Source organism: Macaca nemestrina, chromosome 17, assembly GCF_043159975.1.
Source record: "Macaca nemestrina isolate mMacNem1 chromosome 17, mMacNem.hap1, whole genome shotgun sequence".
NCBI lineage: Eukaryota > Metazoa > Chordata > Mammalia > Primates > Cercopithecidae > Macaca > Macaca nemestrina.
This window is the reverse complement of record NC_092141.1, coordinates 33,960,545-34,104,322: the sequence shown is the minus strand read 5'-3', so window position 1 is coordinate 34,104,322 and position 143,778 is coordinate 33,960,545. Positions and strand designations below refer to the sequence as shown.

The window sequence follows — 143,778 nt, the reverse complement described above, 5'->3', positions numbered from 1 at the left end:
ACAAGCCAAGAGAGGCTAAGTCATTTGTCCAAGGTTGCATCTCAAGAAACCACATGGCCCAGGTCGGTCCCTTTCTGGAGGTTGAAGGCTGCTCTTCCTAAGGTGCTAAGAGACAATAGCCTATCTCCATTAAATTATGTTTAATTTTTTTTTTTTATTCTCACCCCCTCTCAGAAATCTAAGAGATTTAAAAGGATTTGGGAAAATGCATTTTTGATTATAAGCAGCTTAATGGATTTTCCCAACTGGGAACCTCCACCTCAATCCCTTGTCTCAGTATACTCCAAATTTATTGTCACTTTTTATATGTGCCAGGGCATGAAACAAGTTGGGAAGCATAGGGTTAAAAGACAGACTTTTCCTGGGCATGTTCTGTGGCTGAAGGCACTGGACTGGACGGAGGTGTCTCCCTCTGGCTCATATATGATCCCCACAATCCAGAAAACGAGCTAAGACATTGTTAGGATAGATGTCTCTCAGGGAAGTTGTGATGTTACCTATAATGTGCTTAGCTAGTGCCTGGCACTCAGCCACTGATCAATAAATGTAACTGCCATGCTTGTTAACTGCACATGGTCTTGTTATTGAACCAAACTGGGATCCACTCACCTGGTGCAATAAAGTCCAACCCTGACATCAAGATTGCAGGGTGCCAAGCAAGGAGAATAGGGCAGTTCAGGCTTAAGACCTGAACTCCTCCATGGCTTACAGGTAAGGGTTTTTAAAGGTGAGGAGGCAGAGGTTACAGGCAAAGTCATATATCAGTGCACGGAGGCTATATATGAGTTTGACCAAAAAAGGAGGGCCATCTCAAAGCAGGAGGGAGGGGGTAGCCAGGCGTCATAGATGGATTCAACGATTTTCTGATTTGCAATTGGTTAAAGAGGTAAAGCTTTGTCTAAAACTTTGGAATCAGTAGAATATTAGTTCTGGCCCAGGGACATGACCTCCGCCAGGCTCCTCAGGAAGAAATTTAGAACGATGAAGAACAGTGGTCAGAGTTTGGTCCTTAGTCCCCCTTATCTGAGGTCTTCAAGCCAGTGGATCCATTTGGTGGAGTTCCAGGTTTCTGCCAAACAACTCAGGGACATGTGTTAAGATGTGATCTTCAGTTTCCACAGGGGGACAAAACATCCCATGATTCTCACTTCCTTGGCTACTGTTTTAAGCTACTATCACCTTCTTGCTTATCCAGATGCTCACTTACTTCTCAGGGCTAGCTACTTGCCTGGAATTTCCCTTGAATGAACTCAAGAGGACATATGTTAATATGTGATCTTTAATTTCTACAGGGGGACCAAACATCTCGTGATTCTCACTTCCTTGGCTACTGTTTCAAGCTACTATCACCTTGCTTACCCAGATGCTCATTTACTTCTCAGTGCTAGCTATTTGCCTGGAATTTCCCTCAAAGGAACTCAAGATTTTCCTCTATTTCCATGCTTGGGGGATCCCTGCAGGTCCCTAAGAGGAGTCCCTGCTCTTAGTCTCCCTACCCTGGCAGTTGTCTGGGGCCAGTTTGGGTTTGCAGGCTGACCGCTGCCCCTTGCACATTATTTCATTGATTAGGAAGAACAAATTCATGTTGACATCTTCATAAAGTCTCCATCATAACTGAGGAAATAAATCTGAGGGGAGAAAATAGGAGTCACATCTTTATGTCACATGTGGGGGTTGGCATGTCAGGGCACATGAGAGAAGTTTTCAGGGATTCTATTTGCATGAAAATTCTTAAAGTTTTCTGGGGGCCATGGAGGCAAGTTGAAACATGGTTGGCCCTGAGCTGAGATGCTGGAGCAAGGAACAGGGCAACAGCGGCTTCTTGAACACTTGGAGGTTTGTCTCCCAGGGTTCCTGTTATCTATTGCTGGGTAACGAGTTACCTCAAAATTTAGTGGCAAAAAATATCAATGATTTATTGTTTCTCGTGATTCTGGGGGTCATGAATCCAGGGCTTGACTGGATTGGCTCTTTTCTTCCATGTAGTGACAGCTGAGTCACTGATCTGCTGCAGACGGATGGTGGCTGTGCTGTGCTGGAAGGTTCAGGAAGGCTTCACTCACCTGTCTGGCACCTTGATCTTCCTCTGTGTGGCCTCTTTCTCTCCACATCGTTTTTCATTCAGAAGTCTAGCCCAAGTTTCCTTGCATTATGGTGGTCGCCTTCATTAGAGAGCATGAGAACCTAGGCCTTTGCACATCCTTGATGCAGGAGTTTTAGCTCCTTAGCTCAGCTAGGTCTGGGTTCTTGTCTCATGACCAGGAAGAAGTAGGCACGCAGATACATGAAGAGTGAGCAAAGTGGGAAGTTTTATTGAGTGATGAAACAGCTTTTAGCAGGGAGGGGACACTGGGGTCCTCCTACCCAAAGGCAGGAGAGTTCCCAATATGGCTGAGCCTGGGGCTTTTTATGGGCTCAGAATAGGGAGTGCATGCTGATTGGTTTGTGAGTATGCAAAAAAGGTTAAAGCAAAATCACCGCTCAAAGGTGGGCATGATAGTGTGGAAAACCAATTAGGAAAGGGTGGGTATATGTAAGTAGGTGAAGGATGGGGATCAATCAGAGGAAAGCGTGCCAAATGGGAAGGCCGGTTCCCAATCTGGTTTGCGTATTTACTGGGATAGATTCCTGCTTGAAGGTTGGGTTTCACTGGAGACCTGCCCTATTTGCTTAGGTATTTTTCTGCCTCCTGCCTCTATCGTTCTCATAAGGGCTAGGAATGGAGAGGAACTTCTGTCTCATTCTATTGGTTAAAACAAGTCACAGGGCTAGCCCAGATTCAAGGAGAGAGGAAATAGAGTCTGTCTCTTGATGGAAAGAGTGGCATGGTTATAAAATGAGGGGAGGCATTGATGGTGGTCATCTTTAGAGACCATTCACTATACACAATGAGTTGGGAACACATGTTTTGAGAAGAGAGAAACAAGATTCTTTAATCAGTCAGTCTTCGGGCACTAGCTGAAGGAGGAGCAATTTTGGAAGAAACGTTGAGGTGTAACACTAAAATTGTTCCTTGACTCAATTCCAAGAGAACATATTTTTGGAAATCTTTGGGTCAGGGACTGAAAGAAAGCAAAAAATCATGGAAAAAAAATATATATTTTTTTGTAGAAACAAGGTCTTGCTATGTTGCCCAGATTAATCTCAAACTCCTGGCCTCAAGCGATCCCTCCACTTTGGCCTCTTAAAGTAATATTCCATGTTTAGGCTGTTCAAGTTAAGGCTTACAGGCATGAGCCACTATGCCTGGCCATGGAAAATATTTTAAATAACAAAGGTGTTATTATGACACTGTAAGAGCAAGACCCCTTTCTGCTGGATTCTGATAAAAGAATTATAACTGGTCAGGAGATAGCCTTCTTCTTCTGTCCGTGAATGCCACGGAGTCATGTCAGGAGAAGCCAGCGGCTACAGGAATGAATGGGCCGATCCCAATGAAGTCAGAGGGAGCATTGTGCACGTGGCAGTGAAGAAGCCCAGGGTCGTGGCAAGCCCTCTTCAAGTAGGGCAGTAGCAGAGCATTAGCTACTGAGACCAAGGCCACCAGATGGAGGCATGGAGTTTGGCTTCGGAGGCTGTTGCTGAAGATCCATATGGCCTGTAGATCACATGAAGCAGCCCTGAACCCTGCTGGGGGCAGGAGGAACCCTGCTGGGGGCTAGATGCCAGTGACGGCTCCCTGCACCCCTCTCCCTTGATTATCTCCCAAATGGGGAAGAACAGCCTAATTAGGTTATATGCTTCTGAGGGGTCACCCTCTCCTAGAGTAAATATTTTAGAGCTGAGAATATGGCTAAATATTATTATTATTATTTTTGAGAGATAGAGTCTCGCTCTGTCACCCATGCTGGAGTGCAGTGGTATAATAATCACAGCTCACTGCAGCCTCCATATCCTGGGCTTAAATGATCCTTCTGCCTCAGCCTCCCAGGTAGCTGGGACTACAGGTGCACACCACCATGCCCAGCCAATATTTTTCTAGAGACAGTCCCTGCCTATGTTAGGCCCATTGCTGATGGGCTCAAGCAATCCTCTCACCTCCACATCCCAAAGTGCTTGGATTATAGATGCGAGCCACCACACAGGGCCAAAAAATTCTTTTAAAATACATCTTTTTCTACTCTGAATCAATTGCTTTGAATTTCACCAAGGCAGCCTTCACAAAGGAACAGCATCAAGGATGTTTGAATATTCTCTTCGGACAGCCCAAACATGGAATACTATTCAGCAACCAAAGAAACTATTGATACCTGAACCAACTTGGATGAATCTCAGAGGCATTATGCCAAGTGAAGGAAGCCAGTCTCGAAAGGCTACACACACAGTGGAGCCACTCTTGACAGTCTCACGAAGACAAAACTACCATGTTGGAGAATAGAGCATGTTGCCTGAGGTCAGGGGTGGAGGTAGAGGGAGGGTGTGACTATAGAGGGATTTCATAAGGGAGTGTTTGGGGCTGTCTGTGTCCTGATTGTGGCAGTGACTGCATGAATCTATACATGTGTTAAAATTCACAGGCCTGCCGGGCGTGGTGGCTCATGCCTGTAATTCCAGCACTTTGGGAGGCCAAGGCGGGTGGATCATGAAGTCAGGAGATCGAGACCATCCAGGCTAACACAGTGAAACCCCATCTCTACTAAAAATCCAACAACAACAACAACAAAAAATTAGCCGCGTGTGGTGGCGGGTGCCTGTAGTCCCAGCTACTCAGGAGGCTGAGGCAGGAGAATGGCGTGAACCCGGGAAGTGGAACTTGCAGTGAGCCGAGATCGCACCACTGCACTCCAGCCTAGGCAGCAAAGAAAGACTCCGTCTCAAAAAAAAAAAAAAAAAAATTCATAGGCCTGTCCACTGCCCCCAGAAGTCAATTTACTGTATAATTGAAAAAAAAAAAATGTTCCAAATATCATCAATAGGATTTTGGCTCCTTTATGCCTTAGCTTTTTCCGTGGCCAGAGGAGGGCAGTCACCCAACTTACTCTACCTTCAGAAGCAAAATGAAGAAGGGTCAGACATTGCTGCAGACATGGATTATTGAAAATGTCACCTTTTCAGGTTTTGCAAGGAAAACAAAAGTTAGCAGGTAGCCCCCCTCTGTATCATTTCCCCTTAATGGTAGAGACAAAGAGAAGGTGGGAGAGGTGCTTTGGAATGATTTGTACAATGTTACTGTATTTTCAGTGCTTACTACATGCTAGGCATTGGGCCTTAAGTGCTTTGTTTACTTCAATTTTTTCTGAGAAGTAGGTGCTATTATTAGTTCCACTTTGCAGATGAGAGAATTAAGGCACAGAGAAGTAAAGCATTTTGCCCAGAGTTGCACAGCTGGTGAGCAGGGGAGCTGGGGTTGAATTAAAAGCCATTGCCCTTAATTCCTAGGCCATTTGCCCGACCTCCCAGTGTCTGTCATCTCCACCCTAGACCTTGGAGTTTCTTGCTGCCTGGGCTTGAGATTGGTATTTGGGTACTCTTTCTCTTGACCCTCAAGGATTTAGTCTTGGTCATGCCCTCTGGGTCCCCTCCTATCTCCCTCTCTTGCTGGGCAGTTCCTCCTGGGCTGGCCTCTCAGGAGGCCCTTGCGTGAGATTTGGGAGGTGGCGGCAGCAGCAGGCAGAGATGTGGGCTTTGGCAGACAGGAGATGTGGCATCTCTCTGGATCCCACGTGGCTCTCCCACCTGGTGATCTGGGCAGCCATCATCACCAGGCACGGTTTCCTTCAGCCTCTGGCCTGGACAGCAGGAGTGGCTTCTGGATCTCTTGAAACCTAGCAGTGGCTTCCCTGGCCATTGCTTCTCCAGCTTTCTGTTGGGTTTTTAAGAACCTAATTTCCTGGAGTGAGCCCCTTCTTGAAATGCCTAGAGTGGTTTCTGTTCTCCACACCAAACCCTGGCTGATAGAGCGTCTGGGGGCTCTGCCCTCTCAAGAACCTCTTTTTGAAGAGAAAAGAGAATGTAAGAAAACGGGGGTATGGGAGGGGAAATACTAAACAGTGGTAAGGAAGTTGGAGAGAGAGGAGAGAAAAAAGGGAGAAGGAAAGAGAGGAGAAAGACAAGGGAGGAGAGAAGGAGAAAGGAGGAGAGGTAAGAGAAGAAAAGAAAAGAGAGGGAGATAAGGGAGGGGACAAGAGGCAGGAAAGAGAGGGAAGAGGAATGCCAGCAAAAGAGCCTCTTAAAGGATTTTTTGGTAAAAGACTATAATTGAAAACTGAGGAAAGGGACTTGGGACAGGAGACCCTATGAAAGGTGTCCTTGGGGTGTCCCTTCTTGGAGTTGGTTGGCTGAGTCCTCTTATCCTCCCAGCACTGACTGGGTGGCCAGGCTTGGGGAATGGGAAGAAATTCTCAAAGCAGCCTCTCAGCTTCTTTTCTTTTTTCTTTCTTTTCTTTTCTTTTCTTTTCTCTTTTCTCTTCTTTCTTTTTTTTTTTTGGACAGAGTTTCACCCTTGTTGCCCAGGCTGGAGTGCAATGGTATAATCTTGGCTCACTGCAACCTCTGCTTCCCAGGTTCAAGCGATTCTCCTACCTCAGTCTCCCAAGTAGCTGGGATTACAGGTGCCCGCCACCACACCCAGCTAACTTTTTTTTTCTTTTAGTAGAGATGGGTTTTCACCATGTTGTCCAGGCTGGTCTCGAACTACTGACCTCTGGTGATCCACCCACCTTGGCCTCCCAAAGTGCTGGGATTACAGGCATGAGCCACCATGCCTGGCCCCTTTTGTTCTTTCTGTTGACTGCCTGTCTCTTGTGTGAAGAAGGCAACGGTGGTTATTGTCCCCAATGCATAGTGAGGGACACCAAAGCACAAACAGGCTTGCAATGGGGTGGTATGGGGCAAATCCAGGAGGACCACCCGTGTTCATCATCTCAGCACCAGAAAACCAGAAAGGTCCTAAGGGAGGAGGGGGGGGGAGGATTCATTAAGCATCTGCTCTGTTCACAGGGTCAAGCATTTTTCATGCCATAGTTCGTTCGACTGAATCTTTACAAAGTCCTGATTTATTATTTCCATTAATAAAACAAATGAGGCTTGGAGGTTAAACAAATCACCCAATGATGTTCTAGGGTAAATGTGAGATTCAAACCCAGCGCTGTCTAGCTCCAAAGCCTGGTGGTTCCTCCTACACCGCTACCCTTGGAATAGCTGCCTAGAAAGTGCTATCGGTTCTTTTCTGGGCTCTCACTCCAAAAGAACCTATTTGTGCCTGTGCCTGTGTTTGGCTCTAAATTATATGTATGGCCATCCCCCAGGAATGGTTCCAGTAGCCCCTACAGATACCAAAATCACAGGTGCTCAAGTCCCTTGTTAAAAATTGCGTAGTATTTACATTTGACCTATGCACAACCTGCTGTATACTTTACCTCATCTTGAAATTACTTATAATACCTAAAACAATGTAAATGCTATGTAAATACGGCTGACCCTGAAAATGTGCAGGTCTACTTATACATGCATTTCTTCAGCCTCTGCCACCCCTGAGACAGTGGGACAGATCCCTCTTCTTCCCCCTCCTCCTCAGCCCACTCATGAAGATGGCAAGGGGAAGACCTTTATGATGATACACTTCCACTCAGTGAACAGGAAATGTGTTTTCTTTTCTTTATTTCTTAACTACTTATACCTTGTGTTCCATTATTGGAACACTAAGCATGTGGGAGTTATTTATATCCTACTGCTCAAGGTCTGATTGCAAAAATTAAAAAAATTGCAACCTCAGACATAAATGGGTTAATAACATTTTCTTTTCTCTAGCTCACTGTATTGTTTGAATGCAGTATATGATACATGTAACATACAAAACGTGTTAATTGACTGTCTCTGTTACTAGTAAGGCTTCTGGTCAACAGTAAGCTATTAGTAGGTAAGTTTTTGGGGAGTTGAAAGTTATATGGATTTTCCACTGCATGGGGTGTTAGTGCTTCTAACCCCTGTGTTGTTCAAGGGTTAACTGTCGTTGTTACACTGTATTGCTTAGGGAATTATGACGAGAAAACACCCATACATCTTCAGTACAGATGCAACCATCCATTTTTTCCCCCAGATATTTTCTTTTTTTTTTTTTTTTTTTGAGACGGAGTCTCGCTCTGTCACCCAGGCTGCAGTGCAGTGGCCGGATCTCAGCTCACTGCAAGCTCCGCCTCCCGGGTTCCCGCCATTCTCCTGCCTCAGCCTCCCGAGTAGCTGGGACTACAGGCGCCCGCCACCTCGCCCGGCTAGTTTTTTGTATTTTTTTAGTAGAGACGGGGTTTCACCGTGTTAGCCAGGATGGTCTCGATCTCCTGACGTCGTGATCCGCCCGTCTCGGCCTCCCAAAGTGCTGGGATTACAGGCTTGAGCCACCGCGCCCGGCCTCCCCCAGATATTTTCAGTCTGAGGTTGATTGAATCTGTGGATGAGAACCCGTGGATATGGAGGGCTGACTGTAATTGCTTAGGTTTGGGTCTTGGCCTTTGGGTTCTTCCAATTTAAGACACACACTGGTCACTTCTAGCAATCTAATTTGCTTCATTTAGTTGCTTTACATGTATTAAGTTCTGATCCTCAAAAAAAAAAAAGCATGCAAAATGATTGTGATATCTTTGTCTTATGGATGAGAAAGCTGAGGCTCAGAGAGATGGTGTAACTTGTTAAAAGCTACACAGCTAAGTGTCAGAATAGGATTTGGAGAGGACAGGCGTCTGCCTGACCACAAAACCTGTGCCCGCCGTGGGACACTGCACAGCTCTCGGTGCAGCAAATGTACAGGACCTGTGAACTCCGATATAACTGTGTGATAAAATGTCATGAGACTCTTAAGACTGATAGTTTTAAAATAATTTTTAATAAGAAGAAAAATGTCTATGACAAGAGGCTCCTGAGAAAAGGGAGTACACAAAATTGAATTGAATATACAGTGTGACTATTTACAAATAAAACATCAAAATAAACTTGCTTATGCAGAGAAAGAGAAATTAAAGAGATCCATCAAAACAGTGGTGCTAAAATTATGGGTAATTTTTCCTTCTATTTTTCTAGATTTGTTCAATTTTCTTTTCTTTTTCATTCTTTTTTTCTTTTTTTGAGACAGAGTCTTGCTCTGTCACCTAGGCTGGAGTGAGGTGGTACCTCATAGCTCACTGCAACCTCCACTTCTTAGGCTCAAGTGATCCTCCTACCTCAGCCTCCTGTGTAGTTAGGACTACAGGTGCGCACCACAAGTCTTGGTTAATTTTTAAATTTTTTTGTAGAGACAGGGTTTCACTATATTTCCCAGGCTGGTCTTAAACTCCTGAGCTCAAGCGATCTGCCCACCTTGGCCTCCCAAGGTGCTGGGATTACAGGTATGAGCCACTGCGCCTGCCCCAATTTTCTTTAATGCAAAACAGCTCTATATTTATATATTGTTATAGACAGCCACCAGTATGGGCAAAAATGAAGCGTGGCTCTGTATAATAACAGAGGAAAGCTCCCTAGGCCTCGGGACAGTGGAGAGGAAATACTCGGGCCCATGGCCCCGCTCCTGGAGTGTAGTCACCCTGCTTCTGGTTTTTGACAGCCCCACCCAGCCTCTCCTGCCCAGCCTGTGCTGGTCTCTGCCAGTCTTTGGGCACTCACTATGGGTGCCAGTCTGGGCCAGGCACTGAGGCTGCACTGTAAGTTCCTGTGGCACAGAGGCTGACTATGCCCTGTTCATCTTTGTGCCTCTGAGGTCAAAAGCAAGGCCTTATGTGTAGTAAGAACACAGTAAGGGTTGAATAGAGAGAATCTCCAAGATTGCTTTTTTAGGACATGTGACTTTACTTTGAGGCCTGACTTGGCAGCAAAGACTCTAGGACTTGATGGGACCTGGATTCACAGTGTCCTTGGCGCATCTGTATAAGATGCCTCCAGAGGACTCAGCTCGCCTAACTCAGCCTCAGCTTTTTTTCCCTCCAGGGCTGCCTCCTTCTCTGATTAAGAAACCACCTCTCAGAGGACGTAAAGGTCTCCAACAGCCCAGAGAGCCTTAAATGGTGGAGTTTGAAAATAGGATATTCGTTTTTCCATTATCTAATTGCTATTGTAGTTGATTTATCCTGACATGGTCCTTGCTGACAAGACTCTGGCTATATTGTACGTCCCTACAACTTAGCAATGACCCTACAAGGCCCTTCCGACTCATCTCCTTCTTGGCCACAGCCTTCTGTCCTGAGGCTCCCTCCCACTGCCCACTCTGCTTCAACTGCATTGTGTTATCTGCCCAAATGGGTACGGCTGCTTTGGGCTCCATTCCTAGCCTGTGCTTGTGCTGTTCCCCTGCCTGGCATGCCCTCCTCCCCCAATCCATCTGCCAAATGCCTCGCTCCTGTTTCAAGGTTCTGCTCAAATGTTGACCCCTTACAAAGCCTTTTTTGAACTCTGTCTGCAGGTGATGTGGATCTCTCCCTAAGAATTCTGCCATCTCTTGGTGCAAAATTCCTTGCACTTATTTCATCTAATGTTCACTTTTTCTACATATGTTTAGTGGATATTACTCTTAACGTGGAGCCAAGTGCTGGGTGGGTACTTGGTGTATATTATCTCAAATTCTGGCAGCAACCACATGAAGCGGTGCTGTCATTTTCATTTTCTGATGAGGACTCTGGGGCTCAGAGAAGTGAAGGACTGGCCCAGTTTTTTACAGACATAAGGCGGTAGAGCTGGGATTGACACTGGGTCTGTGTGATTCCAGCACTCTGTCATTTTGCTGCATATGAATCAGATTCTTTGGCAGGTGGTGGCTACTATGGGTGGTGGCGGCTGTGCATTCTTGGCAGTTGTGAAATAACATCACTGATAGTGCGAGGTAATACCTTGTACCCAGGGCAGAGTTCAGCACCCTCTGCATTGGCAAATCAGAGGTGAGTCACTTGCCTGCTGACATATGACTCCTGATAGAAGTGGCTTGGAGTAGCAGTCAGGTTGAAAGGGGAGCAGCAAATTCATTTGGGCAGCACTCATATTGCTTCTTATTTCTATTTTTTTGAGGCAGAGTCTTGCTCTGTCACCCAAGCTGGAGTGCAGTGGCCTGATCTCGGCTCACTGCAACCTCCGCCTTGCGGGTTCAAGTGATGCTCCTGCCTCAGCCTCCTGAGTAGCTGGGACTATAGAGGTGTCCCACCACACCCATCTAATTTTTGCATTTTTAGTAGAGATGGGGTTTTGCCATCTTGGCCAGGCTAGTCCCGAACTCCTGGTTTCAAGTGATCCACTAGCCTTCGTCTCCCAAAGTGCTAGGATTACAGCGTGAGCCCCTGTACCCAGCCTCATATTGCTTTTTTATGGACTGCATATTTATATGAGGTTGCTTTGGAGTGGACTGATGGAAATATGGGTGGCTAAAACCCCTTACACAACCACTGAGGATGAAGTAACAAGAAAAGGTTGAGGGGAAAGAGTCTGGCTCTGGGAAGCAGAAGGCAGAAATACAGTTGCAGAAAGTTGTGTGTCTGCATCAAAATAATCAATCACCCAAGTGTGTCATCCAGCCTGAGTCAGACCCCAGAGGGCACCTATAGAGAGTAGATGATGCCACTGTCAGTGGGGAAAACTACTAGGAACAATCAGGACTGATGGATGTTGTGAAGCGAGCCCTTAAGGGCTCATCATCTAAATTAGAAGTTACTCAATGAACAGTTGTAGGCAGAAAGAGGGACTGGGTGAGTCCCTGTTGACTGGAAGTGAGTTGAACCTTGGGCCCTGGAAGACAGAAACAATCACTGTGAAAAGGCCAGTGAGCTGTTGTTCCCTTTACTTGCCTTGTGCATTGTTTCACATTTGTTTGGGTTGGTGAAGACAGTCTCAACACTCCTCAAATGGCAGCACTGATAGTGCCAGGCAATATCTTTATGCACAAGCCAAAGTTCAGCACCTTCTGGATTGACCAATCAGGGATGAGTAGCTTGCTAGTTGACATTTGATCCCTGATAACTGGGACCCTCATCTCTCCCCTTCAGCTTTAATGAATGAATGGGTAGCAATAGTTATCGATGCTGTTGCCCAAAGAAGTGTTGATTGTATAATTCGTTTCCTGCATTCTTCACCCTTTAATTACTGATTGGGTTCTAGGTTCTGGTTTTCAGTAGGTCATGGCAAATCTAGCAAATAAATAACAGCACAGGAAGCTTTAAGTTCATTTTTTTCATTGGCATCAATGCCACCATCATTTTTCATTCCATCTTGATTCAGTTCAACACAATTCAATATGTTTTTGAGCTCCTAGTCATTCTAAACATTGTGGCAGGCACTGAGGAGAGAGTAATGCACCTTTAAATACAGTTCCTGTTCTCATGAGGCTTACAGTCCGGGGGAAGACAAACATGAAAGAAGCAACTATATGTTCATTTAGAATAATCACTAAGGGATGCTATAGGAAAGTGTAACATGGAGATCCAACCTAATCTTTTTTTTTTTTTTGAGACGGAGTCTCATTCTGTCACCCAGGCTGGAGTGCAGTGGCCAGATCTCAGCTCACTGCAAGCTCCGCCTCCCGGGTTCACGCCATTCTCCTGCCTCAACCTCCCTAGAAGCTGGGACTACAGGTGCCCGCCACCGAGCCCGGCTAGTTTTTTGTATTTTTAGTAGAGATGGGGTTTCACTGTGTTAGCCAGGATGATCTCGATCTCCTGACCTCGTGATCCGCCCCTCTCGGCCTCCCAAAGTGCTGGGATTACAGGCTTGAGCCACCGCGCCCGGCCCCAACCTAATCTTGATGGGTGGAGTGGTGAATGGACACAGGGAAGACCTCCCAGGGGAAGTAAGATTTCCAGCTAAGAATTGAATGATGAGTGTTTTTGGGCAGGGGGATGGAAGCAGGATGGGGATAGGAAATGAAGAGTATTTTAATGGAGAAAACAGCAGGGCAAAGTTCTACAGTGGAGAGGGATGTAGCATCTTCACGGGCCTAAAGGAAGTAGAGGTATTTCAGAGCACAAGGAGGAGAGTCATGGACGATGGCCTCAGAGAGCTCAGCCAGAGCTGTGCAATAGTTTGGGACTTTATACCAAGGGATTGGGAAGCCTGGATTAAGTGTTTTGGATGTATTATTCTAAGCAGGTATATAATAGCAAACACATTGTGTTTACTATGTGCCAGCCACTGTTCCAAGCACCTTGAAAACATTAATTAATTTATGTAGAGACCCATTGCACGCTATTTTCTGGTGCCAGGAAGCAAGACCAAGCCAAAGTCTATCTGGAAAAGCCAAGGGTCAGATGCTGGAGAGATCAGAGAACAGAGGCAAGCTTGTTCTAGCAAAAACTTGGAGTCAAGTTACTGGGGTCTGGCTGAGATTGGTCTGAAGGAGAGCAGGTCAGGAATCATCCAAGACAGCCAAGTGACTAGTTTGGGGTTTCTTGGCTCAGTTTGGACAGTTTGGGGTTTCTTGGCTCAGCTTAGATAGCAGAAGGTACATGGTACCCGGAGCCTGGTGTGCTGGGCTGGTCCATCTCCTGCTTTTGATGTGAAATGCAGGAAATAATTGAGGTGAATCTGATGCTCTTGTGTAGGGTATACGGATAATAGAATACTAATGCGAGACCAAGATGTGAATGAGTAGGAGTATTTCTGTGTCATGGTCAAAAGTCGGAATTCTAACTGGTACCAACATTGACCAGCTGGTCACCTGTCAATTGGTAATACAGGGAATGCCCACTCTGTGTACACCTCGTGGGGCAGAGTTGGGGATGAGCATGGATGGTATCGTGAAAAATGCCCTGGCCAAGGGCTGAAGAGGTTGGACTCTAGTGCTAGTTCTGCTGCCTTTTAGCCATGTGAACTGGCACAAACCACCTACTCTACCTGAGTCTCAGTTTTCTCATCTGTAAGATGGGCTTTCTGAAGTTGTTATGAGGATAAAACGAAATCTTATATGCGAGCGCATCTTTCAAGTGGTAACATATAACTGTAGCAGGGTGACTGAATGCTAGAGAAGCTAGCTGTGCTGCAAACCAACATAAAACGAGTGTGCCTCAGAGTGCCAACTTCATGATTTGACATCGTCTGGGAAATGTAGTTGGCAAATATGTATGTGTGCTTTCAGGACCCCTCTTCCCAGAAGAGCCCACCTGGAAGGTAAATGTGGGTCAAATGATTGCATGTGGCAGACTCCAGGCAGATCAGACAGTTGTCATGTGACTGGTGTGGCATGCTCACAGCAGCATGGACAGTTGTCTTGTAGCTAGGCTAGGCAAGCTAGGCTCATGGCATAGTGGACAGCTATCACATAGTTGTTGTGGCAGGCTCACGGCAGACTGGACAACCATCGTGTAGCTTGTGTTTCAGGATAGACAGCTATGATAGTCACTCCTTCTCTCCAGTGTCCTTTCCCTCTCTCTCTGATAACAACACCCCCATCCAGCTTCCCAGGAACCAGCTACCCTCTACCCAGACGACCATACCTAAGGCCTAGACTACCTAGAATTCCAAGAGGGGCAGATTGATATGGGCTGGAGTGGTCAGAGAAAGCTTCAGGCAGACCCAGGAATTTGAGCTATACCTTGAAAGGCAGACAGGGTTGAGGCAGTCCTTTGTCACCTGAGGAGAAGTCATTTCAGATGGTGGTGTCAGCTAGAGGTATAGATAAATGTGGGCCTGGGAGGAGACTCAGACTAGATGGCAAGGTGCTTGCAGGAGATGGTGAGAGATAATCAACAAATCAACTCAACCTCAATCCACTAAGTCTAGACTACATGCATGGCACCTTGCCAACTGTATTAGTCTGTTCTCATGCTGCTAATAAAGACATATCCAAGACTGGGTAATTTATAAAGAAAAAGAGGTTTAATGGACTCACAGTTCCTTGTGGCTGGGGATGTCTCATAATCATGGCGGAAGGTGAAAGGCATGTCTTACATGGCAGAAGACAAGAGAGAAAGTGAGAGCCAAGCGAAAGGGGAAACCTCTTATAAAACCATCAGATCTCGTGAGGCTGATTCACTACCACAAGAACAGTATGGGGAAACTGCCCCCATGATTCAATTATCTCCCACCAGGTCCCTCCCACAACATGTGGGAATTATGGCAGCTACAATTCAAGATGAGATTTGGGTGGGGACACAGCCAAACCATACCACCAAGCAACTTATTCCAAGTCTATCCTTCCTTAATTACCCATATTTTGAGACCACATCCATCACTCATTGTCAGGAAGTTCTTTGCTGTGGCTAATCCAAGTCTGCATGGCTAAGGTAAGGTTGTTTTCCCCAGTTTTATCTTCAGGTGAGGCGAAAGACACAGTTTACGGAAAGCCCCAGCAAGAAAAACAAACTGGTGTTGACTCCAAATGTTTTCCCTGAGGAAAGCTTTTGGCATCTAGAATGGCCCAAGTGGCTGCAACAGTCTGATCCTGCCTCCAAGAGGAACTCTGGCTATGCTGGGGATCTTGGGTATTTCCTTTTGTCTTGTCAACTGGTAAAAGGACTTGAGTTTCCCCCTCCGGCTCATAGGAAAGGCGAGAAGGAAAGGAAAAAAAAAAAAAAAGGAATTCATCGTCTTTGTTTTTGCAGTGGAAATTATTTGCCTGTACTAACAGCATATTGAGATGTAATATTTAAAAGGAAAATGGCACAGGTTCTTCAGAGCTACATATTTATTGTTGACTCAAACATGGGTTCTTCTGATTATATTAAAGTTGCCCTGGAAGCAAGAGAAGGGATCCTGGCATCAGAGTGACCTGGGCTCGTATCCTGACCTGGACACTAGTGAGGTGTGAGACCTTAGGCAAGAGAGTATACTTGTCTAAGCCTCAGTTTCCTCATCAGTAGAATGGGGTCAGGGGAGGCTCAGGAGGGCAGTAATCCTTTCTCCATAGAGTTGTTATACAAATGACCACTTTATAGAACAAACAGAGGCTGCAGGTTGAATATTCCCATCCCTTACTTATTCTCACTGTTTTCTGTTGCTTCCTCCTTTACTTGGTCCCTCCCGGGCCCTCTCTCCTGGTCCGTGCCTCAGACCTCCTAGAGGGGACTCCAGGGCAGAGCTCACAGCAGCTTCCCTTCATCAGCACCTGGAGTCTGCCTCCCCAACCCAGAGGGACAGGGATCTCCTTCTGGAGGGGAGCCCCTGGCCTCTCTTTCATCCTCCGTCATCAAGCCAGGGTGATGAAATTGAGTGGCCCTCACTGTCAAGTGCCCTTTCTACTGGAATTTAATCAGAACTCACAGACCAACTCTTTGGTCATTGCAGTTGAGAAGCTCAAGACGTTCCAGCCTTACCCGCTTTGTTCTGCTTTTCCTGATATTGCAAATACTTTTGGATGCTTATTTTTATTCAAGAAAGCACTGAGTATCAGACTTTTTAATAAGAGTTCCCTGTGGAGAGATGATTGCATCTCTAGAGGCCAGTTACTGCTTTAGAGACCCACAGCGCAGCTTTTCAGCAAGAAGTCTAATTAAACAAGTTTGGGAAAGTCCTGGAACTGTGTTTCTGTGGGGTCCTGAGACAGCCTGAGTTCAACGTTAAAGGGGAGGCCCTTTCCTGGAAATGATGCAATTGACCAAAACAAATAATTTCATCCAACCTCCCTTTCCAAAGGCCCCTCTGATTCCCTCTGGGGGCTGTGTCAGGAATCAGAGAGTGAGGTAGGGGCCAGGAATCCCTAAATCCTTTCTGTCTGAATAGCAGAGGGGAGTCTGGGCTGAAAGCCGTTTAAGAGATAAATTAATTTTCTAACTCATTAGTTGGTTTAATCCATGAATTCCTACCCAGTAAATTTATTTTGTTATAGAAGAGGTGAGATATTTGCCTGGTTCAGAATTCAGTAAAAGGATCTCCTAACCCAATCCCAATTGTCTGATTTCCCTCCCCCGAGGGAAGTAACAGACGTTTCTTCCGCTCCTTTGAGATACGGTATGTACAGAAAAACTGTACATCTTTTCTTCTGGCACTCTCTTTTTTGATTTTTAAAAACTTAATATATCGCAGAGTTCTTTTCAAAACAATGCGTAGAAGTCTTCTTTTTTCTCATGGTTCATGTTAGTCCATTGCATAGAGATATCACAACTTTTTCAGTCATCTCCTGGTGAGGGACAGCGGGTTTATTTACATTCTCCTACTGCTGTAAGCAACGCAGCGGTGAACAACCCTCTACAAATGTCTTTTCATACATGGGCAAGTATCTGTAGGATAAGTTCTTATAAGCAGAATTGCTCAGCAGAAGTGTATACACATTTATAACTTTGAAAGATGTGCTGAAATTGCCCTACAGAGAAATGGGACCAATTAACACCGCCATTAACATCTAAGAGTGTTTTCAACATGCCAAGTGTTTTATTTATTTATTTATTTATTTAGTTAGTTAGTTAGTTAGTTAGTTTTGAGACAGGATCTCACTGTGTTGCCCAGGCTGGAGTGTAGTGACACGATCATGGCTCACTGCAGTCTTGACCTCCTGAGCTGAAATGATCCTCTCACCTCAGCTTCCCAAGTAGCTGAGACCACAGGCGTGCACCAACATGCCAGCTTTTTTGTTTGTTTGTTTTGTACAGATGGGGTATCACTATATTGCCCGGACTGGTCTTGAACTCCTGGGCTTGGCCGGGCGCGGTGGCTCAAGCCTGTAATCCCAGCACTTTGGGAGGCCGACACGGGCGGATCACAAGGTCAGGAGATCGAGACCAGCCTGGCTAATACGGTGAAACCCCGTCTCTACTAAAAAATACAAAAAACTAGCCGGGTGAGGTGGCGGGCGCCTGTAGTCCCAGCTACTCGGGAGGCTGAGGCAGGAGAATGGCGTAGACCCGGGAGGCGGAGCTTGCAGTGAGCTGAGATGCGGCCACTGCACTCCAGCCTGGGCGACAGAGCGAGACTCCGTCTCAAAAAAAAAAAAAAAAAAGAACTCCTGGGCTTAAGTAATCCTCCCACCTGGGCCTCCAACAGTGCGGGGATACAGGCGTAAGTCACCATGCCTAGCCTAGTGTTTTATTGAGTGTTTATTATGTTCCACATACTGGGTGGTTAAAAAGGTGAGCCCATCCCTGAGTGGCTCCCCTTTTCTCATAAGGTAAAGGCCAGTCCCTACTTGGCCATCACCGCCTTGCCTGCCCCAGCCCCGGAGTGCCCTGCCTGCACCCCAACCCCACTGTGGCCTCCCTCTTGCCCGACTCACCACCCTTAGGCACACTCACCGTGTTTTAGTTCTTCAAACGTGCTGCGCTCCCTCCACGCATGGGGTCTTTGTACATGAAATGCCACATGCCTAGCTCTCCCTTTCTCCCTGCTCCTCACGTGGTTAGCCACTGTTCACCCTTCAGCTCTCAGTTCAATCACCATTTCCTCTGGGAGGCGTTCTCTCACTTCCATGACTAGGTCCCTTATGACTAAGTTACAAGGTCCCCAGCTCTGTGTACAGTTGTCCCTCAGTATCCATAGGGGACCAGTTCCAGGACTTCCCATGGATACCAGAATCCTAGGATGCTCAAGTCCCTTACGTGAAATGGCATAGTATTTGCATGGAATCTACACAATCCTTCTGCATACTTTAAATCACCTGTAGATTACCTGTAATATTTCATACGATGTCAATGCCATATAAATAGTTGTTGTATTCTCTTATTTATATTTTTATTGTTGTACTGTTATTTTTATTGTTATTTATTTATTTTAAAAATATTTTTCTATCCACAGTTGGCTGTATACACAGATGGGGAACCTACAGATACTGAGGGCCAACTGTACTTCTTGTAGGCCCAGAAACTATTACTCATTTTATTTCTGTGATGAGTTACTGTTGGTCTTTCTTGCTGTACTGTGAGATCCATGAAGGCAGGGACCATGTCTGTTTTTCTCTCCACTGTATCTCCAAAGCCCAGCACTGTGCCCGGTCCCTAGTAGGCACGCTGTAATAATTGTTTGAGTTTGTTCAGTAAGATCGAGGACTCTTGATTAAGAGTTCAGTATGTGCAGGCACTGTTCTGAACACTGGAGATACATCAGTGCATAAAACAGACAAAACTCCTGCTTAGTCCAGCTTGACATTCTGATAATGGTTGGGGGAGGGAATATACAGTTAATAAGTAAATAAAAATGAGCAAATATGGGTTATGTCAGATTGTGATACATGCCATGAAAAGAAAGAAATCAAGGTGGAGCAGCAGAGCAAGATGGAACTGGGGAGCCATTTAAGTAGAGTCTTCAGGGAGGGTCTCTTAAGTAAGGTGACATTTAACAGAGAATGAATGAAGGAGTGAGTCATGAAGGTATTTGGGGGAAGAGCATTTCAGATGGCAGCAATAGCAAGTGCAAAGGTCCTGAGGCAGATTAGAGGAAGCAAGAAGGGCCACATAGCTGGAATGAAGCACACCTGTAGTCCCACCTACTCCAGAGGCTGAGGCGGGAGAATCGCTTGAACCTGGAAGGTGGAGGTTGCAGTGAGCCGAGATTGTGCCACTGCACTCCAGCCTGAGCAACAGAGCAAGACTCTCTCTCAAGAAAAACAAAACCAAACCAAAACAAAACAAAACACTATTCAGAGAACGGAAAGACATAAATAACTGCAAGTTACATAACTGATAAATGACATGTGTCTTAGAATATACAAAGTGCTCTCAAAAATCCAACAATCAGAAAGCAAGCACATTTAAAAATGGCAAAAGCACTCACAAAAAGACCATATGATTCCACTTATATGAGGTATACTTAGAGTAGTCAAAATCACAGAGACAGACAATAGAAGGGTGGCTGCCAGGGGCGAAGGGGATGGGGAAATGGGAAGTTATTTTTTAACGGGTGCAGAGCTTCGGTTTCACAAGAGGGAAAGAGTTATGAAGATGGATAGTGGTGATGGTTTCACAATGTCATGAATATATTTAGAACCACTAAACTGTACACTTGAAAACATTAAGATGATAAATCTTCTGGTATGTGTATTTTAACACAGTAAAAAATTTTGAGGGAAAAAAAGACAAAAGAGACGAACAGATGCTTCACCGCAGAAGATATATGGATGACCAATAGGCACATGAAAAGATGCTCAACATCGTTGGCAATTAGTAAAATGCAAGTTAAAACCACAATGATAGATATTTTAGAATGCCTAAAATAACAAATATTGACAATACCAAATGTTAACTAGGGTGCAACGTAGCCAGAACTCTTCTCTGTTTCTGGTGGGAATGCAAAAAGACTACAGACATTTTACAAACCACTTGGTAGTTTCTTGTAGAGTTAGCATACATCTACCATACTGCCCAGCAATTTCACTCCTGGAGAAATGAAAGCAATGGTCATGCAAAACCCGCACATGAATGTTTATAGTTATTAATAGTTTATGGTTATAGTTTATAGTTTATTTGTAATTGCCCAAGCGGGAAGCTACCCAAATATCTGTTAGTTGAGGAATGTATAAACAAACTGTGGCACACCCAAACAATGAAATACTACCTAGCAGTAAAAAGAAATGGACCGTGGATACACACACAAACATGGGTTATTTTCAAATGCCTTCCACTAAGTGAAAGAAGCAAAAATACCTACAGAAGTAACAGGCTACATACTGTGCGATTCCATTTATTTGACATTCTGGAAAAGGCAAACCTAGTGGGGCAGAAAATAGATCAGTGGTTGCCAAATATACCTGAGATTAATGTCAGCCACATGATCTCTCTGAGTTTCTGTTTCTTAATCTATAAAATCTACCTAAGGGAATTGTGAGCACTCAGTGCCAAAATATATAAAAACTCTAGAAAATTGTGCTCAGAAAATGTTAGTTTTCTCCCCTTTCCTTTCTGCCTCATCAGGCAGATCACTTTTACAGATGGCCAGTTTCATCTATGACGTGTTCACTTGTACGGGTTTTCCTCTGACAGGGGAGCCTTATCTTTAGATTCTGGATGCACCTTGCTTGTCCTGTAGGTGGCGACTGCTGCCACTGGTGTATCTACTGTGACTTGAGGGGTGATTTCAGCTTGAATCCAACCCAAGGCTCAGGCATGTCTGGAAAACCAATGGGATGGCTTTCCAGACCTGATTTGTATTAATGGTGGAACCTCAGAGAACTCATTCTAAGCAAAGAAGGAGCCACGGGTAATGAATGGGCAGGAAGGGGCCCTTCAGAATGACTGAGGCAGGGAAAGAGGGCAGCGACTCTGATGCTCTCTCACTCAAATTCATACACCTACCCAGCTTCCATGCACTGTTCAGGGATCCCCTCTCAAAAGAGTGTGATGCAAGGACGGCTCTCTTCCACTTTGCACCAGAAAGCTCTGCAGCTTTGGTATTTCAAGGGCCCCAGGGTCTTGATATGATGGAAGATGGTGGTATCTGGTGGCCATGGGGTGCTCTGTGCCAAGTCCCTAGAGAAGCCAGGGCTCAGCAAGAGAGGACTCAAGCACAGGCATACAGGAAACACCTCCAGGGAACTCACAGAAGTATGAGCATGTGGGACACAGCTCAGGGCATTTTGAGTTATTATTGTTAATGGGGCAGCCTCTGTGTCCCCAGTCTGGTGATGGTGAGGGTGTACCCAGTTCTCCCTTTTCCTTCTGAGGATTGTCATGTAATGTCTACAGAAGGCTGTGATCCTTCCAGTGTGGCGAGGTGTTTGAAGACAAGCCCAGAGCATGTAGCATCTACTGAGGACATGCCATCCACAGAACCATGCTATGTTCTAACAGGAGGCTCTGACCCTGTCCCCGAGGAGCTTCTCTTATTTGGGGAAGCCAAACGTACATAAAACAGCTTTGGAATAATTATAATATAATAATGAAATTTGCTAAGAGAATAGATCTCAGGAAACACATACACAGGTAACTATGTGAAGTGAGGGATACGTTAATTAGCTTCATAGTGGTAATCATTTCACAATGTATATGTACATCAAAACATCACACTGTACACCTGAAATATGCATAATTTGTATTTGTCAAGTAAACCTCAATAAAGCTGGAAAAGATATCCAAGGTGGGGATAACACATTCTTTCTCGTATGGGGCACTATGGCAATAGACTCTAGGTTTAGGGGTGGCCTGCCCCTTGCTAACCCACACTATCTGCAATTATTTATCCCTGGCTACACACTAGAATCACCTGGGGGAGGACCTTTAAAAGCTGATGCCAGGTCCCACCCAATACCAATTAAATCAGAATCTATAAGTATAGCTTTGGTATTGATTTTTTTTTTTAAGTTCCTCAGTGTTTTTTTCTTACCTCATATTTTCATTAGCGTTTTCCAAATATTTGAGACAGTAGATACTAAACAGGACACAGGCAGATTGAAGAGCACTCAGCATTGTTAAACAGCTTTTGCTATGCCACCTGCTAGTCAAAATGGGGCCCACCAATAGTCGATGCCACAGCGGTATTCTGAGGCCAGCCCACACTGGCACCCCAGAGCAGATTGTTCAATATTCAGGAACTTTGCAAGCAGCTTGTTAAACCATTTGTAGCTTGAAATCTCCCATAGTGAGAGTATTCACCATGGAAATCAATAAATGCTACAAATCAAGGCACCCTGGATCATGAGGTTAGGAGTTCGAGACCAGCCTGACCAACATGGTGAAACCCCATCTCTACTAAATATACAAAAGTTGGGTGTGGTGGCACGTGCCTGTAATCTCAGCTACTCAGGAAGCTAAGGCAGGAGAACTGCTGAACCCGAAAGGCGGAGGTTGCAGTGAGCCAAGATTGTGCCACTGCACTCCAGCCTGAACGACAGAGCAAGACTCCATCTCAAAAAAACAAAACAAAACAACCAGGGCACCCCCGTCCCCACCACAGCCAGCTTACCTGCACACAGCCATCTGAGACAATATTTGTGATTTTGCCCATAACAGTTCCTCCCAACCCCAACCTGCCAAACACTTTGCTTGGGCACACATCAAGCTGTGCTTTTATGGCCATGACACTGAGCCTATGGCAGGCGCACATGACTGAGGCCCTAGCATCAGTCTCCTTCCACAGCTGTGTTACTTGCAACTGCTAACTTGCTAACTTGCTCTAGCCCTTGAAAGACACCCGGGGGGCTCTATTAAGAGAGTTTCCTTGGTAACAGGTATGTGTCTTTACTTTGAACATGATTCTTTTTTCAGGATTACTTAATATGTTTTTATACATATTACCGTATGTTTCCTCACAATGAGTGAACAGAAGATGTGTTGAGTACTTATATTGTAGATTCAGGTAGGGAAAAGACATAGGAACAGACAGGCTGCCTTATGAGGGTCTCTAAATTCCACTAATGAGGCTCACAGAGGTACAAAGAGTTCCATATTTCCAATGGAAAAATGACAAGTCTGTGTTCTGTTGTTGTTTTTTTTTTTTTCTTTTTTTTTTTCTTCTGAGACTGGGTCTCACCGTCACCCAGCTTTGAGTGCAGTGGCACGACCTCGGTTCACTGCAACCCTTGCTTCTCAGGCTCAAGTAATCCTCTCACCTCAGCCTCTCGAGTAGCTGGGACTACAGGTGTGTGCCACCATGCCCAGCTAATTTTTTGTATTTTTGGTAGAGACAGGGTTTTGCCATGTTGCCCAGGCTGGTCTTGAACTCCCGAGCTCAGTCAGATGATCCACCTGCCCCAGCCTCCCAAAGTGCCGGGATTATAGGCGTGAGCCACCGGCGGCTGCCTCTACTGGTTTTCTCTTTCCAAGTAAGAAGAGCACTACTTGCCTGAGATCCACATTTGAATGATGTCTCCAGTGAATAACCTTGTGATCTTGCCAACTTACTGGATCTCTCAAGTTCCCTCCACTGCAGTGTTGCAGAGACCAGGAGGATAATGAACCACAGCTATGGTTCTCAAGCTTCGGTGCACACACCATCACCTGGGTGGGCTCCTGAAAACAGACTGCTGGGTCCCAGCCCCAGGGTCTCTGATACAGTCGGTGTGAGTGGAACCTGGTCATTTGCATGCCTGACAAGTTCCCAGGTGATGCTGCTGGCCCAGGGGCAATGCTTTGAGAACCATTAAAACAATATTTAGAAATAATAATAATTGCATAATTCTTTGTCTCTTCTGTTGCCTTGACTGACAGATTAAGAAAGGGAAACAGCACTCATTGAGTATCAATAATTATGCAAGTCATCTCATTTTATTTAATACTTACCCTTAAAGTACTTACCACTTTATGGATGAGAACACTGAAACTAAAAGAAAGTTAAATGACTTAGCCAGAGTTTTACAATGAGGAAACGGTGAATCTGAGATTCAAATACAAGTTTGTCCAACTCCGGAATCTATATTCTATTTGTTACACCTTGCTGCTTGCCAACAGTGTTTGGCCGTGGTAATCGCTTAAGTTTAGGGGTTTAACTTTATTCTACTTCTTTCTATATCATAGTTTGTATTCTACTTTGACTGTCTTTCTATATTGTTTTCCAGGTATTCTGTTTTACAGAGTTCAATCCACTGGTCTAAAACAAGTTATTTGGGCTCTTCGAGCCTCATTTTCCTCAAATGTAAACTGAGGAAACATCCACCTTGCAGTGTTGTGGTGAGAGCTACAGACAATACACATAAACCACCTGGCAATGTGCCCAGCCAGTGTTAGGCACATAACACTCGACAGCTGCTGTTATTCAATAGCCCCTTGCTCCCCTTCCTTAAACGCCATCCCTGATTTCCAAATGAATCAGACAGTGTGTTCTTCTCTTGTGCTGCCACATTAACCAGAACTTATTCTGACCATGTGCTTGAATTGTCTCATCAGCATGTCTCCTACTGGCACCTATTACATCGAAGAGCGTCGTGAATATTAAAAAAGAGAACATGTAAGATGCAATGAATCAGCCAGTCAACAAGCAAATATTGAGCACCTTGTATGTGCCAGGCATGGGGTTATAGTTGTGAAGCAGAGAGTCCTGTTACAGAACTGAAGTGGGATCTGCTTGCCTGGTGCAGTAAAGTCAAACATTCCCACTGAGGTTTGCAGTGGAAGAAAGGAGGGTGTTAATTTTCAGGGAACCAAGTAAGGAGAATCAGGCAGCTTATGCTTAAGACCTGACCTCCCTGATGGCTTGCAAGTAAGGGGGTTTAAAGATGAGAAGGCAGAGGTTACAGGCAAAATAGTGTATCAACACACATAGACTACACATTGGTTTGACCTAAAAAGGTGGGACATCTCAAACCAGGGGCTTACAGGTCATGGGTAGACGCAAAGATTTTCTGATTCGCAGTTGGTTACGGAAGCAAAGCTTTGTCTAAAAATTTGGGATCAGCAGAAAAGAATGTTAGCCCTGGTTTTTTGGCATGGCTTCCTTCAGGATTCTCAGGAAGAACTTTAGAACTAAGAATGGCAGTCAGAATTCAGTCCTCAATTCCCCCTTATCTGAGGTCTATGCTCCAGTGGATCCATTTGGTGGGGGTTTCTGAAAAACAACTCAGGGACATATGTTAAGAAGTTATCTTTAGATTCTATAAGGAACATCTTGTGACTCTAACTTCCTTGACTATGGTTTTAAGCTACTATTACCTTCTTGCTTGTCAAGTTGCTCATTTACTTCTCAAAGCTAGCTAGGTGCCTGGAACTCAAGATTTTCCTTTATTTCCATGCTTTGGGGGGTGGGGGAAGGGGGTCCTGCTTGGTCTCAATTCCTCCTGTCTTTTGTCACTTCTCAGTCCTGGGGGGTACAGGAATGGAGACGGCTGTGGCTACTTCCTGCTGAATTGGGACAAAGATTAGGGACCAGGAAATGAAGAGATAAATTTCTAGCATGTAGCTCAAGATACTCATGTGTCCCAGGCATGGCACCATGGTGCTGAATTATCATTATATTATTTGCTTTCATCACTGCTTTATTACAGCATTTTAATTTGGCTACGATAGAAAGCATAAGCAAAATTAGCAAGACGGACATGCCTAACTTTAGCAATCCAGAAAACATGGACTGTATTCCATGAGGAATCCAAGAAAACAAAGAAAATCCGTCCTCGCGGACAGTCAGGGAGACTTGTAGTAACGAAGTGTCTTGTTCTCTAATTCTTTCTAATGAGTTTCTACCTGCCCAGATCCATTTATATAAGTACAGCACATGGTATTTGCAATTATACATATTTTTCTCTATTCAGCTAAGACGCAATCTAAGACTATCCTATTATCTAAGACAACCTGAGCCAATGAATTAATTCCTCTTGGCTGGGTGGCTGTTGTATGCAGTTTTAGCAGCAAGAATTTTGAACGTGAGAAAGAAATTTCTAATTGTGTGCTCATGTGATGCCACTCCCTACCAAGGTAACATCATCTGCCCAAAGAAGTAGTCAGCTCCATCTTTTTGGAACCCAGGCAAATACGGGTTTGTGGATGCTCAGGGTGAGTATATGGACTATCTAGTTTCAATGAGTTGTTTAATTTGCTGGGAGTTAACTAGAGGTGAAGCCAGCTGGACTTCCTGGGTTGAGGGGGCACTTGGAGAACTTTTCTGTCTAGCTAAAGGATGGTAAACACACCAATCAGCAGTCTGTGTCTAGCTAAAGGTTTGTAAATGCACCAATCAGCACTCTGTAAAAACGGACCAATCAGCACTCTGTAAAACGGACCAATCAGCAGGATGTGGGCAGTGCCAAATGAGGGAATAAAAGCCGGCCACCCTAGCCAGCAACTGCAACCTGCTTGAGTTCACTTCTACACCGTGGAAGCATTGTTCTTTTGCTCTTCATAATAAATCTTGCTGCTGCTCACTCTTTGGGTCCTCACTACCTTTAAGAGCTGTAACACTCACTATGAAGGTCTGTGGCTTCACTCCTGAAGTCAGCGAGACACCAGGAACCCACTGGGAAGAATGAACAACTCCAGACTTGCCACCTTTAAGAGCTATAACACTCACTGCGAAGGTCTGCAGCTTCACTCCTGAAGTCAGCGAGACCACGAACCCACCAGAATGAAGAAACTCTGGACACATCTGAACATGTTAAGGAACAAACTCGAGACACACAATCTTGAAGAACTGTAACACTCACTGCAAGGATCCGTGGCTTCATTCTTGAAGTCAGTGAGACCAAGAACCCACTGGAAGGAACTAATTCTGGACACACTAAGATATGGGACTTCCAATGTGTTTAGAGAGCAGGCCTCTAGGAAGGTATGTTTGAGGGCCTGGCTCATCTGAAGAGGCAAAATCAAAGCAGACTCTATAATGAGGCAGCCAGAATAGGGGAATAACAAAACAATAAAATTCTCTTACATAATAATCTTGTGGCAGTGGGGAGGGCTCAGAGTATGACAATATCGTGTACTGTTATTCTATTAACGAGGTCAGTTAACGTATGTACAGGTTATCTGTCTTTGCCAGTGTTGGAGAAATCCAAATTACGTAATTATCCTTTTAATCTAGGGGGATCAAAGTCCACAAGGAAGTGTAACAAAAAGGCAATCGTGTTTATGGTTCAATATGAGCACTTGAAGTAATTAAGACCCTAGGGCAGCACACAGAATCTGCTTATCCAGTAGTAGATAGATAAAATAAATGATGACAAAGATGGTGTGTGTATCTCTTATTGTTTATTGTTAGATGTCTGTTTTCTGAACAGCAACGTGAGATCTGTCAGGGTTCACTAGTTCACCAGGAGAAGTCAGTCTTTGGGGCGTGCCACCGTTCTAAATTCAAACGATCAGGACCATGATATTTTTAAGGTGTGGTTCCTGTTTTCTGTCACAGTCTGATAGGGTTAGGAAACTCTTGGGGAACGAGGTTTGCCTAGGAATAGTGGATCTACAATTTGACTCTTCTTAATTTTACTGAGGAATGAGTAATCAACAGCACATCATATGATCCTGTCCAACGAGGATGAAATTGACCTTAAACCAGCTGTCTTACAGTCTGGAGGGCAGTCAGTTGGGTCATCTAGATTTTAGGCTCAAAACATCACAAGGCATGAATTTCAGCTCAGGAGAAAGGTAGTAGCAATTTCGTTGAGTCCAAGTCAGGAAAATGGAAGAAATTTCTCTCTCTCTATCCCCCATTTCTATCAAAGACAAACCACAGCAGGATCAATTTATTTGCAAAATAAGTTTTAGTCTTCTTATTTTGGGCCTGATTATTTGCATAATGTGCAGTGAAAATAGTTATTGACTATCTAAGCTCTTTTAAAGTTGGCTTTGCTGGAACATTTTTTCATAAGGAATCTCAGATTAGACTTTTTAAAAGCCTCTAAAGCCAAGCCAATGATTTATCTGTGCCTGCAGATACCTGTGTGAATTGCATTAATTCCTCTCTTCTTGAGGTCACAAAATATCCTGAGGTTCTTGGGCTGTCAGAAAGTTACATACTTTACTTACCACGGGGTCAGAAACTTTGTGAGGGAATTGTGCAGACAGTTTTTTCCCAGGGACTTTTTGTTGGCTCTATAAAGTCAACTTCAATTCCTCAAAGCAGTCTGGTCATATGTGAAAATATGCATTTCCAATCAAAGCCTTGGTAAAATAATCAGTGTCTCCAATTGTGTCCTGTTACAAAAGAAAACAGATTCTTATTAAACTTATGCAAATAACTATATTGCCATAAACTAAGAATACTCACTAATGGTTTCCAAATTTTGGAAAAATTAGATAGAGAGAGAGAAACATGCTTCAAGTTTTGCTCACAAGAGTTTACTTTAATCAATTGTTCAAAGCTACAAATAGCTCAAAAGAAAAAGTTTTCTTGACTCAGAAAAATAAAACAAAAATAATCAGCAATGTTTCAAACAACAAAGTAAAAAAATGGTTCCAGTTATCTATTCGTTTAGCTCCATGTAATTAACTCTTGTTCCATTTGATGTTGAGCTAGCAATCCTCATGAATACATCAGCTTTTTAATTAGAGTTCTGGAGGTTTTTCATTTATTTGTTTTTGTTTTTTCCTAGTCAATGGTACCATCTCCAAAGTTATCAGAAACCTGTATTCAAGAGTATTTGTTAGAGTCCTTCCCATGAACTTCTTCAAAGAAGAAATCACTTTTTGAGAAGTTATAGATAGCAAAAGTCATGGAAAAGCTATGATTAAAGATGCAATTGACAAGAGACTGTGACATACAACAATTTAACATAATAATTATAATTATTCCGATAACATATATTAAGGCATCAGAATTTTAAGAATCTCATATAATTTTGGAACACATATTAATAACACATTTCTGCAAATACATCCCAAACAAAGTTAAATACCATTTTATACTTCACAATGTTTCCTGTATGATTTTAACATACCAAGTAAGCCCAATAGGTCTTTCCTGGACTTCCAGGGGTCCTGATATCAAAAAATTAATTTGAGGTCAAAAAGACTGAATCGAGAATTTGAAATTTGATTTTGGAATGTTTGTCAGATGTTAGAGGTTTAAAACACTTGATATCGCAAAATAGGATCACAGGTAACTGTAAAGCAATAGTCATTCATTTAGCCAAAGTGATAATTCAAAGATTTTGAAAAGCAAAATTTACTCTTTCATAAGGAGGAGACTCAGTTTTCCAAATAATCATAAGACCTAATAAAGACAGCATAATGCCAGCTGAATCTGTCTCTTTCTCTTTTGCCTCTTTTATTTGTGGAGCTTATTCTAAGGGTAAACATAATCTGTTATTATGTCTCATTAATATTACATGAAAATCTTATTAAAAGAGAAAGTCAAGGTTTACCTTTTCATTAGCATATTATTAATGCTAAAGATAATTTTAATAAAATCTTATAAACAAATCCATCCAATCTCAGTTAATTTTGACCAAACAAGATCAGATTTTTATTACCTGTTTACAACCTTTTATAATTTTTTGTTAAAGAGAAGTTCAATGCTCCAAGAAAACTTTGCCATTCTAACACAGAGGCCCAGACTCCGACCTTGCATTAGTGTGCTTTTCATACTAATGTTTAATTTTTGAAAAAACTAAATAATCCCCTTTTAATTTTAGTCAACTTGATCATACACAAAATTCTTTTCACATGACTAATCGTTCATAAATCTTTTTCTACAACTTGTTTAAACCTTCAGTTTTGTCCTATCATTTTACCTTAGGACAAAAATTTACTTTCTTTTCTCCATCATCATTTTGACCACACAAAGTTGTATCTCATGTAAAAGAAAAATTATTCTCTCTCTTAAACTTTCTTTCCATTTTATTTTCCCTTTAACAAAACCACATTCCTACACTTTTTATAACCAAATCAAAAACACATCATATAGCCCGGTGGAGTGGCTCACGCCTGTAATCCCAGCACTTTGGGAGGCTGAGGCAGGAGGATTCCTTGAGCTCAGGAGTTCAAGACCAGCCTGGGAAATATAGTGAGACCCCCATCTCTATGAAAAAATTTAAAAAGTAGCTGGGCATGGTGGTACACACCTGTGGTCCCAGCTACTTGGGAGGCTGAAGTGGGAGGATCACTTGAACCCAGGAGGTTGAGGCTGCAGTGAGCCATGATTGCGCCACTGCACTCCAGGCTTGCTGACAGAGTGAGACCTTGTCTCAAAAAACAAAACAAAACAAAACATCCCTCACATCCTTTTTTTAAAAAATGTCCTTTGCCTATAGAATTGCTTTTCTCATATCTAGCAGTATTCACTGCATATATTAATTACAATGTTAATTCTTAATAATCCTTATTTTCAGTGAAAAGCCCAGGAAGTAAGCAATTTTAATTATGTTTCAGATGTAGACCCCAGGACAAAGGACTTTTCCTGGATCTGGGCCTCATCATGGGCTGAAGGCTCAAATCTAAAGACATAAGTTTATAGACAAGCAAGTATCAAAAGGACTGCAGAAGCAATAGTTTTTTTATTTTCAAATTATTATTATTTTTTTAAATTATACTTTAAGTTCTAGGGTACATGTGCACAATGTGCAGGTTTGTTACATATGTATTCATGTGCCATGTTGGCGTGCTGCACCCATTAACTCGTCATTTACATTAGGTATATCTCCTAATGCTATCCCTCCCCCCTCTCCCACCCCACCACAGGCCCCAGTGTGTGATATTTCCCACCCTGTGTCCAAGTGTTCTCATTGTTCAGTTCCCACCTATGAGTGAGAACATATACAGAAGCGATAGTTTTATGACCTTAAAACATCTTGCAGAGACAGTATCTGACCAATAGATCTGGACAGAAACGTCTACATTAAATTCTGAAAACACTTCTGTTTTGTTTTATCGACAATTTCAAAACTATCTTTATTTACTAAAGATTATTAAAATAATGGGAACCTGAAAAGTATTTGGACTTATTTATTTAATTTCGAAGTACTCCTTTATTTACAAGCCAATTTCGTATCATAGACAACATACAAGGTCATACACATGCTCATAATAAAGATCCGAACAGGCATAAACAAAGACACAACAGTCTTGATTTTAAAACTCTAGCCATGAGACTGGCTAAACTTAAAAGGATAGCTGGATTCAATTTATGCCACTGTAAATGGAACAAATGAAAATTCATTTGTCCCACATGGAGCCCCAGTGGAAACAAGGTAGCCATCCGTGTCTCAAAAGACAGAGAGAGCAAGACTCTATTCCCCTTTAAGAAGGAGTTTGGGCTGTGCTAGAGGAAAACTAAAAATGGATATCGAACAACACAAAATCACAGGAATTTACCACATGATCTTATAAGGGAATTTTTTCATAGTATAGAGTAATTTCTGGTACCTCAAAAACCAAGAGATAAGGTAACAGAATACAAAAGAGAACAGAATTTTAGGTCTGGGAGGCCTCTGTACATTTACAACTCTTGGGATTCCCTGAGGAAAAACAGAGGTTCTTCTCAAAAGAGTAGTTCATGGCATCTTTTCTGTTTTCCTTAAGGGATCTCAGGCTGTTAGAACATGTTTTTCTGGTCCTATCATGTGGCATCAAGGATGGCAAGAGGAAGGAGGGGCCAATAGGAAGGAAGTGAATGGAGAAACAGACAGAGGGAGTGCATAAGGCTAGCAGGAGTTCAAGACGAAATGAATTTAGTTGAAGGAGAAATTTTTATAGAGAGAGAACAGAGGTCTTAAATACACACACACACAAATAGCCTAAATTCTGTTTTAATTATATTGACTTTTGATTACAGAGCTCTTTTAAAAATATTTCAAATCTCTTATTACCAGATTTTAGTGGGATGAACCACTGATATTTCCGATTTTTGAAAAATTTTCCGATCATATCCTTCCCTGTGAAACTAATAGGCCTTAACCAGAGTTATGACTGTTAAAGCAAGCTAAATATGGCCTGAGAAGGACTCCATACTTCTCTATTTGAGTCCTTGTGGGTGAACTGTAACTTAGTTTAATAGGCAGACAAGATTGAAAACCTAACTTAGAAATATGCACCTGTAACAATAGCTGAGTCTTGGCCAATCCCAACAGCCATACTTCAACCACTCAAGTGTTCAAACTGTGTTCAAATAACGTAAACGCCAACCTGTAACCAATCCAGCTGTTTCTGTAGCTCATTCCCAATTTCTGTATGTCACTTCCCTTTTTTTGGTCTATACATTTGTTCTGACTATGACGCATCCCTGGAGTCTCTTTGAATCTGCTGTGATTCTGGGGGCTGCCCAATTTGTGAATCATTCATTGCTCAATTAAACTCCTTTAAATTTAATTTGGCTCAAGTTTTTCTTTTAACATGACTTAACCAAAGGATGCATGAAGTCTCCAAAGAGGTGAAAATCAGTGCTCACAAGATCCAGAATCACACTCAAGACAGCTCAAAGAAAGAAAAGTTTTGTTAGCTACAAATGGAGTACAGGCCACATATCTGTTTGGCTGTATTCTCTAGAATCTCAGCTAAGAATCTATACACGAAGACCCCAAAGCCCATATGCCTCTAAGATGGAAGAGGGCAGGAAATCAAAAGTGGTTCCTGGAAAGGAAAAGAATCAATAAGTTGCAAAAGTCACATGAATATCAAATCAAAAAGGACTTGTTCTGTAATTTCCCATTGGGTTCTTCCTGCCCACTGCGCAAATAAAGACCACAGCATTGCAGCAAAGAAAGAGTTTAATTGACATGAGGCTGGCCATGCGATGTAGGAGATTGAATTAGCATTCAAATCAATCTCATCTCAGGCTAGTAGGTTAGGGGATTTTCGAAGGCTCTTGAGCTGAGTTGCTTCTGGGTGGGGCCACAGGAATGGGGTTGGCAGATCTAGGTGGAGCCATGGATAGTAGACATGCAAAAATCCTGAAAAGATATATAAAAAGGCCAATCTTAGGTTCTACAATAGTGATATTATTTGCAGGACCCCAGAATAATGGCTGGCAATCATTTGTGTCTATACCTTAGCAGAATTTGAGCTTCTTTTCTCCTCCAAGCCTGAGGGTCTCTTATTAGCTTTACAAAGGTGTTGAACTCTGGGGAAGGCCTATAACCTAAATGTCTTCCCAAGTTAGCTAGGCCTAAGCCCAGGAATGATTAAAGGAAATGAAAGAGGAGGGTGGGTTAGATCAGATCTCTTTCACTGTCGTAATTTTCTCATTGATATAATTTTTGCAAAGGTGGTTTCAGTTCCCTGACTAGGAATTGAACCCAAGTTGCTGTAGTGAAATGGCAGAACTTAGTTACTGGACTACAGTATGGAACAGTCTTTGCTGTTACTCCTGGAGAAGATCTCAATCATGTAGTTTTTAGCTTGCAAAGATTTGTTAACTTTGTTTTAGGTTATATTTTTGTTCTTTAATTTAGTCAAGAGAATTCTTAAGGCTAGCCATGACACTATTGTTCCTTTTTAAAATTTGATTTTCTCATCAACTGTTTAGAAAAAGAGATCTCTAAAATTATTTTTCAAACTTAGGAGTCCAATTTAAAGGACCCCTTTTCAGGCCATTTTCCTCCAGAGTCTAAAGAATATTGTATAGCCAAGTAGTACTACAATTAAAAAAACAAAAAAAAACAAAAAAAAACAACTTTTTCTTTTTCATGGGCTGAAAACTAAAAATGGCCCATTTCTGCAGAATACACCCTAATGGGCTGCAAGGTAGAGTAGAGCTTGTGTTTCCCATTTTAGATGACAAAACCGTAGGTGATGAAAACCTTGAGGCCTCAGCCAGGCTTCAGATAGAGTTTCAAGCAAATCTGTTTTCAGCAGGTCAAAACGAAATATGGTCTCTCAAGGTCTGGATCCCTTCAGTTCTCTAGTGAGTATCCCCAGTCAAACCAAATACTCTAAGAAAGCAGAGCCCAGGGCCTTGCCAAAGCAAAGCCAGATGTCCTGCCAAAGCAGAACCCAGAGTCCAAAGGAAAAAAACACCTCGGGGCTGTTGTCCACGAACCTACTCCTTACCAAGGACATCTTCCAAGCCCAGTGCCTTATTCTTAATGCTACAAAAGTAAAAGTGCCATGGCTCATGACACCTGGTCTACTGTAAAATGCATGGATCTATCCCTGAGCAAAATAATTCAGCTAACTGCTGGACAGGGTCTGAGGGTGGCTGCAGCGAGGGGCTGGTGTGCCATGGGCAAGGCCACCGGTTGGGACTTTCACCCCTTTGTAGTTGCCAACTAATGGTTTGTAGTTGCCAACTAATTGTTACTGAATCCACCTGGGATCCACTGACTTCTCACCTGGCACAGTAAGTCCAAACATCTACACCAAGGTTTGCAGTGGGAGGAAGGAGGATGGTTATTTGCGAGTGCCCAGCAAGGAGAATCCAGCAGCTCATGCTTAAGACCTAGCTTCCCTAATGGCTTGTAAGGGTTTTTTAAGGCAGGGAGGCAGAGGTTATGGGCACAGCTACATATCAATAAACGGAGGCTATATATTAGTTTGACCTAAAAAGGGGGGACGTCTCAAAGCAGAGGCTTATAGGTCATAGGTAGATTCAAAGATTTTCTGATTTGCAACTGGTTAAGGAAGCAAAGCTTTGTCTAAAAATTTGGGGCCAGTAGAAAAGAATGTGAGCTCTGGTTTGTGGGTATGACTTCCTCCAGGTCCCTCGGGAAGAACCTCAGAAGAAAGAGGAGCGGTCAGAGTTCAATCCGCAGTACCCCTTATCTGAGGCCTATGTGCTAGTGGATCCATTTGGTGGGGGTCCAGGTATCTGAAAAACAACTCAGAGAAACATATGTTAAGATGTATCATTAGGGGTACAGGGATAAATACAGTGTTCTATAGGGAACATCTTGTGACTCTAACTTCCTCGGCTATAGTTTTAAGCTACTATTACCTTCTTAATGATCAGGTCGCTCATTTGCTTCTCAGGTCTAGCTAGGTGCCTGGAGTTTCCCTTGAAGAAACTCCTTTCCTTTATTTTCATGTTGCAGGGAGGGCCTACAGGCTCCTATGAGGGGTTCCTGCTCTATCTCAGCCCTTGCCCTAAAGAATCTTACAAAATAGATGGCCAAATAGGAACAGCTCCAGTCTCCAACTCCCAGCGTGAGCGACACAGAAGACCGGTGATTTCTGCATTTTCAACTGAGGTACTGGGTTCATCTCACTGGGGAGTGCCGGACGATAGGTGCTGGTCAGCTGCTGCAGCCCGACCAGCGAGAGCTGAAGCAGGGCGAGGCATCGCCTCACCTGGGAAGCGCAAGGGGGAAGGGAATCCCTTTTCCTAGCCAGGGGAACTGAGACACACAACACCTGGAGGATCGGGTAACTCCCACCCCAATACTGCGCTTTGGGCAATCAGGCACACCAGGTGATTATATCCCACACCTGGCCGGGAGGGTCCCACGCCCACGGAGCCTCCCTCATTGCTAGCACAGCAGTCTGTGATCTGCCGGCAAGGCAGCAGCGAGGCTGGGGGAGGGGCGCCCGCCATTGCTGAGACTTAAGTAGGTAAACAAAGCTGCTGGGAAGCTGGAACTGGGTGGAGCTCACAGCAGCTCAAGGAAACCTGCCTGTCTCTGTAGACTCCACCTCTGGGGACAGGGCACAGTAAACAATAACAAAAGCAGCAGAAAACTCTGCAGACGCAAACGACTCTGTCTGATAGCTTTGAAGAGAGCAGTGGATCTCCCAACACGGAGGTTGAGATCTGAGAAGAGACAGACTGCCTGCTCAAGTGGGTCCCTGACCCCTGAGTAGCCTAACTGGGAGACATCCCCCACTAGGGGCAGTCTGACACCCCACACCTCACAGGGTGGAGTACACCCCTGAGAGGAAGCTTCCAAAGCAAGAATCAGACAGGTACACTCGCTGTTCAGCAATATTCTATCTTCTGCAGCCTCTGCTGCTGATACCCAGGCAAACAGGGTCTGGAGTGGACCTCAAGCAATCTCCAACAGACCTACAGCTGAGGGTCCTGACTGTTAGAAGGAAAACTATCAAACAGGAAGGACACCTACACCAAAACCCCATCAGTACATCACCATCATCAAAGACCAGAGGCAGATAAAACCACAAAGATGGGGAAAAAGCAGGGCAGAAAAGCTGGAAATTCAAAAAATAAGAGCGCATCTCCCCCGACAAAGGAGCGCAGCTCATCGCCAGCAACGGATCAAAGCTGGACGGAGAATGACTTTGATGAGATGAGAGAAGAAGGCTTCAGTCCATCAAATTTCTCAGAGCTAAAGGAGGAATTACATACCCAGCGCAATGAAACTAAAAATCTTGAAAAAAAAAGTGGAAGAATTGATGGCTAGAGTAATTATGCAGAGAAGGTCATAAACGAAATGAAAGACATGAAAACCATGACACGAGAAATACGTGACAAATACACAAGCTTCAGTAACCGACTTGATCAACTGGAAGAAAGAGTATCAGCGATTGAGGATCAAATGAATGAAATGAAGTGAGAAGAGAAACCAAAAGAAAAAAGAAGAAAAAGAAATGAACAAAGCCTGCAAGAAGTATGGGATTATGTAAAAAGACCAAATCTACGTCTGATTGGGGTGCCTGAAAGTGAGGGGGAAAATGGAACCAAGTTGGAAAACACTCTTCAGGATATCATCCAGGAGAACTTCCCCAACCTAGTAGGGCAGGCCAACATTCAAATCCAGGAAATACAGAGAACGCCACAAAGATACTCCTCGAGAAGAGCAACTCCAAGACACATAATTGTCAGATTCACCAAAGTTGAAATGAAGGAAAAAATCTTAAGGGCAGCCAGAGAGAAAGGTCGGGTTACCCACAAAGGGAAGCCCATCAGACTAACAGCAGATCTCTTGGCAGAAACTCTACAAGCCAGAAGAGAGGGGGGGCCAATATTCAACATTCTTAAAGAAAAGAATTTTAAACCCAGAATTTCATATCCAGCCAAATTAAGTTTCATAAGTGAAGGAGAAATAAAATCCTTTACAGATAAGCAAATGCTTAGAGATTTTGTCACCACTAGGCCTGCCTCACAAGAGACCCTGAAGGAAGCACTAAACATGGAAAGGAACAAACGGTACCAGCCATTGCAAAAACATGCCAAAATGTAAAGACCATCGAGGCTAGGAAGAAACTGCATCAACTAACGAGCAAAATAACCAGTTAATATCATAATGGCAGGATCAAGTTCACACATAACAATCTTAACCTTAAATGTAAATGGACTAAATGCTCCAATTAAAAGACACAGACTGGCAAACTGGATAAAGAGTCAAGACCCATCAGTCTGCTGTATTCAGGAGACCCATCTCACACGCAGAGACATACATAGGCTCAAAATAAAGGGATGGAGGAAGATTTACCAAGCAAATGGAGAACAAAAAAAAGCAGGGGTTGCAATACTAGTCTCTGATAAAACAGACTTTAAACCATCAAAGATCAAAAGAGACAAAGAAGGCCATTACATAATGGTAAAGGGATCAATTCAACAGGAAGAGCTAACTATCCTAAATATATATGCACCCAATACAGGAGCACCCAGATTCATAAAGCAAGTCCTTAGAGACTTACAAAGAGACTTAGACTCCCATACAATAATAATGGGAGACTTCAACACTCCACTGTCAACATTAGACAGATCAACGAGACAGAAAGTTAACAAGGATATCCAGGAATTGAACTCATCTCTGCAGCAAGCAGACCTAATAGACATCTATAGAACTCTCCACCCCAAATCAACAGAATATACATTCTTCTCAGCACCACATCGTACTTACTCCAAAATCGACCACGTAATTGGAAGTAAAGCACTCCTCAGCAAATGTACAAGAACAGAAATTATAACAAACTGTCTCTCAGACCACAGTGCAATCAAACTAGAACTCAGGACTAAGAAACTCAATCAAAACCGCTCAACTACATGGAAACTGAACAACCTGCTCCTGAATGACTACTGGGTACATAACGAAATGAAGGCAGAAATGAAGATGTTCTTTGAAACCAATGAGAACAAAGATACAACATACCAGAATCTCTGGGACACATTTAAAGCAGTGTGTAGAGGGAAATTTATAGCACTAAATGCCCACAAGAGAAAGCAGGAAAGATCTAAAATTGACACTCTAACATCACAATTAAAAGAACTAGAGAAGCAAGAGCAAACACATTCAAAAGCTAGCAAAAGGCAAGAAATAACTAAGATCAGAGCAGAACTGAAGGAGATAGAGACACAAAAAACTCTCCAAAAAATCAATGAATCCAGGAGTTGGTTTTTTGAAAAGATCAACAAAATTGACAGACCGCTAGCAAGACTAATGAAGAAGAAAAGAGAGAAGAATCAAATCGACACAATAAAAAATGATAAAGGGGATATCACCACCGACCCCACAGAAATACAAACTACCATCAGAGAATACTATAAACACCTCTACGCAAATAAACTGGAAAATCTAGAAGAAATGGATAATTTCCTGGACACTTACACTCTTCCAAGACTAAACCAGGAAGAAGTTGAATCCCTGAATAGACCAATAGCAGGCTCTGAAATTGAGGCAACAATTAATAGCCTACCAACCAAAAAAAGTCCAGGACCAGATGGATTCACAGCTGAATTCTACCAGAGGTACAAGGAGGAGCTGGTACCATTCCTTCTGAAACTATTCTAATCAATAGAAAAAGAGGGAATCCTCCCTAACTCATTCTATGAGGCCAACATCATCCTGATACCAAAGCCTGGCAGAGACACAACAAAAAAAGAGAATTTTAGACCAATATCCCTGATGAACATCGATGCAAAAATCCTCAATAAAATACTGGCACACCGGATTCAGCAACACATCAAAAAGCTTATCCACCATGATCAAGTGGGCTTCATCCCTGGGATGCAAGGCTGGTTCAACATTCGCAAATCAATAAACATAATCCAGCATATAAACAGAACGAAAGACAAGAACCACATGATTATCTCAATAGATGCAGAAAAGGCTTTTGACAAAATTCAATAGCCCTTCATGCTAAAAACGCTCAATAAATTTGGTATTGATGGAACGTACCTCAAAATAATAAGAGCTATTTATGACAAACCCACAGCCAATATCATACTGAATGGGCAAAAACTGGAAAAATTCCCTTTGAAAACTGGCACAAGACAGGGATGCCCTCTCTCACCACTCCTATTCAACATAGTGTTGGAAGTTCTGGCTAGGGCAATTAGGCAAGAGAAAGAAATCAAGGGTATTCAGTTAGGAAAAGAAGAAGTCAAATTGTCCCTCTTTGCAGATGACATGATTGTATATTTAGAAAACCCCATTGTCTCAGCCCAAAATCTCCTTAAGCTGATAAGCAACTTCAGCAAAGTCTCAGGATAGAAAATTAATGTGCAAAAAACACAAGCATTCTTATACACCAGTAACAGACAAACACAGAGCCAAATCATGAATGAACTTCCATTCACAATTGCTTCAAAGAGAATAAAATACCTAGGAATCCAACTTACAAGGGATGTGAAGGACCTCTTCAAGGAGAACTACAAACCACTGCTCAGTGAAATAAAAGAGGACACAAACAAATGGAAGAACATACCATGCTCATGGATAGGAAGAATCAATATCGTGAAAATGGCCATACTGCCCAAGGTTATTTATAGATTCAATGCCATCCCCATCAAGCTACCAATGAGTTTCTTCACAGAATTGGAAAAAACTGCTTTAAAGTTCATATGGAACCAAAAAAGAGCCCGCATCTCCAAGACAATCCTAAGTCAAAAGAACAAAGCTGGAGGCATCACGCTACCTGACTTCAAACTATACTACAAGGCTACAGTAACCAAAATAGCATGGTACTGGTACCAAAACAGAGATATAGACCAATGGAACAGAACAGAGTCCTCAGAAATAATACCACACATCTACAGCCATCTGATCTTTGACAAACCTGAGAGAAACAAGAAATGGGGAAAGGATTCCCTATTTAATAAATGGTGCTGGGAAAATTGGCTAGCCATAAGTAGAAAGCTGAAACTGGATCCTTTCCTTACTCCTTATACGAAAATTAATTCAAGATGGATTAGAGACTTAAATGTTAGACCTAATACCATAAAAACCCTAGAGGAAAACCTAGGTAGTACCATTCAGGAAATAGGCATGGGCAAAGACTTCATGTCTAAAACACCAAAAGCAACGGCAGCAAAAGCCAAAATTGACAAATGGGATCTCATTAAACTAAAGAGCTTCTGCACAGCAATAGAAACTACCATCAGAGTGACCAGGCAACCTACAGAATGGGAGAAAATTTTTGCAATCTACTCATCTGACAAAGGGCTAATATCCAGAACCTACAAAGAACTCAAACAAATTTACAAGAAAAAAACAAACAACCCCATCAAAAAGTGGGCAAAGGATATGAACAGACATTTCTCAAAAGAAGACATTCATACAGCCAACAGACACATGAAAAAATGCTCATCATCACTGGCCATCAGAGAAATGCAAATCAAAACCACAATGAGATACCATCTCACACCAGTTAGAATGGCAATCATTAAAAAGTCAGGAAACAACAGGTGCTGGAGAGGATGTGGAGAAATAGGAACACTTTTACACTGTTGGTGGGATTGTAAACTAGTTCAACCATTATGGAAAACAGTATGGCGATTCCTCAAGGATCTAGAACTAGATGTACCATATGACCCAGCCATCCCATTACTGGGTATATACCCAAAGGATTATAAATCATGCTGCTATAAAGACACATGCACACGTATGTTTATTGCGGCACTATTCACAATAGCAAAGACTTGGAATCAACCCAGATGTCCATCAGTGACAGATTGGATTAAGAAAATGTGGCACATATACACCATGGAATACTATGCAGCCATCAAAAATGATGAGTTTGTGTCCTTTGTAGGGACATGGATGCAGCTAGAAACCATCATTCTTAGCAAACTATCACAAGAACAGAAAACCAAACACCGCATGTTCTCACTCATAGGTGGGAACTGAACAATGAGATCACTTGGACTCGGGAAGGGGAACATCACACACCGGGGCCTATCATGGGGAGGGGGGAAGGGGGAGGGATTGCATTGGGAGTTATACCTGATGTAAATGACTAGTTGATGGGTGCTGACGAGTTGATGGGTGCAGCACACCAACATGGCACAAGTATACATATGTAACAAACCTGCACGTTATGCACATGTACCCTAGAACTTAAAGTATAATAATAATAAATAAATTTAAAAATATATATATATATTAAAAAAAAAGAATCTTACATAATTGTTCTTATTGCTTCTTTTTGGATGTGGCAGGGATTACACTTCTGAATCTCACAAAAGCACTGGTGCCGCTTTTCCAATAGCGCTTTGCTTTGCTTCTGAGCTGTTTCCATTTGTTTGTTGTTGGTTTTCATTATGTATTCTGGGAGCCAATGACTTGGCTGGGCACTTGAAATCCTACATTTGTACTCCTGGCAGCTCCCTGTCTGTTTTCACGCAAACGGACTTGGATCAGTAATGAGATACCTCAGGTCTTAATACCTGCAGTGTTGCAGGTCTGGGAGTGGTCATAGCCATCTTGGCATCCAAGTGCAATGCATTACTCATGTTTGTGGTGATACTGGTGTAGACAAACCTACCGTACTGCAGTTGTACACAAATATCTCACATACAGTTATGTAAGGTATATAATACTTGATAATGATAATACAATGACTGTGTTACTGGTTTGTGTATTTCCTATACATACATAAACAAATAACTGTCATTTTTATTGACTATGTTAATGTGACAGTATACTTTTTATTGTTATTTCAGAGTATACTCCTTGTACTTATTTTTTTTAAGTTAACTGTAAAATAGCCTCAGGCAGGTCCTTTAGGGGGTATTCCAGAGGACGGCATGTTATCATAGGAGATGACAGCTCCATGTGCGTTGTTCCCCCAAAGACCTTCCAGTGGGACAAGATGTGGAGATGGAAGACAGTTGTGATGTTGATGATCCTGACACTGTGGAGGCCTAAGCTAATGTGTGTTTCTGCCTTAGTTTCTAACAAAACAGTTTAAAAAGTGTAAAAAAAAAAAAAAGAATAGAAAAAAGTTTATGAGAATAGAGACAAAATATTTTTGTATAGCTGTGCAATGTATTTGTGTTTTAAGCTGTGTTATTATGAGTCAAAAAGTTTTTTAAAAATTAAAAAGTTTATAAAGTAAAAAAGTTATGGTAAGCCAAGGTGAATTTATTATTGAAGAAAGGAATTTTAAATGAATTTAGTGTCATCTAAATATACAGTAAATCTACAGTAGGGTACAATAATGTCTTAGGACTTCATCTTCACTCACCACTCACCTACTGATTCACTGAGAGCAACTTCCAGTCCTGCAAGCTCCATTCATGGTACGTGCCCTCTATAGGTATACCTTTGAAAAAAATCTTTTATACTGTATTTTTTTACTGTGCCTTTTCTATGTTTAGATATGCAAATGCTTACCACTGTGTTTACAGTTACTTACAGTATTCAGTACAGTCACATGCTGTACAGGTTAGTAGCCTAGGAGCAATAGGCTGTACCATATAGCCAAGGTATGCTATAGGCTACATCATCTAGGTTTATGTAAGTACACTCAATGATATTCGCACAATGATGAAATCACTTCATGATGCATTTCTCAGAACATGTCTGATATGGTTTGGCTGTGTCCCCACCCAAATCCCATGTTGAATTGTAGCTCCCATAATCCCCACATGTTGTGGGAGAAAACCAATGGGGGTTAACTGAATCATGGGGGTAGGTTTTTCCCATGCTGTTCTCTTTATAGTGAATAAGTGTCACAAGATCTGATGGTTTTATAAAGGGCAGTTCCCCTGCATGTGCTGTCTTGCCTGCTGCCATGTAAGATGTGCCTTTGCTCCTCCTTCACTTTCTGCCATGATTGTGAGGCCTCCCCAGCCATGTGGAACTGTGAGTTCATTAAACCTCTTTTTCTTTACAAATTATGCAGGCTGGGGTATGTCTTTATTAGCAGTGTGAGAACAGATGAATACAATATCCCTGCCATTAAATGACCCATGATTATACATAGTTCCTTTTTAGCTTAAGAGAGAAGGCCAAACAAGAAATTCTTATAATGCTTCAAATGCACAGATAATTTAAACAAGTTCTTGTAAATGTTTTTCTCCTGAACCAAAGGAATTTACAGAGAAAAGGAATTTATGGTGGGTTTAGATAATTTTAACTTTGCTGATTTCAGCTTTTAAAAATCTTGCTAAAGGAAGATTTTTTGACAAAGCTGGAATTTCCCTTGAAGGAACTCTTTTCCTTTATTTCCATGTTGTGGGGCGGGGCCTGCATGCTCCTATGAGGGGTCTGCTAAGGGAATCTCTAACGTTAGCCACTATACTCCTTTGTATCCTTTTTTTTTTTTTTCAATTAGTCACTTAAATTTTTTATTTGCTCTCTGTAAAAAGTCTTTTTTAAAAGACAATAAAAAATTTTGACATCTTCTTAGAAGCTTCTGCACATCAATAGACACCTCTGGGTAGCCTAATTTGGATGCCCTAATTTTTAAATACACTTCTTAAAGTGTGGTGTTGTTCATATGGAACATTCTAGATAATGGCCATTATATTTTAAAATTATCTTTGCTGTAATTTGCCCATTGGTTTAAAAATGTGCATGACAATGGGCCATAATGTTTGAACATGTAGTCAGCTGGAGTCCCTAAAGAAGGACTATCTCTTCAAGCTTTAGAATTTGGGTATTCCATTCTGTTTCTTATTAATTTCCTAAGAGCAAAAGGAAAAATTTTATAAATATACTCACCACAAATGTGGTGCAATCCACATTTCTGTCCAGCCATTTTCTTGGGGGCTGCCAACCTTTTGATTGGGCACCTGCAGAGGCAGGCTTAATAACCTGTATGCCCTGGTAGATAGAAAGCCAAAACAGTGCTGACCTGTGCCCATGATTATGTTATTTTGCCCTTGGAAGATGTTCAGAAATAAGAAAAATCTAACTCACCAAAATTGTGAACCAGACATGCAGGTCAAACCAGAAGGATGATGACCTTTAGGCTTTTATAGAACCAGATGTTGAATAAAGTCAACCAAAATTCAGGAGCAACCAAAATTCAATTGGAGACTGACCAGAGCAAAGGGACAACTCATGGAAGTGGGGAGTACAAGTGGCTTGGTGGGTACAGCACATAGTCCCGGGGGCCACCAATCTGTCTGAAGTGAAGCTTGCTTTGGATTCCACTTTTGACATCATTGTATATGAACCTAAAAATAAACTCAAAGGGGTAGGCTCTCCAGAACAAATGTGTTTATTTGGGAATACTGAGGGGTTTGCAAGCTCAGGATATGTGGACTATGATTGATCATAAACATATCCAGGAGTGTTGGGGCAAAGGAGAGTCTTTTAAAGACAAAAAGAAGTCTACATAAATTGCTTTGAAACAAAGTCCATAGATCACAGAAGCTCACGACAAGAGTTGGCATTTGTTCATTGGTGGAGATAGCCATTGCCAGTTAAGTGTCCTGGTGTAGGTGGCTTACCTAAAATACTGCAATATTGAGAAAGTTCTTCTGATAAGCTGTTATAGGGTACATGCAGTGCATGTATGCTATGTGGGACAAGTGGGGCATGTGGGATGTGTAGGAATTTCTTGTGATAAGACAGGGTACAGATACGCATATGAGAGCTCCTTCTTTCATGCTCCCTGACTCCATTTTGTTAGAGTTTTGACATAAGTGACTCCATTTTGGTACCAGCAACTTGCACAATTCCAACTAATCCAGGGTTCTAACTGAATAGATTGCAATTGATTGATTTTGCAAATAGTGGGCCCTAACATAACATTGTGAACACAACCCATGTTTACTTATTTCATAAACCAGGTGTAAACCTGTTTTAACCAATCCTGAGTGCAATACAAATATTATAACTGTTCTGCTGCTTTGTTAACTAACAAAGCAGGAGACCAGTTGTTCTAATAAGTGGGTCTCTTTTAATTCCCAGGACTTGGGGACCTTTTGTTCTGCTGAGGTTTTTGCAGGGCTGGTATTTATTGTAACAATTTGACTGAAACATAAGAACATGGATGTGTGTGGCTGTGTGAAGTGCTTTGCTGAGAGCAAGGAAGATTATTTTAAGTCACTGCACCTGCCTGCCTCCCTGGCTATAATGCAAAAACATGATCCTTTCAAATAAAGGAGTGTAGGAAGTGACCGTCCCTCAACCTCACCAATCAACTCAAATCAGTTCCAAGAAAACAGGTTCAAATCAGTAACCCAACACCTACCCAGAGCCAATTCTTTCTGAACAATAGCTGTTACCAAGGTCTCAGGAGCATTAGGTGCTCACTTCTATTTTAAGTAGCATGGTTGGAGCTTAACCCGAAGTCAGGTTTAAGTAATTAAACCAGTTCTTAAGTAATTAATTTTATTCTGCCTCTTTAAAAAGGACATGAGGGGTTTTACAACTAAAAATACGGTGAAAATGAAGCATTTAAAAAAGAGACTGGAAGCCCCATAATGGCAAAGTGGGAAATATTCTATCAGGAATGTGGATAAATAGTTTGAGCATGAAATTTGACTCTGAGCTTCCTAGCACTCAAGGCAAAAAGAGAAATAGTGGACCATATAAATTTAATCACTTGATTTTCAAGGAAGAATAATAACAAGAAGAATAAGTAACAGCATCAGCATTTTGTTGGTTTGCTTGTTGACAAGCAGCATTTTTGTTTGGAAAGGCCAACATTCACTTGGCATTACATTTCTGGAAAATTAAATTTCGTAGATCCTTATGTAAGAGACTTGGGGTAACTTGTTCAGACATGTCTTTGTGGTTTTGCAGAAGCAAAAATGGTTTAGGTCTTGCCATGAAATCATGAAAGCTCGAATCAGTGATGCTTCTTCTTGGGAGAGTAGTCAATTTATAATTAAGCTCCCACATCAATGCTTGATACCATGTCGCATTTATTTTTGACTTTGGTTCAGGGATGAGAAGTGGTTGCTCACTATGACTTGAGTTTCAGAAAGATGGATTTTAGAGTCACAACTGATACAGGTAACACGAACAAGCCAGGCTGAGTCAGCCACCAGAAAACCCCCATACCGTCTATTTCCACTAGTTGCTCAATACTGTATTTACCTCTATGTGCTGGTCTCAAAAGAGAAAGTAAAAAAACCAGGGTGATCTTGGCTAGAGTTGATACAAGGACTAGCACTGACTTCACGGCCTGAAAAGGAGCTTCAGCTGTTGGAAATTCCCAGTGTGCACATTTTGGCATTTCCACCTGGAATACTGTCCTGCTGGGATGGTGACAAACAGCCAGACCTGTACGAGTGGCCTGTGCTCAAAGGCAAATGTCCTGGCCCCGGACTTGCTTGCCCTCCTGAACCAGCTGACAAACTGGCCCAGTTCCAATGTTTAACCTTGTATACAAAGGCAACTTTTCTTGATTCACATTTGCCAGGGAATTCAATTACCTTGTTTTCTTGCCTTCTCTCTTCTGGTACTTTTGCAACCAGCTGCAAGAACTGCATTGCAAATGCCTGTAGGGAATGTTTAGAGTCATAGCGACCCCTATCGCTCTTGTCGGCGATTCCCAGGGAAGATTCCAGCTTCTCTGGATTGACAGCCAACGCTTCCCACAAGGAAAGGGTACAGAATTAAATGCGGACGTTCCATCTCCTGCTTCTAGCCTTCTTAATGAGAAAGTTTCCACTCGCGGGGACAGCTCAGTGATTGATTCTTTTTAGCTGCGTGTCTTTTGGAAGGCACAGGTTCCTTCTTAGGGTGCCAGGTGAATGGCAGGGGTGGTGAGTAACAGTCTTGTCTCTAGGACAGTGTGCTGTTCTATGGTCAACGGAAGGGCATGAGTTGGCTTTGGGAAGCAAGGGCTGGGGCTGTGCCCTTGCTGCCAATGTCAAGTCAAAGGACAGGAAACAAGCTCCCCAATTTCCCCAGTTTATTAAACTGGTGCGTTCTGAGGCACCCTGTGCAGTTCTGAGCATAGCAGATGTGGGGTTTTCCCTGTCCGGGGGAGGCAAGTGATTCAGCTCTCTGGCTAATTTTCTTTCTTGGCATTGGCTCTAAGTTTTGACTTGACTCTAGAAAAAATATGCTTCTCAGAAATGGGTATCACTTGGCTAAACCACCTACAAGGGAGCCAGATATCTCTGCAGAAATTCTCTAGGCTTCCCCAGCCATCCAGGGAGTAACATTAATAAAAAATTAATAAAAGCAGCTACTCTGTATATAGTACTTACTATGCTCCAGCCTGTGTTCTAGGCATTTTCCATACATTTACTCATCTGATATTCATAAAAGCCCTATGATGTGAGTGATGTTGTTATCCTCATCTACAGATGAGGAAGCTTGGGAACAGAGAGGTTCAGTAACTTGCCCAAGGTCGCACAGTGGTGGAAAAAATGTCTGTGAAACCTGCAACTTTGTTCTGCTCTTTCAAGGTTGTTTTGACTACTCAGGGTCCTTTGGAATTTCATATGAATTTTAGAATAAATTTTCTATTTCTACAAAAAATATCATTTGGGAGTTTGATAGGAATTGCATTGAATTTGTAGATCACTTTGGGTAGTATTGACATCTTAACAGCATTAGTCTTCCACTCCAGTGAAAAGACACTGAATGTCTTTTCATTTAATCGTGTCTTCTTTAATTTTTCAGCTATATTTGGTAGTTTTCAGTGTATAAGTCTTTCACTCCCTCCATTAATTCCTAAGTATTTTATTCTTTTTGGTGCTATTGTAAATGGAATTGTTTTCCTTAATTTTCTTTTCCAGTTGTTCATTTTTACTGTATAGAAATGCAACTGATTTTTCTGTGTTATTTTGTATCCTAGAATTTTGCTGAATCCTTTGTTAATTCTAATAGTTTTTTCGTGGACTCTTTAGGGTTATTACATATATGATTATATCATTTAAGAACAGATAAGTTTACTTTTTACTTTCCAATTTAGATACCTTTAATTTCTTTTTCTTGGCTAATTACTCTGGCTCATTCTTTCAACATAATCTTTTAAATACGATGTTAAATCCAGTTTGCTCATACTTCATTAAGAACTTTTACGTCAATATTCATCACGGGTATTGGTCTGCAGTTTTCTTGTAGTGCCTGTGTCTGTGTTATTAGGGCTTCATGTAATAAGTTAGAAAGTGTTTCCTTCTCTTCAATTTTTTGGAAGAGCTGGAGAAGGATTGGTGTTAATTCTCCTTCAATTGTTTGGTCTTATTCCATCTCCTTATTAAAACTATTGGTCTATTTAGATTTTCTGATTTCTTTGTGATTCAGTCTTGGTAGCATGTGTTTCTAGGAATTTGTCCATTTCATCTAGGTTATCCAATTTGTTGCTTTACAATTGTTCAAAGCACTGTCATAATTCTTTTGATTTCTGTAAAATCAGTACTAATGTTTCATTTCTCATTTTAGTTACTTGAGTCGTCTCTCTTTTTTTCCTTCTAGTTGATCTAGCTTGTCTCTGTGTATTTGACTATGCTAGATACCTTATGTAAGTGGAAAGAGTCCTTTTGTGTCTGGCTTATTTCACTTAGCGTAACGTTTTCAAGACTCATCCATGTTGTGGTATCACTTTTTAAAAAAAAGGCGCATTTACTTTGAACTTAGATATGCAGAAGGGATCTTAAGCATGATCTAGTTATTTTCAAAGATGATGAAACTAAGAAGCAGAGTGGTTAATTGACTGATTCAAGGTCCCTAGGTAGTTAGAGGCAGGGGTAACGGTCAGAACTCAGGTCTCTTAGTAAAGAGTTGAATAGAAGTGCTGATAGTAGACTTTTTTTTTTTTTTTTTTTTTTTTTTGAGACAGAGTCTTGCTCTGTCACCAGGCTGGAGTGCAGAGCCACGAGTGTGTCTCACTGCAGCCTTGACCTCCAGGCAAGAGTGATTCTCCCACCTCAGTCTCCTGAGTAGCTGGGACTACAGGTGCACTCCCACACACCTGGCTAATTTTTATTTTATTTATTTATTTTGCAGAGACAGGGTTTTGCTATGTTGTCTAGGCTGATCTTGAGCTCCTGGGCTCAAGCAATCCACCTGTCTCAGCCTCTTGAAGTGCTGGGATTACAGGCATAAGCCACCTGCACCCAGCCAGAAGTAGATATTTTTCTCTTGTTTTCAAACTCAGAAGAAAATTATTCAATAGTTTACCACAAAATTAGATGTTAGCATAAGTATTTTGTTGATATTATGATAAAAGGGAGCAACAAAATGTCTGCAAAACCCTAATGTCTATCAGATACATTTACAAAGCAATGAAAAAGAAGAAATTAATAATACATTCAGCAGTATGGTACCTCTCTTGGCTATAACAATAAGCTAAGAAAGCCAGACACAAGAGTACATTCTATGTGATTCCAATTTTATGAAGTTCAAGAACAGGCAAAATGAATCAGAGTACTGGTTCCTGAAGCAGGGGATGGACAAGGAAGGAGCATGAAGAAACCTTCATCAACTGGTGCATTCATGAAGGGGAGCTGCAGATGTGTTATATCTTGATCTGAGTGGTGGGTACAGATGTATATGTGTATAAAAATTCACTGAGCCGGCCTGGTGCAGAGGCTTACCCCTGTTATCGCAGCACTTTGGAAGACTAAGGTGAAGCCAGGAGTTCAAGTCCAGCCTGGGAAACACAGCAAAACCTCACCTCTACAAAAAATACAAAAATTAGTTGGGTGTGGTGGTGCACGCCTGTATTCCCAGCTGCTCGGGAGCCTGAGGTGGGAGGATCACCTGAATTTGGGAGGTCAAGGCTGCAGTGAGCCGAGATTGTGCCACTGTACTCCAGCCTGGGTAAGAGAGTGAGACCTGACTGAAAAAAAGAAATAAAAACTGAAAAAAAAATCCACTGAGCAGCATACATACAACTAATGCAGCTTAATACAAACACTTAAAATTGTGCTTTAATAGAAACGTCAAAATTCTATGTGTTTTACATGGAACTCTAAAAGTGTTTCCATCAGTGGCAGCTGCTATTATTCCTCTACAGTACATCCATGGTTGTGCTTCTTAAACTTTTTGTTTCTTATTGCCCATGCCCTGTGCAATAATTAATTATTTCAGTTTTAAAAATATCTCTACAAGTCAAAGAGATTTTGAACTCCTTTCAGCAGTTCCTGTTAGTAAAACTGTAGGCTTTTGGGCTATGCTTTTGTAAACTCCTTCTAAAAATTCTCATAGCTGTCGGGGCTGCCTGCCCACATGGCTTGAGACTGACTGCTTCGTCGTGGCCCCCTGATACAATAATCCTTTTGAAAAAGGGGAAACTAAAGATGATCTGCAAAAGTGCAAATGGCTTGTTATTGGTGGATATGTGTGGACGCCGAGGGATCAAGGCACTTGTAGATCATCTATATGCACTGATCAGTCTAGAATTTTTCCAGGGCTGGGCATTAAGCTCCCTGGTGGTGAGAATTCCCATCTTCTCTAAGGACATCACAAACTCTGATAAACTCCCACCTGGACGTTTGCTTCCATTGATAAATTCCCCTCCCCCCCCCTTTTTTTTTGTTTGAGCCAATTTAAGTTTGGCAATCTACTATTTGCCACTGAAAACATCCTAACTGATACAAAAAGGAAACTGACCCTGCAAAACTATCATGTGGCAATCACTTTGGAGTCACTGACATTTAAATCTTAAATCAACAAAATGAAGTAGATGCTAGTCTGCCAACCAATAGATGAGGAAACTGAGGTTCTGCAAGAGCAAATGCCTTGCCCTAGTTGGAGGAGTCAGAATTTGAATTCAGATCCCAGTCTTAGTACTCGTGTTCTTTCCACAACGTATTATCTCCCTCTTAACCACCACGCACAAGTATGTTCCACGGTCTAGTTTGAAGACTTTCTCTTTGATGGAGACTGGTCTGAAAACAGATGATTTCCTCTAACTATGCCTGTCCTATATAGTAACATAGCACCTCCAAAATTATTTTCCATGCAACCCTAATGTTCCTCTAGGTGTTAATAATGTAGTATGAAAAGAAAATTTTTTAATGGTCAAATGACTTGGGAAAAACTACTCCATCTAAGAGCCACACATACATTAGCACTGTAAAGGTTCAGATAAGTTCTGTAGTAAATAACCTGCTTAATTTCACTTAAACCAGTGTTATCCAAACTTACTGGTCACAAAACCCTGTTTTGGAGGAGTATTTATTAAAATTTTGGTGGGATACTAAGGGTTCTCAAATAGGGTTTGAGAAATGCTGATGTCATGGGTCAAACCCTGGGCTTGGTAGCAGAGACTCCATTGGGTACCCCTTATGAAGTCTATTTACCTAAGCTTCGGCGTATCAAAGTAACCTGCTCTACAAGGAACTATTAGAATTCAGATAAGATGCAACAGCCTGAACGGCTAACATGTGCTGTGTGTTTGTTCTGCCAGGCACTGCTTAAACATTGTATACATAAATGCACTTCATTCTCACCACAGCCCTGTGTGGTAGATTCTGTTAGGTTTTCAGGGGAAATGATGCTCAGGAGGGTCTCACAACCTGCAAGTAGAAAAGCCAGGATTTGATTCCAGATAGTCTGGGCCTAGAGCCTTTGCCACTGCCATCCTGCCTGTCAGGTCTTGGTGCTCTGACAGTGACCAGGAGGAGGCCCTTTGACAGCCCTTCATGGATTTTCCAACCTTCTGCACTTTCCACACTTCAGCCTTCTTGCTTCAACCTTGGCCATATTAACACAAAGGAAACAATCTCTGAACTGTACTGTGCTGGAGAAGCTGTTGGAAATTCCACATTAGTACACCACGGCGTTTCCACCCAGGGTGTGGGCACGACTTCAAGACAACACATTCTTACCACAGTCCATGGATGAAGTGATGGAGGAGGGAGCCCCAGCTTGGTGAATCAACTTGGCTTCCTGCCCACGGGCATCAGTGGTGGCCAGCAGAGTATCCTCCAGGGCCTGTGCTTGCTTCATGCCCTGGAATAGCTCTCAACCCTGCACTGGCTTTTCAGGAGCCAATACCCATCTAGGAATACTCTATTTCCTTCTTCCTTCCCTCCCTCATGTCCTTTTTTCCTTCTTTCCTTCCTCAATTTAAAATGTTTTAAATACATAAAATTTATGTAGGGAAAAAAAGAGTATCAAAGAATATAGAATAAAAATTGGGCCAGGCACAGTGGCTCATGCCCCGTGATCTCAGTGCTTTGGGAGGCCGAGGCAGGAGGAATGCTTGAGCCCAGGAGTTCAAGACCAACTAGGGCAATGTGGTGAGACCCCATCTCTACAAAAACTTTTAAAAAATTAGCTGGGTGTGCTGGTGCACGCTTGTAGTCCTAGCTACTTGGGAGGCTGAGGCGGGAGGATCAGTTGAGCCTGGGAGCTTGAGGTTTCTCTGAACTACAATGGCACTGCTGCCCTCCAGCCAGGAGGCCCCCAGCCAGAAGCCAGAATGACACCCCATCCCTTAAAAAGAATTGTCTTATTTCCAAGCTTGATTATCTTCCATGCCCAATTTCTCTTCTTGGAGCCCATCACTCTGCTAGTTTTCAGTGTTTCTTCCTAAGACGTTAATGCATAAAAACCTACAGATGCATCCCTCCCCCACTAATTGTTCAGAAATCATATTATACTAAAATACTTTGCTTTTTAAACTTAAATAGCTACCTTGGAGGTTATAGCATATCAGTTCCTAAAGACCTGCTTTTTGTCTGTAAGCTACAAAAGAAGTCATCAATTTCTTTAATGTAATTTATCTCACGCCCACTCTTTGGTTCACAACACATCATCTGGCTTGGTTGGTCTTGCCCATAGGGGCCTGCTCAGGAATCTACATACATACCTACACATATATGTACCTGAATGTGGGCTGAGGAAACTTTAAACCTGAACCAAATGAAGAAAGGCAGAGGGTTGTCAGGTGCAGTGGCTCACACCTGTAATCCTGGCACTTTGGGAGGCCAAGGTGGGTGGATCATGAGGTCAGGATTTCAAGACCAGCCTAGCCAATATGGTGAAACTCCATCTGTACTAAAAATACAAAAATTAGCCAGGCGTGGTGGCACGCCTGTAATCCCAGCTATTCAGGAGGCTGAGGCAGGAGAATGGCTTGAACTCAGGAGGTGGAGGTTGCAGTGAGCCAAGATTGAGTCGTTGCACTCCAGCCTGGGCAACAAAGTAAGACTCCATCTCAAAAAAACCAAAAACCAAAAAACAAAACAAAACAAAAAACCAACCAGAAGGTTTGATGGGAATGACTGAGCTCAAGTGCTGGGAGGAGGATGATACTCATTTTCCTCTGCAGTAATCAAATCCACATGTGACAGAACAGAACCTCTCTGGAGAGCCTCTTTTTTCACCTGTAAAGGTGGACTCAGCCCTTCAACACACCCTGCAAATGCCAACCTCATAGCATGTTAATAAGAAACAGATGTTGCGGGAAGTCAGGGACCCTGAATGGAGGGACTGACTGAAGCCATGGCAGAAGAACATGAATTGTGAAGATTTCATGGACATTTATTAGTTTCCCAAATTAATACTTTTATAATTTCTTATGCCTGTCTTTACTGCAATCTCTGAACATAAGTTGTGAACATTTCATGGACATTTTTCACTTCCCCAATCAATAGTCTCGTGATTTCCTATGCCTGTCTTTACTTTAATCTCTTAATCCCATCATCTTTGTAGGTTGAGGATGTATGTTGCCTCAGGACCCTGTGATGATTGCATTAACTGCACAAATTTTTCGTAAAGCATGTGTGTTTAAACAATATTAAATCTGGGCACCTTGAAAAAAGAACAGGATAACAGTGATGTTCAGGGAACAAGGGAGATAACCATTAGGTCTGACTGCCTGAGAGCAGGGTGGAACAGAGCCATAATTCTCTTCTTACATAAGCGAATAGGAGAAATATTGCTGAATTATTGTTCTCAGCAAGGAACAGCCCTGAGAAAGAGAATGCATTCCTAGGGGGAGGTCTCTAAAATGGCCGCTTTAGGAATGTCTGTCTTATACAGTTGCAGATAAGGGATGAAATAAGCCCCAGTCTCCCATAGCGCTCCCAGGCCTATTAGGATGAGGAAATTCCTGCCTAGTAAATTTTAGTCAGACCGGCTGGCTTCCTATTTTTTGAGGCGGAGTCTCACTCTGTCTCCCAGGCTGAAGTGCAGTGGCACGATCTCAGCTCACTGCAACCTACACCTCCTGTGTTCAAGTGATTCTCCTGCCTTGGCCTCCCAAAATGCTGGGATGACAGGCATGAGCCACCATGCCCAACCATATTTGGCTTCCTTTACCTCACATTATGTCTGTGAGATCCATCCATGGTTTTGCGTGTAATAGAGAGTCTGTCTTTTTCATTGCTGTATACCAGAGGTCAGCAAACTATTTCTACAAAGAACCAGATAATAAATACCTTTGGTTATGAAAGCCATAGTCTCTGTCACAACTCTTCAACACTGCCATCATAGCTCAAATGCAGCAATAAGCAACGCACAGACAAAAAGTAGGCTACAGGTTGGCCTGTGGGTCACAGTTCACCAACCTCTGTTGTACAATATTTTGTTATAAATAATCATGAATATATGACATGGAAGAATGAGTTATGATGAGAATTAGAAATAATTATTAATATGGCACTATGTATTCAGTTACTCATTCTCCTGTTATGGGTATCTGAGTTATTTCCAGCCTGGGATACAATGATTAGAGTTGCACTGTGTCTGGTGAACATATGCACTTATTTTGTGCTATTGTCTTAGTAGATACTGCCAAGCGGTTTTCCAAAGTAGTGGTACCAAAGCACACTCCACTAGTAAAGTTGCTTCACATTCTCAAGAACACTTGATGCAGTCAAATTCTTTAGCGATAGCCATTTGAGTAGGTGCATGGTGGTATCTCATTGCAGATTTTAATCTGCATTTTCCTGAAGATGAATGATGTTGAGCACCTTTTCAAATGCTTGTTGGCTACTTGGATATTCTCCTTTGTGAAGTAAGAATTTTCTAGTATTTCTAAACATTGAATTATTTTTTTTCTTGTTGATTTATAGAAGTTTGATATATTTTTTGGACACAAATGCTTTGTTAGATGTAAGTATGGCAAGTATCTTCCTTCAGTCTGCAGCTTGCCTTTTCACTTTTTTTTTTTTTTTTTTTTTTTTAAAGACAGGAGACAGGGTCTTGCTCTGTTGCCAAGGCTGAAGTGCAGTGGCATGATCCTAGCTCAGCTCACTGCAACCTCAGCCTCCTGGGCTCAAGTGATCCTCCCATCTCAGCCTCCCAAGTAGCTGGGACTACAGGCATCAACCACCATGCTTGATTATTATTACTGTTTTTATTGTTTGTTTGTTTGTTTGTTTTTGTAGAGATGTTGTCTCACAGTGTTGCCCAGGCTGGTCTCAAACTCCCGGGCTCAAGCAATCCTCTTGCCTCAGCCTCCCAGAGTGCTAGGATTAAAGGTGTGAGCACCCACACGTGGCCACTTTCTTAACAATCTTTCAATGAAGGATGGTTTTTAATTTTAATGAGGTCCAATTTAGCAATCTCTTCTTTACGGTTAGTGCTTTTTGTGTTCTGTTTAAGAAATCTTTGCCTACCCAAAGGTCATGAAGATATTCTCCTGTTTTCCTCTAGAAGCTTTATTGCTTTACTTTTCACATCTAGGTCTATGATCCATCTTAATTCCTTTTTCTGTTTGATTTGAGGTAGGAGTCAATGTTCACTCTAGTTCATATAAAAATCCAATTGTTCCAGTACCATTTAGTGAAAAGACCATCTTTCCCCTGTACATTGTGATAGGAAGGCTGCATTTAATGTCGCGCTCTAGTCTTTAAACGGAATCTGAACACCTGTAGTGTTTTCAAAGTCTCTAGACTATGCATCAGGAGGAAGAAATGAAGGGGAGTGCGTCTAGATGCTCTAGGCTGCATTCATCTGGCGTCATCAGCTCTAAAATGAAGGGTATCCAGGGAAAGGAGGTTGATTCTTTCCATCTGTGGAGTTCTCTGACTTTATAACACAGAGTATCCACTAGGCCTCAAGTTTTCAGCTGTTGCTGGAAAAACTAGAGATTTCCAAAAAGTTACCCTCGGGAAAAAGAACCCAGCTTTGCATTTTAAAATGTTTTCATTACTCTTCATATCACTCAAGCCAAATTTTTGCTTCCGGAGGAAAACAGACTCTAAACCATGAAAGACTAAGTAAGCCAGTGCTAGCAGCAGCAGTAACTGGGGAAAGTCCTGTGTATTTCAAGACCAAGAACTGTTTATTTCTGTCAGTGAAAGAGAAGGGGTGACCTGGCTCAGGTTTTGAAGACATCAGACTGTGGGCTCATATTTTCCAGACAGATGACTACTGTCCAGCGCTTTCCTGGACCGCTCCCCAGGGCCTGCTTTCTGGCTACGTGAGCCTGGGCAGCCACTCTGCATCTGCAAAAGGCAAAAAAGCAGCTTTTGTGTACATCACACTGATATCTGGCACTGGATGTTGGTTTTTTCCCACACCATTTCCAGAGTGGGAACAACTTGTGTGGGTTTGGACTTGGCTGGTGGGCACCGAGTCAGGGAGTGGGTGTGGAGGCAGGGCCTTGGCCCTCAGGTTGATGCTGGAGGAGTACTTCATTCCCGGACTTGGGGTTTATTCCTGAGCACCCGGAGTCTGTGGGGCAGTTGCGCCTGGGGATAAGGTACCTTCAGGTCTGTGGGCTCCATCATCCCAGGATTATCCTTAGGGTCTGCTCTCTTTGGAAAGCAATAGTAATTGCAATTAACAAAAAATTTCTCCTCTGCCTTATTAATCAATGCATTTGTCCAACAGATATTTATTGAGGCAAGCACTATGCACAGCACTTATACATCCATGAGCAAAACAGACAAAAATCCCTGCTTTTGTGGGGCCTTCATTCTAGTGAGGAGAAACAATGAACAAATAATAAGTAAATGATGTAAGGTGTGAGGTTGAGCTCTGGGGGAGATGCGCACAGCAAGGTTGCGGGGGTCAGGAGGGTTGGGGGAAGGAGGACTGTTATTTTAAGTAGGGGTGGCAAGGCTGGCCTTAGTGAGGAGGTGATGCGTGAGCAAAGACTGGAAGTGCAGGGAAGTGAGTCATGTGTTATCTAGAGGAAAAGTTGTCCATGCAAAGGAAACCTCTGTGGAGGTCTTGAGCTTTGTCTCACCCCAAGATTAGGTAAATTTTAAATCTGAAGCTTAAAGGAGTAGAGAAGGAACTCCCTCCTTCCTTCTGCACATATTGATTGAGTGTCTGCCACATACCAGACACTGTCACACTCTGTGGTTCTCCTCGAACAGAGAAACAAAGGACAGAGGACTCTCCAGGCCTCTCCAAATGGAATTTGGACATCTTCAGAAATGCCCCCAATGTGGCAGGCCAGATGGGAATTTAGTGATGGATTAAGTCTCTCTCTAATATTAGAACCTCATAGATATCCCTGAAATGAAATGAAATTGTAATGTGTTCACTCCAACTATTTTTATTTCATCTCAACTAACCCCTATCTTCTGAGGTTTTGATGGGCGTTTTAATTAAATCATGAAGAGCCCTTTGTCTCCTGAGAAAGGGGATTGAAGCCTCCCCATCCCTCCGCCTCCCTCCTACTCTGAGTGCTAAGGAATGCGCCTTGTTCTCAGCAGGGTGTTGGGGTGGCAGGACCCAGCTCTGCACACGGCCTTCACCCCAAATCCTACTCCCAAGATCGGAAGGAATCTTCCCAGGAGAGAAAGCAGCAGCCACTCCCAGATGGAGCAGCTGCTGGATCTCGGGTACTTGATAAATATCACTGAAAATAACCTGCCCCTATCCTGTGTGTCTATGCGTCCTCTCCGCCCTGGCCTGCTGTAAGCAGCTGTGAACCTTCCCATCATTACACTTCAGCTTATGGTTTCCTAACATGACGGGCCAGATCTGTCTGTTGCTGTGCTGAGAATAATCTTGCCTGATGAGTCCATGCTCACATTGCTGTAAAGAAATACCTGAGACTAGGCCAGGTGCGGTGGCTCAGGTCTGTAATCCCAACACTTTGGGAGGCCAAGGCGAGTGGATTAGCTGAGGTGAGGAGTTCAAAACCAGCCTGACTAACATAGCGAAACCCAGACTTTACTGAAAATACAAAAATTAGCCAGGTGTTATGGCAGGCAGCTGTAGTCCCAGCTACTCAGGAGGCTGAGGCAGGAGAATCGCTTGAACCCAGGAGGCGGAGGTTGCAGTGAGCCGAGATTGTGCTACTGCACTCCAGCCTGGGCAACAGAGCAAGACCTTGTCTCAAAAAAAAAAAAAAAAAAAGAAAGAAAGAAATACCAGAGACTAGGTAATTTATAAAGAAAAGAGGTTTAATTGGCTCACAGTTCTGCAGGCTGTACAGGAACCATGATGCTGGCACCTGCTTCTGGGGAGGCCTCAGGAAGCTTTTACTCATGGCAGAAGGCAAAAGGGGGAGGTGCTGCACACTTTTAAAACAGCTGGATCTCATGAGAACTCACTCACTATTACGAAAACAGACCAACAGGGAAATCCACCCCCATGATCCAATCACTTCCCACCAGGCCAACCTCCAACACTGAGGGTGACAATTTGACATGAGATTTGGGCAAGGACACAGATCCAAACCATATCACTGGGAATTTGTCATTCATCAATTCATTCATGCACTTGTTTGTTCTATAGTCATTTGTTCATTTCCATTTTCATGTCTCACAGGTCCTTTAACATTAATGCCTCCAAAATAGACTTCCTGATTTTATCCTTCTCTTAAATTAGTTCCTCGGCCTGCCTTTCCTATCTCAGTCAGGGGCATCCCTGCCCCCCAGTCTCAACAGCCAGAAACCCAGGAGTCACTGCTATCACCTCTGCTCCCTCATCTTCCATATGCCTTCATCATCAAGTCCATCTCTAACATTTCCAGCCCTACTTCTTCCATTCATCACCTGTGTGACCTTGGGTAAGCTGTTGAACCTCTCTGTGCCTTTCCCCATAGTAACATGACGATAATAATATCACTATCTCAGAGAACTGTTTTGACGGCTGTAGGAGTTACTGCACATAAAGAACAGTATCTAGCGCATAATAAGAACTAAATATATGCTAGCCTACAGAGATGATGGGAGTAGGTTTTTCTCATCCTGTAGCCATATGGGAGTCCATGGTAATTCATAAGATTACATTTGTAATGTAATGCTTTAATTTGAATGCATGAAAAATTACATTAAATTATAATAAAGGAAATAAGTTTATCTTAACAAAAAATGATACAGTAAAAGAATAATGGCATGGAAAACCAGCCACATATATTATTTATTAAGCAAAAACAATACCACATTACAGAACAGTGTATATGGAGTGATCCTCATTTTTATAGAAAAATTACGTGTGTGTGTGTGTGTGAATAGAAAAACCAGCCAAAATGGTAATAGTGTAACTACCCTCTGGGTAGTAGAATTATATAGAGTTTTAATCATATTTTTTGTGGATCTATATTTTTCTACAATAAATTATATATACTTCTTTTATTATTTTTTTGGGAAAAGAGTTTCACTCCTGTCAACTGGGCTGGTGTGTAGCGGTGTGATTTTGGCTCACCACAGCCTCAACTTCCCAGGCTCAGGTGATCCTCCCACCTCAGCCTCCGGAGTAGCTGGCACTACAGCCATACACCACCACACCTGGCTAATTTTTTAATCAGCGTTTTGCCCTATAGAGACGGGGTTTCACCATGTTGCTTGAGCTGGTCTTGAAATTCTGGACTCAAGTGATCCACCCTCCTTAGCCTCCCAAAGTGCTGGGATTACAGGCATGAGCCACTGTGCCCAGCCATATATATTCTTATAATAAAAAAGTTAATAAAAATAAAAGTAAGCAATTGCCGTACTCCTTGGTAGCTCTCTTACCTTTAGGATGATGGGCCCACACTCCTTGGCACAGCCCCCAAGAGCCTATGATCTGGTTCCTTCTATGATTCAGTCATTTCCCTTCCCCTCCCAGTCACACGCATGCACAGATACACACATGGATGCACATACTATAATCATAGTGTTCCCTCCAAATCTCATGCTGAAATGTGATCCCCAATGTTGGAGGTGGGCCCTGGTGGGGAGGTATTTGGGTCATAGGGGCGGAAGCGTCATGAATGGCTTGAGGTTATCCTCATGTTAATGAGTGAGTTCTCACTCTTGAGTTTATGCAAGATCTGGTTTTTAAAAAGAGTTGGGGACTGCCCCCCGACAGCCCTCTCTCCTGCTCCCTCTCACCATGTGATATGCCGGCTCCCCTTTGCCTTCTGCCATGATTGTAAGCTTCCTGAGGCCCTCACCAGAAGCAGATGGCAGCACTACGCTTTGTGTACAGCCTGCAAAATGTGAGCCAAATAAACCTCTTTTCTTTGTAAATTACCCAGTCTCACATACTCCTTTATAAAACAATGCATATCAACTAATACAGAAAATTGGTACTGAGGAGTATACCTATTTTGTAGTGTATCAATATTAAGTGTACAATATTGTAGTTCAGCAATATTGAGCTACAGTTGACTCTTGAGCAACAGGGGTTTGAACTCATGGGCTCACTTATAAGTGGATTTTCTTCTGCCTCTGCCATCCCTGAGAGGAGACGGCAAAACCAACCACTCCTCTTCCTCAACCTACTCAACCTGAAGATGACAAGGATGAAGACCTTTATTGTGATCCACTTCCACTTAATGAATGGTAAATATATTTTCCCTTCTATAGGATTTTCTTTTTTTGAGACAGGGTCTTGCTGGGTTGCCCAGGCTGGAGTACAGTGGTGCAATCATAGCTCACTGTACTCTTGAACTCCTGGGCTCAAGTGATCCCCCCACCTCAGTCTCCCAAGTAGCTGGGACTAGCTACTCCGCATGCACCCATGTGCCCCGTTAATTTAAAAAAAAATTTTTTATAAAGATGGGGTCTCGTTTTGTTGCCCAGGCTAGTCTCAAACTTCTGGCCTTAAGTGATCCTCTTGCCTCAACTTCCTAAGGTATTGGTATGAGCCACCCTGCCCGGCCACTTATGATTGTCTTAATAACTTTTTTTCTCTAGCTTATTTTATTGTAAGAATACAGTATATAATACATATAAAAATACGTGTTAATCAACTATTTATGTTATCGGTAAGGTTTCTGGTCAACAGTAGACTATTAGTAAAGTTTTTGGGGAATCAAATGTTATACACAGATTTTAGACTGTGCAGGGGTCAGTTCCCCTAAACCCCCACATTGTTTAAGGGTCAACTGTACTCAGAATTCCCCAACTCCAGCCCACTTTTTCAGGTCTCCATACCTTTGCATGTCCTGTTTGCTTTGCCTAGAACTCCCTTTCTTTCCTTGTTAGCTCAATGAATACATTTTTCAAAGCCTTGCTCAGTGATCCACACAAAACAACATCGACAAGTTGTAGTTCATTGAAATTTAACAATTTTGCTTTGCAAGATACACTTTAAGAAACTGAAAAGACTGGGAGGAAATACTTGCAAACCCCATATCCAACAAAAGATTTGGACCCAGACTACAGAAAGAATCCACAAAACTCAACAGTAAGAAAACGAATAACACATTTAAAGACTAGGGCCAGGCACAGTAGAATCCTAGCACTTTGGGAGCCCAAGGCAGGTGGATCACTTGAGGTCAGGAGTTCGAGACCAGCCTGGTCAACATGGCGAAACCCTGTCTCTACTAAAAATACAAAAATTAGCCGGGCACGGTGGCAGACGCCTGTTGTCCTAGCTACTCAGGAGGTGGAGGCAGGAGAATCGCTTGAATCTGGGAGGCAGAGATTGCAGTGAGCCAAGATTGTGCCACTGCAATCCGGCCTAGGTGACAGAATGAGACTCCTTCTCAAAACAAAAACAAAAACAAATTTAAAGATTGAGCAAAGGTTTGAGTAGACCCTTCACCAAGGAAGATAAAGACATTTTACATGCTTTTTACAAGCATGTGAAAAGATGCTCAGGCCAGGCGTGGTGGCTCACACTTGTAATCCCAGCACTTTGGGATGTTGAGGTAGGCGGATCTCTTGAGCCCAGAAGTTTGAGATCATCCTGGGCAACAAATCTAGATCCCATCTCTACCAAAAAAAAAAAAAAAAAAAGTTAGCCAGGGGTGGTGACATGCACCTGTAGTCCTAGCTACTCAGGAGGCTGAGGCAGGAGGATCACTTGAGCCCAGGAGGTTGAGGCTGCAGTGAGCTGTGACCACACCATTGTACTCCAGCCTGGGCGACAGAGCGAGACCCTGTCTTAAAACAAAAACAAAACCAAACCAAACCCTGTTTAGTGCCACTTGTCCTGAGAATCCTCCCCCATCCTCCTGACACTCTGAATTACATGGGGAAAAGCATATTCAGACAGACAGCAGCTTGGGTATGTGGAAGGTAGTAGGGGAGCTGAGGGTCTTCCTGAAGGATTCTCTGAGTTAGACGGTAACTGCCATGTAACCTCATGCGAGCCATTCAACCTCTTTCGATTGACAAGTTCACCAAGAGATCGTAAAAGCAGTGATTTGATAAAGTCATTATAGGGCTGTAAAAAGGTTGATAGCCTTTCCAACGAAATTTGGCAAAGTTATTAGCTTCCTCAGCCCACCCCAGCCAATGCAGTATTGGGGTGCTTTCCAGGGTCATCCCTTATCATAGTCCGTATGCCTCTCCTTCCTCAAGGCCTGCAAACTGCTTGCTCTCATTTGTACCATAAAATAGCAGACTTCCTCAATTAACCAATAGTACATGTACCGGACTCTGTCACGTAGCTGCAAAAATGCAAGTTCCTCACACAGGTTCTTCCAGTGAGCAAGAGGTTATGGTAAAACTGGGCAACAAGGAAGCTGGACCACATGGCAGGGATCATGCAGCCTGGGGAGAATTTGGGACCCTGAAGGCAGTTCTCTCCAGGGCCTGGGTTCTCTCCACCCTGCCTGGCTGTGGCGTCCTGGTCTGGAGCTCAGCCCCTCGGTCCCTGCTCCTCCTGCAGCAACCTGCGCTGTACTCCCCACTGCAGGCTTCTTCTGCCTGCAGCTCTGTCCATCATCTCTCTGGGAGGCTTTTGGATACCAACTCTGCTATCAACCGCTGTTCCTCTGTCTCCAGTTCAAACCTGCAGGGCCTGAGGGTCCACCAGGGTACCTCTGAGGCCACTGGCTGCTCCCTGGTGACATACCCACACTTGTCCAGGCAACTGGAGGGGTCACATGATACACAGCAAGGAGAAAAGCCACTCAGAAGTGGGCCATGCCAGGGCAGATGGACTAATGAGGAGTTCTTCCATATAGGAGTTAAGTACTAAAGACAAAGCAATTAATATAGAATTAATTGCAACCAGGACCTGGAACAAATTTGCAATCACAAAGCTGTCTGTGTTTCTTGCATTTTCTCCACCTCTTCCAACCCCCACTGCAGGCTTCAGTTTTCCCTTCTGGTAAGACTGGGAGCATGTATTTCCCACATTCCCTTCTTCATCCATGTGCATGAGATCATCTGGCAAGATAAACAGCAGCCCTGTGCCATATATCCCCATTGTCCCCACGTTACATATGAGGAAGCTGAGTCCCACAGATAAGCCAAGAATCTTCCTGAAGTGGGCCTGGCTCACGGCGCCGCTGGCCTCTCGTAAGCGGTTAGTGACAACCTCAGCTGAGCACTCCATAAACTAAGTGCTCAGTGCTCACTGCAGCCTGGAGCCTCGAGTGCACTGCTGCCGCTACCAGTCCCCTGTTCTAGCAATTTATTTTAATCCCCTCTTCTTTCCCTCCTGACCTTTCAACTGCCCCAAGTAAGAAACTATTTACATGGGAACTACCCAACAGACAGCTAATCTTATACTGGTCTAGAACAGGGGCAGTAAATACGGGTCATTGGTCATCTGCCCAGGGCAGATGTGGGTGGCTACTTTTTCCTACTGAGTCTTAAAAATACAGAACTTTAACGTCCATCTCACTGCGAATCTCTGAGCAGTCATTCCCTGTCTATGAAGGTTGGCACAATGGATAAAATTCACTGGCCTTGGAATCTGGTTCACCCTTCTGTGGGGTTTGCCTGGGGACCCGAGATGATCTTAGATCAGCACTAGTTAGATGCTGCCCTCTCTCCACGCCCATCCAAAGGCCTAACTAGGAGGCTCAGGTCTTCCTTACAGTAAGAGTCGCGCTTGGGGATGCAAATGACTGGGAGGAGATCCCCTTCCGAAGCCTGTGACGATCCTCCCAGGGTTGCTCTGTGGCTCCCACTCCCTCGATGACTTGCTGCAGCTTCCTGCCATATGTAAATCTCTTACCTGGCTTTCCCTGTCCCCCACCCTTTCCACTGCCCCACTTCTCAAGCTCTTTTCCAGTAGATAATTAGTGGAGCGGCATTTATATACACATTGGATGAGAAACAGACTGGAAAAAGAAAGCTCCCATTTATTGCGGACCTGCTATGTGCCACACCCTCTGCAGAAACTTGTGTGCCTTTTCTCTTTCTCTTTCCATTTCACAGAAGAAGAAATTGAAACTGATGAGTAACAGAACTTGTGTCACCCAGAATGGGGCCCCCTCCAAGGCCTTCCACAGGCTTAGGAGAATCCAGGTCACCTGTGTGCTTAAAAGCCACCAAGGACGAAGGCAGATTGGGCATCTGGAACCACGATGGTCAGGGGCAGGCTGCAGGTTGCTATGTCTCTACTTGATGCAGGTCCTCAGGGAAGCAGGCTCTCCCACCAAAATCAGAGCTCAGAACTCAGGGTCAAGTATCTACTCCCATATGTCCATCCATTCATCCATCCATCCATCCATCCATCCATCCATCCATCCATCCACCCACCCATCCGTCCATCCATCAGCTTGTCACTCACTAATTCATCAGTGGTCCATTGGCTACATCACATCCACTAGAAGCTATATAACAAAAAAAAGAAAGCTCATTATCAGTGTTGTCAAGGATGTAGACTGATTGGAACCCTCTTCCTATGATGGTAGTGATGTAAAATGGTGCAGCGGCCACTTCAGAAAATAGTCTGGCAGTTCCCCAAAAGAGTTGAACATAAAGTTTCCCTATGACCCAACAATTCTACTCCAAGAGAATTGAAAGTACATGTTCACACAAAAACCTATACTCAAATGTTTATATTTGAACAGCAATATTCACAGTGACCAAAAAATAGAAACAACCCAAATGACCATCAACTGATGAATGGATACATAAAATGTGGTATATCCATACAGTGGAATATTACTAAGCCATAAAAAAGAACAAAGAACTTAAACATGTCACGTGAATGAATTCTGAAAACATTATGCTAAGTGAAATAAGCTAGACACAAAAGGCCAAATATTGTATGATTCCATTTATATAAAACATCCAAAATAAGCAAATCTATAGTGAAAAAAAGTAGATTTAGTGGTTTCTAAGAGTTGGGGGTAAGGGAGAAGTGGGGAGTGACTGTTAAAGGGTACGAGGTTTCTATCTGGGGTGATGAAAACGTTCTGGAATTAGATAGTGATGATGGTTGCATAACTTTGTGAATATACTAAAAACCACTGAATTATACTCTTTAAAAGGGGGAATTTTATGGCACATGACTTTTATCTCAACAAAACAAAGTCCTCTGAGCACCTACTCTGGGCCAGGCATGCTGCTGGTGCTGCAGAGATGTGTGAGACATGATCTTGGCCTTGGGAAGCTTGTGTCTACTAAAAGAGACACACCAGTGAGCTCACAATTAAAATAGTGGGATCAGTGTTGAGGAAAGGGGAGCCCAAGGGATTTGGGGCACCCCAAGAGGCTTGAGGGTGGAGGGTCAGGGGAGCCCCTAGAGGCAACAATGCCACGAAGTGAAGCAGAGTCTGCAGGGGATTCGAGTTAGGGCAAGGGTAGGCCAGGGAGCTGTCGGGGACATTCCAGCTACAGGGAACAGTGTGTGCTAAGGCATGGCTTGTTGGAGAGCTCCTGGAGTCACACGGAGCTCTGAAATGCAGGTCAGGATGAGACAGGCTAGACACAGGTGTTGGAAGCAGAAGTTCAAGGTTCTTTCTTCCAGTATGGGAGCCTCCCTTGTAAGCTCAGCAGAAGGACAGCCTTTCTTCCTGTTGGGGACTGTCACCTCCTCTGAGAGCACTCTTCCAGGCTTTCCTGCCCAACCCTGTCCCCACCTGGCCTCTTGGGCCCTCCCAGGAGCCCCTGGGGAACTCCCGCATTGCTCAGTCCTTCCGCCAGGGCCCTGACAGCATCACAGATCATTTCCTGATTTTCCCGCCTCTTCCCCTGGAGCTGTGTTTGCCCTTTAAACAGTCGTCATCCATAGGAGCTTGGTCTTGGGTGAGAGAGGGCTACCTTTAGCCTCAGCCCGGCGGCGCCCCTAAGATGCTCCTCCCAGATGCATTTGGAATCAAATGGACCTGAATCATAGTTCTGCAGCTTTAGCTGTATAATCTTGGGAAAAATTATTTAATCTCCCTAAGCCTCACTTTTGTCATCTGTAAAATAGGGTTGACACAGCTCACCTCACAGCGTGGTGGTGTGGAATGCATGAGATAACACATAAAAAGGCCCTGGCAGTCAGTTGGGCATTGTTTCTTGAGCTCCGGCATGTACCAGGTGCTGGGAGAATAGCAGTAGGCAGAGCTATCCAGCTCCCTGCTGCTGCTCTGCTAAAGCTACAGCTACAGCTACAGCTACGCTCTGGCTCTGGCAAGATAGGAGCGTGCTCAAGCTGAACTGCAGGGCAGGCGCTGTGTACAATCATCTCACTACTCCTCCCCAAGGCTCGAGGAGGTGGGGACTCTGTGATCATCCACACTTTACAGATAAGCAAACTGAAACCAAGAGTAACCGCTCCAAGGCCCACAGATGAATTTAGGTGGCAGGCCTGAGATTTGTCCCTGAGTCTGCCTGACAGTGGCCTCTGCTGTTATTAATAGCTTGGCCCCCACAGCCTCCCACTCAAATTGCTGGAGGAATTACCCTTCCTCCCTTCCTCCCATCCTTCCTTCACCTACAAAGAGCCAGACCCCACCTCTGTTTCAAGAGTGAGCCGCTCGGCTTTGGCCAAGTGTCCAAGCATTTTGATGCACTTGGCCTGTCCCCCTGGTTTCTACTCTGTCTTTAAGGAGGCAGCCTCTGTCCCCCAAATGCACTGCCTCCAACAGGCTCTGGGACTCATCTTGCCATCTCTACTAGCGGCAGAGGAGGGAGGGAGAGAGAGAGCCAGCTTGTCTGCCGTCACTCACCACTGGATCCCCAGGGCCCAGCTTGGAAAACTCATGGACGACGCTCAGAAAACCAGTGTAACTCCTGCAGAATAGCCAGGGGCAGGGGTGGCTGCCCTCTCTGTGCCTTCTGTAATGAAAATGGACACTAGAAGCTCCTTTCCTTTGGGAAAGGTGAATTACTGGCACAGTCGCATGTCTGAGATAGTAGCTCAAAAAGTAAGGATCCACTTTTTATATTATAAAACTAACATATGTCCAGATAGCAAATACAGAGAAGGGTAAAGAAAAGATAACTATTGCCCATAATTCTACCATTTTTTAATATTTTAGTATTTTTTTTCCCCACATTTTTTTTCTGTCTTTATTTTACATGGTCGGGGTTATTATTTTGCTACTGACACCATGAACATTATTTCTTATCATAAAGACTCCTTTTTTTTTTTTTTCAGGAGACCAGCGTCTCACTGTTGCCTAGGCTGGAGAGTGCAATGGTGCAATCATAGCTCACTAATTCCTCAGCTCACGTGATCCTCCCACCTCAGTCAGTAGCTAGGTCTACAGGTGCTTGTCACCATGCCCAGCTAAATAAATCCTTTCTTTTTTTTTTTTTTTGAGACAGGGTCTCACTTTGTTGCCCAGGCTGGAGTGCAGTGGCGCAATCACAGCTCACTGCAGCCTCGACCTCCTGGTCTCAAGCTATCCTCCCACCTCAGCCTCTTGAGTAGCTGGGACTGCAGTTGTTCACCATCACGCCTGGCTAATTTTTTTATTTTTTGCGCAGACAGGGTTTTGCCGTGTTGGCAAGGCTGGTCTGAAACTCCTGGGCTCAAGTGATCCTCCCATCTTGCCCTCCCAAAATGCTAGGATGACAGGCATGGGCTACCACACCGGGCCACGTAATGGTTCACTATAAAGCCGGCCTGGTGTGTCTTTCTTTATGCTGATCACCTGGGTCGTTCCTGACTCTCATAGAGAGCGATGCTCCGGACATCTCTGGACACACAGTGGCCAGGCTCTACAGAAGCCGCCAGTCGTTGCTGCATTCTGCCTTTCAGGGGCACTCTGGTGGGGAAGGTCACTTTTCCAGAAGCATCAAAGACCAGATATATATGAGGTGAGGAGACTCAGAAAGCCCAGATATGACAGCTGGAAAAGCCTCAGACCCTTAAGTGAGGAAAAGGAGGCCGGGAGGGCTCATGTGGCCTAACCAAAGATGCAGTGCTTCTTAGGGAAGGATACAAGAGGGTGGGCTTAGCTGAAGTTCTTGGCATTTAGAACTTCTTGGATCAGCATCCAGCACCCTCAGAGGCTGCACCTGGGGAGAAGGTGATCAAACACCTCTCTTCCTCCATTTGGCCTAATTCTAACCCCCCTGTAGCAGCGACGTCTGTCCTCATCTCATTCCAGTGCACTTTGTGAATTCCAGAGGGCTTTTCCAGAACCAAGGAAGGCTGTTCTGCTCACAGCAGGCCTTGCGAGTTTAACCTCCCTGGGAACAGCCTCAGTGAGGGATGCTCTGGAACTGCTGGGCCAGTAGCCGAGCCCCTGGCCCCTCGGGTGGGATCATTCGAAGCCCTGTGTTCCGTACCATTTTTCAAGTTTCCTGGTGGGGCTTAGCCTAGTTGCAAATTGTGAAAGCTGGCCTATAGCACCTTTATCAGCTGCCTTCCTTTTTCTGTCTCACTTTCTCATTCCCCTCCTGATGTCCCCTGTACTTCCCAGATACACTACTTGCCCCTGAATCTTGCCCCTTGAACCATCACACCCTGTGACCACCCCAGGTGCCACTCTGTTTGTTATTTCTCAACCTAGAAGGACAGGCACCCAGGAAGCAACATGGGAGGGCAGGGAAGGGAGGATGTTTTGGGGAGGCTTGACAAGAAATGAGACTTTTAAAAGAAATTCCTGGCTGGAACACCAGCAAAGTGCCAGGCCTACACAAGCCAACGTGAGTCACACTCCAGGGACTCAGCAAAGCTTGCCCACCTCCCTGGTCCACCCTCGGCCTGTCCACCCTGGAGTGACTACCGGGCATTTCCAGTAAAAATCCCTTCACTTCGGTCATCTCCAAGTCACACAAGGTGGTGGAAACCTGGGAAGACCTCAGCTTCGGAGCTGCTGGAATTTGTGTGACTCACGCCCTCCAGTGGTCACTTGACAAATGACATGGGGCTCAGGGTCTGGGGACTCGAGCTTGTTAGGGCCTCAGAAATGGGAGGGTCCCAGGAGTGCCTCTTCTCAATGCCTTCCTTTGACAGCCCAGTGGAGTGAAGGCCCCACAGGACGTGTGACATGCATACACACAAATGGAGAGAAAGAGCCACCCCCCGCGTTTCCTTCACGTCCCACCTTTATCATTTGTGTCACATCTGCATGCACCCATACTGTTATCTGCTTAAACATTTTACCTTAAACTGGCTCTTTTTAAACCTTAAATATATTTCTAAAATAAAATTTTTATCACTTTCTGTGAGGTGGGGCACACAGTAGGAACTCCGTCTCCTCCTTCCGTGGCCTGGCACAGAGCTGGCACCAGACACTGACATGGAGAGAAGAACATTCAACCCCAGGTAATCCTCAGCTCCTACCTTGGCCTCAGTTTTCCACTCCCTCATTGTCACCTCTCCTTGCTCCTGGGTGTACTCACCTGTAGCAAAATGGGCACACACACAGTGGGCATACAAGTGGGGTCCAGTCAAGTTCTCAGACCTGGGTCAGTCCTCAGCTTTGCCACTTACAGACTGAGTGACATTGAGCTGGTTGCTCAAACTGTCTGTGTCTCGGTTTCCTTATTGGTGAATTGGGGATAGTATTATAATAGTACTTGCCACACAACGTTGTTGGAGGATTACTGAGATAATAAATGCAAAGCCCAGGGCCTGGCTATATTTATGGGGCAAGCGCCAGAGCAAGTGCAAGTTGGGACTCCAGGGTTGTAGCCCTGCCACCACCTGACTGCGTGGTCTTGGACAAGTCATTTGGCTTCGCTGAAACGCAATTTCCCCATCTATAAAATGGGGCTAGTGATCATTCCCATCCCACAGGACTGTTGTGTGGATTAAAAGGTCGGTATGTTTAAGTGCCTTGCTCAGTAAATGTGAGCTCTGATCATTGTTTTTGTAGAAAGGGCTTCAAAGTTGCTAACTTCCAAGGGCTAACTGAATCTGAACCATCTTCACAGCCTGTCATAGAAACAGATCAAATGGATTCAATGGAAAATCAGTTCCAGGATAATGATCCCAAGACATTCCCATGCCGGTTGCTGTCAGCATGGTGCCCGGGACAGCCCGGGAAGGCAGGGAGGAGGGCATTTCTCCACAGCAGCCTCAGAACCTCTATCGCCACCCTCTGGGGGGCCCACCTGTCCCCTGCCTGCCCTTCAAGGTGCTCTTTGATTTCTCCCCAGCAGAATTCACCTGCCGCATCCATCATCAGAAGAGGCCCAGGAATGTGGCCTGCTGGGTGGGCAGGGCCAAGAGGAAGGCAGCCGTGCAGGTCCTGGAAGTCGCAGGAGACTTGCCAGCCTCCAGTAGGGGGCCAGCCCTGGATCCTGCAGACAGGTGCTCTGGGGAGGGTAACAGAAGCTCACTGTTTGTCCCGACTTGAAGGCTGTCTGCTGTGTGACCTTGGTGAGTCTCCTAACCTCTCTGTATCATCACAATCATTATCACTATTTTTACTCCCCTCCTCTTCCTATTTGCTGGTTAAGAGAGGATTGGGATAGTGGTCATGGTTATACAACATTGTGAATATTCTAAAAAGCATTGAATTTTACACTTTAAAATAGTCGGTAATTTTATGTTATGTGAAATTTATTCTAATTAAAAATTAAAAATACGTACACGAATTTAATGTTACAAAGGGAGAGAGAGGACTGGGAATTTAAAAGCAGGAATTTAAAACAGTTGTTACTCTCTGACCCCCAGCAAGGATAATACATTCTTGCTTGGCTGCCTTTTTGCTTAATGGCTCAAAGCATTTTCTTGTGTCTTGTTTACCTACTTTTATTTTTATCACCAATTGTCACAAGAGAAGTCAGGCCCAGAAAGAAGTGGCTTTTCCAAGGTCACATGACAGTTCAACAGTGAAGCTGTCCCTCGAACCTGGGACCTTTCAGGCTAGAGGAAACCAGATCATGCCACCCCCAAATAGGCCGATGTGGCATCCTGATTATTTCCAGCTGAAGGCATTTGAGAAAGAGCAGCTAGCGAGAGTGCTATCTGAACTGCCCTGACCTGCCTGCAGCAAGCCATAAACATTCCTTGGAGAAAGATGCTTTCCTAGCATCAGGATGAGAAGATAACTTTTATCAGCTCAGAGATGGCACCAGAACCATCTACAAATATGAACAAACCTTGCTATCCTACTCCTTACCTCACTCACACATGTTTACTTTCTCGCTACTTCCCACCCCTGGAAGCCTACAACTGCGTTCCTTTGTCTTGTCACTTTTCTCTTCTTTCTTTCTTTCCCTCTTTCCTTTCCTCCTTTCTTTCTTTCTTTTCTTTTTTTTTTTTTTTTTTTGAGACAGGCTGGGGTGCAGTGGCGCGATCATAGCTCTCTGCAGCCTCGAACTCCTGGGCTCAAGCGATCCTCCTACCTGATCCTCCTGAGTAGCTAGGACTACAGTAGCTGGACATGCCACCATGCCCAGCTAATTTATTTTCAATTTTTCTGTAGAGATTGGATCTCACTATGTTGCCCAGGCTGGTCTTGAACTCCTGGCCTCAAGCAATCTGCCCACCTCAGCCTCCCAAAGTGCTGGGATTCCAGGCATGAACCACCGCACCCAGCCATCTTGTGACTTTCTAAAATGCATTGCTCTTCGTGGCAGATGCTCCGGAAGCCAGAGTTCTAAGCCGCAGCATTGAGTTACTTTCACTGAGGCTTCTCCTGTGTGGTGTGCATCACAGACATTAACAAACTTGCTTGTTTTTCTCTATTATTAATCTGTCTTTCGTTACAGTGTCTTTCCCAACAAAGAACTTTGGAGGATTGAGGAGAAATTATATTTCCTTCCCAGCTGGCTAATTCCAAATGTGTCCTCAAGCCTGAAGCTCAGTTTAGACAGTAACTGCTGACTGAAACCCTGCCAGAGGTCAAGAATGCCACATCAAGCAGACGCTGCGTTAGAGGGGAGCCCGAGGTGACATGTTTGACAGATCGAATAACTGAATAACTGCATTTTCTGAAGGAAAATCAACGAAGTGCTTTGAGGCCAAGTAGATGGGATTCTTGAGAATTCCATGAATAGCAAGTAGTAGTATTCCCCTCAGAGGCTCTTGGGTGGGGGCATTAAATGGGTTAACACATGCATTTGCTGCAGGTATAGCCAGAATATGTGAAAGCAGCTACAGGGAATAGAATGCAGCAAACTCCTAATCATCCCTTAAAACCCTGCCCTGGTGTCCTCTCCCTTGTAAACTTTCCTTGAACAAGGCAGAACCAGCTACATCAGCACCATATCATCCCTCCATCACTACAGGTATCACTCTGTACTATAATTATCCATTTAGTTTTCTTTTCTTCTTTTTTTTTTTTTTGAGACAGAGTCTCGCTCTGTTGCCCAGGCTGCAGTGTGGGCATAATCTCGGCTCACTGCAAGCTCCACCTCCTGGGTTCACACCATTCTCCTACCTCAACCTCCTGAGTAGCTGGGACAACAGGTGCCTGCCACCGTGCCCGGCTAATTTTTTGTATTTTTTTTTATTAGAGACGGGGTTTCGCCGTGTTAGCCAGGATGGTCTCGATCTCCTGACCTCATGATTCGCCTGCCTCGGCCTCCCAAAGTGCTGGGATTACAGGCGTGAGCCACGGCGCCCAGCCTCCATTTATTTTTCTACGCCTTGCACTCCCTAAGGCCAGGATTCTGATGCTTTCCCTGAGTGCTATTTACCTGAATTGAACGGCTGAAGCCTGAAAGAAAGGTGGCTTTGATATGTTAAAACTCATTCCAGTTTACTCCTATTTTTCATTCATTCATCCACTCATTCACTCAGCAAAGATCCTTGAGCTCTGATATCGATGTCCTTTTTGTGGCTCTTAGTTTATCTTTGACAAAGTTTATATATATATATATATATATATATATATATATATATATATATTTTTTTTTTTTTTTTTTTTTTTTTTTTTTTTTTTGAGACGGAGTCCCGCTCTGTCGCCCAGGCTGGAGTGCAGTGGCCAGATCTCAGCTCACTGCAAGCTCCGCCTCCCGGGTTCACGCCCGTTCTCCTGCCTCAGCCTCCCGAGTAGCTGGGACTACAGGCGCCCGCCACCTCGCCCGGCTAGTTTTTTGTATCTTTTAGTAGAGACGGGGTTTCACCGTGTTAGCCAGGATGGTCTCGATCTCCTGACCTCGTGATCCGCCCGTCTCGGCCTCCCAAAGTGCTGGGATTACAGGCTTGAGCCACCGCGCCCGGCCCAAAGTTAATATATTATGCTGAATTTAACTTGGGAAAGACAGGAAGGCAATGAGTGGACACTGGCAACAATGTGTTGGGATGGTGAGATCAAGGGTGACTTTTTTCCCTTTGCTTCTCAACTTCTTCCTAAGGTAGTTGTTATTTTACTTTTATGATGGAAAAATGCATAGGTATAGGAATACTGTATTTGAGGTATTATAAGGAATGAAATTATAGGCTGGGCGTGGTGGTTCACCCTTGTAATCCTAGCACTTTGGGAGGCTGAAGTGGGCGGATCACTTGAGCTCAGGAGTTCGAGACCAGCATGGGCAACATGGTGAAACCCAGTCTCTACCAAAACACAGAAATATTAGCTGGGCATGGAGGTGCGCGCCTGTGGTCCCAGCTACTTGGGAGGCTGAGGTGGGAGGATCGCTTGAGCCTGGGAGGCAGAAGTTGCAATGAGCAGAGATCGTGCCACTGCGCTCCAGTCTTGGTGACAGAGTGAGACCCCATCTCAAAAATAAATAAATAAATAAATAAATAAATGAAATGAAATGAAATGAAATTACAAGAAATTATCACTTTTTCATATAAGAAGTGATCATTTCCATTACAAGAAAAGGAATTTTTCCCCCCGTAGAAAATAATCCTACTTGCCATTCTGCCAAAGCTTACCTAGTGCTAAAGGATGAGGTGTTAGGGCCGGGCGCGGTGGCTCAAGCCTGTAATCCCAGCACTTTGGGAGGCCGAGACGGGCGGATCACGAGGTCAGGAGATCGAGACCATCCTGGCTAACGTGGTGAAACCCCGTCTCTACTAAAAGATACAAAAAACTAGTCGGGCGCGGTGGCGGGCGCCGGTAGTCCCAGCTACTCAGGAGGCTGAGGCAGGAGAATGGCGTAAACTCGGGAGGCAGAGCTTGCAGTGAGCTGAGATCCGGCCACTGCACTCCGGCCCCAGCGACAGAGCGAGACTCGGTCTCAAAAAAAAAAAAAAAAAAAAGGATGAGATGTTAGTAAGACCAACTTCTCAGAGGCATCTCTGTGCCAATAGCATTCCTTCCTTTCCCTTCCAACAACCTCAGGTGACTAGTTCAAGGGCCTGTCTGGAATAATGGCATCATCTAATATCACTGGCCTTCTGGACCCTGGGCATTTTCCAACGTGTTCCATACTGTCAATATTCCCCCAGCTTCCTGGACTCACGTCACAAGCTGGAAAAGTGAGAGGATGGACAGGGATTAACCGGAGAGCTCCCTGCTGAGGAAAAAAATCTCCCAGATGCTGAAAGTGAGGCCATGTGGCTTGGCCAAATAAAGCCTGGCTCCGCGGTGCCTCTATCTTAGCAACCACCCTACTGATGAACTGCCACCTTGGACTTGGGAACAGAAAGAGCTGGGATGGGTGAAGAGACACCACACAGAGTGATGTAACAGCAAGATCAGGTCACCCACAGTCCTTGGCAGTCACAGTCATAAATTAGCTCACTCTACGCCAGCTGGGGGCACTCCCTTTGCAAACCAAAAAAAAAAAAAAAGAAACCTTTATGCAAAAACAACCCTCTGGATGGCATGGGGTGAGTATAAATACTTCTTGGCTGCCAGTGTGTTCATAACTTTGCAGCGAGTCGAAAACTGAGGCTCTGGCCCCAGATAACTCAACATCGTTGCTGCTTTAAAATCTCTTGGCCACCTTTGGTGAGGGGACTGGGCAGTTCTAGACAGTCCTGAAGTTCTCAAGGCACAGGTCTCTTCTCGGTTTGACTGACCTTACCCCGGGGAGGCAGTGCAGCCAGGTGCAAGGTGAGTGGCCTTCATTTCTGGGGAAGTGGCTGTTTTGAGAGGGTTTTGTTTCTTCCTGTATGAGAAGGCTCAGAAAATTGTGGGAATTTTCTGCCTACAGAGAGAAGGTATTGGAAAGTCTAGGTAAAGAAATGCCAACATGAGGTTCGGTCATTTGAACATGGCATCTTGGTCAGATTTCTTTTCTGCAAATATTAGCTGTGGTTGCTACATGACAAGGAAAAACTTTCTGAAAAGTTAAGAATGAGAGTTTGTGTCTGCTAAGAATTTTTTTTAACATAGATTATCTTATTCAGTCCTTATAACATGTAACCTCCCCACAAATCCTGGTAAGATGAATATATTAAACCATTTTATGGATGAAGAAATGAGTTTCAGTTAAATAACTTGATCCAGGACACATAACTGGTAGAGCTGGAATTCCAGGATTTGAACCCAGGACTGTGGGGCTATAAGTTCTTTTCTTTCTTTCCTTCTTTCTTTCCCTCTTTCCTTCCTTTCTTCTCTTCTCTTCCCTTTCCTCTTCCCTTCCCTTTCTTTTTTTTTTTTTTTTTTTGAGACAGCCTTGACTGCTCAGGCTCAAGTGGTCCTTCTGCCTCAGCCTCCCGAGTAGCTGGGACTGCAGGCACAAGACACCATGCCTGCCTGGCTAATTTTTAAATTTTTTGTAGACAAGGCCTCCCTGTGTTGCCGAGGCTGAACTCGAACTCTTGGGCTCGAGCGATCCTCCTGCCTCAGTCTTCAGAAGTGCTGGGATGACAGGTGTGAGCCACTGCGCTTGGCCTAAAAATTCTTACATGGACCATATCCACTATACTGTCTTCTAAAGACAGAGTTTCTGCCTCTTTGATCTTCCTCTTGTCTGTTTCAAAGGAGATGATCTCAGATTTCGAGGGATGAGTGCATTTTTCACAAATATTTCCTCCCCACATAATAAAAGAGGAGCAAGAAATAATGCTGAGTTAGAACAACAATTGCAAAATCTTTAAAAGAAAGGCAGCTACAACTTGAGCGCTTTCCCTAGTAACAGACCTAAAACTACGGTTGATAATAAGAGCTGCTGGAAAGTGTCTTTCAGGGTCAGACAAAGGCACCCCTGTTTCAGCGACCTCCTGGCTCTTCCTCACCCTGTCTGTGGCCAGTGATGAAGCCTGGCTGGGTCCGCTGGGCCAGCAGGTCCCGCTAAGGAGGCTCATGGTGCATATAGTTTGTCCTTGTTAAGTGGAGATGGGGATGGGGGGGTGGTTCATTGTTTTCCCTTTAGGTTATTAAGTGGCTTTACAGAATTGAAGTCTGTGTCAGAAGACTCCCCATTCCAACCCCGAAATAGAGACAGAGGTTGCAAAGCATTGATGAAGGGGCTCATGCTGGCGTTCGTATCAATTCTTCAGTGAGCCAATCCCATTGAGAAGCCCTGTTCTATAAAATCTTCTTCAACCTCCCCTCACCTCTGCTTCCCTTCTTCAGCCGTACAGTGAAGAACATCTGAGCTCAAATCCAGATAAGTGACATAAGTGACCTGCTTTGCAAAGCCATAGAGATGGCCTGTCCTTGGAAATTTCTGTTCAAGACCAAATTCCACCAGTATACAATGACTGGGGGAAAAGACATCAACAACAACATGGAGAAAGCCGCCTGTGCCACCTCCAGGTGAGTTTTCCCCCAGGGGCACCTCCCGCTTGTCTCCTTGGGCACCTATGCCCTGTCAGCACCCATGACTCAGAATTCCTCGCTCTGCTCCTCCTCTCTCACCTGAGGTCTCCTTGTTGCTTCTTGAAAATCCCTGTTGGAATTCAACGCAGCCCCTGATTATTGGGCACCTCACTGTGCCTGACAGTATGTGGAGGAAGAGGGGACATGGCAAGGGGCTGGCCCCGAAGGAGCTTGGAATCTCTGGGGGAAGAATATGGGAAGGAGCTTGACCTGAGAATGGGAGGCAGTAGAGCCTAGTGGTGGGCACCAGGGCGGAGGGGTGGGGGTGGAGGGTCAGCATCCTGGCCTGCATCCATTGTAATTTACTGTTCGCTAGATGCTTTGAATATCATCCTGGTGAAGGGCATCAGGATGTTAGACAAACTAGTTCCAAGCCCTGTGCTGGCCGCACTAGTTGCCCGGTGCTGCCTCTAGCCGTCTGCGTGACTCAGGGTAAGTTCACCTCTCTGAACCTTAGTGCTCACCTGCGGAGTGAGAAACTCAAGGGGGCCCTCCTCATGGTGTGCTGAGGATGAAATGAGATCTACAGCACTCAGCACTGTGTCCACACAGAACAGGCGCTCTGTCCACATCAGGGTTCATTACCATCTACTGAGTACCTGCCCTTGCCAGAGCTACACAGGCCGCTTTACAGACTTTGCATTTCAACTGATCTCTGTGGCGGCTCTGTGAAGTTCGTTTGATTGACTCATTTCACAGACAAGGAACTGATACAGAAACTCTGAGAGGATTATGACTTTGCCGAGCTTGAATGACCGGTGATTACAGAGTTTACAGAGTTGGAATTTGAGCCCAGAGTTGGATTGTTCATGTCCCTTCTCCCCAGGCCCATTCCCTCCTCCCAGGGCAGAACCAAGAGAATGAGTCAGTCGTTGAACAAGTCAAGGGACAGGCTTGAGGCTCGCTCAAGTGGAAAGACAAGGCAATCCGCAATAACGCAATAGTGCAACTCAAAACAAAGCCCCCATCTACGCAGGGCCACCACACAGTCACACAACCCCACCGCCCCAGAGGAGCCTTTCCCATGGACTACAAAGGGCAGGGCGCCCCCTGGATGTGTGCAGCATGACGGCCTTCAGTGTATCTGTCAGAGGTGGCAAAAAACGCCAATGACTAAGAGGATGGGCTTGGGGATGAGCAAGTGGCTTTGCCACTCAGTAGCCCTGTAACCTTTGGCAAGTCTCCTAGCCTCTGAGCCTCAATTTCCTCCTCTGTAAGAAGCGGGTAGCAATGCTGATTTCCTGGAGTTGGAGTAAGGAGTAAATAAGCTTTCCCATGTAAGCAACTTAGCACAGTGCCTGGCCCAGAGTAAATGCTCAGCAAATGGCACTGTTGGCGTTGCCATCACTAGTGGTGGTGTTGGCAGCTAGCAGGTGATGGACTTCCCTCTAGGGGCTTCACAGAAGTCAGGTGGACTCTGTGGCGTTTGAAGTATGGGTAGAATGTAGACAGCTGCAGAGAAGTAGCAAGGGCATTCGGGAAGAGGGGAGAGGTGAGCAGAGACTCAGAGGCAGAAATGAGCCTGACTGTGCTTGGCCAGGAGTGGGTTGGGGGCTGGGATAGGCAAGGCCAGGCCAGAGCACAAGGGCTTGAATGCAGGGTAGGAGATTTGGACTCGCTCTCCCTGGCAGTAGGGAGCCAATGTAGGTTCTTGAGCAGGACAGTCTAGGTGTGGTGTGGCGGGTGAATTGGAGGAGACGACTTTGAAACCAGGCAGTCTGGGCTGTGGCAGCTGAGGTGGCTAAGAGACCAAGAGGTGAGAACACAGGGTTGGATGGCCTCTAGATGTCCTGCTGGCACTTCAGATTCTAAGGGCTGTAGAGGGACAGCAGCTTCACCCCTTCTTTCTCTTCATCTCATCATTGCTGCCCCTGCCAGCTGGCCTCCCTGACTCCAGCTCCCCACACTGGCTCTGAGCTCTCTCCTGCCAACTGGACTTCTAGCAAGTCATGCCCCTATTCTAAAGCCTGCAGTGGCTCCCCATTGCCTGTCACCACGTTAAAGCTTCCACAGAGTTCTGAGCGCACACCCTACCCAAATGGAGAGCCCATCCCACCTGCCCAACCCAGCCTTCCTCAGCTCCCCAGCGCCTGTGCATAGCACGTTCCTCCCTCAGCTCATCCAGACACAACTCATCCCCTATTTTTCTCTTTTCTATTTTTATTTTTTAATTTATTATTGTTTTTAGACAGAGTCTCACTCTGTTGCCCAGACCTCAGTGCAGTGGCTCCATCTCAGCTCACTGCACTGCAACCTCCACCTCCCAGTTTCAAGCGATTCTCCCACCTCAGCCTCCCAAGTAGCTGGGACTATAGGCATGTGCTACCACGCCCCCTTAATTTTTGTATTTTTAGTAGAGACGGGGTTTCACCATATTGGCCAGGCTGGTCTCGAACTCCTGACCTCAAGCGATTCTCCTGCCTTGGCCTCCCAAAGTGCTATTACAGGTGTGAGTCACTGCACCTGGGCTTATTTTTTCTTTTCTTTTCTCTCTCTCTCTCTCCCCCACTCTCTCTCTCTCTCTTAAAACTGAGAATCTTGCTATATTGCCCAGGCTGCTCTCGAACTCTGGACCCTAGTGATCTATCCGCTATCTTTCCAGATCACCCTGAATCTCTCTCTTCCCAAAACCCTTATGGTATTGGCTGCAGCCTTTAACCCTCATCCCCACACCCTCTGATAGCATTGCCAGTTATCCCTGTGTCTTTGGGGACTGACTTGTGGATTGACTTGTGTCTTTGGATAATTCAGGAAATGTGAGTTCAGACTGCAGAGAGGGCCCTGAGCTGCAGCGGAACTGTGGCAAACCAGCTCACTTGACCATCTTTTCCCCCCTCCTCTTCATGCTGGGGTGGGCTGGCGGAAAGGATCCAGTTGGATAGAGGAGGGGATGAAGAAAAAAATATCACACATCAATTCATTCAACTCTCCCAACGATCCACAAGGAAGGAATTTTAGTTATCCCATGTTAAATATGAGGACCCTGAAACCCAGAAAGTTGAAGTAATTTTCAAGATCTCATAATTAGCAAATGACAGAACCAGGATTCAGATCCAGGCAGTCCAGAGGGACCCCTGCAGGGGGCTGCCACCTTTGTGTCCTGGGCACGTCCCACTCCATTGACGAGTACATGGGATGCCCACTCCCCTGGCTCTGTGCTGGGAGTTAAGATACCAACGAAACCCTTCTGCTCATCAGTGAATTGTTTGAGCCACTTATTACTTGCATACACCACTGCTAAAAACAATAGATAACAGTTATAAGGTCCTTATTACTATGTCAATAATGAGACAGGAATTATTATCCTTGTTTTACAAGATTGAGTGACTTACTGGAGGTCAATTCCTGGAAAATGGTCGAGCTAAAGTTTGAATCAAGTCCAAACTCATAACATCTACACTATCTGTGCTCTCCTGGAGGGCCTACTGTGTGCTGGACTGTTCGAGAGACAGAGAAAAAAGACCCAGTTCCTGCTGTCAGGAAGGAAATGGGGAAACGGATGTCTTCCTCGCTGGTTTGGGAGATGTACGTGAAGAATACGATGTTAAAGAGTTGGAGAAATTGTGTCAGGAGTAGGTGGGATAGAGAGTAGACAGGAGGTCGTAGTTGTGGGTATACTGGCACCATGCTAGAGGCCTCTGCTGGGGAGACTGCAGAGGCTCCTGGGCTGGCTGTAGGGTGGGGAGGAGTTGGGGGGAGGAGGTACATACACTCAGAGTGCAACATCCACTCGAGGGAGGGGTGATGGTACTGGAAGAGGAAGCAGCTGTGCAAAGGGGATTTCATCCTGAAAGCGATGAGAGCCAATGAATGTATTTTGATTTTAAGAAGTAATTTTTTAATCTGTTCAGGTGTCATGAAACCAAGAGCCTATTCTAAGTGACTGATGATTCTATACCTTTGTAAACAGTTAGGAAGTGAGCATGGTGTGTGTGTGTGTGTGTGTGTGTGTGTGTGTGTGTGTGTGTGTGTGTGTGTATGTGTGTATATTTTAGAGACAGAGGCAAATGTGGGAGCATCTAGGTGAAGACACATGGAATTCAGAACTAAGTCAAGCTACGTGTTGCCAGCTGGGCTGCAGTCGGCTTGAAATAAATATGTGCCCTCTTTCATTCTGCTTTAACTGGGGTTTTGGATTTAATGTGCTTGCATACTGCCAGGAGGGCCCCCTGCATGTTGAGGTCCAGGGCTGCTGCCCCATCTGGTCTGGACCCTACCTGTTATCTTGCTTGAGATAAGGAGCAACTTACAGGTGGAGCAAAGTCAGGAGGCTCTGCGCAGTCCAGGTAGCAAGGACAAGGGGCCTGCAAGGCACCCAAGGCGGTTTACGATCCCTCCTGCAATATTCCTACTAGAAGTCACCCCCAACCCAGTGCTTTCTTTGGTTTCTTTTCTGGAATCGCACAGAACATGCTGTATATAACAAGTGATATAATACTTCCTGGGACAGCCTTGTGAGGTGGTGTGAGCTTAGGCTGGGCTGTGGCCCTGGGGCTGCTGTGTGGCCCTGGACAAGATCCTTAACCTCTCTGGCCCCAGCTAATGCCTCAATAAAGTGGAGATGACAACGTAGAGCTGTCGTCTCCACGGGATTGAACGAAATGACAGAAAGAAAATTTGCTCTGTAAACTAGAAAGCATCGCGCAATGGGAGTAATTATGATAAGCTTTATTGTGATTTTATGGGGAGGCCCAACACCACCCAGGCCTCTTAACCCAGACACAGTCCAGTGCCATCCAAACTCCGCGGCGGACGCCGGCTGCGGCTCCCTGGGTGCTTGGGTCCCGGGATCGCCGGGTAAGGCAGGGAAGGAGGGGCGGCTGGGCCCCGGACATAGAGTAGGTGAAGAGCCCCGGCCTCTGTGCGGCTCGCCCCGCCCCCGGGGCGGGGGCTGCGGGCTCCGAGCGATAAAGCGCGGGCCCTGGGAGGCGCAGGGAGCCTGCGGATCTGCGCCTAAGAAGCCGGGACCATGCGCGAGGGGTTGGGCGCGGCGTGCGAGGCTGCCGGGCCCCGGCTGTGCCGGCTGCTCTGCAGGATCCTCCGGCCGAAGCCTGCCTGCTGCCTGCGCGGAGCCAGGTACCCCGCGGCCTGAGGTCCGCCCTGGGAGGGAAGCGGTGGGCTCCGAACCCGGGCGCGGCCCCAAGCATCTCTGGGAGAAATCGGAGGGCAGGGATGTGCGCCCTGTGGGATTCCTGAGGGTTTACTAAAAGCGTTTTCCTGGTTTAGAACGCGTGAGAGGTCGCAATAATTCAGGAGCCCAGACTGCCCAGAGAAGCCCCCCGTGCTCTATGAGAGGCGTCTATGCGGGCTGAGTTGCGCTGCGCATGTTCCAGCACTTGGGAGCTTTTGAAAGTTTTCAGCACTGAGGTTGAAAGTTGCTACACTCTTTGGATCAAATATGGTTAAGAGAGCAAGGAGGTTCTTGATTCACAAATGAGATCAATTTCCCAGGGCGTCATCCCCCCCACCCTCCCCATCTGTCCCCACCATCACCCTTGGTGTAAGGTGAGGTAAACAGGCAGGGAGGCGCCGGAACCGCAGGGGAATCTGGCCCCCAGGTCAGCCCAGGCAAGCCACTGTCTGCAGCTGTGACCGGCTCGGCTGGTCAAGGGCTTGTGGAAAGTTCTGGGTCTAAGCAAGCCACCACACTGCCAGCACTCCCCACGCCCCAGACCCCTTTTATTGATAGGGTCTCGCTCTGTCACCCAGGCGACAGTGGTGTCATCTTGGCTCACCGTAGCCTCCGCCTCCATGCTCAGGTGATCCTCCCACCTCAGCCTCCTGAGTAACTGGGACTACAGGCGCGCATCACCACACCTGGCAACTTTTTTTTTTTTTGTAGAGATAGGGTTTCACCATGTTGCCCAGGCAGCTCTTGAACTCCTGGGCTCCAGTGATCCACCCACCTCCGCCTCCCAAAGTGCTGAGATGACAGACGTCAATCACCACGCCCACTGCCAGTACTCTCTTTGAATGCAGGTCCCTGAGGGTCCTCAGGACCCTGCACTGCTGTGGGTTTAGTCAAATTGCATGAGCGTCTGTGGGGTCGGAATCAACCATGCGATAATTTGGAAAGAAGTGTCCAGATCCTGAAGGTGCTCATCTGGCATCTGGTCACCCTGTCACCCTGTCTCCCAGCAGCCAGACAGAAGAAATGGTGTGGGAGGGAACTGGGCAAAGCTTTGTTTATTCACTTTTCAAATTTAAAGAATTGTCCAATTATGAAAGGAATTCATGATCACTGTAAAAAGTTGGAAGAGGTGGAAAAGTATAAGAAAAGTTAAATTGCCCAGGATCTTATCAGTTAATGCTAGTCACTGTTAACATTTACTAACATTTTCCTGAGGTGTTTTTCTGTGCTTGTACGCGCGCGCGCGCGCACACACACACACACACACACACACACACACACACAGAGCCAGCATCAGACCACTTATACAGTTTAAGGCATTATTCATATGAGGGCAAAACTAGACACAGTCTAACATCCAGCCATGGACGATGGGACCAGGCTAATCGTGGCCCATCTGTAAAGTGGATTTTTAGGCAACTTTTAAAAATGATGCTTTTTGAAATATGGGGTAAAATGATTATGTTAAATGTACAAAGGCATTGCTTCTCAGTCTAAACAGTACTGTAGATATTTCTGGTCTGAAGCTTCTGAAATTGTCCAACTCTACTTCCAGAAATAAGTGAGAGGAAGCAAGAATGGGTGCAGGGTGGGTGCTGGGGTGAGGGGGAATGGCAGAAGAGCAAGGGGGGCAGTTGCCTCCCTGGGGACCCCATCCCTCATACATCTTCCTGTTGAAGCAGCCCCATGATGACTGCTCAGCCGTGGCTTACCTGTTCTGAATATCCAGATTATCATATATATATATATATATTTTTTTTTTGGCAGGCCACACCAGTCTAGACTAGAGGGGTGTGTTAAAGAAAAACTTATTCAATGACACTTGTTAAAGAACAGTATGGAAGACTTTATTTAGGACCATCTTGATAGGTACAGGGACCTGCTGCAGTGGGGTCTGGCAGTGGAGGAGAGAGATTGGGCCCAAATCCAAATACAGCAGGAGCCAGTGGGAATTTATAGCCAAAGATCAGGGCAGGGTCTGTGGATGGAAAATTACCAAGAAAAACTTCAGGCATAGGGGGAATTCTGCCTCACCAACCTAACAGGATTCTTGCTTAGGACAGGCTAAGGTGATCAGACATCACCTGGGGGAGGATGGAGGACGAGGACCCTGATCAGATGGGGAGGGCGACAAGCTATGGAGGATGGAGGGTTCTTGTTAAACTGACTTTGCAGGGATTATTTTGCTAAAACTGCATTTTTACAAGGAAATGCATGGATGGGCCCAGCAGAAGATTCAGAAGTCTGAGTAAAGTTTGGCCAAGCAAAACATCTTTGCCATGTGACAATGGTTGGTCACGTGGAAGGCCCTTTACGGGGTTGTGGAATCCCTTGATTCAGATATAAGTTGCTTTCTGATGCGTACTTACATCCTCTTTTAAGACAGTATCTCTTTATAGTTATGAATCACTTACTGCTACTATGCAATGTACATAATTAATTATATAATGGTAACATATAGTCATTTTTTTCCTATAATAAAAGCAATACATGGTCATTTATCCCATTTCAACATCATAGATATGTATCAAGTAGAAAATGAGAGACCCTCATAATAGTCTCTAACCCCCTCTCCCTCTGATGCACAAGCATGCACACACTGGAAAATACTGCCAAGAACATGGAATACAATACGCTTTCAAACCAAGGTGCCCTGGTGGGATGATTCTCCCTAGGGGAGGCATGTGTGAGTGGTGACTATTCAGTTTGCCTGAATGAACCTGAAATCCCAAACGAGAACAAATGGTTTCTGACCAGTTTCAGAATACTGAATTTTAAAGTAATCTTTAATTTAAAAAGTTACTTTAAGTAATGTTTAATTTAATTTTTAAGTAATCTGTAATTTAATGCTAAGTTTTACAATGCTTGTTTTTACCTCGGTGAAGATGACTTGACATCTTAGATTTGTTTTAAAATAATGATGAGGCAGGGAAGGTATAGTTGAAATGAGATTGGCAGTGGATTGATCACTGTTGAATTGGGTTGAATCTGGGTAAAGGGCCCAGGGAAGGTTATTGGACTCTTCTCTCTAATTTTGTATGCTTAACATTTTCCATAATAGAAATGTAGAATACGAAGATAAATCAAGTGTTTTAAATAAAAAAAGCTTAAGTCATGAAAAATAAGTGACTGGGGCTGGGCGCGGTGGCTCCCACCTATAATCCCAGCACTTTGGGAGGCTAAGGCAGGAGGATCACTTGAGGCCAGGAGTTTGAGGCCAGCCTGGGCAGCATGGTGAAACCCCATCTCTACCAAAAATAGAGAAATTAGCCGGGTGTGGTGGTGTGCGCCTATAGTCCCAGCTACCCAAGAGGCTGAGGTGGGAGGTTCACTTGAACCTGAGAGGTGGAGGTTGCAGAGAGCTGAGATCATGCCGCTGCACTCCAGCCTGGATGACAGTCAAAAAATACAAATATAAATATAAATCAATCAGTCAATCAATCAATCCAAGTGGCTGCTGGGCAATGCTGCTGGTCTGGGAGGCAGAGTTGTTGGAGCCATTCTCTGCCCACCCAGCCCCTGTGCCACGTTTGTACAGTCCAGAGGGTGAAGGAGCATTTTCCAGATCCTCTATGGGCTGCTGTTTGGGCCAGTAGCTTTGGCTCAGCTCTGCTCATGCCCTTTTGGCTCTGCAGGAGGAAGAAGATAAGAGGAAGAGGGAAGGTGGGGATGGGGGGCAGTTGGTCAGACTGACCATGAACAATTCACTCCCACCCTCCGGACTCAGTTTCCCTATTTGTCAAATGAGGGTACTGACAGAGGGAACTCCAAGAGCCCCCTCCACCCTCAGATACCCCATCTCATACTAGCTGTTTCCTTTCACAGTCTAGTGACACAGGATGACCTTCAGTATCACAGCCTCAGCAAGCAGCAGAATGAGTCCCCGCAGCCCCTCGTGGGGACAGGAAAGGTCAGTGAGTCACATGGGTGTGGGAAGCCCCTTCCTCTCTGGTCCAGGCAGATGCAGACAGAGCAGCCTGTTAGAGGCTGGGCTGGAGAGGGCAGGAAGCCAGGGTTTGGGTGGAGAGTGGAGAGTCCCAGACCTGGGGTGTTGGGGGGAACAGGTGGGAATGAGGAAGGGCTTTGGGAGAGTGGGACAACACCCAGTGGTCGGGAGTGGTGGCCCCTGAGGTGCACTGACAGCTAGCTTCTATCCCTTGGGTTCCATACCATTCTAGAGAGGTGGGCAGAGAAATGGGTGGGAGTGGGAGAGAGGGTGGCTTATACGTCCTTCCATGCTCCCAGGGAAGGAAGGCAGTGGTGCCTTTCTGTTCTCGGTGGTATTGGCTCTGACAGTCATCCTCCTCACCTCTAACTTAGTCCCTCCTACGGCAGTTCCTCTGAGGAAGCATTTGGCAGGGCCCTGGGTGAGGAGAGGACCCTGGCCAGTGGCCCAGGCACCTGGAGCTCTTTGCAGGCACTGGCCCAAGTGGCTCAGGGGAGGGACACCCTGCCCTGTGTGGCCACCAATAGATCCTTCCCCACTCCAAGACAGGGCAGGGGCTGGGGTCTGGGAGAGACCTGAGAGAAAACCCTGGCTTTTTTCCCCTTGCAGAAGTCTCCAGAATCTCTGGTCAAGCCGGATGCAACCCCATTGTCCTCCCCACGGCACGTGAGGATCAAAAACTGGGGCAGCGGGATGACTTTCCAGGACACACTTCACCACAAGGCCAAAGGGGTACGTCTGGGGCTTCAGGGAGAACCACCTTTGTCCCAAGCTGGTGAAGCTGCCAAGGCTTTGTGGATCAAACAGGCGTCCCCCTGGGCAAACCAAACAATCATCTGCTTGGGCAAAGGGGTCTGGAAACAGAGACATTCTTCACAGATTACAGTAGGCATCTGTGCATTTACTTAATGATGCCAACTCCCTGTTAACCACCCCAGTAGATAATGGATAATCCAGAAGGTCAAATAAATGATTGCAGAAACAAATTCATATCTTTCTTAGATTTCAGGATAATGTCAGGGAGAATTTTCTAACAGAACTGCTCAGAGCTGGACTGTATTACATCAGGAGGTAGTGAGCTCCCTGTCACTGGAAGGATTTAAGTGCAATTTGATAGATTGCAGAGGGGTTCAAGTATCCTGTGAGTGGTTGGACTAAATGTCTTTTCAGGCTTCTTTTGGTCATCTAAATTTTTGTTCTAACTTCAGGATACATTCTATGGTTGTAAAGTGGGGAAGAATGGACAATTTCAAGACCATGAAAGTAAAATGATTTCCCACATGCCCCCAAACCACCACAGTTAACATTCGGGTGTACTTCATTCGTGTGTGTGTGTGTGTGTGTGTGTATGTGTGTGTGTGTGTCCGCGTGTGCCATCCTATGTCTCATTTCAGTTTGTTTTGGCCAAATACCAATATCGTGTTCCCATAGGAGCCATATTGGATTGACTTTGCTCTGGATCTGGAGCTGGCTGGGGAGCAGGGCCAGAGACTGAGTCCGGAGTAGGGGGGCAAACCTGACTCACACCCACTGGGGTTCAGCCAGTGGAAGAGAGGAGATCTAGGTGGGAGAAAGCCAGGTGGACCCCAAGGAGGAGGTGCCACAGGGGTGGAGAGGAGGTGCAGGGAGCCAGAGCAGCCAGAGAGGAGCCAGGTGGCCAGGAGAGCTGGCCCCAGAGGAGGGTGGCAAGAGGCCAAATGGCCCACCCTCACCACCTGCCTCTCTCTTTCCAGATTTTGACTTGCAGGTCCAAATCTTGCTTGGGGTCCATTATGACTCCCAAAAGTTTGACCAGAGGACCCAGGGACAAGCCTACCCCTCCAGATGAGCTTCTACCTCAAGCTATCGAATTTGTCAACCAATATTACGGCTCCTTCAAAGAGTAAGGCTTGCCCGCTGCAGGGTCGCTGCCTCCTGCCCTTCCTTCTGCTCTCCTGTCTCCACCCATCGCCTCTGACCCTAGCTAGATAGCTTTCTTTTCCAGATTTGTGGTGTTAAATCACTATGGTTTTGCAGAGCGAAAATGGTTTTCTAGGGGAGAAGACCCTGGAGCAGGTTCTCATAATTGTAGGATAAGTTGTACATAGTGATACCGGTTAAAAGTGACTGAATTTGAACCCTGGCTCCCACATTGTGTCTCAACATCCTCATCATATTAATGGCAAAAACTGCAACTACTTTTGCACCAACCTAATATAAAATGGAGATAATAATAGAAGGTGTGATTTTTGTGAGGATTCAGTAAGTTCAGAACAGTGTCCTGGCTTACAGAGACCTTGATTATGAATTAATATGGACCCTTTAACTGTGAAATGTTTGAGACAGAAAGGATCTCTGAGGCCACCTAGTCAGGCCTCCTACAGGTGTGAACATGGAAGCTGGTGACATACTTGAAGTCACCTCATTCCAGCTAGAAGCCAGGCCACCTGACTAGGAGAGAGCAGGCCATTGCTCTTTGCCCTGACTCTGGTGGGATTCTACATTTCTGGAGTTCTCTCTTTTTTTTTTTTCTACCCAGTGAGGCTTCCCTGAAGACCATGCTAGACATCCTTTATTTCTATGACCAATTGGTCATTTGCTTGACAGACACACATCAGGCACTGAGTATGCCCCAGCCTTGTGTCAGACACTGGAATACAAAGATTTTTAATTGTCATTTGCCAATTTTATTGCCAACATATACAATTTTAATCATCCAAAGAGAGGTTGTAAAGCACTGTGGCCTTCCCAGTTTCAAATCCTAGCTGTGCCCCTTACAAGCTGAGTAACCCTGGGCAAGTTACTTTGTCTCTCTATGCCTTGATTTTCTTACCGAAAATGGTGATAATAATAGTACCCACCTTGCAGGAGAAGGGTAGTCTACGGGAGTTTATAAAGATGAAAGGAGTTAAAGAATATAAAGAGCTGGGAACAATGCCTGGCCCATAGTAAGCACGACATAAATATTAGCCATTATTATGTTTTTAGAACACTGTGTTGTCCAAATAAAATATGTGGCTATGTAATTTAGGCCCCTTTAAAACTTTTAAAACAAAAATACACGAAGAGATTGTAAGAAAGAATGTCTGAAGGAAATGGATTGTTTTCTTTTTGTTTGTTTGTTTTTGTTTTTGTTTTTTGAGATGGAGTTTTGATCTTGTTGCCCAGGCTGGAGTGCAGTGGCGCGATCTCGGCTCACTGCCACCTCTGCCTCCTGGGTTTAGGCGATTCTCCTGCCTCAGCCTCCTGAGTAGCTGGGACTAACAGGCATGTGCCACTACACCTGGCTAATTTTTTTTTTTTTTGTATTTTTAGTTGAGACAGGGTTTCATCTTGTTGGCCAGGCTGGTCTCAATCTCCCAACCTTGTGATCCACCCACCTCACCCTCCCAAAGTGCTGGGATTACAGGCATGAGCCACTGAGCCTGGCCCAGAAATGGATTGTTTTCTAGGCTGGGAGGGGAGTGTAGCTATTAGGGCAGAGCCTCACACAGCACTGCACCACATGAAGTGAGCCACAGACGTGTACCTGGGACTCCCTGGTGGAAAGAGTGGCTTCTGGTGGCACCACCTCCACTTTTCTTTTCTTTTCTTCGTCTTCTTTTTTTTTTTTTTTTTTTTTTTGAGACTGGGTCTTGCTCTGTCTCCCAGACTGGAACTCAGTGGCACAATCTCTGCTCACTGCAGCCTCAATCTCTTGGATCAAATGATCCTCCCACCACAGCTTCCTGAGGAGCTGGGACCACAGGTGTACACCACTATGCCCAGCTAATTTTTTAAATTTTTAGTAGAGACAGGATCTCACTATGTTGCCCAGGCTGGTCTTGAACTCCTGAGCTCAAGCGATCCTCCTGCCTCTGCCTCCAGAAGTGCCGGGATTACAGATGTGTGCCGCTGCACGTGGCCCACCTCCAGTTTTCTACAATCCTAGAATGTCTGAGCTGGGAGGGACCGTGAGTCTTCAGAAAAGGCCCACATCTTCCAGGGTCAGTGGTCTTCAACCCTGGCTGCACAGTAGACTCACCTGGAAAGCCTGCAAAATTCTGATGGCAGGGTCCCTTGAGTCAAGGGCAGCGGAATCTTGGGAGGTGGGGACGAGGCAGACATGTGTGTGCTTCAAAAGCTCCCCAGGTGATTCTAATGTGCAGCCTGGATTGAGCGGCCTGTTAGGGGCTGCCTGCTTTGTGACTGCAAACTTCACAAGATCCTTGGCCTTTCAGCTCAATTGTTAATTAATGAGCCTTTCGGGGTCCAGGGATTTTCCTGGATAGGTTTCATTGGGCCACGGTACTTATTTATTTATTTATTTAGCACAAAGCACGTGTGCACCACAACACTATGAGATTGGTATTATTATTATCCTCATCTTACAGACAAGGCAACTGAAGTCCACAGAAGAGATGTACCTTGCTCAAAGTCACATCCTCCGAAGCCCCAGAGTGGGGATTTGAACTCAGGCAGCTGGTGCCCGAGCCCTTGCTTTTCCTGTCAGTGCTCTAGTACCTAGTCATGTGGCCTTGCAGGTTCCCAACTCTATTCTGGACCTGGGAGGCCTTGCTGTTGTGTGGAAGGCAATTGGGCGGGTGTTCAGAAGCCCAGTAGGGCTACAGGGCCATGCTTGGTGGTGTTGGAACCCATTTGCTTCTCACAGAGGAAAACTGTATTTCTCCAAGTCACAAGTACATACCTTGAACCCCTGCTTCCCTGACCAAGAGATCCTGGGGGTGTGGACGGGGAATGGCAGCCTCTGCTCACAAGGACCCTGGCAGTCTAAGACATGACCAGCTGAGCGGGGTCAGTGGCCTTTTGTATCTGAAGAATCATAGCATATTTAGAGATTGTGACTTGCTGCATGTTACATTTAAATGTGTTCACTGATGATGAAAGCCACTCCTTTTTTTCAGAGCTCATAGACATCATAGCATTTGTAATGCCTTAGAAACATGATTATATGAAAACGGCCGTCACATCTAAAACTCTGAAGGAATTGGATGTGAATGTAAAAAATAATCTTCTCTTGCATATGCACGTGCTGACCACCATGTGTGTTGGCGGTGTGGGTGTTATGGTGATCATTACTGTTTTCATGCTCGGATGCAGAGTGGGGAATATTGCTGGAAGCTTTGTCTGGGGAGGGAGGTCTCCCAGCAGTGGGGTGGTTCCCACCTCACCCAGCAGCTTCTTATGGCAGGGGTGTCCTTGGGGATAAATATCATCAAGTGTTTTGTCTTCGTGCTTTTTTTCTCTAATCAAGGAAAAGTTGTCGAGACACTCTTCATCCACAGAAAGGCCATTTTGTTCGGAGTTACCCACTCTCCTTAATCAGGAGTTCATTCTTTAAATAGTTTTGATACTGTTTCAAAGGTTTTGGGGCTGATTGGAAATCTCAAGGTTGTTGTTGTTGGTGGTGTGTGTGTGTGTTTCAAAGCCTTTCTGACTGAGTCCCTCCCTCCCTTTGGGATATTTTTGAAGTCTGGGAGGGGAGGAGAGAAGCAAGTTTAGAATTGCATATGGAGTGACTGAATGAGCAATTCTGAGGCTGAGGAACACCATGGTTTAGAGAGACTATGACGTGGGCAGCTCTTTTCTGGCCAGGCCCTGGGACCCTGCAGACTGAGCTCCAATAGCCAGGTCCCAGTCCTGGCTTGACCAGGCTCCTGAGAAAGGGTGGGCAGGCCCTCAACATCTTTGGGCTTACCGTCCCCGCTAGGGTGGAAGGTGGAGGGTCACATTGCCAACAGTTAAGAATCTGGGCTTGGCATCAGGGCGACCTGGGTCTGAGTCCTGACTTTGCTCTTTTCTGTACTTATGTTCCTGGGCGTGGTACTTAACCTCCTAGAGCCTTGAGATCCTTGGCTATAAAACAGATGCGAAAATATCTCCCTCCCAGACTCAGTGAGACCCTGCCTGCGAGTTGCTTCACCCAGTGCCTGGCTCATGTGGGTACCCAGTACACGGGAGCTGCCACGGAGGGGCTGGCTCATCTTCTCTCAGCCATGTCAAGGCAGGAGGGCACTCTCCTAACTAATGGAGAGGCAGGACATTGCTATGGCTGGATGGGACACTCCTCCCAGGCTTGCAAGTGTCTGAGAAGGATTGCACCCCTTACTGAGATGAATATGATTAAAGAAAAAGCACCTGAAAATGAGCAGCATTCCCATGGACTCAGGACTGGCTGAGTAACATTTATAGGACTCAGTGTAAAAATGAAAATGTGGGCTCTTTATTTTAAAATGATTAAGAATTTCAAGATGGGGACAGCAGAGCAATAAGCGTGGGGTGCTTCTAGGCTAAGTGTGGGGTCCCCAAAGCCAGTCCTGGAGGGAGCTGTCTCTGGTGAGAGGCGTCTTGCCCTTCTGGTGTCCTATTTCAGTTCCTGCTTCTGTGGATTGAATCAATCCCCATGTAAGGCCATCTCATTGTTGATCTTCCTTCTGTCTTCCTGTCCCCCAGGGCAAAAATAGAGGAACATCTGGCCAGGGTGGAAGCGGTAACAAAGGAGATAGAAACAACAGGAACCTACCAACTGACGGGAGATGAGCTCATCTTCGCCACCAAGCAGGCCTGGCGCAATGCCCCACGCTGCATTGGGAGGATCCAGTGGTCCAACCTGCAGGTGAACTTCCTTAGACCTGAGCAGGAGAGAGCTGGAGGCGGCCAGGCCCTGAGCAGATGGCTTGGAACAGCCACACAGAGCTGTGCCTAGGCCTCCTGGGACTGAAGCCACGGCCCTGGACCCTCTCTCACATTCCCAAATGTTGAGATGGGGCACCTAGAGTCCCTCTCTAGAAGCCTTGAATCGTGTTTCAGCACCAGAGTTTCTAGCTGCCCGTTCTCTATTGTGTTAAATTCAGGAGACTAAATGCCATCATTAGAGTAAACCACGACCTTGTTTTTATTACTCTTGAGGCCGTGGTGCTGCAAGATGTGTTGTTTTCCTCGAATGCTTGAATTCTTGGCTCCAAGAGAACATTTTATTTAGCCTAGCCTCCTAGGCCATCTTTTTGTTGGGGAATCATTTGTTGCAGGATAATATTGAAAGCTCTTGGACAGAGAAATCGATTAGAACTGCCAGTGAAACCAACTCTGGCTGTGTAATATGTGCTGGTGTGGGAAAGGACCTAGCCTGGGGCTGTAGGAATCCCGATTCATGTGCTTTCAAGCCAGGTTTTCTTGGAATTCTGGCTTTGCTGGGATCATCTGAGTGGAGTTGCCTGTGTTCCCCTAGAGGGCAGCTATGAGATGGGAGTGGTGGTGCAGATGGGAGGCTGCACTCTTCTGCATGGTGTTGAGTGTTTGAGTGTTGAGTGTTTCGGCTGCTCCATTGGTTCCCAGTGACTTCTGATCAGCCTCAAAGCCTCTGTCTGCCCAGTCTTTGATGGGCATGGTCTGGATGGGCTGTTGTAGGTCTTCGATGCCCGCAACTGTTCCACCGCCCGGGAAATGTTTGAACACATCTGCAGACACGTGCGTTACTCCACCAACAATGGCAACATCAGGTCGGTGCACGTTTCCCAGGGCTGCAGAGGGGCTTGCCTTGCCTGAGAATCTCAGCCAAAAGATGCAGCACTTGGGTCTAGGGGAGGCATCTCCAGCTCCAAGAGAAACCAGAGAGAAAGGAAAAAGAGAAAGACTCAGGCTTCTTCGGGGACCTCCAGTAGCGAGCCCAGCCCCTGTGAGCTCAGCTCCCATCGGCAGCCCATGCCTTTGGTTTCCTTCTGACGTGGAGCCATTTGGAGGGGATGGAGAATCTTTAAGTAGTAACTGCTTCACTATTCAGGGTTGGGGCTCCCATTTTTTAGAAGGGTTGGGATGTTAAGAGGTTACCTTCCTCTCCCAACCAATGAGATCACAGCTAATAGGACTGAACAGCTCATTCAGTCATTCATTCATCTTTTTGTTCAGCAAGCACTCAGTGCCTACCTAATGCAACCCAACACAGGACTAGGCTGGGGGAGCAGGAGGAAGGTGGGGTATGGGGGGTAGGAGGCAGAGTGACTAGAACCCTAAGATGCTGCTCCAGCTGCCATGAGCCTACGACCTGCACTAGACAGGCATCCAGCTAACTCCACTGCAAAGAAGGAGACATAGGGCAGCGAAGGAAAGACTGGCAAATCAGCTAACCCTGCCTGATGGATGGGAAGGCCCCCTTGAGGGGGTGGGCCCTGGGTCTTGAGGGAGGGCAGGAGGAGGGGCATGTCAGGAGGCTGGCTCAGTCAGCTCGGGATCAGGGGCTGCAGAGCAGGTAGGGTGGAGGGGGAGGTAGGGCCAGTGCAGGATGGCTGGGCCCCCATCAGGGCCAGGTGGTAAACAGCACTGTTCCTGTCCCGGGAAGGTCGGCCATCACCGTGTTCCCCCAGCGGAGCGATGGTAAGCACGACTTCCGGGTGTGGAATGCTCAGCTCATCCGCTACGCGGGCTACCAGATGCCAGATGGCAGCATCAGAGGGGATCCTGCCAACGTGGAATTCACTCAGGTACCCAGCCCAGCCTCAGCCCCTGGCCCTGGGGGCAGGGAGCCCCGTGGTGAGCGAGTGACAGAGTGGAGCCCAGAGGAGACACGCAGTCCGGGCTTGCAGACTCACGGGCCTGTCTTGTTCCCCAGCTGTGCATCGACCTGGGCTGGAAGCCCAAGTATGGCCGCTTCGATGTGGTCCCCCTGGTCCTACAGGCTGACGGCCGTGACCCTGAGCTCTTCGAAATCCCACCTGACCTTGTGCTTGAGGTGGCCATGGAACATCCCAAGTAAGTGGGCTGAGGGTGCTGGGGGCAGGGGTGAGTCAACACACAGCTCTTCTTTCCTAAGTGAGGCTCCAGCCCTCAGGCCCCTCCGAATACCTCCCCTAAAGCCCAGCCAGCAGCAGGTGACACTCAGGGGGCTGGCTTTCAATGACTCTTTTGTCATTGTTGCGTTCTGCAGCCAGTCTGCACTGGCACCTCGGGCCTCAGACAGGATGATTTGTTGATGCTGAGGGGAAGCAGAGGCTTAGATGCACACGGCCCCAGGAGCTTGGGAAGCAGTGACTGCAGGAGAGGAATGCGTTGAGATTATGGAAAGGAGCAGCCCAGGCCTCTTCTGCCCTCCTGACAATGCTCTTAGCTGTCCCTCTCCTGTCGGGGGCATATAGGGCTCCAGTGACTTCAAGAGTCCCACTGGCCCAGCCCCTGCTCTAGGCAGTTCTCATAATTGCAAAAATACCTCTGCGTATTGAGATTTACTCTCTCGCAGACATTGGGCTGGGCTCTTCTTCCTGGCCATTGAATGAACTGAATTCAGTCCCAACTCACAGCCTTTGTACTCCCTGTTCCCTTTGCCTGACATGCCCTTTCCTCAGAATTTTTCTAGGCTCATTTCTTCTTGTCAAAAGGCATTTCCTATAATGCCATCTCCCGTGAGAAGACTCTCTGACCACTCAAGCTAGAGGAGGGCCCCCTTACCCTCAGTCTAACACATCATCTTGTTTTTATTCCTTATGTATTTGTTTACCCATTTATAATCTAGAGTCTAGACATTAGACTATAAGCTCCTTGAGAGTGGAGATCTTTTCTTTTCTGTTCACAATGCATACCCAACAGCTAGCAGAGTGCCTGGCACATAGTAGGTGCTCAGTTATAAATATTTGTGGAATAAATGAATATACAAGTGAATGATATTACTAGCTTTATAATAATTCCATGAATTTGATGCTATGATTTCTATTCTGATAACGAGGATGTTGAGGCTCAGAGAGGCTAAAAACATCCCAAGGTCACACTGCTAGTCAGTGGTGAGGCAGAAGTTGAACCCCGGCTTTCTGACACTGGTGTCCTTAATTGCTCTATTGTGTTGCATTCTCAGCATTTAGCACAGAGCCTGGCACATACTTGATGCTTAATATGGGTTTGCATGAATGAATGAGTGCATGAATGCATAATTTAATAAATGGCACCCTGTGTGTCCAATACGTCTCTCGGGCTGGGATTAACTCAGAATCAACTCTTGGAAAGGAGTTTTCTTGTTTGACTCTTTCTGAAGCTTTTTTCTTGGTGGGAAGGTGGGGGGTCAATGGGAGGGCAAAGGTGCAAAAGTGAAGCCCCCAGCACCAGACATGGTGGTTCATGGTGGTTCATACCTGTAATTCCAGCACTTTTGGGAGGCTGAGGCAGGAAGATTGCTTGAGGCCAGTAGTTCAAGACCAGCCTAGGCAACATAGTGAGACTCTACAAAAAAAAAAAAAAGAAAGAAAAAAATTAGCTGAGCAAGGTGGCACATGCCTGCAGTCCTAGCTACTTGGGAGGCTGAGGCAGGAGGATCGTCTGAGCCCAGGAGTTAAAGGCTGCAGTGAGCTATGATTGTGCCACTGCACTCCAGCATGAGCAATGGAGCAAGACCAAGTCTCAAAAAAAAAAAAAAAAAGGAAGGCCCCAGTTAAATTGTGTCTGCCTTTTTGCCAGATATGAGTGGTTTCGGGAACTGGAGCTAAAGTGGTACGCCCTGCCTGCAGTGGCCAACATGCTGCTCGAGGTGGGCGGCCTGGAGTTCCCAGGGTGCCCCTTCAATGGCTGGTACATGGGCACAGAGATCGGAGTCCGAGACTTCTGTGACGTCCAACGCTACAACATCCTGGAGGTAACACAAGCAGCCCAGCTGGCCAGCTGGAGGTGTGGGCCTGGGGGTGGCTCCAGGGACTGACTCCCCGCTATCACTCTGCCTCTGTAGGAAGTGGGCAGGAGAATGGGCTTGGAAACGCACAAGCTGGCCTCGCTCTGGAAAGACCAGGCCGTCGTTGAGATCAACATTGCTGTGCTCCATAGTTTCCAGGTATGTCTGGAGTTTTGTGAGTCTGAAGACTTTGTGGTTAGAAGCTCATCAGATCCAGTGACTTATGTGATGCTTACTTTGTAAGTCAGCCCCCTTGCTCACTCTAGAGGTCCAGCAACAGGCAGCTCTTCACCTCCCAAGACTGTTCAATCCCTGCACTTGAGCACTGAATTCTGTGCTCTCTCAATCGCTCTAGGACTTCACTGCCGAAAATTTCCCTCTTCTCTCTCTGTATCATCAGTGTCTCTCTCTGCTGAGTCATTCCCAGCAGTGTACAGACAGGCTTTCCTAGCCCCATGTCAAAAAATAAATGAATAGCTAACACGCAACTCCTGCCAAACCTCAGGCTCCCTCTAGCCACTGCCTCACCTTTCTGCTCCTTTCTACAGCAAAACTATGGAGAGATCTCATTGCCATTCCTCATCCCCCAGCTGCTTCAGCCTGGCTGGGTGACAGAGCGAGACTCCACTCAAAAAAAAAAAAAAAGAAAGGCCTCCCTGACTATGCCATGTAAAATGATACCCTCGCCCCACTGCCAACCTGTCTCTCTGTGTTAGTCCTTTAACCATTTTATTTTTCTTCAAAATACTTCCTCATACAGTTCCTGGCATTATATAGGATGTCGACTTTTTTTACTTTTCCTTTTTTTTTTTTTTTTTGGGACATCATCTCACTTGGTCACCCAGGCTGGAATGCAGTGGCATGATCACTGCAGCCTCGACCTCCCGGGCTCAAGTGATCCTCCCACCTTAGCCTGCCAAGTAGCTGGGACTACAGGTGCACACCACGCTTGCCTAATTTTTGTATTTTTAGTAGAGATGGTGTTTTTCCATGTTGCCCAGGTTGGTTCTGAACTCCTGGCCTCAAGTGATCTGCCTGCCTCAGCCTTCCAAAGCTCTGGGATTGTAGGCATAAGCTACTGCACCGGGCCGGCTTTCTTTATTGTTTGGTTTTCCCCACTAGAATGTAAGCGCTATGGGGCAGGGACCTTGTCTCTCTGTTTGCTGCTGCACCTCTAGCCTAGAAGAGTGTCTGGCACATGGTAGATGCTAAAATAATGTGTCTTGGAAGAATGAATGATGAGGGCCACATCCACATTCTCGCCTGGCATAAACTGGGTCTTCAGTCCTGGTCTGATGCGTGCATGAATGAGTGACGCTGGGAGGGGACCTATGAGCTGTGGCTGCTCTTGCTTGCTGTGTGAGGGTGACAGCCTCCACCTCCTCTTAAGCCCACACACAGCCACTGGGCTAATGTGTAGGGCTAAGCCCTCTGGCCCATCTGCTGTTCTTACCCATGGAAACACTTCTCTTCTCTGTGGGAAGGAGGCCTGAGATGTAGGAAGATACTACTTTAGAAGCCACAACCATTGCCATAAAGCTGACAGATGCCCTGGAGACCCCACCACTGGGCAGTCATTCATTCATTCGGCAATGTTTTGCTCAGGGTTTGCCTGGTGCTGGGCACTAGACTGGGCCAAGGATGTGAGTGGTGAACAGAGTACAGATGAGCACACACTGTTCCCCATGACTGGGTCACCCCATAGGCAGATCAGGCCTGTGCTTGATGGGGGAGGGGAAGATGGAACAGGAAGAGCCCCTTGGTGTCTCGGGAAGGGCTGGCCTCGCACCACACATCCTGACTCCTGGGGACTCCCAGCACCAGCCCTGATGCTGGCAGGATGTGGATACGTCCCAGAAAGTCCGTGAGCCTCTGCTGTCTCCTGACCGTGGCTGACTGTGTCCTTCCACTGCCTGAGTGTCTCCAGGACTTCCTCACCACCCTTCTTCAGGGTAAACTTCAAAAGATGGGCCCTTGTTTCCTCTCTGTAAAATGGGGATAATAGTGCCTCCCTCACCTGAGGATTGTAGGAGTTAAGTAAAAATGCATACAAAATGTTTAGCTGCACTGCCTGGCCCATAGGGAACACTTGGTAAGCAATGATTTTCTTACTATTTATTATGTTGTCATCACGATCATGGCTACCACTGAGTTTTTTTTTTTTTTTTTTTTTTTTTTTTTGAGATGAGCTCTCCCTCCGTTGCCTAGGCTGCAGTGTATGGTGTGATCTCGGCTCACTGCAACCTCCACCTCCTGGGTTCAAGCAATTCTCCTGCCTCAGCCTCCCGAGTAGCTGGAATTACAGGATTGTGTCACCACGCCCCGCTAATTTTTGTAATTTTAGTAGAGACAGGGTTTCACCATGTTGGCCAGGCTGGTCTCAAACCCCTGACCTCAAGTGATCCACCTATCTCTGCCTTCAAGTGGTAGGATTACAGGTGTGAGCCACTGCGCCCATCCCGTAGCTACCACCGAGCTTAGAACTGATCTGGCACCCAGGAGTTGCTGTGACTTGGAAGAATAAATGAATGAGAGCCCACGTCCACAAGAGTGGTGGCCGGACTTATATATATACATATAGAACTTATATATGTCTATATAATTTACAAGGCATGGCTGGACTTCCCAGGCCTGACACCAGCTGGGTCCCCTCATGCCTCCCTACCTTGACTCATGCAGTGCTCCACTCAACTAACTTGCACACCTCTCACAAGACTGCCCTCCTCTCAGGAGCCGCTCCCGAAATGCCCTAACTCGCGCTGGGCCTCTGTTTGGCATTGTGCCCTCTCCTCTGCCCTTCCCCAGCACCTTTGCCTGCCTCCATCAGAGTTTCTGTCAGGCCATGTGAAAATGCCTGATTTTCCTCTGCTTCCCACCCAGTTAGACTAGACCATAATGCATAGAAGGGGTTGTGTCTTTCCCTTCTATAACACTGATGCCTTATGCAGTGCCTGGCAGATGGAAATTACAAGAGCAGCTAACATTTATTAAGCACTTACTATGCTTTGCTTATTTCAGCTTATTGCATCCTTTCAACAACCTCATGATGTAGGAACTTTTTTTTGGAGACAAGGTCTTGCTCTGTCACCCAGGCTGGAGTGCAATGGCGTGATCATGGCTCACTACAGCCTCGACCTCCTGGGCTCAAGCAATGTTCCTACCACATTAGCCTCCCCCATATCTGAGAACACTGGCATGTGCCACCACACCTGGCTCATTTTTAAATTTTTCATCTTTTTTTTTTTTTTTTTTTTTTTTTTAAGACGGAGTCTTGCTCTGTCACCCAGGCTGGAGTGTAATGGTGCGATCTTGGCTCACTGCAACCTCCGCCTCCCGGGTTCAAGCGATTCTCCTCCCTTAGCCTCCTGAGTAGCTGGGATTACGGGTGTATGCTGCCACCATGCCTGGCTAATTTTTATATTTTTTAGTGGAGACGGGGTTTCACCATGTTGGTCAGACTGGTCTCAAACTCCCGACATCAGGCGATCTGCCTGCCTTGGCCTCCCAAAGTGCTGGGATTACAGGCATGAGCCACCACACCTGGCCTACTAATTTTAAAATTTTTATAGAGATGGGGCCTCACCATGTTTCCCAGGCTGATTTCAAACTCCTGGGCTCAAGTGATCCTCCCACCTTGGCCTCCCAAAGTACTAGGATTATAGGCATGAGCCACTGCACCTGGCCATTATGGGAATTCTTATCATTCCCATTTTACAGATGAGCAAACTGAGGCTTAGGGAGATTAAAGAATTAATAGCTCAAATAAGAAGCCAGAGTTTGAACCACTATGTTAAACAAATGTCTCTTGACCGAATGGGTTGCCACAGACATAGAGGCCAGTGGCTGTCTCGCTGGACCATTCCATGGGGTCAGACCCCACAGCCTGTAATTTCAGACTGTGAGTGATTCGTCTCCCATACGCTACAGTTCTCCCAATGCTTCAGACCTCCCCACGGAGGGGTCTGGCTCCTTCTTGGCTGAGGAGGCTACAACCCCAGGGAAGTGACTCTTAGAACTCTCCACCCATAAATGGCCGGGATGGTATTTCCTTTACCTGCCAAAAGGCGCTGTGGTTTGAGTTATGCAGATCCAGATAGAGCCATCTGCTGGGAGTCTGGGGAGACCTGTGGGCATGAGAGGCTGGATATTACCCCCAAAGGGACATGGGACCTGTGGGCTGACCCTGGCTAATGTGCTTCCTTGGGCTCCTTCAGAGTCTCCACAAGCACCTACCATTTGGGTGTTTATTTTCAGCAGGCGGGGAGAGGGCCAGGAGGAGTTGCTCTCCCGTATTACAGATTGCCAGGCCTTCCCAGGCACCCTCCGGGAGCCCTGCAGCCAACCAGCCCCTCTCCCGATTCCCCCATCCTTATCGCCACTCCCCTTCTTGCCTTCTGATACAGAAGCAAAACGTGACCATCATGGACCACCACTCAGCTGCAGAATCCTTCATGAAGTACATGCAAAATGAATACCGGTCCCGTGGGGGCTGCCCGGCAGACTGGATTTGGCTGGTCCCTCCCATGTCTGGGAGCATCACTCCCGTGTTTCACCAGGAGATGCTGAACTACGTCCTGTCCCCTTTCTACTACTATCAGGTGAGGGGCCTTCCTCTCCTCTCCGTCCTGGGGGCTCAGGTGTGGCTGTGTGTGTGTATGTGCACCTCATGGTTACACATGCAGGGCACAAGAGGAGGTAGGGATATGTTGTTAAAGCTTTCCAGGCTTCACTCAAGGATGCTGAGCAGCCTTTGTGCATTTCCACGGAGAGTGGCACTGAAGGAAGCGCCTTCCACTGCACCCCTAGTGGCCTGTGGCTCGGGTGAGGGGGTCTGTCATTACACCTGCCTCCACGGGAGGGTCCGGCAACAGTCACCCAGCAGAGTGCTGAAGGGATTGGCTCCTGAGTCAGACACTATTGATTCTGCCACTTCCTAGCAATAGGGTCTTGGGTGGGTCCTTTCACCGTTCTGAGCCCTGATCTTCTCATCTCTAAAAGGGATGGGCTTCACTGCATGACAGGGGGTTGTACGGATTGCAAAGCTGGTGTATGGAACAGCTCAGCCCAGTGCCCAGCGCAGAATGCATTCAGTAACCATGAGCTATTGAGACGAGTTCATTTTGTGCCAAAAAGGATTTAAGAAGAGCTTCCTGCATCTACATGACCTCACACGCAGGGTGACTGCATGTCCTAGATTCTTGCCTGTTGTACTAGCAGCTCCTCTTGCTCTCAAAGGTGTCTCAGTTGGGACTGTACATTATGTCATCTGCCTGGTGATAAGATGCTAAAAGAAAAAGGGAGCGCAGCTTGTTCCTTCCAGGAGGACACTGATGAGAATAAGAGTGAGCTGCCCCCCTCAATGTGCAGGCTCCATGCTGGGCAGTGGAGAGGCAACTGGGGGAGAGGCAGCCACAGCCCTCCCTTGCAGGGGTTCAGTGACGGGGGTGAGGTGCAGGACAGCCTTCTCTCCCAGGCTCATGACGGGTGCGAAGGGTCCTCTACCACTCCAGCATCCGCAAGCTGAGCCAAGTCAGGACCCCGCCTTGCCCTCACATCTCCTTTCTTTTCTGAAGGTAGAGGCCTGGAAAACCCATGTCTGGCAGGACGAGAAGCGGAGACCCAAGAGAAGAGAGATTCCGTTGAAAGTCTTGGTCAAGTGAGTGGCAGTGACCAGTAGTGATGTGTGAACTGTGTCTCTTCCTTCTAGTCAGCCTCCGCCTCCAGTCCTTGAAGGACAAGGAACACAGGGAATGGATATTCTTTTTGCTTTTGTTTTTGAGACAGGGTCTCACTCTGTCACCCAGACTGGGGTGTAGTGGTGCCATCACAGCTCACTGCAGCCCCTGCTTCCTGAGCTCAAGTGATCCTCCCACCTGAGCCTCCCAAGTAGCTGGGACCACAGGTACAAACCCACGCCTGACTAATTTTGTCTATTTTTTGTAGAGATGGGGTCTCACAATGTTGCCCAGGTTGGTCTCGAACTCCTGGGCTCAAGTGATCTTCCTGTCTCAGCCTCCCAAAGTGCTGGGATTACAGATGTGAGCCACTGTGCCTGGCCTGGGAATGTATATTCTTCGTGGAATTTGGCTCCCAGAGGTCCAGTCGCCAACTCCAAGGGTCCCCTGCTACCATTGTTCCAACCTTCTCTCTCCTCCATTTTCCCAAAGGGGCCTGTAGTAGTGGGTGAGGGGAGGAAAAGGGTGAGTCGTCATGGTGCATGGCTGGTGAGAAGCGTATCTTGCTTTTCCCTTAACCTGCCCCACATTAAACGCTGTCCTGTCCCATTCCCCTGGTCCCCCATTTTCTTCTGGAAGGCTGACTTAGCACATAGCACCTGCCTGTCTATCTGTCCCCACAGAGCTGTGCTCTTTGCCTGTATGCTGATGCGCAAGACGATGGCGTCCCGAGTCAGAGTCACTATCCTCTTTGCGACAGAGACAGGAAAATCAGAGGCGCTGGCCTGGGACCTGGGGGCCTTGTTTAGCTGTGCCTTCAACCCCAAGGTACCGGCTCAGTGGGATGGCTGTTGTTTTTTCTGCTTGTGTGCAGGGGAGTCTAGGAAAAGTTAAAACGATTTCCCCACTCCTGGGTGTCTCAGAACCTTGGATATGCTAATGTGCATGAGAAATCTGCAAGAGAAGGAAAGACGCGTGCAGGGATTTCCAAACTTACACAGCAGATGAGTTTTTCATGGTGTTCTGGAGAACACATTTTGAGGAACACTTTCACAGTGAATCCAGGCCTCAATATACATCAGTTATTCTAGCTGAACTTTATTCAGGCTCACTGAACACCTGCTCTGCAGGACGCAGTGCTACATGTGAAAGGGGGGAGATGAGTAAGCTGCAGATAAACAAGAAAAGGCCACAGAGGGTCTGTCTAAGCTCTACCCCCTGCCTTCAGCACTGACAGATAAAATCCTACTCTTAGGGATTGGTGGCCCCATACTAGGCCAGCTCTGGGCTTTGAGGATCTCACAGTGAGTGACTCAGGGCCAGGCCTTGCCCTCGGAGAGCTCTCCAGTATACAACTCACTCTACCCTCCCAGCGCCCTGCAAAGCAGGTGTCAATGTCATTGTTAATGCACAGAGGAGGAACCTGATGGTTAGACAGGTTGATGGGTTTTCCAGGGTCGCACGGCTTCTGGGAGATGGATGTGACCCTGAGGACAGGGCACAGGCCAGTGTAATGCCACGATGGCATGAACTGTGATCTGTACCACGTAGAGGCCTAAGCCAAGAGGAACTGACTGATGACCAGGTCAGCCAGGTCGCTGAAAACACCTCTTGGGTCTAAGCCTCACCTGCCAGCTCCCAGGAGTCCGGAACTGCCAGGAGAGTGGTGGCAGGTCCCCCATCCTCAGCTGGGTGGGCCCGGATAGAATAACAAGGCGAGGGCACATTTCCCCGGCCATTGCCTCCAGGCGCCGCTGTGACCTGCTCATTCCAATTTTGTGGAAATATTTCCACACACACAGAAGTGCAAGTAGCAGTGGACATGGTGAGAGGTGTTTAGACATAGGATAGGCAGTGTTTTGGAGACAGAGCTTCCAGGGCTTGCCGATGGGTTAGCCGCAGGGCTTGAGCTGGGAAGGAGAATCACGGATGATGCGTTCAAATCGGTTCATTCACCTCCTCTGTGCCACGCTTGTGCCAGGCCCTGGGAGAGACAGATGAGCACAGATGAGCACAGGAGCCGCAGACTGGGGACAGTGTGGGAGGAAGCCCAGGGTGTCTAGGCAGGGTAGGGAGGGCCCTATTGGGAGCTGAGAGTTGATGTCCATCCAGGTTGTCTGCATGGATAAGTACAGTCTGAGCTGCCTGGAGGAGGAGCGGCTGCTGTTGGTGGTGACCAGTACGTTTGGCAATGGAGACTGCCCTGGCAATGGAGAGGTGGGTGGCCTGAGGTCTGGATGGTCTAGGGGGTGATCGCACACAGGAGGACCCAGGAAAGGGTCTAGGGGATGCAGCATGTCCTATATAGGGCGTTTGGGTGTCACTGCTCAGGCCACTCTGGATCAGGTCATTTGCCGGCCTCTGTCATAATTATTGCCATATGGGAGGGCCCCCTTTCCTATGATATATTTAATATATTTCTGTGAATGGCCTACCTGTTCGTATTTAAAAATTCATATTTAAAGGAAACTTGTATCACTCTCACAAAAGGAAAATAGCAAAACATAAATTCAATGAAAACAAAATGAAGTTAATGAATTTTAGCTAGATACTATTCCTAACCAAATCCTACTCTTTCTTTTTGTGTTTGTTTGTTTCTATTTTTTTGGTTTTTTTTGAGAAGGAATTTTGCTCTTGTTGCCCAGGGTGGAGTATAATGGCGCGATCTCGGCTCACCGCAACCTCTGCCTCCCTGGTTCAAGTGATTCTCCTGCCTCAGCCTCCCGAGTAGCTGGGATTACAGGCACGCGCCACCACGCCCGGCTAATTTTGTATTCTTTTTTTTTTAGTAGAGATGGGGTTTCTCCATGTAGGTCAGGCTGGTCTTGAACTCCCGACCTCAGGTGATCTGCCCACCTCAACCTCCCAAAGTGCTGGGATTATAGGTGTGAGCCAACATGCTCAGCTATCTTTGTTTTTAAAAAAGAGTGACAGGCAATGAGAGAGGTATTAAAGGTCTATTAGCACCAATTTGAGACTGTCTCTCCAGTGCTCAGAAGAAAGAAAATGTAATTGAAGGGGAAGAACTAAAAAATAAATTATGAAAAGGGAGTAAATACTCACCATGGGATTTGACGCTAGTTCTGCTGGGTCACACACCTCCTGGGATCGTCTTGGGTTCCTGGAGAGCCCGCCTGATTTCAGAGACTATAGGACCAATTGCTGTTGCTTCTACCAGGTTCCAAACCAGAAGAGAATCACGGCCCATTAGGAGGCCCTCTGGAGATGCCCTGCTATAAGGCAGGCCCCCTCTGCCAGGGCTGGATGGGAGGAGGCCAGGCTGTTCTGGGTCTCCCACCAAGGGGCAGGGCCCACACGAGTTGCTACAGTTTAGCTGAAGTGAGAGACAAGCTAAACTTGTCAGCTGACAACCAGGTCCTTGGCCAGATGGCCCCACACGTAAACCAACTTCCACTGTGGGCTGTGAACCTTCTCCTGCCAGCTGTGGCCAGGTTTCCAGAAGAAAGGAAAAAACAGTGTTTTTATTCATCCTGGCCTGAGAACTCTGTCGTTCCCTCTCTTTCTAGAAACTGAAGAAATCGCTCTTCATGCTGAAAGAGCTCACTAACAAATTCAGGTAAAACCTTTTCCCTCGTTCTACTCCTCCTAGCCCTGCCCTGTGGACCCAAAGTCTGGGTTCAGGAGATGGAACTGGGTGTGCACAGGGGGTCGTCTCAGAGCTGACCAGGCACAGAGGGACCCTGGGTCTAAGGTCTGTACTCACAGTATGTCAAGGGTCAAACCACAGAAACCAAGTCCCTCTCACAGGTCTGTAGGCCAAGCATGGGGTGGTCATGGGAGTTGGTGACAAGGCTCTGGGGTCAGGGGGACCCGAAGGGGATCCAGCTCCATGCTCCAGCTAGAGGGGAAGAGTCTGGGGCTGGCCCTCCAGGCTGTTGGTGCTGGGTGCTGGGTGCCAGGTGCTGCTTGCATGGGGCATGAGTCTCTGTGTGTGTTCTCGGGCAGGTATGCCGTGTTTGGCCTTGGCTCCAGCATGTACCCTCGGTTCTGCGCCTTTGCTCATGACATCGATCAGAAGCTGTCCCACCTGGGGGCCTCTCAGCTCACCCCTATGGGAGAAGGGGACGAACTCAGTGGGCAGGAGGACGCCTTCCGCAGCTGGGCCGTGCAAACCTTCAAGGTCGGTTCCCAGCCAGAGCTGCTCCACAGCAGGGACATGACAGGGAGCATTCATGCCTAGGACATCTGTGCTGAACATCCCAGGTGCCATGACCTCTGCCCGTGGTCCTGTAGATGTGTTCCCAGACATGGGCCAGGGCCACTGACCTGAGGGCGCAGGTCACTGCTGCTCTCCCTCAGCCCCCCAGAAGAGCTCCACCTGGTGCACACCACTCTGGGGAAGCAGGTGGCACAGGTACCCCCTGCCCTTAGGGAGCTTCTAGTTTAAGGGCTTTCCCCCACTGACTACCTAGGTCACCTCTTAACTTCTGTGTCTGTTTCAGTCTCACAGCCATAGAGAGCCTGGGCACAGGCACCACACAGTGGGCCCTCGGCAGATGCTGACCCCTTATCTCTCCACCACCACTTTGGATCCACTCAGTGTCTCCGTAGCTATTTATTGCGGTGGTTGGCCCTAGTCACTTAGGGAACTCGTCAGTCATGCAGAGTGTCACTCACTGGTGGTGCTTAGGATTATCAGCGTGCGTCGGGGCAGGCTTGGTTCCAAAGCCCGGGCCTCCTCCATGTGGTTCCACAGCAGGAACATGGGGACAATCAGACCTCTCCCAGTGTGGGCATGAGGATACAAGATCATGTCAATATTGGCATTCATAATGGCTGGGCACAGTGGCACATGCCTGTAATTCAAGCACTTTAGGAGGCTGAGGTGGGCAGATCGCTTGAGCCCAGGAGCTCAGAACTAGCCTGGGTAACATGTGAAACCTGCCTCTACTGAAAATACAGAAAATTGACTGGGCTTGCTTGTGCATAATTGGTGTCAGCTACTCGGAAGGCTGAGGTGGGAGGATTGCTTGAGCCCAGAGAGGTTGGGGCTTCAGTGAGCTATGATGGCACCACTGTACTCCAGCCTGGGTGACACAGTGAGACCCTGTCTCAAAACAAAAACAAAGCAATATTTATTATAGTAGCAATAGCTACTATGTGCCAAGCCCAGGCACCTCTTTGAGTCCTTGCTGTCACCCTATCAGGTAAGTGTGCTTAGAACTCACATGAAGCCCACGGCTCAGTGTTTGGTCCATGGTAAGGGCCTAAAAAGTGGTAGCCCCGGTGGTGCGGATGCTGCTGCTGCTGACCGTTAACCCCAGTCTGCTCCACCTTCTTCCAGGCAGCCTGTGAGACGTTTGATGTCCGAGGCAAACAGCACATTCAGATCCCCAAGCTCTACACCTCCAGTGTGACCTGGGACCCACACCACTACAGGCTCGTGCAGGACTCACAGCCTTTGGACCTCAGCAAAGGTACCTGCTTCTCAGCAGCACACGGGGCTTGTTTGTGTTGGGGTCTGAGCCCTGAGCCCACTGTCAAGGAGACCCCCGGGTCTCCTTCTGAACAGAGACAGCTGGCCTGGGCGCCTCCCTGTCACTGCATGCAAGAGCCTGTTAGGGTGCAAGACTCAAGGCGCTGAGGGAGGCTGTTTCAGGAGGGAGCCCCAGGAGGGTGGTGGAGAGAGAAGGGGACAGCATCTGCCGAGGGCCTACTGTGTGCCGGGCACTGTGCGGGGCTCCTGGCCCACATGGGCTAAGTGAGCCTGGACACTCCTCCTGGGAGAAAGGCACAGAAGGAGAAATTGCAGTTCAGGGAGGTGAAGCACGTTGCTAGCCTGTGGCCATGTTGGGGTCTGAGCCCCTGCCTTCCAGCCGCAAAGGCAGCCAAGGGTCGTGAAGAAGGCGTCGCAGAGGCGATTCCAGGCTGTAGTGGTGAACTCTCCGCTCTGCACCCCGGGGTGCTGTGCCCTGTGCCCTGACTAAGATAGTCCTGCAGGTTTCTACGTTTCAGATATCCCCAATGTCAGCGATGCTCTCCTGTGGGTCCCAAGCCATGGAGATGTCCTGGGACTTTTCGTTTTTAGGTTCCTAAATTGAATTTCCCAAGCAATACCTAGAAGCTGCCCTGTATCAGATCAAGGATTTTTTTTGCGGGGGGGCGTTGGGGGACGGAGTCTCAGTCTGTCGTCCAGGCTGGAGTTCAGTGGCGCGATTCCCACTTATTGCAACCTCCGCCTCCCGGGTTCAAGTGATTCTCATGCCTCAGCCTCCCTAGTAGCTGGGACTACAGGAACTACCACCATGCCTGGTTTCAGTATGTTGGCCAGTCTGGTCTCAGACTCCTGACCTCCAGTAATCCACCCACCTCGGACTCCAAAAGTGCTGGGATTGCAGACATGAGCCACCATGCCCGGCCTGGACCAAGGATCTTTATTTGTGGAATAAAAGGAAGAAAAAGAAAACCCTCAACGGCCACCTCAGCAGCATGCCCCAAGTGTAGTGTCCAGGTGTCACTGACTCAGACACCTGGGGGCTTCCCCTACCTATGCTCAAGAGCCACTTTGCCATTTCACTGTCTCTGTGTCCTTCGCAGCCCTCAGCAACGTGCACGCCAAGAACGTGTTCACCATGAGGCTCAAATCTCGGCAGAATCTACAGAGTCTGACATCCAGGTAAGGGAAAGTGCAGGGCTTCTCGGGTGATGCTCTGTCAATTTGATTCTAAGGAATGAAAGGCCAGAAGAAATCAGTCTTTGAAGGGAGAGGGGAGGAGCATCTGCTGGCATTAGCAGCCGCACTGTCAGTAGGACCGGCCCACCTGGTAACCCGCGGCCACCTGTGCTTTTACATCTACTCTTGGTTAACCACGGGTCACATTTCCAGGTTGGACACTAAGCATCTGTCCACTTCCTCTCCTTCCTCATTGAACTCTTTCACTAAAAGGAGAGTGCAAGAGAGACTTAAACTGTTTGACTCATTCTGAAGAACTTTCAGGAAAAGTGTTGGCAGGGAAGGAAATTTCCCAGCTCTGGGAAACGAGCCTTGTGGATTATCTGCAGGTTTCATTGATCTGTGCGGTCCTCCCCACGTGCATTAGGAAAACTGGCCTTGGTTCTAATAAGAACAGGGTTTGTCCTGGCAACAAGGAAAGGTTTCTTCTGATGTCCACGTGTCTCCAAGGGGGATGCTTTCTCCAGGCAGAGGCTGTGGCCAAGCCCTTGGGGGACTCAGAGGGCTGCTGGGAAGGGGTGGGCTCCCTCCTCCCCAAAGGGAAGCTCCCGGGGCCCTCTCGAGCACCCCTGCCTGTGGGAATCCCTCATCCCAAGCTCAGGGTGGTGGCCCAGGCTTGTGGAACCAGCCAGGAAAATGAAAGGAGGGCACATTTCCTGGGGAAACTGGCCCGCCCATCAGGAGCCCTGGAGGAAATCCTCCAACGTCACCTGAGGCTTCATTTTCCTTCCCCAGCCGTGCCACCATCCTGGTGGAACTCTCCTGTGAGGACGGCCAAGGCCTGAACTACTTGCCGGGGGAGCACCTCGGGGTTTGTCCAGGCAACCAGCCCGCCCTGGTCCAAGGCATCCTGGAGCGAGTGGTGGACGGCCCCGCACCCCACCAGACAGTGCGCCTGGAGGCCCTGGACGAGAGCGGTGAGCCCCAGGCCAGAGAGCCAGTGCTGCCTGGCATCCTCCGGCCACCCCACCTGGCTGAGGGGCTGGGCCTGGGCCTGCCGGTGACAGCCATCCCTGCCCTTCCTGCTGAGAGGGTGGGCCGCCAAAGCTCATGTGAAAGCAGTTATGAAAACAGTCCTAGCCCATAAGGCATCGCGCCCTGGCCTTAGTTTCCCCAGTGATAACAACATCCCCGCAATGCAGTGGCCAAAGTGAGAAAGTGGGATAAGCCGGGCACGGTGGCTCACGCCTGTAATCCCAGCACTTTGGGAGGCCGTGGCCGGTGGATCACTTGAGGTCAGGAGTCTGAGACAAGCCTGGCCAACATGATGAAACCCTGTCTCTACTAAAAGTACAAAAGTAATTAACCAGAAATGGTGCTTCATGCCTGTAATCCCAGTCACTCGGGAGGCTGAGGCACAAGAATTGCTTGAAGCCAGGAGGTGGAGGTTGCAGCGATCAGAGATCTTGCCACTGTACTCCAGCCTGGGTGACAGAGACTCCATCTCAAAAAAATAAAAAAGAAAGTGGGACCAGAGAGGCAGAGCCTGGTGGTGCTCCCCACTGTCCAGGAGAAAGTGAGAGAACCTGAGACATGGGGACAACGAGACAGACGTCCTTGTGACTGTAGGGTGATGGATGTGGTTCATTATGCCTCTGTTCCAGAGGAGATAATGTCATGCTCATATTTTTACCTAATATTTAGAAAGCATCTGTGTGCCAGGTACAGCACGAGCTATTATGTGCACAGTTTGATTCAGTGCTCATGCCAACCCAGCAAGATAGGTTTTGGTATCAGATCTGTTTCACACGGAGGGAACCCAAGGCCCAGAGGCTTCAGTCACCTAGGAAGTGGGGAGCCAGGGTTTGAACCCGTGTCTGCTGGCCCCAGAGTCTGTGCTGTGACTGCCCTGCATGCTGCCCCCCGGGACTTCCCTTTGGGCTCATCTTCTGCTCACCCAGCACCTCTTGGTACAGCACCCAGGGGACTGCAGTCATGGGCTTTTCTCTGAGTGAACAACTGGCCTGTGAGGTATCCATTAGTCTTTGGTGGATTTACTCATTGTGAGTCTGTAGATCGCCAGTGGGTGTCTTGCTAAAGTTCAGGTCTGGGCCAGGGAAGGACATGGTTAGTTCATCAGGACCACGCCAACTTAGTGCCCCTTGGGGGGATGGTGTTCAGCCTTCCCTGGCAATCCTTTCTCTATGCGCCACCTCCTTCCTGTCTTTTGCTCTTGGAACCAAGATTTCAGAGCCTCCTTTCCCCTGCAGCTGGAGAACAGGGGGTGTCTGCCTGGGGGCCTCGCTACCTTCTGAGAATCCCGAATGGGGCCTCTTTTCCATCCTGACACCTTCCTTCCCCGTCCAGGCAGCTACTGGGTCACTGACAAGAGGCTGCCCCCCTGCTCGCTCAGCCAGGCCCTCACCTACTTCCTGGATATCACCACCCCCCCAACCCAGCTGCTGCTCCAAAAGCTGGCCCAGGTGGCCACAGAAGCGACTGAGAGACAGAGGCTGGAGGCCCTGTGCCAGGTGAAGATCAGGGCTGGTGGGCAGTGGGGGTATGTGGGGGGTCCCAGCATGTGGGGAGCCAAAGCCCAGAGCTGGTCTTTAACTTCCAAGAGGGATCCACCCAGTTTCCCAAAGTGAGACCTGTCAAAGGCTGGTGGGAAGCCAGGCATCATCCGCTGGCCCATGTCTGGGACACAGTTGTGTTGAGTGAACTGAGTTTTTCCAAGTGTCTGCAGGATGCAGCCAGAGTGCACTGCCTTGAATATTAGCTAGAAAGGGGAGCCATCGTTATCTGTCTTTGCTTTCCCCAAAACTGGAATAAAGTTGTCATTTAAGATGTATTGGGGGATGGATGGTGTGGATGAATGGATAAATGGGCATTATGGACAGAGTGACAGACGGACAGCTGAATTAATAAGTTAATGAGAGAATGTATTAACTCACCTGCAACTGTCTGGTTCCAAGTCTGCAAACGGCACTGGTTGTCATTATTATCATCATCATTATAGCTAATTATCTCGATTCCAACTACCCCCACCACCATTATTTTGTGGCTGCAATGTACTAGCTTGGTACATGTTTTCTGGTTTAATTCCCATAACATCCCCACCAGGTAGGCAATGCTATCCTTGTTTCACAAAAGGTAAGTAATTGGGATGAGATTCCATAGTCAGGACACCCAGTCAAGATTTGAACCCAGGTCTGATTGGTTCCAAAGCCTTGCCCCAAATAAATTACAATAAAGATTTGACCCCTGCCCATGAGTTGCTGAGAGTGGAGGTAACACAAGTTAGATAAATGTACTGGACTGAGTTCCTCCAGGACAGGAACTATTTCTTCTCAAGCTTGGTAGTCTCAGCACCCTGGACAGTGCCTGGCACATGGACTTGTTTGTTGAGTGAGTGAATGAATACTGGGTTGTGTCAGCCTTTTCCCCAAAATGGGGCAGGCGCCCCGAGTCACTCACATCACCCTTGGCTTTCAGCCCTCAGAGTACAGCAAGTGGAAGTTCACCAACAGCCCCACGTTCCTGGAGATGCTGGAGGAGTTCCCATCCCTGCGGGTGTCTGCCGGCTTCCTGCTCTCCCAGCTCCCCATTCTGAAGCCCAGGTTCTACTCCATCAGCTCCTCCCGGGATCACACGCCCACGGAGATCCACCTGACTGTGGCCGTGGTCACGTACCACACCCAAGGTGAGCCCAGGGCTCTGGAGCAGGCCCTCTCCACTCCTTATTGGGCATCTGTTCATCAACTCGGATTCAGCTCCCTCATCAGTTCAAGGAGGGAGGGAACACCCACAGCCTAGAGTTGTTAACAGTATTAGGAGGCGTGTGGGAGAGATCTCTAGGAACCAGGCACTAAACCAAGCCTTCTGTGTGTATATGATCAGTTACCATGTGGGGTAGGCACTGTGTGCATTTTACAGGTGGCACAGAAAGTCACACTGTTAGTAAGTGGAGAGCTGAGATTCGGACCTGGGTAGTCCAACTGCTGAGTCCAAGTCCTCCACCACTCCACTGTCCCACTACTCTGGCAACAATTTAATGAGATCAGACGTGGAGAGCACCCAACCCTTGGTGAGAATCCAGTGGTTCTTAGTCTTCCTGATTGTGCATCCTGAATGCAGGGGAGTCTGCATTGATTGTTCATTTGCTCACTGAGCTCATTTAGTGATGGTTTATTTCACACCTCCCCATGCCTGGCACTGGGGTGGGTGGGGAAATACAGCAGACATCAGCCCTGCCCTCAGGGAGCATCTAGAGGCAGCAGTGGAGAGATAGGCATAGAAATAATTACATGATTTTCATTGTGCAGAAGCCAAGAAGGAAAGGTCAGGGTCACTGAGGGAAGTGAAGGGTTGGTGATGCTGCCATTGACGGGGAGGCCAACATCTCATCCAGGTGGTCTCGGCTCCACCACCGGCCTCTGCCCCCTGCCCTGCCCTCTGTAACTGAGAGTTGCCTGGGTTGGCAAAGCTGGGAGCTGTCCACACTTCCGAGCCCTCTGTCCTCTAGGAAGCAAAAACACAGTTTATAAAACCTTGGCAGAGACTCTGCCCTGCTAGAGAACACCCACCCAGACCAGGAGAGGAGAGGCCGACATGTACTTTGAGAGCAATATTCAATCCCGAGGAAAACCAGGGGGACCTCTGCAGTTGGTGGGAGGCCTCCTTCAAGTGCTGGGCCACTGTAAGGGGAACAGAACCCAGAGAGACCTCCTGGGTTTCTACAAGCCCAGGAGGGGCCACTGAGGAGGAAAGCGAGGCGCCAGAGCAGGCTGAAATGCGCAGAGCTCATCCACCACCCAGGGTTGCTGCCAGCAAGGGCCACGCTCATGAGCGCACACAGCAGTGGCCACCCCGAGGGGTCACTTCATGCTGCTGTCAGTGGAGCTCAGAGGTGAGCTGGGGGTGTTCCTGGAGAAAGTCTTTGGAAGGAGCACTGGAGTAGGAGTCAGGGAACCTGAGCTGTCCACCTGATTCCGCCACGACCTGAGTGACCTTGTCCAAGTCACTTTTCCTCTCCGGGACTCGGTTTCCGCATTGGCAGAAGGAGCAGCTTGCAGCCTCTCTAAGTCCCTTTCAACCTTCCTCAGCTCTGCGCTCTCAGAGGGTGGCGCTCAGAACCAGGAGGACAAACAGCTGCTCATTGAGTCCTGAGAGTGCCTGAGTGGGGGCGTCCAAGGAGGCCGTGGTGTGGGCGGAGCAGCTGGTACAGTTTGCGCATGGGCAGTGGGGACGTTGGTCACTTTGTGTTATCGTTGCAGATGGCCAGGGTCCCCTGCACCACGGCGTCTGCAGCACATGGCTCAACAGCCTGAAGCCCCAAGACCCAGTGCCCTGCTTCATACGAAAGTAAGCACCGCTTCCGCTCTGTCCCCTGTGGGACCACTGACCCCTGGGGGTTCCGGGAGGAAAGGGAGGGATCTGGGGTTTAGGTGCTGCTCGGAGCCCCCACTGGGGTCACACTGGTGTGGCTGTCTCTAGCAGGGACAGTGGTGACAGGTGGGTTTCAGAGTCCAGTAAGCTTGGCCCTTTTTCAGAAGGACCTGGGGGAGGTGCTGGTGGCTGGACAGAGGTGAAGCAGCCTGCAGGATGTGGGAAATCAAATAGCAGCTGCTTGTCCTCTCCAACCCCTCACGACCGCCCCCCACAGGCCCAGCTCCCCAGGCACCCAGTGTGTGTGTGGGCCTGGGGTGTCTGAGGGCTGGCCCGTCTTCTCCTGTCCTCTTCAGCGCCAGCGGCTTCCACCTCCCCGAGGACCCCTCCCATCCTTGCATCCTGGTCGGGCCTGGCACAGGCATCGCCCCCTTCCGCAGTTTCTGGCAGCAGCGGCTCCATGACTCCCAGCACAAGGGTAAGGCTGGAGGCTTCCCAGGTGGGAGGGGCACCAGCGGGCAGCGCCTGCCTAGAAGCAGAACTGCAGCCCCACAAACGGCTCCCGGACCTTTCTGGAGGGAAGGCCTCCCAAATTTGCCTCCCTGTGTGGGACTCTGTGGGTTAGAATGTCTCCCACATCGTAGCCGGGGCTCCCCCTCCTGGGAGTGGAGGTAACTGAAAAGTCCCTGCTTTTGACCTCCGATGGGCCGAGGGAATTTTGCATCCGCACTTTCAGTTCAGTGACTATGGATGAGTGATCTGAATGTCTTGGGCCTCAGTTTCCTCATCTGTAAAGTGGGGATAATGCTGTTAAATAGCTAGTGGGAGTGAAATGAGAATTCCAGTTGGACTTGGCGCCGTGTCGCCCTCTGGTGGCCGACATGGTAACAACAGCCCGGGACTCCTGCAGGAGTGCGGGGAGGCCGCATGACCTTGGTGTTTGGGTGCCGCCGCCCAGATGAGGACCACATCTACCAGGAGGAGATGCTGGAGATGGCCCAGAAGGGGGTGCTGCATGCGGTGCACACAGCCTATTCTCGCCTGCCTGGCAAGCCCAAGGTAAATGCAGCCTCGAAGCAGGTGAAGCATTATACACACAGGCTCCAGGGTGAGCCCTGGGTCCCCACAGGCCCCTCGCCTCCCTGAGCCTTCAGCTCCTGAGCTCTGAAGTGCGGGTAGTTCACAACCATCAGGGCGATGCTGTGAAGGGTGTTACGCCCTCTCATATAGAAGAAGTGACAGGCCTGGAGAGGTTCGGGACTAACCTAGGTCACACGCGGGTTAAGCCCACAGCTCAGCCTGCTGAAGGTCCCCAGCAGGTCCCCTGGGACACGCAACTGCCCAGGGAGAGGTGGTGCAGGCTGGCTACGCTCAAGCCCAGCAAGGCTGGAGGGCGGCCAACGCTTCCATCACAGCCCTCAGAGGGTCTTTGCTGCCCCCAGGCTGCGTTGCCCCCTGAGCCTGGGGTGTCAGAATAGACTCTCGGCCTTCACACACTTGTCCCACCAGGGCACCTTTTGGGTCCAGTGCTCTGTGCCCAGTGCTGGGGCCAGTGTGCATCCTGTGTGGAGCCGGAGCAGAGAGTGTCCGACTGACTCCTGGACCGTCTAGCTGGGGAGCCCAGGATCCCCATCCTGCAGGGACCTGATGGACAGTCTGCATTGAGAGGCTCCTTTTTCTGGGGTGTAGGCAGAGCCCTGGGCGGGGGGACTGCCTTTATTGATGCCTCTTTGAAGCATGGCAAATCCAGAGACAGTCTGGGAGCCCCACTGGATGGTTAGCCCCTCGAGGGCAGGACTGTGTCCAGCATTTATCTCTCTACTCCCAGCCCAGCCCCCGGGGCATCTGTGCTCCTCCTCATCCTGAGCCTGGCCCCGTGCAAGGTCCTGGCTGGGAGGGGACTCACTCCACAGCCCTTAGTGCCCTCTCCCCGCCTCCCTGAGGCCAGCAGGCCTGTCTGCAAGCCTTGTCCCCAGCAGCTGGGGACTGGACCCACCACTTCCTCTGGTTTCAGGTCTATGTTCAGGACATCCTGCGGCAGCAGCTGGCCAGCGAGGTGCTCCGTGTGCTCCACGAGGAGCCGGGCCACCTCTATGTTTGCGGGGATGTGCGCATGGCCTGGGATGTGGCCCACACCCTGAAGCAGCTGGTGGCTGCCAAGCTGAACTTGAGTGAGGAGCAGATCGAGGACTATTTCTTTCAGCTCAAGGTATAGTAATGGGTGTGTGGGCTGAGGGTGTTGGCCAAGGCACAGGCCACTGGAGCCAGGACCAGGGGTGGCAGGTAGACCCAGGGGAGTCAGGCCCAGAAAAGTTCTGGATCCCAAGAGAATCTTAGCAGTGGCTGAGATCTGAGCTGGGTGGGCTGTCAGAAGGCCCCGCTGCACATCCCGGACTGGTCGCAGCTTTGGGAAGTCGGGTGAATGGGTTCCATTTTGCCATTTGTGGAATGGGGGCAGGAGAGTCTCCTTGGCCTCTCTCCAAGCCCCCTTTCAGAAAGTATCTGTGTGGCCAAAGCAAGGCTGTGAACACAGGGGAGAGCAAGGCTGCCCCCGTCAGCCTCGTGTGAACCTCACACTTCTTATTCACACCCAGGCTGGCGTCTGCTCACCCTCATCCCCGCGGCAGCAAGGGCTTGCATTTCACTGATGAAGATAATAGTGATATTTATCAAGGGTTTCCACAGGCCAAGTGCTTGCCAAGGATTCTCATGTGACATTTCATTCAGTCCTGCCAAGGATTTTACAAGGGAGGCACCCTGTTTTACAGAGGGAAGGGGGCCTATGGGGTCCACAGCAGTGAATATGAAAGCCTAGAGTTCAGTCTGCCTCCCTCTGATTCCAAACCCTGTGACTGTCCCTTCCATACTCTCCCTAAGACACATTCATATGTTCAACTGAACATTTATTGAGCATCTACTATGTGCTAGGGATAGACCAGTAAATGAATCAGGCAAAAATTCCTTACATTCTACTAGGGCTGACAAACCCAAAAGAAAGAGGTGTAATGCTTCAGAGAAAAACAGCAGGAAACAGCCCAGGAAACGCTGGGGAGTGTAATTGTAAATAGGCGGCCAGGGAAGGCAGAGCTGGAAGGCGGCGTCTGAGAATAAACCCGAGATAGCGAGGAGGAGCCCCGTGGACACTGAAGGAAACACTCGGGGCTGTTCTGGAGGGGGCAGTAGGTACAAAGGCCGGGGGTGGGAGTTGAGCTGGCGTGTTGGAAGGACAGTGAGGAGATAACAGGCATTTCCCCAAATGGGTTGAATGGGTCAGTAGATATTTGGCATCAAAAAGTTCCAAGGTCGAATAGCCTGGGACAGGCTTAGTTAAGCCAAGGCAAGCACGTTGCTTTACTACAAGGCTTCTGGGGGGCTTCAACCTGCTGCTGTGCGTTGGGACCCTTCAAGGCTGGGAGCGAAGCAAGGACGTAGCGTTTCCCAAACATATTTATCTCAGAGCTCACACTTCCTGGAGCGTCTTGGGTGGGAGGTGAGCGCTGGGCAGGGAATGGGAATGCCAAGTAAAGCTTTGGAGATGGTTAGAGGGCTGGCTCCAGAGCAAGTGCTGAGCGGGGTTAGGCTCTAAACCAGATTCCAGCACAATCTAAGTATGACAGTTGGGAAGACAGATGGCTCATGAAGGTCCACGTGAGAGGGAAGCAGGGCAGCCCCGGGGGCTCATCCCAGCCTGGACTTGACACGTTGGTCTCTGTTTCCACCTAAAAGAGCCAGAAGCGCTATCATGAAGATATCTTTGGTGCTGTATTTCCCTACGAGGCGAAGAAGGACGGGGCGGCAGCGCAGCCCAGGAGCCTGGAGATGTCAGCCCTCTGACGGCCCAACAGGAGGGGTTAAAGCTGCTGACACAGAACTTAACCGTGGAGCCAGCTCTGAGGTCACAGGGCCTGGGGAGATGGAGAAAAGTGATATCCCCCAGCCTCAAGTCTTATTTCCTCACTTCGTTCCCCATCAAGCCCTTTACTTGACCTCCTACCAAGTAGCACCCTGGATTGATCGGAGCCTCCTCTCTCAAGCTGGGGCCTCCCTGGTCCCTTGGAGACGAAATCTTCAATGCCAGGCCTGGCAAGTGGGTGAAAGATGGAACCCGTTGCTGAGTGCACCACTTCATGTGACCACCAGGAGGTGCTGTTGCGCCACTGTGTATAACTGCCTTGTGTACAGTTATTTATGCCTCGGTATTTAAAAAACTAACACCCCAGTCTGCTCCCTATGGCCACTTGGGCCTTCCCTGTATGATTCCTTGATGGAGATATTTATATGAATTGCATTTTATTTTAATGTGTGTGGGTGTTTTGTAGGGAAAGCTCCCCTCAGAGTGGGGAGCTGGTGGGTGTCACAGCCTGGACAGATCCTCCACAGAGGAACACCCCAGGCAGGCCATGGCTCCTCTGAAATGGCTGCCAGGTGTGACAGCAGCAGATGGAGCTTGTGCTGGTCTATGGGGCCTGAGGAAATGGATTCTTGCTGGGCCAAGCAGGATGTGTTGGCATCAGCTGGATGCGGAGCTGGGCTTCCAGTGGCTGGCCGAACCCCACACATGGGCACAGAGCCACTTTTCCCACGCAAGCCCTAACCCCTAATGCCAGGGAGACCCACAATGGAACACACACCTAAAAGGTGCTTCGGGTTGGCTTCTCCTGACACCCCTTCCCCAAGCCACCTCCTCCCACTGGGACACCAGGTCTGAGGAGCCCAGTTCTGGCCCTGCTGTGACCCTCACAGGCTCTGCCCCAGCCCCTCTCCCATCTCAGAAGCATGGGGCTGTTTCCTGGGGTCCCCCATTGCAACCTTCCTGTGTCCAAGACTCCTGCCCAAAAGGCTAGAGCCCCAGCCTGCTTTCTCCAACACCCTCTTGGGATTTGCGAGGGACCCTCTGGGAGGAGGTGTGAGGTCAGGACCCCCTGCCCAAAAGGAGTCCATGCTCTCCCATCCCACTCCTCTCAGCAGCACCCCCGCCCAATTCCACAGGCTCCAAAATGTCTCCAAATGAGTTAAGGAAGCCACGGTCAACCCACATGAATGTGCCAACAAGCATTTTCATTTCTCTATTTCAAAGACACTGGGAAAGGAGCCAGTCCCCTGAAGACAGCACTCTGGTCAGTTGGTGGAGGCCAGTGGGATGCCATCAGACTAGCTTTCCTGGAGGGGGTGAAGGGTTGGTACAGAGTGCAAGGTGACAGTGAGGTTAAAGGTCAGAGGGGAGGGGCTGAGGAGGTCACCTCCCACCAGGAGTGGACAGCTGGTGGCTTGGGACTGGGGTGCAGCTGCGTGGGGGATGGGAGGGGAATGAGCGTGGGGCTTCGTCTTCGCTGCCCACTCCTCCTCTCTCCCCAGCTGTGCCCCTCTTGTTAGACCCCCAAGAGCTGTTGATCTGGGTGTTGTGGACCACAGCGTTCTCATCAAAACAGGGATTCAGGTGGAAGGCGCTGTGGCTCCCAGAGCACAGGTTGATGTGGAACCTGGGGTGGGCGGCCCATCTGGACCTTTGTCCACTGAGTTCTGGGCCCCATTTCCTCCCTGTCATCCACAGCCTGCCTGAAGCCAAGGGAATGACTGGAATGACCTTGAAGGGCTCTCTCTTCCCAGAGGTCACTGGAGCCCTTGGCTTACCTCTGAGCACTGGGCAGGACAGTGCCCGACAGGATGACGGACTTGGATGGGTACAGCCCTCCCAGAATGGTGGTGACAAAAGGCATCAGCTTTCAGAAGGAGAGGCATGGGTCAGCCAGTGGCAGCCAGGGCAGCCCACCATGCAAAAGGGGAAGACTGTACCAGTTCCCATGAATCTGGGCTGTCAGCTGAGAGGAAGCCCGTGATATCTTTACTTCGTTCCATAAAAGCCAAAGGAAAACTTTCCAGTGCTCCTCAAATTAATGGGCTTAGATTAGTGTCACGAAAGGAACTTTGGGCCGGGCGCGGTGGCTCATGCCTGTAATCCCAGCACTCTGGGAGGCCGAGGTGGGCAGATCACGAAGTCAGGAGATTGAGACCATCCTGGCTAACACAGTGAAACCCCGTCTCTACTGAAAAATACAAAAAATTAGCTGGGCGTGGTGGCGGGCGCCTGGCAGTCCCAGCTGCTTGGGAGGCTGAGGCAGGAGAATGGCGTGAACCCGGGAGGCGGAGCTTGCAGTGAGCTGAGATCGCACCTCTGCACACCAGCCTGGGCGACAGAGCGAGACTCCGTCTTAAAAAAAAAAAAAAAAAAGAAAGGAACTTTGGCCAAACACAACAAGACTCGTGGTGTGAAAAGGGAGGGCTATGCAATGTGCTCACATTGACATGACAGTTTTAAGGTTGAAAGCTCCTCTCTACAGTCTTCTAATTCACTGGGATGCTTTGAAGCCCTTCAGCTTACCAAAGGACCGCTTTTCATTTTTCAAGGCCAGTGGATACCCCCACAGTGGCTCTTCACCCCCAGCCTGCCCACCACAAACAGAACCTCCACCCTCCCTGAGAAACCACTTACATAGGTGGGGTGGGGGTACATCACAGGTGGGAGGGCGGGAGTCTGTTGAAAAGAAACCAGGAAATTCAATGGGAGAGCACATGTGTGCACGAGCACTCACCCACGCGCACCCACGCATTCCAGAGGGGCCTCCACTGTGAGGCTGATCTCGTGAGGCTTTGGCCCTTGGACTCTCCCGTCCACCTCCCTTTTCATGTTAGCCTTCCTGGAACTTCCTGCCGTGTTCCCGGACCCCACCACGGTCACCTGCCCCTCAACCCCTCCATAGGCAGCCCCACTAACGCTAAACTCCCGGCCTGATTTGCACCATCAGGAGAACAGCTTAAGCCTGTGATCAGTAGTGACATCCCGGGGACGCAGGATGCAGGGCCGGGAACCTCACATCCGGGTGCTGGGGCCACTGTACTCCCCACTTGGTGACAGGTGGACCAGTTTCCCTCCCGGTCTCTAGGGAACCTGCCTCTTCCACCACTGGATAAATCCTGCTTCTTCCAGAATCTCTGCTGTCCCAAGAACAGCTTTAGCCACATGTCACCTGTGCCAAGGACTCAGCCCCAGATGTCCCCATCCTCCTTGCTAAACCGCTTTCTTCCTGACTCTGGGGCTCTAGGGAGTTTAGTTCTTGGTGAAGGAGGACACTGTGCAGCTGTGAACTGGCCAGAACTTGTAGACTTACAGAGAACATCTGTCCAGGGGCGCTCTGCACCGTGTGGATGACTGTCTGGGTCTGGAGGAAAGAAACCAGGTCTCACCCAGGCTCTCCCATGTGAAGACCACCAGCTCCCACCAGAGGGCGCCACACGGCAGGCACCTCCAGGGGGCGTAATCAGCCCAATGGCCCCACAGACCCCACAGAGGGTGGGTCCAGCTGTTTCTTCTCTCAAGGGGATGAGGGAGGGCAAAGGTTAGAACCCTGGAGAAGACAGATGGGGACGCTGGTGGCTCTGGCCCATCTTTCCTCTCAGGGAAACCTCTCTCAGCCTAGCCTCCCTTTGCAGGTGGGAGAAGGGAATGTGGAACACGGTCTTCCGTGGCTGCCCACAGGCTGGCAACTCAGGTTGTTTCATCACGGCCAGCCAACCACATCCAACCCCCCACCTCGCCAGGCCGGGCAGACGGTCAAGGGCCTGGCCTCTGCCCTCCCCACTCCCAATGGGAGAGGCCCAATGCCTGGCCCCGCCTCCTCCATGAGCCCAGAAGAGCCAAAATGAAGAGGATCCAAAAAGAAAGCAAGAGACTTACAATGGGAGCCGGGTTGGCGGGCCGCACGCCGGGAGGCTGGAGGGGTGAGGAGAGTCAGAACGGTGGTTATGGCGGGCACCACAGAACGGGAAGAGACGATCGCAGAACTCCAGGGAGGCTCTTGTGCTCAGAAATGCTTCCCCAGGGCCGGGCGCGGTGGCTCACACCTGTAATCCCAGCACTTTGGGAGGCCGAGGTGGGCAGATCACGAGGTCAGGAGATGGAGACCATCCTGGCTAACACGGTGAAACTCTGTCTCTACTAAAAATACAAAAAAAAAAAAAAAAAAAAAATATTAGCCGAGTGTGGTGGTGAACACCTGTAGTTCCAGATACTCAGGATGCTGAGTTAGGAGAATGGCATGAACCCAGGAGGCACAGCTTGCAATGAGCCAAGATTGCGCCACTGCACTCCAGCCTGGGCCACAGAGCAAGACTTCGTCTCAAAAAAAAAAAAAAAAGAAAAAAGAAAAGAGAAATGCCTCCCCAGAAACACCCACCTCCCTCTTGCTCCCAAGCAAGCCTTCCTGAACCCGTGGTACCCAGATTTTTACCTCCAGGTGCACAGGGCTTTGGGGTTGGGAGGTAAGGTATCCCCATTTGTTCCTCTCAAGAGAGAGAAGACTGGATTTGATAGAGACTGCACTGCTTTCTGTAGCTCCCACAGCCAAGAGCGTTACTTCCAGTGCCATATCTCACCCGTAAGGTGAGAAGGGGTATTTGTTGAAGGCCTGCTGTGGGTCGATTCCTGGGCTTCAGTGCTTTCCAGTGAGGGAAGCAGCCTCAGCTCCTGTGTTCCTGGTGAGGCAGTGAGGCTCAGAAAGATTAAGCAACTTGCCCAAGCTCGCCCAGGTGGAAGGGACCAAATCCAAAACGGCAGCCAGTTCTGTCTGACTGTATCCAGCACACTTTCTATCCTCCCCAGCGCCAGGACCAGGGCCAAAGTTGGGCTGCCCTGCAAAAGTTCCCCGGGGCTCAACCAGTCCTGAAGTCAGCGTGGCAGGAGGCAGGTGCCCTGTCTGTACCGTGATGGGCCATAGGAAGACTGTAGACAAAGCGCCCCTCCTCCCAGTCCCCACTGCTTGAGTGGCCAGAGGAAGGGCTGCTCGCCTCCTTGTCCTGGATCCTGCCCCACCCAGTAGACTGTTCTTGCCCTGGCTGGTATCCCATTCTTCCTGGCTGTGCGAACCACATTCCACATTCATTCATTCACTGAGCCCCTACTGAGTGCCAGGCACTTCGCTCATCTCAGGGAGCTCCCTTGAATGCCAAAAGGGTAACAGCAGCTCCCATCCAGCTGCCAGTGCCCTGTGGGAATGTGCGCCCAGCATACCCTCATCTTCCTGTTTTTCGTGTGGTATTGGTATCTCCTGACCTTCTTTAGTTTTATTTATTTTATTTTGTTATTCAAACAAGAATTTTTTAGAGGTGGGGTCTTGCTGTGTTGCCCAGGCAGAACTAATTCCTGGGCTCAAGCGATTCTCCTGCCTCACCTCTTGGGTAGCCAGGATTGCAGACCTCCACCACCGTACCCGGCTCTCCTGACCTTTCAGATGTTGGCAACACATTCAAAGTCTTTAAAACACAGAGGTCAAACAGACCCTGGTGTGGGCCCAGGGGTCCATTGTGTGACCTCTGATATCTGTCTCCTCACTGAACCACACAACCACCCACGGAGGGCAGGCAATGACCATGCTCATTCTACAGATGAGGAAGCCGAGGCTGAGAGAGGCAAAGTCCCTTGTCTAAGATCCCACAGAGGATGAATGGCAGAGCTGGGAATCTGAACTGGATTCAGTTTGGTTCCTGAGCCTGGGCTCTTTCTAGAACAACATGGCCTCCTAACCAGGATGGAAATTGAGGGATGAAGAGAAAGGGGCAGCCGAGGAGCCTGAGAGACCAAGGCAGATGTTCTGGACAGAGACAGTGACACAGAGGAGGGGCAGAGTGACAGAGGAGAAGGGGCGGGCAGGCACTGGGACAGGGAAGCAGAGGTTGTCCCCAGAGTCACCTGGGTAGGAGACTGGCTTGGGTCCACCCAGCAGGGCCTAGGCACAGCTACGCTGGGCCCTGCATCCCAGCCCCGGGGACCGGTACAGGTGGACAGTCTGACCTGGAAGCTGATGTAGGACAGCTGCACAGCGCCATTGACGGAGATGGTGTCCACACGGTGGAAGGGCACGCGGTGGAAGTACTGCACGAAGAGGCTCCCGTTCACCATCACCTGCCACAGGAGAGCACGTGTTCCGGGACAGGCGCCCCAGGCCGGGATGGGGACCCCCCCTGCGCTCCTGGACCCTCCTTCTAGAAAATGAAGACCTGAGTCTGGGCCTCACTGTGGGGCCAGTTACAGGAACGTGTGTGACCCGAAGGGCATCAACCCGAGTCTCTACTGGGCTCCAGTGGTTGGGTTTTCGTTCTTCTGGTCATTTACTGCAGTAGGTTTGTCTTTCTAGTCTTAGCTCACCTGGGGCTTCATTTATTTATTATTTATTTACCTTCAACTTTTTTTTTTTTTTTTTTTTTTTTTTTTTTTTTTTGAGATCGAGTATCAGTCTGTCTCCCAGGCTGGAGCACAGTGGTTCAAGCCATTCTTGTGCCTCAGCCTCCCAAGTAGCTGGGATTACAGGTGCCCACCACCACACCCAGGTAATTTTTGTATTTTTAGTAGAGACAGGGTTTCACCATGTTGGCCAGGCTGGTCTTGAACTCCTGACCTGAAGAGATCTGCCCTCCTCAGCCTCCCAAAGTGCTGGGATTATAGGCATGATCCACTGTGCTCATCCCCTTCAACTTTTATTTTAAGTTCCAGGGTATGAGTACAGGATGTGCAGGTTTGTTAACTAAGTAAACGAGTGCCATGTGGTTTGCTGCACAGATCAACTCATCAGCTTGGTATCAAGCCCAACATCCATTAGCTAATCTTCCTGATGCTCTCCCTCCTCCACAAGGGCCCAGGGTGTGTTGTCTCCCACCTTGTGTACATGTGCTCTTATCATTCAGTTCCTACTTATAAGAGAACATGTGGTGTTTGCTTTTCTGCTCCTGCGTTAGTTTGTTGAGGAAAAAGGCTTCTAGCTCCATACATGTTCCTGCAAACGACATGATCTTGTTTGTTTTTATGGCTGCAGGGGTATTATTTAAATATGCATAAAATGCTCACGGGGAACAGAGGAGAGGTGACCTCGGGTTGCATACTGAGTGGATGGGAACATCCTTATCTCAGATAAGCATACTCAGACTGACTTACCCACCGGCTTCTCAAGCCCAGAGACCTACACTACTTGCAAAGGTAATTTGCAATGTGCTTACAAAACTATACCCTTAATAGACCCTGGATAAAGGCTGGAACAATGTCGCTGAAAAGTAAATGTTACCAGGGACCTGGAGAGGAGGAATGGTGACAGCAGAGGAATGGAATGAGCTTGGAATTCAAAGACACACAACACCAAACAGCAACGTGATGAATCCTCTAGTTCTTATTTTCAGAGTAAAAGAAGCAGCAGGCACACCTGTAGATTCAGGTGAAGGTGCAGAAGGAGACTATGCAGCCATGGGTAACACCTTACAAGGAAATGGTCGTGTTATCTGTATAGTGGTGTCACTCTGGCTGAATGTCAATTGAAGTGATTACTTAAAAGCCATTCACCTGATAGGGCTGGGGGGTCCCAGGGCTGAGAGGTGGGGAGAGGATTCCTGCTCACCTTGAAATCTGAGCTCTGCACCAGGAAGCAGAGGTCAAAGGGCATTCCCTGCTGGGAGAGAATGTGCATCTTCCTATCCTCAGGCTCCCAGCTTCCTTTCTGCCTTGTGTTGCACACCACTTACCCTCCCTCTTCAAATGGAGGGTTGAAGTGGAAGGCAAGGTCGTTTCCACTGAAGCCGGTCTGAAAGTCCACAGCAAACCTAGGCCCAGGGAAAGCAAATAGTTCTCTGTGGCATGGTTTATTGCCAGTGATAGGCATAGGAGGGCCTCGGCGCCTCTGCCCTGCATTTGTCTGGGATCGTGCATAGAACCTGCCTGGCAGAGACTGGTTGGTTGGCATCCTTTTTTTTCTCTAACTTGGATCTAATGTGTTTTTGTGCAATTATTGCATTTTGCCTTTACAGTATGATTTTCTAAAAATAAGTAGAAAATGGTTAAGGAAAAGTGCTGGCATGAGCAAACAAGAAGCATAGGTCTTGGAAAGTGATTACCAATTGGTACCAAAGATGGAAGTTGCTAAGCACACCTAGAAGACAGAGCCTTCCGTGCCAGTGGACACTTGTTGGAGGCCAGCACATGCCTGACTAAGTGGGAAAGAAGAGAACAACTGTAGAGAGCATGTGAAATTGGGGCTGGGCACAGTGGCTCATGCCTGTAATCCCAGCACTTTGGGAGGCCAAGCTGGGTGGATCACTTAACCCCAGGAGTTCGAGACCAGCCTGGGCAACACAGCGAGATCTCATCTCTACTTAAAAAGAAAAATTAATTAGCTGGGCATCATAGTGCACTCTTGTAGTCCCAGCTGCTCTGGAGGCTGAGATGGGAGGATCACTCGAGTCCTGGAATTCGAGGCTGCAGTGAGCTATGATCGTACCACTGCACTCCAGACTGGGTGAAAGAAAAAGTCTCTGTCTCAAAAGAAAAAAAATCAATTAATTAAATGAATAAATGAAGACGATTACATCTGAAATATCTCTGTATGTATTTTTCCCTTGGAGTCCTTCAGCTTCATCCCTGTAGTCCTTTGGAAATTCCTGCCCCAAGGAAGGGAGAGGCAGAAAGCTCCTGAGAGGAGAGCGCCCTCTGAGGTAGGATCTGTCTCTGTTCCACAGGATGGGAGTGGGAAGCCCTCCTGGTGCTGGCAGGTGGGGGAGGCGGAGGGAGAGGGAGAGAGGAAGGGGCGGAAGATCAGAGGCTTGGTCCTGATTCCCCTGGTTGGAGGGTTCAGGGGGATCAGGGGCCTCCCTGCCCTTGGCATCTCCTGGGGGAGGTCACTAAGAATCTAGGTGGCCGAGCTGAGGTTGAGCAGGGATCTGTGAGGCCCAGAAGGAGAGGTCCTCTGGGACTGAGGCAGAGGGGCTTCTGTGAGAGAGCAATGAGTCCAAGAGGCTCTTCTGTGGGCCCCACAGACTTCAGCAGGCAGCCACCCGTGGTCTCCCACCAAGACAAGAGAGAGCTGCACACCTCTGTGCCACCCAGTCGGGGCACCCCGGCAGGGGTCAGCCAGATCCTTTTGAGAGTCTAGAGCCTTCCCAGTCCCTGAGAAGTCATGTGAGCTCCTCTCTGTTCCCAGACAGCCCACCTTGGGAGGGAGGAGGGGGTGGGAAAGAGCCCTAATACGATGTTAGTATTTTGAATTGATTTTGTAGTTTCCAGAAAAGGCCTTGAAACCAAAAGAGACCAAATTACTTTTGATGGCGATTTTCAATATTTTCACATCAGCAGAAGGAGAGCTTCAGAGTGGATGAGAGCAGTGATGGGAAATGGAGGAAGTTTGATTTTTGTAACTCTTAGTTACAGTGTGCAAGGTTCAACCCAGAACATAATCCTCCAACTCTGACCATCCCACTCCCTCCTTAGACCGCCAGCTCCCAGGGCCCCATTCATCCCGGAGTCCAGGTTAATGGCGCCCCTGGCTGCAGGCTGTGCCTGCGGAGTGGTGCCCGGCAGCATGGGTTAGGGACGCATTGGGCCTCCCCTGAGCCAGGCACGTGAGCTTGGATGTTGTTGTCTGAACTAACCCAGGCTCACAGGCCCAGTGGTTTACTAAGGGACGAGGCTGGAGTGAAACGTTTCCATCCATTACACACACACACACCTGCTTCCACTGGAGCTGAGAACAGTCCCATTGACAGTGATCTGAAGTCCGTCCTGGAGACCCCCTTGGACAGTCGCAGAAAAGGGGACGGCCTGCAGGGAAAAGGTGTGGGACCATCAGTCAGGTGGCCGGCCTCCTGTTTGCTCCCCTCCAGCGCTAGTCAGTGGCCGGCCTGGGTGTGACAGCGCCATGCAAGGGGATGGGGTGCGGCTATGACCAGTATATACGGAGTCTCAGCCCCAGGGGTCTTAGGGTCCTGTGTGGAGGCAGACACAAATCCAATTAGTTACTCAGACAGTCTAAGCTTGTGATAAGGAGAAGCCTGGCCCTGACAGGATACGACAGGGAGCTGAGCTTGTGTGAGAGTCTGAGAGGTGGTGGAGGCTGCATCAGGAACGCACCAGGCTGAAGGCCTTCCTTCCAGGCAGGGAAGAGGCAGGCAGACGCCCCGGGCTGGTAAGGAACTAGGTAGTAATGGGGGCTGCTGGACCTCATGCCAAGCTCCCAGCAAAGCGCCCAGGGCCCTGGCTGGAGACTCAGGAGGCTCAAGGGGCCAAAGAGACCCATCAGGGGTCTGGAGGGTAAATCTTTGACTCACCCGAGAGGCACAAGAAGAAACCATGTCCCTCTCCCCACCACCACCATATAACGATGGCCACCGTGACCTTTGCCCTCCTGGCCACCTTCAGCAGAGCCTCTTCCCAGATGCTCTCTGCAGCCATGGGGCAGCCGCCTCCTCTACTTCTGCCCCCGGGCTCCCCATTCCTTCCCTCAGGCCCTCAGCAGCCCCAAGCCCTAGTGTAGTTTCCTCACCCATCCCAGGCCCCACGGGCTACCACTTTGTCAAATTCTGTCTTCCGGGGCTCTTTAAAGGAGCGATGGGCCATGGTGAGGATGCATCGCTTCAGAGTCAGGCCAACTCCAGGTCTGAATCCTAGCTCTGCTGCTCATGACCTGAGTGGCCTTGGGAAGCCTACTTCACCTCTCTTTGCCTCAGTTTTCTCATCTGTAAAATGGGAAGGTGTTTCTCCTACTGCATGTGACTGATGATTTCATGAGAAAAGGCCTGTGATGGAAGAGACTGGCACATAGGAGATGCTTCTCCACTGTCACCCACCCCCAACCTTGATCTCTCTGAGCAAAATTCACAAACTGGTACTTCCAGTTTTCAAAGTTTATTCCAAAATGCCTCATATCCAGTGTGGTTCTATAACCCGCATTAAAGCACAGTTCTATCTCCTGGCTGATTTTCACATTCTTCAGGTTTTTAATGTCTTCTCTAATATCTCCTTTAGGTCAATTTCCAACACAAATTAAATGCCTAAAGGAGCCAGGCAGGGATGTGTTATGAGTCAGATGGCCAGGTAGGGAGTGGTGGGGACTGTGGCAAAGTAGACGTCACACCCCTCATCTAAAAAGTCAACATCTACTCAGCGCTAACCAGTGATTACCATCTAGGCCCAGGATTGGCAAAGCTTCCAAATTTTTAAGAGAAGACAGAAATCTGAATTTATTTTTCTGTAAAACTTTCTAATTTCTTGGAGGAAAATTTTTGTCAAAATGGATTATGTAAAACTTCCTGGCTGGGCACAGTGGCTCGCATCTATAATCGCAGGATGTTGGGAGGCCGAGGCAAAACAATCACTTGAACCCAGGAGTTTGAGGCCAGCCTGGGCAACATAGCGGGATCTCTACAAAAACTAAAAAAATAGCCTGATGTGGCACACACTTTTAACCCCAGCTACTTGGGAGGCTGAGGTGGGAGGATCGCTTGAGCCTGGGAGGTTGAGGCCACAATCGCGACACCACCCTCCAACCTGGGCAACAAAGCGAGATTCTGTCTCAAATGAAATTCCCCAAATTCCCATATTATAGAGATACACAATGAAATATTTGCAATGGAATGGTATTTTCATATCTGAAGGTGGGAATGGAAGCAAGCGAGGGAGGGTATAGGATGAAGCAAGATAGGTCTGAGTTGATCGTTGTTGGAGCAGAGTGATGGGTGTGTGTTGTTGATGGTACAATTCTCTCTACATGTTTGAATTTCCTATAATAACAAGTTAGAAGAAACACTGTGAAGGCCAAACAGAAAACACCCACCAGCCAAATTCAGCCTACTGGCCACTGCTTTCTGGTCTGTATTGCTGAGTTGTGTGACCACACAGGACCCTGGGAAACCCGTCCTAGCTCAGTGTACACACCTGGCTCCGTGAAAGCCCCAGGAAATCTGGGATCTGACTCAGATAGACTCTGCTCCCCATGGATTTGAGGGGGTGTCTTTTGTTGCCCCTCAGGTCAGCTCTGAACTCTGCCATTAAGTACTTTAGTGACCTCAAGCAAAGCACAGCTTCTCTGTGTCTCTGACTTCTCTTTCTTGTCCCTGTCTACACCCGCAGTGTGGGGGAAGGAGAGTCAGCCTGATCCAATTACAGACCAGCACAGCCTAGGATTGGGAAGCCTGTTATTCCTGAAACATGTCTGTGGAACATTTTTCCCCTTGCCTGTTTGTGGAGGCCTGTGATTCTCTCCAGAGCCTTTCATACCATCATGAGAGACAACGCTGGAAATACACACCCTCCTGGGAAGCATGCGGCCTCCACTCAAGCGTATTCACACCACAGCGTCTTGAATTGAAGGCAGAGCGTGATGGACGTGGGCTCACAAGTACACACAAGGCTTAATTAAGGAAGCCAGGAGGGAGAAAGAGCAAGTACAGATCATGGGGGTGGGACAGGGCAGGCTAATCTCCAAGGCAACAAGTTCCCCAAAAAAGTTCTGTGAGTTTTCAAAATGTCTGAAATGGTGCCTTCAAATTCTGAGAAACAAGATTATTTTAGTTTAGTTTAGTTTGAGATGGGTTCTCCCTCTGTTGCCGAGGCTGGAGCGCAGTGAGGGGTGTGATCATGGTTCACTGCAGCCTCCACCTCCTGGGCCCAAGTGATCCTCCCACCTCAGCCTCACGAATAGCTGAGACCAAATAGGTACATGCCACCATGCCCCACTGATTTTTAAGTTTTTTTGAAAAGAGGGGTTCTCGATGTGTCGCCAGGGCTGGTCTTGAACACCTGGGCTGAAGTGATCCTTCTGTCTCGGCCTCCCAAAGGGCTAGGATTTCAGGTATGAAACACCATGCCTGGTCTGAAAAATGAAATTTTAAATAGAAAGTTATCCTACAAACAAGGTTATTCATTGCAGTATTATAATACAAAAGATTATAAAGCAAAGCATTGGAAAGAGCTTAAATGTCTTCCAACAGGAGAAAAGTGAAATAAATTAGGGTATTTCCATATAATAGGTTCTGTGTAGCCTTAAAAAGAAAAGAAAAAGAGGAAGACAGAACTCTGAGCACTGATATGGAATGATGCCATTGGTATAAAAAGTGGGTGACGGAAGGCTATGGACTTGCATTTATTTATTTATAAATAAAATATCTCTGGAAGGATTTACAAGAAACTTATAACACTGGGTATCAGTGGGCCACCCCCCAGAAACATCCACATTCGAATCCCCGGAAACTGTGAATATGTTGTAGAAGGGACTTCACAGATGTGATTGAATTAATAATTTTGGCATGGGGAGATTGTCCTGATTTTACAGGTAGTCCCAATGTGATCACAAGGATCCTATAAAAGGGAGGCAGGAGAATGAGTCAGAGGTAGGAGATGTGACAACAGAAGCAACAAGAAGTTTTGGTTTTTTGTTTGTTTGTTTGTTTGTTTTATGTTTTTTTTTTTTTTTTTGAGACAGGATCTCACTCTGTCACCCAAGCTGGAGTGCAGTGGCGTGATCTCAGCTCTCTGCAGCCTCTACTTTCCCAGGCTGATACAATTCCCCCAACCTCAGACTCCCAGGTAGCTGGCTGTACAGGTATGCACCACTATGCTCGTCCAATTTTTTTCTATTTTTTGTAGGTACATGGTCTCACTTTGTTGCCTAGGCTGGTCTCCAGCTCCTGGACTGAAGAGATCCTACTGTCTTGGCTTCCCAAAGTGCTTGGATTATAGGCATGAGCCACTGTGCCTGGACAAAGCTGCTGGTTTTAAAGATGGCAGGAGGGGCCATAAACCAAGGCATGCAGGCAGCTTCTAGAAGCTGGAAAAGGAAAAGAAACAGATTCTCCCCTGGAGCCTCCGGAAGGAAACAACCTTGCTGACACGCTGATTTTAACATCTGACCTCCAGAATCATTAAGAGTATAAATTTGTTGTTTTAAGATTGGCCAGGCGAGGCTGCTGTGGAATTTAGATCTGTGTGTCCAGGAAACCCAGGAAAACAACCGGACTCACTTTTGCTCCGCAGGATGCAGGAGGATGGATTTTTGCACTGGATTTATGGTCCCACTGGCTCCCCTCCCAGCTCTGTACACTAGCAATTCAGACATTGGCCAAGTCGCTTGACCTGCCTGTGCCCCAGTTCCCTCCTCTGAACGGCAGGACAGTAACACCACCCGGCAGAGTTCTGAGAGGACTGGGTGTGATGCCGTGAGCTGAGCCCCTGGCTCGTGTTGGCCTTGACAGTGCAGCTCTTTGCATGGAATGAATCGATCCCTCTGCTGAGTCAGAACTTGCTCTCTGTTCCTGGTTGTGCCCAGAGACCAGGGACTTTCCCTCTTCTTCTTATTTGGAAGTCTAGAAAGCAGAGCTCAGCCCTGCGGACCAGAATGTGGGCAACCTTGTTCTGGACTCAGCGTCACCAGAGGACACCCAGGCTCAGCCCCGACGATGGGGAGCTCAGCCTGGCTGGTCGAGACTGACCACCAGCTGGAACCAGTACGTGGCTCTTAGTCAAAGTGCCCCATTGCCTCAGAAGCTCCACGGTCCTGCTGACCACCTTCCATGACACTTTGATTTTAGCCTTCTGACCTCCAACACTGTAAGAACAAATGTGTTGTTTTAAGGTTGGCCAACTAAGGCTGCTGTGGCATCTGGATCCATGTGTGTCTGTGAGAGTGCACGACACTGCACTCCAGCCTGGGCAATAGAGCAAGACTCTGTCTCAACAAATTAAAAAATAAAAAAATAAAAAAAACTGCTTGGTGAGTTGTAATACAGTCAAATATCTACTTCTATGTTCTGGCTTTTCTACTTCTAAAAAATTACCCAAGAAAAAGGAAAACATATGTGCCTGTTTTAACAGCTTTACTCATCATTGCCCCAGGCTGGAAACAATGCAAATGTTCACCAAAGGAGAAGGGAGAAATAAATTGTGGTTTTCATACAACAGAGTAGCCCTCAGCAATAAAAAGGAGCTAGGCCACAGGAAACATCAATGGGCCTCGCAACTGAGTGGAAGCCAGATCCAAACAGACACATGCTGTGAGAATTCCATTCGAGTCAAGTTGAACAACAGGCCAGAATGGCGTCACCCTTGGGGGTCACTGACTGGGAGGGGCACGAAGGAGTCTTTGAGAGGCTGGAAATGTTCTGGATCTGGTTCTAAGTGGTGGTGGCACAGGTGTTTACATCCATTAACAACAGGCTGAGGCTGGGTGCAGCGGCTGACACCTGTAATTCAGTACTTTGGGAGGCTGAGGCAGGAGGATTGCTTGAGCCCAGGAGTTCGAGACCAGCCTGGGCAGCATAGTGAGACCTTGTCTCTACTAAAAATAAAAAAAATTAGTGGGGCATGGGGGTGCATGCCTGTAGTCCCAGCTACAGGGAGGCTGAGGCAGGAGGATTGCTTGAGCTTGGCAGGTTGAGGCCATAGTGAGCTATGGTCGCACCGCTGCACTCCAGGTTGGGTAACAGAGCAAGACGTCTCAAAACAAAACAAAACTCAACAGAAAACCAGGATCTGTACATTTTACTCTACCTAGACAATATATCTCTAAAAAACACTGCTAAAAGAAAAAAATCTACCAGAGCCCAATGAGACACAGGCACAGCTCAGAGTTCTAGCAAATGAACACCGTGGCATTAACTTGAGCCTTGGAGGTGAGTGACAGGTAAGCAGCCCACTAGTGAGTCCAGTCTATAAAGGACGGCCCTCTGCTCCACACCCTGCCTGTAGGGGCCCCAGTCATACTCACCGGCCATCAAAAGTTCAATGGCTAAACAATGTGTACAAAATACATAAAATGGGCGGGGCGTGGTGGCTCACACCTGTAATCCCAACACTTTGGGAGGCTGAGGCATGCAGATCAGCTGAAGTCAGGAGTTCAAGACCCAGCCTGGCCTGTCTCTACTAAAAATACAAAAATTAGCTAGGGACAGTGGCTCACACCTGTAATTCCAGCTACTCGGGAGGCTGAGGCAGGAGAATCACTTGAACCTGGGAGGTGGAGGTTTCAGTGAGCCGAGATCACGCCACTGCACTCCAGCCTGGGTGATGGAGTGAGACTCTGTCTCAAAAAAATATATATATTACAAAAAATGGACTGAGGCTCTGATGCATGCTTTAACATGGATGAAACCTTGAAAACATTATGCTAAGTGAAATAAAGACAGCCACAAAAGGACAAATGTTGTATGATCCCACTTACATGAGGTATCTAGAATGGGCAAATTCTTAGGAACAAAGTAAAATAGAGGTTACTAGCAGCTAGGGAGAGGGGAAATGAAGTTATTGTTTAATGGTTACAGTTTGTTTTGTGTGGGGCGAAGAAAAATTTTTCAAATAAATAGCGGTGGTGATTACACCACATTGTCAATGTACTTGGTGCCACTGAATTGTACACTTCAAAATTGTTATAAAGATAAATTTTATGTTAACGTATATTTTATATCACAACTTTTTTTTTGTTTGTTTTTTTGAGACAGTCTTGCCGTATGGCCCCAGGCTGGAGTGCACTAGCACAGTCTTGACTCACTGCAAACTCTGCCTCCAGGGTTCAAGCAATTCTGGTGCCTCAGCCTCCTGAGTAGCTGGGATTATAGGCACCTGCCACCAGGCCTGGCTAATTTTTGTATTTTTCTTAGTATAGATGGGGTTTCGCCATGTTGACCGGGCTGGTTTCAAACTCCTGAACTCAGGTGATCCGGCTGCCTCAGCCTGCCAAAGTGCTAGAATTACAAGCATAAGCCACTGTGCCTGACCTTATCACAACTTTTTTTTTTTTTTTGGAGGTGGAGTCTCACTCTGTCTCCCAGGCTGGAATGCAGTGGCATGATCTTGGCTCACTGCAACCTCAGCCTCCCAGATTCAAGCAATTCTTTTACCTCAGCCTCCTGAGTAGCTGGAACTACATGCGCACACCGCCAACCCTCGCTAATTTTTTTTTTTTTTTTTGTATTTTAATAGAGAAGGGGTTTCATCATGTTGCACAGGCTGATCTCGAAGTCCTTAGCTCAGGCAATCTGCCCGCCTTAGCCTCCTATAGTGCTAGGATTACAGGCATGAGCCACCACACCTGGCCTATCACAACTTTTTAAAAGTGAAAAGATATGTACATAGAAATATTCCTTACATTTGTATCTACATTATTAAAAACTGCAAACCAGCTGAAGTATAAATGGGGAAACAGTTTAACACACATCAGTAAGACTGAAACTTGTTTATGCTAAGACAGAAAATATAAAATGATGTGCGCTAGGAGAATAACTATTAAATACATGCCAATTGACCCAGTGTGGTGGCTCATGTCCTCTAATGCCAGCACTTTGGGAGGCCGAGGCAGGTGGATCACCTGAGGTCAAGTGTTCGAGACCAGCCTGGCCAACATGGTGAAACCCCATCTCTAATAAAAATACAAAAATTAGCTGGGTATGATGCTGGGTGCCTGTAGTCCCAGCTACTGGAGAGGCTGAGGCAGGAGAATTGCTTGAACTCAGGAGGTGGAGGTTGTAGTGAGGCGAGATGGTGCCACGGCACTCCAGCCTGGGCAACAGAGAGACACTCCATTTCAAAAAAAAAAAAAAATCTATTGCCCAGATCAACAAACTAATTTTGTGCCAGTTGCCTTAATGAAGATAAAATAAATGAAATAAACTACTAAATTAAGTGCAAAGGAGCAGAAAATCTATTAATTTGGTGATTTTATTAAGAATGATGATAGCTAATATTCATGGTGAGCTTGTTATAAGCCACATCCTATCCTAAATGTCTTACTTGTTTTAACTTCATCCTCCCAACACTTCTGTGAGATTGATTCTAAAATTCTCTTCACTTAGAAACAACTGGGGCCTAGAGAGGAGATTTCTCTGTGCCATGTGATGCTGTTTCGTAGCATTTTGCCCCCCAGTAGAGCTTCTTTCAAAATTGGGGTCAATCCTCTCAAATCCCTTTGCTGCTTTATCAACTAAGTTTCTACACGCTTCTGAATCCTTTGTTGTCATTTCAACAATGTTTACAGCATCCTCACCAGTGGAACCCATCTCAGGAAACCACTTTCTTTGCTTATCTGTTAAAATCAGCTCCTCACCTGTTCACGTTTTATCATGAGATTGTTGCAGTTTGGTCACATCTTCAGGCTCCACTTCTCATTCTAGTTCTCTTGTGAGTTCTGCCACATCTGTGGTTGCTTTCTCCACTGAAGGCTTGAGACCCTCAAAGTCATCCAGGGTGGTTGGAATCAATTTCTTCCAAACTCCTGTTAATGTTGCTATTCTGACCTCCTCATGAATGTTCTTAATGGCATCTAGAATGGTGACTCCTTTCCACAATGCTTTCCATTTACTTTGCACAGATCCATCAGAAGAATCACTATCTATGGCAGCTTTAGCCTCACAAAATGTATTTCTTAACTAAGAAGACTTGAAAGTCAAAATCACTCCTCGAACCACGGGCTTCGGAATGCATGTTGTGTTGGCGGCGTGAAAACAGTATTCCTCTCCTTGTGCATCTCCACCAGAGATCTTGAGGAGCCAGGTGCGTTGTCAAAAAGAAATAGTATTTGGAAAGAATTCTTTTTTCTGAGCAGTAGGTCTCCACAGTGGGCTTTAAATATTCAGCAAATCATGCTGTAACCAGATGTCTTCCAGGCTTTGTTGTGAAATTTACAGAGCACAGGTAGAGTAGATTGAACATAATTCTTAAGGGCTCTACCATTTCTGGGATGGTAAACAAACAATGGCTTCAATTTAAAGTCACCAGCTAGACTGGCCTCTAAGAAGAGAGTCAGCTGTCCTTTGACGCTTTGAAGCCAGGCACTGACTTCTCGTTTCTAGGAGGAAAGTCCTAAATGGCATCTTCTTCCATCAAAAGGCTGTTTCTTCTACATTGAATATCTGTTGCTTAGTGGAGCCACCTTTATCAATGATCTTAGCTAGATTTTCTGAAAGACTTGCTGCAGCCTCTACATCAGCACTTGCTGCTTCAAACTTGTATTTTTTATTTATTCATTTATTTATTTATTTTGAGATGGAGTCTTGCTCTGTCACCCAGGCTGGAGTGCAATGGCACAATCTCGGCTCACTGCAACCTCCGCCTCCCAGGCTCAAGCGATTCTCCTGCCTCAGCCTCCTGAGTAGCTGAGATTACAGGCACGTGCCACCGTACCCAGCTAACTTTTGTACTTTTAGTAGAGATGGAGTTTCACCATGTTGCCCAGGCTGGCCTTGAACTCCTGACCTCAGGTGATCCACCTGCCTTGGCCTCCCAAAGTGCTGGGATTACAGGTGTGAGCCACCACGCCTGGCCTAATTTTTGTATTTTTAGTAGAGACGGGGTTTCACCATGTTGGCCAGGCTGGTCTTGAACTCCTGACCCCTGATCTCTCTGCCTCGGCCTCCCAAAGTCCTGGGATTACAGGCGTGATCCACCACCGGGCCCGGCCAACCTCGCACTTTTATATTATAGAAATGACTTCTTTCCTTAAACCCCATGAACCAACCTCTGTTAGCTTCAAACTTTTCTTCAGTGACTTCCTCACCTCTTTCACAGAACTGAAGTGCGCTAGGGGCTTGCCCTGGATTAGGCTTTGCCTTAAGGGAATGTTGTGGGTGGTTTGATCTTCTAGCCAGGTGCTAAAACTTCCTCCATATCAGCAATAGGGCTGTTTCGCTTTCTTATCATTTGTGTATTCACTGAAGTGGCACTTTTAATTTCCTTCAAGAACTTTCCCTTTGTTTTCACAACTTGCCTAACGGGAACAAGAGGCCCAGCTTTCAGCTGAGGTCAGCTTTCAGTATGCTTTCTTCACTGAAGGTAGTCATTTCTGCCTTTTACTGGGTATATACCCAAAGGACTATAAATCATGCTGCTATAAAGACACATGCACATGTATGTTTATTGCGGCACTATTCACAATAGCAAAGACTTGGAATCAACCCAAATGTCCATCAGTGACAGACTGGATTAAGAAAATGTGGCACATATACACCATGGAATACTATGCAGCCATAAAAAAGGATGAGTTTGTGTCCTTTGTAGGGACATGGATGCAGCTGGAAACCATCATTCTCAGCAAACCATCGCAAGAACAGAAAACCAAACACCGCATGTTCTCACTCATAGGTGGGAACTGAACAATGAGATCACTTGGACTTGGGAAGGGGAACATCATACACCGGGGCCTATCATGGGGAGGGGGGAGGGGGGGAGGGATTGCATTGGGAGTTATACCTGATGTAAATGACGAGTTGATGGGTGCTGACGAGTTGATGGGTGCAGCACGCCAACATGGCACAAGTATACATATGTAACAAACCTGCACATTATCCACATGTACCCTAGAACTTAAAGTATAATAATAAAATAAAAAAAAGAAAGAAAGTGAGAATCATGCAATTATTCCTCTCACTTGAACATTCACAGGCTACAGCAAGGTTATTAATTAGCCTAATTTCAATACTGTTGTGTATCAGGTAATAGAGAGGCCTGAGGAGAAGGAGCGAGTTGAGAATGGGTGGTGGATGACACAGTCAGAACGCACACAACTGGGAGGGTGCAGTGGCTCATGCCTGTAATCCCAGCACTTTGGGAGGCTGAGGTGGGAGGATGGCTTGAGTCCAGGAGCTGGTGACTAGCTTGGGCATATAATGAAACCTCTTCTCTACAAAAAATTTAAAAATTAGCTGAGTGTGGTGGCATGCACTTGCTGAATGACTGATTCAGGAGGCTGAGGTGGGAGGATCGCTTGAGGCTGGAAGGCGGAGGTTGCAGTGAGCTGAGATTATGCTACTGCACTCCGACTTGGGTGACAGAGAAAGACCCTGTCTCAAAAAAACCAAAACAAAAGAGTACAGAACAAAAAGACACATACACAACATTGATTAAGTTCACCCTGTTATATCAGTGAGGTTGTAAACAACTACAACAGCAACATCAAAGATCACTGATCACCATAATAGATATGATAACAATGAAAACATCTAAAATACTGTTACTGAAATGTAACACAGAGACATGAAGTGAGCATATGCTGTTAGAAAAATGGCACCACAAGACTTGCTTGACACAGGGTTTCCACAAACCTTCAATTTGTAAAAAATAATACCTGCAAAGTGCAATAAAGCAAAACACAACAAAATTTAGTAGGACTGTACGTGAGATTTCTTTGTATTCTTTCTCTTTGTAGAGATGGGGTCTCACTGTCGCCCAGGCTGGAGTGCAGTGGCACCATCACAGCTCACTGCATCTTTGAACTGCTGGGCTTCAAGTGATCCTCCTGCCTCAGCCCCCCAAGTAACTGGAATCATAGGCATGAGCCACCGCACCTGGCGTCTCTCTATTATTTCTCACAACTGCATGCAAATCTATAATTAACTCAAAACAAAAAGTTAAACATTTATAAAGTGTTGACCAAAGTACCAAATGACCATACCAAAAACCCAATTCCAATTTAGATTAAGTATAAAGCTACATACTTTAAGTAGTATACAACTGTGAAGCAGCATTTGAAAAATCAGATAACCAGTCTGGAAATACATTTCCATCTAAATAAACTCAAAGCATCAGACTACAAAGAAATGTAAAAATTACAAAGCCAAGCATTTCACACAAATTTTCAGAAAGCCAGCCAGGTACACTTCATCATTTCCGCTATCTGCTTTCTATAAGATCTGAAGATACAATAGCATTTCTCTTGTATCTGTTCTCAACCATAGAGGTCAGAACTAAAATAGCTAATAAACTAGCCTGACTACTATACTTTAGTTAGAAAATAAACTCATTACAATTTGTACTCAAAGACAATGTTCCTGAGGGACTGGAGATGAGATGGACGCTAAGGAACAACTTCCTATGTCATTACATTTAAAGAAAATTCTTTGAAGTTGTTTGTGGCACACACAGATGGAATCCTTGTTCTGTGTAATGAGTGCTGGCTTAAAAGGTGTGCTTTTCTGAAAGTGACATTTTGACCAATTTAAATCATATTTTACATGTAATAAAACCGTTTTCTATTTACATGAATCAAATCAAGTCTCGTAAAGCAAACACTTATACCTCCATTTATTTCCCACTTTTTGCACAAAATTGGATTTTCATAGAATAGGTTTTCTTAAAAGGATAAATGCTCACTGAAATTGGTCGTTTTATATATTTGAGATTGACAAATCTCAATATATAATAATATGTATCCTCATATTATGGTAATTTTGTAGCAATATTGTCAAAGAAAACAGTGTTTTCTGGATTCACTTGAAAATGAAACCAACCTAAAGAAAATGAAAATGATAATCCCAAATATGCTACCCTGTAGAGGAAGGGGTTTTTCTTCCCCTTAAGTCCCCTTATACATTAGTCATCTTTCTTTTATTAAAAGTCTTGAAATATCGTCTAAAGCAGATTTCAAAATACAACATTCATGAGTCCACAGGAGTCCTGCTGAGAGAAGGGATCTGTGATTTAGAGGAAGACGATGCTGACACCAGCTTAACCATGCATTTAGCACACCACAGTTACAGTGAATCACACAGGAATTTCACACACATTCCCCACCCACTGTCATCCTTAGTTTACATTGTGGCATCAACAGAGAAAAGCCAGTGATTCCTAAATGTCTTCTCATATTGCCCGGTCTTCAGGTCCTTGCTCATTTGGCTAAGACCAAATAAACTAACACCATTCATTAAAACGCTTCCTGTCCAGTGTGAACACAAAAACAGAGTGACTCCATGCAGATGGCATCATCTGGTTAAAATTAAATTTAAACTTATTTTCCTTTGGGGTATAAAATATATAATCAAGTGGAATTATCCTTCATATGCAAGTACTTGATAATAGCCCTGAGGTATTCTATAAAGTCATCTAGAGCCTGTATTTAAGAAACAAATTTCTGTTTGTCTCAAGATCAGTTTAAACTAGCTGAAAACAGTAAGCTACATTTCATCACCAGTTATTGTGCTGAGGAATCACTAAAGCCATATCTAAATAATTCTCTTTTTGAAAATAACTCTTTTCCCGCTAAAAAATAACTCATTTCCCCCAACACGCACACTGCAAGTGGCACACATTTCAAGAGTAAACATGTGATTTCAAACATATATCTTAAAGCAATTTAAACCAACAAAATGTAAGAACTCGGCATAATCACTTAGATAATATCTAATTAGAATCCTCCTTTAAAACAACAGGAAAGTGAGTAAATAGTAAGCAAATAAATAAGAAAGCAAGTCAATGAGAAAACAAATAAGCAAGTATATAATTAATAAGTAAAAAGTTAAAAATCAATCCCTTTGCAAGCTGCAATAATTGATGAGGTTGTCACGAACCAATCAGACCATTTACATCAAACATTGTGGTGAGACAGTCTTTCACTTACAGTTAACCAGAGAGATCCTTAAGATCTAGGTCTTACTTATTTCTACATTTCTTATTTAATCTCTTCAATTATGTTAACTGAATGCAATTAAGCTGCAGTGGAATACATATATACTGTTTTAGTGCTAAGAACTTTTTATTTCACACAGAACTTTTGGAAAATACAGGAAAACAAAGATGAAAGTGGAAACCAGCTGTAACCTCTCTTTCATTAACACTGATGCGGTGGCATATTTCCTTTCAGTCTGGGTAGATGAAGGAATATCTTTATTTGCTTTTTTCATGGGTTGTTTAGCACACACATTTTCATAATCACAGCAAGTTACTGGGAGACAGAAAGTGAAGCATCTGACAGATTCCTACTCAGTTCAAGGAAAGAATTTTTTTTAAAAAAAGCTAAGCCATTAGCAGTGAGATACTGGAAAATCACTTTTTACTTTTTTAAAACTGAAAATAATTATTTTTAGAACAGTTTTAGACACATAGAAATGTTCAGTAGAAGATACACACTGTATACTCCTCCTCCACCTGTGATTACCTCTTGCCTTAGTGTGGCACATGTGTTACAACTGATCACCCAGTACTGATACATTACTAGCTAAACACCAGTTTAGTTATGTTAACATCAGCTAACATAATTGAATGCTTTAGAGTTGACTGTTTGCATTGCACGGTGGGGGGGTTTTGTCATGGATCCATCCTTGCAGAATCATATAGAAGAGTTTTACTGCCCTAAGTGTCCTGTGCTTCACCTATTCATTTTTCCTCCCTTTCCCATCCTCAACCTCTGAGAATTGCTGATCTTTTTTCTATCTCTATAGTTTTGTCTTTTCCGGAATGTCATATAGTTAAAATTATACAATTTGTAGGCTTTATAGACTGGCTGCTTTTATGCATTTAAAGTTCCCCCATGTCTTTTCCGGGCTTGATAGCTTATTCTTTGTATGGCTGAATAATATTCCATTGCATGGATGTACCACCATTTGCTTATCCATTCACTTATTTAAGGACATCTTGATTGCTTCCAACTTTCGGCAATTATGAATGAAGCTTCGGGAAAATGTTAATGTACAGGTATTTGGGTTGACCTAAGTTTTCAACTCATTTAAGAAAATCACTAGGAGCATGACTGCTAGAATGTATGGTAAAACCATATTTAGTTTTTGTTTGTTTGTTTGTTTGTTTTGAGATGGAGTCTTGCTCTGTTGCCCAGGCTGGAGTGCAGTGGTGTAATCTTGGCTCACTGAAACCTCCACCTTCCAGGTTCAAACATCTCTCCTGCCTCAACCTCCTGCATAGCTGGAATTACAGGTGCTGGCCACCATGCCCAGCTAATTTATGTATTTTTAGTAGAGACGGGGTTTCACCATGTTGGCCAGGCTGGTCTTAAACTCCTGACCTTGTGATCTGCCCACCTCGGCCTCCCAGAGTGTTGGGATTACAGGCGTGAGCCACTGCGCCCACCTGTCTTTTCATTCTTAACAGTGTCACTGGCACAGCAGACATGTTTCACTTTAATGAAGTCCATCTTGTCCATTTTCTGTTTTTTAGATGATGTTTTTATGTTGCATCTAAAAACTCATTGCCAAACCCAAGGTCACCTAGATTTTCCCCTATGTTATCAAACTCTTAGAAATTTTCTAGTTTTGTGTTTTTCATTTAAGCCTATGATCTGTTTTGAGTTAATTATTGGGAAAGGTGTAAGGTTAGTGTCTATATTCATTATTCCACCTGTGGTTGTCTAGTTGTTCCAGCACTATTTGTTGAAAAGACAATTTTTTCTCCATTAAATTGCCTTTGCTCCTCTGCCAAAATCAGCTGACTCTATTTGTGTGGGTCTATTTCTGGGGTGCCTATTCTGTTCCATTGATCTATTTACCTATTCTTTCACCAATACTTCACTGTCTTAATACATACAGGAGACAACATATACAAAATAGGAAGTCAACTATAAATGAG

General features: G+C 46.7%; 1 protein-coding gene and 1 pseudogene across 2 annotated transcripts; one reads left to right on the top strand and one right to left on the bottom strand.

The window, feature by feature from the left end:
• The first annotated feature begins 75,287 nt into the window (after nt 1–75,287).
• LOC105476942 (nitric oxide synthase 2) lies at nt 75,288–118,941 on the top strand. Of its 2 annotated transcripts, XM_071082567.1 has the most exons (27): nt 75,288–75,533; nt 77,001–77,183; nt 86,203–86,287; nt 86,933–87,055; nt 88,057–88,205; nt 92,756–92,918; nt 93,710–93,801; nt 94,638–94,779; nt 94,908–95,047; nt 96,737–96,911; nt 97,002–97,103; nt 101,348–101,542; nt 102,518–102,600; nt 103,303–103,447; nt 104,732–104,836; nt 106,147–106,196; nt 106,586–106,760; nt 107,925–108,057; nt 109,178–109,256; nt 110,049–110,230; nt 111,621–111,784; nt 112,749–112,956; nt 114,530–114,617; nt 114,998–115,119; nt 115,552–115,700; nt 116,656–116,850; nt 118,368–118,941. In XM_071082567.1, exons 2-27 carry the CDS (start codon nt 77,074–77,076, stop codon nt 118,473–118,475), a joined length of 3,462 nt encoding a protein of 1,153 aa, XP_070938668.1. In that variant the 5' UTR covers nt 75,288–75,533; nt 77,001–77,073; the 3' UTR covers nt 118,476–118,941. The 2 variants fall into 2 exon arrangements, with proteins under 2 accessions (XP_070938668.1, XP_070938669.1); XM_071082568.1 differs by lacking the exons at nt 75,288–75,533; nt 77,001–77,183 and adding an exon at nt 82,215–82,322 and having other exon boundaries at nt 118,368–118,923.
• Nucleotides 118,942–119,877: 936 nt separating this feature from the next.
• Nucleotides 119,878–129,063, bottom strand: LOC112425804 (galectin-9-like; annotated as a pseudogene).
• Nucleotides 129,064–143,778: the final 14,715 nt, after the last annotated feature.

Bases quoted from the DNA above. Each gene is read 5' to 3' on its own strand.
- LOC105476942 (XM_071082567.1), top strand. From the start codon at position 77,074: ATGGCCTGTCCTTGGAAATTTCTGTTCAAGACCAAATTCCACCAGTAT. The intron at 87,056-88,056 runs GTACGTCTGGGG...CTCTCTTTCCAG, and splicing joins TTCACCACAAGGCCAAAGGG to ATTTTGACTTGCAGGTCCAA. The intron at 115,701-116,655 runs GTAAATGCAGCC...CTCTGGTTTCAG, and splicing joins GCCTGCCTGGCAAGCCCAAG to GTCTATGTTCAGGACATCCT.